The sequence below is a fragment of the Toxorhynchites rutilus genome, chromosome 2 (assembly GCF_029784135.1).
Source record: "Toxorhynchites rutilus septentrionalis strain SRP chromosome 2, ASM2978413v1, whole genome shotgun sequence".
Taxonomy (NCBI): domain Eukaryota; kingdom Metazoa; phylum Arthropoda; class Insecta; order Diptera; family Culicidae; genus Toxorhynchites; species Toxorhynchites rutilus.
Genome location: NC_073745.1, coordinates 105,785,559 through 105,929,737, shown reverse-complemented (window position 1 = coordinate 105,929,737; position 144,179 = coordinate 105,785,559). Strand labels below are relative to the sequence as shown.

Here is a 144,179-nt window from a genome sequence, read left to right as displayed (position 1 = left end):
CTTATAGAAGTTGGACAGAGTGTAGAAGACACAGTCCTGACCCTAACTTACCTTTTTTTTATGAATTTCCTTGCATTTCCACCAAAACTTTATCTATAATATAAAGTAGAGATGAAACGGATATCCGGTAACTATCCGGTATTCGGCCTATCCGGCCAATATTTGCTATCCGGCTGGATACCGGATTGTGACTCACTATCCGGTCGGATACCTGATATTCGAAAAAAAAACAAAATTTCTCATCAACATAAGGCGTCGTGTACAAATTACGAAACGCGATAAGGGGGGGAGGGGGGTCGAGGTTGCGTTACTTTCTGTGTATTAGAGATAGGAAATTGCGTTACGTAATTTGTGCATGACGCCTAAGATAAATTATAACACAATAGCATATAAACACGTGATTTGAAATAAGGTGTGATTACTGACATGCCAAAAATGTTATGAAAATTGAGTTATCATCAACATTTTATTCAGCTTCATCGCTTTCGTTTCGTTGAACAGTTGATGAAGACGGCAATAAGATGATTTTTTGTCGTCCGTTTATTTTTCGAAAACTCCTGAATGGTCTGACCTGAACCTCGGGTCTGAAAAGGTTGCTATCAGATAATTTTCATCTTCTAAGTAGTTAAAACGACCTCTCTAGCGTATAAAGATGTTCTCGAACGAAGGAATTCCGGTGTTATTTATGCGGTCTCGTCTTTATCCAAATACTTTTTTGATGCAGAGAATGTATTACCTTTTTACATAGGACAAACCTTATATGTAGAACTGATTTTTCATTTCAAATTTTCAAAGTTTTAAATGCGTGTTTATTGCAACCGAAAATCCATAACTATTTTTGATTCACATAAATGGAACACGGAGCTCAGTGTCGACCATGTCGAATTGCACTGCATGGTTGGCACATTTACACAACTCGATTGGTTTTGAGTCGAACGGATTACACAATGCAAAATTACAATCCGTTTCAATTCTGACTCGATCGGATTTCAGAATACGGGTTAGAAGTTAATCAGTAGACAGATCTGGAATTCCTAAGAAAATTACATTATCGATATTCTCTGGGCCTATCGATTTTGTCGACTAACCAAAGTAGAAATGTGTGTATGAGGTAATCTTTGTGTTTTCCATTCAACCGAATCAAGCAAACCATTTGTCATGACAATTGTCATGCGTAAATGCGAAAACAGAATAGAAACATACGGTATGAGGCATGATGTCGACGCCAACCTCTCTCAGTTTCTATTCTGTTTTCGCTTTTTCGCATGACAATTGTCATGACAAATGGTTTGCTTGAACCGAATACATCCAGCCATATGTGGGACGAGATTTTTATATGTATAGAGAAGAGATGAAACGTGGGTAAAACATACGTTTTTTTCCAATTACAGCTGCTGATGGCCAGACGCAGGTCGAAATCAAGGTCCACCAGGGTGAGCGTGAGATGGCTTCCGACAATAAGATGCTTGGTTCGTTCACTTTGGTTGGTATTCCACCAGCACCACGTGGAGTGCCACAAATCGAAGTGGTCTTCGATATTGATGCCAACGGTATCGTGCACGTTTCGGCCAAGGATAAGGGAACCGGAAAGGAACAACAAAGTAAAAAAGAAAACAACACTATTGTTGATTTTGTTGCGTTAACACCCGTTTACAATTGCAGTCGTTATCCAATCATCCGGTGGCTTGAGCAAAGATGAAATTGAAAACATGGTCAAGAATGCCGAACAGTTTGCTGCTACAGATAAGCTTAAAAAGGAGCGCATCGAAGCTATTAACCAGGCTGAAGGCATCGTTCACGACACAGAATCGAAAATGGAAGAATTCAAGGATCAATTGCCTAAGGATGAGGTAAGGGTCATATCGTTTACATCTCACTGGGAGTAGTTGTATTCATGATATATTTGTCTATTTTTAGTGTGATAAACTGCGTGAGGAAATTGCCAAGGTGCGGGAAATCCTAGCCAACAAGGACGAAGCCGATCCAGAGGAAATCCGCAAAACCGTCGGTACACTTCAGCAATCATCTCTGAAGTTGTTTGAGATGGCTTACAAAAAGGTTTGTTGCGTTGTGCACAGTAAAAATTCGCTAATGCGCTTTAACGTGTAATATTGTCTCCCACCAACAGATGGCTTCCGAGCGCGAGAGCAGCGGCAGCTCAAGTGGCAGCAGCAGCAGTAGTGAAGACGCAGAAAAGAAGGAGAAGGAGAACAAAAACTAATCCATTACTTTAAAAAAATACATCCTGTAAAAATAGTTTTTAGTTTCCTAGTATTAGTTTATTTTGCCGGACATCATCGATAACCATTAATATACAATTAGCCACAACTCCAGGTATACAATGCATGTGTGTACTATCCGTATGTTTACCTTTGTCAACATGTTGTCTATACATAGGACTAAAACACCACTGCAGGCGGTTTAGTTGACTGATTCGGACTACGAACACAATTTCAGTAAGGGATAAAGATTGGATGAGCATTGTATAAATCACAATTCCCAAAACACAGCACACAGCAAAAGTGCACAATTTGAACCAAAATGATCGGATAGCATAGTGTTTTCTTTAGCCTTAGTAGTATCATATTGGCAAGCGAGAGCGAACTATTCCTATTGATTGATTCATGCATACATAATCTCCTTGTGGTTCGGACCGATTTGATAGGGAAGAGAAATTATCGAATAGTGTTGTTATTATATTTCGACTCTGAGAATCAATAAGTTATATTGAACGACGACTATCGTGCTGTATAGTTGTGCCCCCGAGGAAAATCATTTCCGATGCAATAAAGTCATAATATCTAATGAAGTTTTATATGATTGTCGGATTTTCTTTTTTTTCTGAATTTATGCAATGATAATTATTTCCAATAACTCTTCCCTCGATTTTTTGGCAGAATTATCACACTTCTTGACTAGGCGAACCTATCTAGAACATTCGACCTGCCCTCGTCCTTTTTAACGCCTATGCGCTGCGGAATGCACGTAACGGCATGCTCGTGCTTTTGAGTCCTGACTAAGAAATTGTCGAACAATTGCGCAGGTGCTAAGGATGATCGACTTTTGGATGCAGGACAATTCCAGTTCCAGTGAGAACGATCAGAACATTTCTTGGAATCTCCCTTAGTCCCACGAATTATGCGACCGTGGGTCTGCTTTTGATTTTGGTTCAGTGGAATAGCGAGATCGATGATGATGACTTGTCGATCGCTCTTGTCGTAAACCGTTACATCTGGACGGTTGTGGCGGATCGACAGGACGGTCAAAACAGTGGGCTTCCAAGTTCGAAACGATCAGGTAGGTACCAATAGTTTGGAACGTTGTCTTCTAATAGACCACATTGCGACAATTTTCTATGAACAATGCGGGTCACAATGTTATGGGGCTGCGTTAGGCAAAACGGGACAAGCTCCTATAATGTGCTTTAAATTCTTCGGGTAGATGGCACATCTGGCAAATGTCATAAACATCTCGATGTCGAAATCCGAGATATGTAAAAGATTCGCCACGAACTATGTCTCTTATCTACTCGCCGTCATAGACCTCATAGCCTCCGGTTTGGGTGAGTTGTTCTTTCAGCAGATGGACACTGCGGAACTTGCCATAACTTATCTTATTTTCTTATCCCATTTTAATCGTGTACATGTTACATGTCTATGGTATCTATTAATTGTAAATTACACAGTAGCTGTTTTAGGCGTAAAAGTATTCCTTTTGTTATTCCATTGTTCAGTAGACCGGACAGAGGAGACAGTTGATATGATCATTGTTGTGTTACTAATAGCACAACAGCCTGATGTTTTTATTTTTGAATCGATCTTCATCGCTGATAATTGTTGTTCGGACGTAGTTATTCTATAACAACACAAAGATGGTCTATTGAGGGCCCTGAGTTTTGAACTCACGATCGATCGCTTAGTAAGTGAACGCGCAACCAATGTGGCTACGAAGACCCCCATATCTTATCTTGTACAGTAATTTACATTTAATGCGACATTTAGTTAATTGGACAGGCCTGTAATGCGACACGTTTAATTGGACATTTTTGTGAACATCGAGTTCGGGGCCCAAAATATGGCCCCACATTGAAAGTCGCCACCAGACATCGACACTGTACCACTCTCATCGTCAATGTCCAATTACAGGTCAATATCGCCCTCAATGCATCACTGAGTGGTGCCTCGGCATGTCGCATTAAATGTAAATTACTGTAGCCATGACCGTTTCTCTTGAGTGTTTTTGTGACTCTCTACTATGTCAACCCGGAAAAGCTCTCAGTAGCAAGAGACCCCTCGAACTGGGTCTCGGGATTGGCTTACTTCTGGGTAATTGTTTATTTGTTTAGATATAACATTCATCTGACAACATTGTCTTAATGAATTAAAACTTGTAAAATAGTCAAACAAAAACATGGAAACGTGACATTACAACATAACATTAAACACATCGGGACTCTCAATTCGGTTTCTGAAGTGTAGTGATGATTCTCCAAAGTCAAAAATTATAGGAGGTTGTGTCCAAGATACGATCGCATTGTTGACGTAGAACAACGCTGTTATTTTATATAAGTCGCTTATTTATACCTTCGGATATTATTCTATAATGCTATGAAATTTTAGAAACAACTGTTGCGTTGTTGTTGAAAGTTGCATTACTTTTTCATTCTCGAGAGAAGCGCAGCTGTCACCCTTAGCGGAGGAAGTTTTGCTACTGGCAAGCGAAACCTAATCACATACAAAATTCCAGAACGACATTTACTTTCTTGGTGACTATACAAGCGAAATAAACTCTTTTTGTTAATAACCTCGAAAACAGTAGCAATGCTTCATTATGATCAATATTAGCGCAAATGCAATCCTAGTTGAAGGCAGTTTTGCGACTGGTACGCGAACCTAAATAACTTATAACATTCCAATAAGACATTCAAGATGCTTGGTATTCTCTAAATATTTTTTGGCACACAACCTCAACGCCTGCTTCGCCATAACGTCAGTTTAATGCATTGATGCATTCTCAAATGCACCAACGAAGCCCTTATGATGACGGAGAACGAACAATGTTAACTGCTTGGAAAAAGACTGAATTATGCCACACAGCTTGTACTCTGCCCATGGATGCGAATTCGCTGATGAATTTGTCAAGAGCGGCCGCCTTCACCACCAGCGGGAGGAGCTTGATTTTGGTTGCTGCCTGGGTAACGGCGTTTACATTTTCGACCAACGCGCCGAAATCACCTATTTCGCTGTTGTTCGATGCGGTGTCACACTCGCGAAGGCTCGGTTCAATGCGAGCGCTTTTCACTGCACCAACATCGCGTGCATCATTAGATGACGCTTGCCTCGAAATTTTATTGCCCCTGGCAATGCGTTCAGTTTTTGCAGGGCTCGAGCCTGCCTTCCTCTTCTTCGTACTCATCACACACTACACGAAGCGTCCAATTTATGACGCGGAAAGAAAAACACAATACGAATAACGCGAAAAACTAACAGAAAAACCAAACGAAGATATCCAAGTTGGATTACCACTGGTGGGGTCCAATCTAAGATCGAAGCGCAGCGGAAGCAAAGTGTACTGGATTGCTCAAAAGTTCGATGTCGAATGAAAGTTTTCCTCAGCGAGATCCACTGTTTATACTCTAGGCAAGTATTCCCCTTCATTCTTCTACTATTCCTTCGTTCACGGAGACTTGCAATCCTACGATTTCCCCTCCGTTAGTCGTCAATAAGTTGCTCGTTATTGACATCTCTGTTCGGGAATGTACACAAATGGACAGAACAAATGTATGGGAAAATGGAAATTCGTTAAATGCAACAAAATTAGTTTCTGCGTAATTCAACGCTTGTTCGCCTTCGTTCCGATCCTCAACAGCCAACACTGCTCCTCCAGTAACCGATAATGATAAAGGGTGTGTCACATCAAATTGCATCACGGAAAAAACGCTGTAGAAATTTAATTTTTAGGAATTATATCTTCAGCTTTCGCTTATAATCAGATAAGAGTGTATAGATCACGTTGGCCATGCTTCACTGTCAATTTTTCGTAAATTTGGAAAAATGTCGTCGAACGAAAAAGAGCGTCGTGAATTAATCCTGTGCACTCATTTCGAAAATCCGGAGTTGTCACATCGGGACATCGGTAAGATGCTGGGAATCGTCCAATCCACGGTCAGCAGAATACTAAAACGATACTTCGAGAACCTAACCATCGACCGGAAGGTGAAGAACGGCAAAAATGGATGCTCCGTCAGTGAAAAAGATCACAAGCGCGTAGTTAAGCAGTTTAGACGTGATCCGAGAAGTTCGGTCCGGGATATCGCCAATAAGCTGAATTCGTCAAGTTCATTCGTCCAGCGGACCAAGCAGCGGGAGGGCCTGCGTACATACAAGGTTCAGAAGGCTCCTAACCGCGACGAAAGGCAAAACATGGTGGGGAAGACGCGAGCCCGGAAGCTGTACACCGAAATGCTGACGAAGCCGCATTGCCTGGTAATGGACGACGAAACTTACGTCAAAGCGGACTTTCGTCAGCTGCCGGGCCTGTTGCTCTTCTCCGCAGAGGATAAATTCAGCGTTCCGGAGGAGATTCGCAAGCAGAAACTATCCAAGTTTGCCAAAAAGTATATGGTGTGGCAAGCGATCTGCTCTTGCGGAAAGCGGAGCGCCCCCTTCGTGATGACCGGCACGGTAAACGGGCGATTATGAAGCAGGCCCTCCGGAAGAACCCAAAAGTTGTCAAATCGGAGGCGGACTTCAAGAGAAAATGGATTTCTGTTAAAATAAAACTACAACCTGACGTTGTACAGAACCTAATGGACGGGGTAAAGCGGAAGGTGCGAGCATACGGGCTTGGGCTCGAAGTATGTATAAAAAGAAAATGCCAAAAGTTGTTTAATAGTTTTTATTTTACTGTCTAAAATTTTCAAAAGGATCGGTCTACTGGGCGAATTTCTACAGCGTTTTTTCCGTGATGCAATTTGATGTGACACACCCTTTAGTACTAACGGAGGATGGTGCAAATCCACCACTAGCAGTGGCGATACAGATTCGTTGATAACAATGTTAATATCGGGAGCACAAAAAACCAGAGTCAGTGGACGGCCTCGAAAATTGCGAGTGAAGTTACGCTGCTGGAGATCGAGAAAGGTAACTCTATCCAATAGAACAGCACTCGCCGCAGAGGTCAAATACGGGTTCAGATCAACAACAGAGTTAGCGTGTAATTCCCATGCAATATGAGGCTTATTGTAATCGCCACATACCAATACAGTGTCATCAGAAGACACACGGTCACACAGCTCACGCACAGAAGCCAAATGGGAATCATAAACCCCTACGTCAAGACTGCGGTCGGGAGGAATGTATACTGCGCAAAGTGACATCCACGTATGGTAGTGGAGACACAAATCTGTTCCAAAGAGTTTCCATTCATCGTTTGAACCGCTACAGCAGAGAAGTGACGAACTACTGCGATAAGGACACCACCAAATCTGGACTTCGAACTGTTGGAAGGATTGCGTTCACAACGGAAAACGTTAAACTCAGCTCCAAATAGCTGTTGTCAAGTCCGGTTTCAGTCAACATGATGACGTCGTAATTACAACCTCATATTGCTACATAGAGATCGTCAATTTTCGTCCTCAGGCCGCGTACTTTGTGATAGTATAGCCACATAACATTGGTTGGTTGCGAATGGTGCTCGATTGAATCGTACTCGCCTAGAGTGGCACGTTGGAAGAGCCCTTCCCCAGACTCAACAACAGGACCGGGACGGCTAATCTGACGCTGGCTACAAGGCTCGATTGAGTTGAACGGGTTAGGCTTCGGGGCTTCCATGATGCCGTTAGTCGTGCGTCCCAGTGGTCGAAGCTCATCATCGAGCTGTTCGGTCCATATAAATTGACTGGAAGTTTGAACGAAGTCAGGCAGATACGAGCGAGTCAAGAAGAGTCAGGTTGGGAGACTCTTTCCCAACATCCGACAACAAGACCGGGATGACTTGAACGGCAAGAGTCAATCCGAGGTGGATGAAGTCCGGCACGACTGGGTCGGAGTAGTTGAGAGCTCTCATGGGACTTTGTTTATTGCATCCCGGTTGTACAAATGTTGCTGATTGCTGCTGATATGACTCGCTGAATAGATATTCTCTTCGTTCTCCTTGTTTAATCTGGTTTTCTACTTCAGAATTGGAGAGGCTTCGCGATCAAAATAAAAAGAATATTCTCACCTCCTTTGTTCAATAATTTCGAATACAATTTTCATTGTTGTGTAGGTGCGCACCATGTGAATTCTGTGTGTGGGTATTGGTGTCTGCTTTAGCCTCATATTTGTTGTAATTTGTTGTTTGTTTACTGTGCACGATGGAGCATTACCGCGACGTCGTAGCAAAGTTGTTTGCGAGAGGTGAGCGACCCGGCGATATATTCTGGCGGTTGAAATCGCACGGGTGAAGCGGAATTTCATCTATACCTCCATCCGTCGGTACCGGGAGACGGGTTCGGCCAAGGACCGTGCGAGATTCGGACGGCCGTGTTCGGCGAGAACGCCAGCAGCCATCAAGCTAATGAGAGAGCGGGTTCGTCGAAAAATTAATCGCATGACCCGGAAGACGGCGGTTGACCTGGATGTGTCGATCGGGACTGCCCACACCATCATGACGTAGGACCTGGGATACAAGCCGTATAAGAAACGCAAAGTTCACGGGGTAACGAAGACTACAACGAAGAAGAGGCTGAACAGAGCCGAACTGATACATTCGCAGCACGCAGGTCAGGAGTTCGTGTAACCAGGCGTGGGAAGCTCTCACTGGCGTTTATCGAGAAAAACGTGAAAATCAACGCCGCGTACTATTAAACCGAAGTTCTGGAGAAGGTTGTATCTCCGGTACTTCGGGACCTCTACGGGAAAGATCATTACGTCTTTAAACAGGACGGTGCACCGGCCCACACGGTGGATATCATCCAAGCGTGGTGTCGGGAGAATTTGATTGATTTTCTCGATAAGACTTTGTGCGCTCCCAGCTCCCCGAGCCTCGATCCCCTGGACTTTTATATATGGTCGTACATGCTGGTCAAGCAGAGCGAACATAAAGTGAGCACTATGGACTAATTTTAGAAGTTCATTTCTAAGATCTGAGACGAGATACTGATGGACCAGGTGCGTACCGTGTGCGTTTCTTTTGAGAAACGTCTCAAGCGTCTCGTCATGCAGCACAAAGGAGGGGAATTCAGACAGTGGATACACCAAAATGGTAAGAACGAAGTTTGAACTTATGAATATTGATCCAAATATAAATTTCAAATGAAGTCATGATTTTATACAGTGTCGAGGACGATTCCGATCTTTAATACATATCTGTGTAGACCACAGGCCTTGCGTTTTGTGGACAATAGATGCCATTGACAAAATTGTGGAGCCAAGGGTGGGTTAAAATGTAAATTGGTGCTTAGCGAGTTTGCCAACTCGACATGAATCGCTCGTGTGGTAAGATGGATAGTCTCGGAATAATGAAGACAGACAAAAACTGCTGTCCACTACTTCAATCTCTTACCAAGTTCGACGGTACCTGGTTTGAGACCGGGCTAATATGACACTACAACAGTGCCCGTTTCCCAGATAGTAAGGAAATGGTGCTACGGTCTTCAGAGGCGGATGTAGAATAATCTGGGACTAGCCAACGCTCTGCAAAAGAAGATATCTCAATATCTGGTCAAAGAATATGTTACAATTTAGCCGAGCTGACGAGGTAACGAGCTAAATTCATAATCGCAGGAGATCAGAATGCTCGGCATCAAGTGTGGGGCAATAAACGGCGGAACCAGAACGGAACCATCTTGGCGGAAGACTTCGAGTCTGGGTACTATAACATTTTGGCGCCGGACAACCCAACGAGGATCTCCAGATCGGAGGTTCATTCAATCATAGGTTTCTTCCTGACAACAGTGACCATATCAGAGGATCCAGTTCCCTTCGATGAGTTGCCATCGGACCGCTACCTAGACGTGCTAAAGTTGGATGGTTCTGTTGATCCTGTTATCCGCCGTCCCAGGCATAATTATCATCGTGCTAATTTCCCAAAGAATTGTGGACAACAGCATAAACACCGTTCTACCTTTGGATTTCTCTATGGAAGTTTATCTGGTCTGGGAAGGTCCACTATCCATCTACTCACTAGTGTTACCAATATTATACAGTGTCATAAGTCGCTATCCATGACGACAGCAAATGGTGCATTGAAAAGGCCTTCGATAATGTGTGGCACGATGGTCTGCTGTATAAGCTGCATCGATTCCATTTTCCAATGTATCTTATTAATATCATCAGAAATTATCTCTCTGATAGGACATTTCGGGTATCTCTGCATAATGTGTGCTTAAAGCATTTCAATATAGATGCAGGTGTGCCCCAAGGAAGTATCCTTGGGCCCATTCTGTACAACATTTATTCTGCGGACTGTCCAGCGCTTCCCGGTGATTCCCGGATGGACTGGATGCTCTAACAGAGTATTATACCAGTTGGAAAATTGTTATCAATGCGACGAAGACTCAGGCTATTCTATTCCCGCATTCACGATCTCCTAGGTTTGTTCCGACTGATAACGTCAGAATACGGTTCGGTGACTCACTTATCGAATGGTCCAGAGAAGTAGTCTACTTAGGACTCACTATAGATAGTCATCTAATCTTTAGGTTTCACGTTAATAAAATCGTCACGAAATGTAATATTCTCGTCAGGTCGTTGTATTCGTTGATTGGCAGAAATTCTAAACTTTGTCTGAAGAATCAGATGGCTGTCTATAAACAGATCATTTACCCTGGAATTGAGAATTGAGTTCCTACCTGGAGGAGCTGTACCAGGACACACATAATGAGACTCCAACGCATTCAGAATAAATTTCTTAAGATAATTCTGAATCTGCCCTCCTGAGCGAGAACAAGGTTCACGAACGAGTTTGCCTGGATACCCTGAAAGTGAAATTTCACAAATATATCCAAAAATTTGGAGAGAGGTGCTCCTATTCCGGTCATTTAATTGTTGTGAATTCATATAGTAATTTCATAGGTTTAGGTTAAGGTTAGGTTAGGTAGTATTTTAATAATTTTAAAAACAATTTAAAATGTCCAACATCCAATATTAAAAAAAGCGTGCATTTTATAATACAATTCCTCTATATAAAATTAAGATGCAAAGTATAAGCTGTTCACTTAACTTGTGAGAATTTTGTATAAAACAAAATATATATATATATATATATATATATATATATATATATATATATATATATATATATATATATATATATATATATTTATACAAAAAGGGGCACAAATTTTTCGTCAACCACAAAAGTTTCGGGCAAAACGGGTCCCGTTGAAACTTACATACGTATTATGTGACATTGAATTAAAACATTGGTTAATTGGAAGTCAAATGAAGTATCGCTAACCACATTGGCCACATGATATTATGTGTTGGATATTGCCCCAAAAGATTAAAAAAAAATTTACTTATTCAACCAATCAATCATAATACATACATAATCATATGCATTCAATCAAAATCATCGAAAACAATCAAATAAAAATATTTCTAGCATAGATGTAAGCCATCTTGCCGTCCGGTTTCACTTACGGCAGCTCATTTAAGGCTTGCCTTTTTCTTAATTCTTCTCTCGCCCAATAGCCAATAGCTGGTGGCCGATCAAATAAACAAACTACTTCACTTGGTTTTATCTCGACCAAGATCTTGCTTCAGGCCATCCAGCACCATATTTTAAAGTCAATTTCCAGAACCTGCATCCTGTTCGACAGTGCCACGGATCAGCCTTTTTTGTGCTGTTCACAAGTGGTCGATCCATACCGTATTTCAACTTCCCCCGTTATATGTATTTAAACTTAACCCGGCCGTTGAAAAACAAGGGGTGAGTAAAAAAAAAGGTAAATATTTCCCTCGTAGATTCATCAGCTGGAATCCACCTAGTTAGCATTCAGTAATTATCTTATGTGTTGTTAAAAACTATAAATTACAGAAAAACTGTTTTTGGTAAGGATTAAGTTGCTTCAAAAAGTTCGGATTCAATCTTACGAACGACCAAAAATAAACAATGCCGCGGAACGCGTGAAGGCGCTTCAGTCTTTCGGTCAATTCGTGTCTTTGGTGGATCTGTACTCTGAAAAAAATAGTTATGGCAAATGGAAAGTTCCGGCTTCTGTTTTAACTTACCCTGCATTTCAACTAGCCCCGGTGTACCGTAAACGGTTTTGTGTTAAACGTTATCGAATCGCGAATTAGAAAAAAGTCCAACACACGATCCTTATCCAAAAAGGGATAAATAGAAGATTGCAGATATTCCATTGCGCATGTTTGAATTGAGTTTGGAGTTCAGTCTTCGATTCACTAAAAGTTATAAATCATTGTTTAGTCTATTATCAAGTTTATTGAAAATAAAGTCTTGTTTTTTACAGTGACGTGACACATGTATTAATGGTGTATGTTGTGGAATGGAAAATTAAAATAAGAAACAATCAAATCATCATTCGTCGTCACTAGAACTCTGCTTCATCTCTGCTATCTCAGCTTGTCTGCTATCATCACTAGAAGTTCGTTTAATTTCGAGAATCTGCTTCATCAGTTCTAATTGCAAATTTCTATTTTTTTGTTCCTCTAGCATCATTTTCTTTTCCCAATTATATTTTTCCACCTCTAAACGCAAGCGTTTGACTTCAAGCTCGTACCGTTTTTCGTCCAACTCGTAACATTTGCGAGCGAACCGGGCACAATCCGAGACATGTCGCTCTATCTTGGAAAGATCTTCTGCTTGATTCTCGAGAAGAGTTTCTCTATAGGGCCGCTTCGTTCCTCGTTGACGGCCACTCATTGGCGATTTGCTTCTCCCAGTTCCGCTTTCATGGAATGCATCAACAAGAAACGATTCGTCCATCTTTATGCTTGGTTCTATGTCAGAAAGTGTACTCTCTTCGGCCACCATGGATGAAGAAGGATCTGTTACTCCGAATGATTGGATCTCGAAAACATGTCCTACAGTGTTGAAGAAGATTATTATGGTAATATATTTTGTGATAAATCAATAATATACCGTCTTTGTTCACAGTTGTTTGTAAAGAACAGAGACGAATAATTCTGTCCTCTGAATCATTGAACGAATGTAGAGTATTAGGACCTCCTCCGATGGCCGTCATTTCTTTTTTGTTGTGTTGCAATTTTCGTTCTATTTGCAACTTTTTGTCGGTCCAAACCTGAAGGTAGAAAACGGAAAATGATTATCAGTTTATAATAAAAAAAAAACAATTTTACTTTTCGCCATTGTGTAACAGTTCGTGTGGGAGGACCCAAACTATTCAGTGATTCCGCTATTGTATCCCATAAAGCATTTGCTGAATCCCTGGAAACGTCTTTACATCCTCTGGCCACGTCAGGATTTTGTTCCATGACGTTCAGGAGGAGGGAGAATTGATTTTTTTTGGTTTTTTTATTCCTAAAATAAGACACACACTATTAGCTGAAATACAAGAATGAATCAAACTTTGTACTTACTCCATTATGCGTGTTTTTTTCCACTTTTTGGGACACTAGTGGAAAGAATACACAAGAAATTGCTCGGTTTAAAGTGACGTGTGAGTGTAGTGTAAACAAAAATAACACCGAGTTCATCCATCGGATGAACTCGATGTATTCATAATGAATTTTTGTTTACATTTGCGCGTATACCGTAATAGGGTTACATTCACTTCACTTTGTTTTCACGTGAAGTGAACACACGAATAAAGCCGGCGCTACACAATGCTAGGAACATCCCCGACGCTCGAGGGTTCGACGCATCATGTAGTCGATAGACGAGCTACAAATCTCCAAAGTCGAGTGTCGAATATTTGCGTTGGAAAGTAATCCGTCTGTTGTTGGTTTTTGGCACGAGTCAAAGGATTGCTGTCATTCGCACGATTCGACACTTGACGGCATTCGATATACCCAGTGGAGGCGATCTAGCGTAGTGGTAACATCCATACCTCTCACGCAGAGATCACGAGTTCAATACTCACTCCCGACATTCTTCCAAAAATGGAAGTAAAAGTGACATATTAGCCGAAATGTGTTAAAAGTCACTCTAATAGAGAAAAAAATCAATACACTGCTACATAATTCGTCCGAATCTATCTTTGACAAATTGGTTTGTTTACAAGTTGTAGATGGAGGAACTATGAAATTGATTCGTGAAATTCAAATATGTGGTGCCGAAAGTGTTATGTCCATAAATATCACGGATTTCTCATAATGTTGACTGATTGGTTTCTTGTGTAAAGCACTATTCTTCGTGTTCCAATAAAGTGTTTTTAATCAGTGGAAGATTGGTGTGTTTTTATTTCAACGATTTTTAATCCGCGCGAATTGAAGCAGTTTACCGCTTTCTCTGCTTTTAGGTTTTCTTGTGTTGGGTCTAAAAATAAACAAAACGCTTTGGTCGTGGTGAGCTAGGATAGGGCTCTTGCTACACATACAGGCAGAGCATCTGTTGGGCAAACATCATTTGTTTACATTCGTAGCTTCTATGCAGCAGAAGTGGTTTCATTATCAATCGACATTCTTGTAGATGATTTAAGGTGAAGGTGGAAGCTAGCCACAAATGGCTGCCACAATGACGCTCATTTCTTTCATCTCCCTTCCTCACCCCTCGCCCGAAAATCAATCATTTTGCGAAACAGTGTGAAGAAAATGATCGTTTTCGCACACTTCCCATCAAGTAATATCAACCAAACTCTAATTGATTACTCACGAGATATTAAATTTTCATCTGTTTTCGCACTGTTTAGTGAAGAACGTCGAAAAACTCAATCAAGTGCTCTGAAAGTAAAATTTTCATTTTTCAATTTTCGGCAATGGTTTTGTTTGTATTGGTGAAAGCATCGTTTCTTTTTTTCTTATCATCGAAACAGCTATAAAACCCACTCAATACAATGTTATTCCTGAGTCATAGCGTTTCATGTCATGAAAATCAATAGAATAAAATTGTGTTGATATCAATACAACTATTATTTTTACGTTTAATGGGTCTATAGTGTAAGTTTTAGCGACTTTAATATTGAGCAAGAATATTGTATTGCAAAGCTCGGAACACTGCCACGGCTGCCTATGCTTTCAAAAACAGTAAACGGAAAAGTATTATATTCAATCAAAATGCCTCGGCCAACGAAGAGAAGGGTTAAGTGCGCTACACATACAGCGTCACCGTCACCGTCCCGTCAACTATTCTCTTGAATTTATTTTGCCGACGTCAAATTGGCGGGTGATGGTGAATGTGAATGCTACCATATGATTTCCATGGGAGAATATTTGTCATTTGATTCCTCTACGTTGACTTTAGGTGACGGGACGTTGTATGTGTAGCGCACTTTAAGGCTCTCCAACGTTAATACACTGCGTTTCATAACTATAGAACCACTATTTTTTTCTGAGTTTCCAGAGATATGCTATAGAACCAGTTTCCATCTGGTTCTATAGTTATGAAACACTGGAATTTTAGTTTTTTGAATGTTTCGCCCCTGAACACAACAATAAAGTTCAAATGGCCAGTCTTTTAAAGTAAGTCATTGTTATGTCCTACACTATATACTTCAATTCAACCGACTTCTTACATATGTCTGGAAACTCAGAAAAAATGAGCGGTTCTATAGTTGTGAAATGCAGTGTATGTGAAAACAATATGATCAACGGAGCAAAATATTAAGGAATTATCAACATCGAGTTACTATGCGGAGGAACTTGTTAATACCAAAAGAGCCCCAATTCGCATGTGTTATAAATTTGCTCATCGCGTATAATCAGAATATGAAAATGCACCTTCTATATATATTTATATTTGCAGTTGTTCATCGGAACGTATCGTTCATACATTTTACTTTAGTATTGAATTGTTATTTTTTTTTCAAATGTATTCAAAGACTCGTGTTAGTGGTGGTGTGGAATATTTATTGGGTATAATGCCTAACATTGTTACAGAACTGTATTTATTGGATGATAGTCCTTTTTGCGCTAGAGAAATTAATCTGTGGCTGACGGTTAAGGTGAAGGTGGAAGCTAGCCATTATAGTAGTATAGGTAAACCCTCGTGTAAAAATGGGGTAATAGTGTTTGTGAGAGAAGAGCAAAGCACACGTAAATAGATCAATTCACTTATCAGACTGTGTGGCGCTTCATTGACACGAGTCTTTGAATACATTTGAAAAAAAAACAAATAACAATTCAATACTAAAGTAAAATGTATGAACGATATGTTCCGATGAACAATTGCAAATATAAATATATATAGAAGGTGCATTTGCATATGATTCTGATTATACGCGAGCGTAACATGAGCAAATTTATAACACATGCGAATTGGGTTTCTTTTGGTATTACAAGTTCTTCCGCATAGTAACTCGATGTTGATAATTCCTTAATATTTTCCTTCGTTGATCGTATTGTTTTCACATATTCACGTTGGAAAGCCTTAACCCTTCTCTTCGTTGGCCGAGGCATTTAGATTGAATTTAATACTTTTCCGTTTACTGTTTTTGAAAGCATAGGCAGCCGTGGCAGTGTTCCGAGCTCTGCAATACAATTTTCTTACCCAATGTTAAAGTTGCTAAAACTTACATTATAGACCCATTAAACGTAAAAATAATAATTGTATTGATATCAACACAATTTTATTCTATTGATTTTCTGACATGGGACGCTATGACTCCGGAATAACATTTTATTGAGTGGTTTCTATAGCTGTTTCGATGATGTTGTTTGGCATCAGTGTCGAAAAAATAACGATGCTACCACCAATACAAACAAAACCATTGCTGAAGATTGAAAAACGAAAATTTAACTTTCAGAGTACTTGCTCGAGTTTTCCGACGTTCTTCACTATACGGTGCGAAAGCAGATGAAAATTTAATATCTTGTGAGTAATCGATTAAAGTTTGGTTGATATTACTTGATGGGAAGTGTGCAAAAACGATCATTTTCTTCACACTGTTTCGCAAAATGATTGATTTTCGGGCGAGGGGTGAGGGAGGGAGATGAAAGAAATGAGCGCCATTGTAGCAGCCATTTGTGGCTAGCTTCCACCTTCGCCTTAATTTAACAATCTTATGAACGTTTCGAAATTAAATTCTTATCTGTCTATACAGTCATTCCATGCCAAACAGACATAGTGGTTCTCAGATTTTCGCGAAAAGTGATAATTTTGTTCTTTATAGCAAAACATTACACCCGTTTTTTATTATTTTTTCATTCGGGTGACCATTTCCAATTTAGGGTTGTTCGAAAAATCAACTTTTCCCTCTTTTTTTTTTTTTTTTTTTTTTTTCAAAAAATGACTTTTTTTTCAAAAAAAATCATAACTTTTGAATTACTACACGGATTTTGATGATCGACACATCAAATTTTTTTTCAATTTTCATGATTATTAATTGTATTTGTTTTTTATGGTTTTCATGGTCTCGGGACCAAGGACGCTGTATAGTTTTTATATTTTTTTCTTGAAAGCTGAAGGCTTTTTACATAACATATCCAATTTTCGGTTTCATGATATGATTTTCCAAAGTTAACCGATAGTCCAAAAACAATTTTTCCCCTTTTTTCCAGAAATTCAAAATTCTGATGATCAACATATCAAATTGAAGTCAATGATATAATATTCACTGAAAAAATAATACACTTGCAAATAAATTGGATTTTGTTTTCATAATTATTGATTGTATTTACTGTTAGCAAAGTATAAACGGGCCTCAACTTTTTACAAAGGGTAAATGATTTTAGTTTGTCCGATTTGTGGTGTTTTCACGAAACAAATCGATTTTTCTTCATGGAAATCACATATAATGAAGACGAGCTTGGGTTTGTTGAAAAGCCCCTAGACTCTAGTTTCTAATAATACCATAAGTTTTTTTATGTTTTTTTTAACGATTTTCCTCAAAGTAAAATCATGGTTGATCATGGTTTGTCCGGTTTTCGAAATCATCATTTTTAAACGAAAAAATTCGAATTTACAAGTAAATGTTGCGTTTCTCATTGCTTGAGTTTACTGTCATCAATTGATCCATTCGTAATATTGGCTTTCTTCAGAATATTGCCTTTTCTTGGGCATTATGAATATTATGATTGGCGATCTAACTCAAAACGTAAACGATCGGTGAGACATCTGGATTTTGTTTTTGAACTAAGAAAATGATGATAAGGAAACCTAAGGCGGCTCGCACACCGGAGCAATTGACGAATTTACGCAAAGCTGAATCAGCTCATGCGACATCTAAATTAGAGCTCAGAACCACAAAAGTTAGGGTGTTTGTTTATTTTACGCACTGAAAAGCATGATTCGGTGGTGATTATTCATTTTATTTCAATTTAGATTCATTTCAGCCATTGAATGTCGTCAGTATATGGTAAGAAAGTTGGAGTTTTGTATATTTACGATGGTTTCAACACGCGATTTGATCAAAGTCATAGTTAATCTTCGAAAATTTCAGGTTTGATAATGCGTACCGGTTATTGATACTATGGATAATTGCGATGAAATCGATATCATATGAAATTGGCTGATATCATTGATTATGTAGGGGTCGATACGAGAAGGATTTGCAGTATTTTTAGCGCAAAATACCATATTCATCGTTTACTTAGTTGAAAAAAATTAAAGTTACAATACTTATAACAAGCCATTTCTCGTAATACACATAGCACATTGTAAAATGATGATTTTCTAACCTTTTCAGCGCGGAAAGAATACTTGAATTCGGGAAATTTGAAGAAAAATTCGGATTTTTCTAACAAATTTAAACGAATTTCATATTAAAAAAACAAAACATCCTCATTTTACTCGCTGCGCCATCTGGTTGTAAATCCAACGTAAGTTCGTCAATAAGCAACTAGTAACTGTCAACATGCAATGAGCAATATTATCGCCAATGGATTTTTCCATTTAATCTTTGTTGATCTCGCACACCGACGCAATACGATATCGCTGTCGCCTTTACAGAGCAACACATGTCGCTAGCAACACGGCGTGTCGGTTGAAGAGCAACTTATCGCCCATATTTTGACAAGTTTCGTACATTAATCCGATTGTTTGCATAATGCCAGGGGTTTTTATTGCTCTGGTATGCGAAGAAGAACAAAATATGTTGCCTGTTGCATATTGCGTATTGCAGTTTGCTAGTTGCTTATTGCTCCGATGTGCGAGCCGCCTAAAACTCAAGAACAAATCACGTATATTTTACTTCAGGTATTTCGAAGGTAGTTCTCACATGCAGGAACCATGCATTTTTAAACTTGTTTTTGTGCTCTCGAATTTCCTTTTTTGATTCTATCGAATGCCTTTTTCCAATTTATTTACTTGTTCTATATTAGTATCGTCTTTTCTTCAAACATGAAATAAACATTTCATATTTCTATCCTAATATCAAAGACATTTCAGTTTAATTTTCATGATGAAGGTCACCAAAAAACTTGAAAGCGCAGATAAAATGTATTTTCCAGGGCATTCATCTCGAACCGTCATGGAATTATCTAATTCCGTTGAATCCAATCATATCATACGTCTGGCATTTAGTAGAAATCTTGGTAGTAGTCCCAGTTCTAGAAAAAAATGCTTCAACTGGACCTGATATCACCATCCCATTTCGTCAAAATTTTCACTGTAAACCTAGTGAATGTGATGGTGTGATTATAACTTGTGACCAATTCTTTTGTTATGACCAAACTTAAAAAACTTCTCCCAAATCCTACTAATTTAACAACCTTGGAAGAAATCCAATGTTTATGAAATTTGTCAAGTGGTTTAGGTGAGAATCAAAGCTCACTGGAAAATAAATTTATAATTTTTTTTCTACGATCAAAAAGACCGGAAAGATATAAAAGATCGATTTTCGCGGTTTTTTTTTCTGAGTAGGAAGAATTGATCCGTAAAATTGGAAATCGAAGAGGAAAAGATCGATCCTCTAAATGCCGATCCAAGATAGCCCAATCAGATTTACTATCACTAATTTGACATCCTCGAAAGCTATCCAAATGTTTATTATGTTTATAAAATTTATCAGGTGGTGCGATTAAAATCGATGTACATTCAAAAAAAAACTCTAAGATCGAAAAAATCGAAGGAAGAAGATCGATTTTTACGATTTTTTCGGGTACAATGAATCGATAAAAATAACGGAAATCGAAATGAAAAAGATCGATATTCTGGAAATTGATTAAAGATCGCTCAATCCTACCAAGCAGCAGTCATCATGTGACGGTGATTTACCCTCTCCTTTCACACACTCTGCTGCTTGCAGCAAGAAACATTCAACCAATGGTGCTATTAATAACATAGCCTTATCAACCGTCCCGAGTATCCCCATTGTTCAACTGTTTACTCTTACGCCGAAAAAGTGACATTGTGTAATTTACCAAACGAATAAATCCGGCTTGGTTACAGCTGAAGCGCTAAATGAGCCTGAAATAAAATAAACAGATGGGATAAAAAAATCAAATATTATCTCCAACGTATGTACAATAACACACAAAAAATCGAGGGGTTGTATCCGAGACATGACCGCTTAGGACGTAGGACTACGCAATTTTTTTTTAAATTTGTTGGTTTATCATTTCGGATATTATTTGCGAATATGTCGAAAATTCATAAATAACTCTTTAATAAAAAGTTCCGGGGACCCTGAAAAGGTTCAAAGGCTTGCGTGGTTTTGTAGAATCATTTTGAGAAGCAACGATTCTTTCTTGCCTTTGCGAGAACAATACACTAATTGGTCATATGTCGCAATTTGTTTCTTTATATCAATGCAATTTAACGAGAGGCATCTTCCGTGCATCGCCATTCAACAAGCAACAAACACGCGTCTAACAGATGTACACAGTTGCAGCGATAAACTTTAAGTGAAATATTCACTAGCGTTCACAGCTCGAGGGGAAACATAAAACACAAAACGAGCAGAATAAGCGACCTTTGTTGTTTCGGGCACAGAACAGATTCTGAGAATTTTCTTCAGAGGAGATGCAATACTCATACGCTAGCGACAGCTTACTTACTTCGCAATTATTCTCTTTTCGCTATCCGCCTCGTTGTTTCTATTCTTCTTCTTTTCCTTCATTTACGGCGACTTTAAATCCAACGATTCATTCATTTCCGACTGTTTTTATTCTAGCGGCTGCATAAGTTGCTCGTTATTGACAGCTCTGTTTGGGAATGCACTCAAATGGACAGAACAAATGAATGGGGAAATGGAAATGCTTCCAATTTTCATCAATTTAAACCATATACAGACTATGGGATTGTAATGTATAGAATATCAAACAAATCTTAGAAAATTTCCGATTCGATTGATACGCAAATCGTGAAAATCCGTTCGCAGCAAAAATAGTTATTAACATTAACTTTATTTCATAAAAACGTGACCTGTTTTCTGATTTGCACCCTTAATGTAAGACGTAGTCCTACGTCAAAAAAATTTAACACCAGTGATTAGTCTATAAACTATTTAACGCAGGATCACGTGTGGAACAGTAAACAAGGCCGTACGGTTGGAGATTAAATATAATGAAAATGCATGGTTGGTTGAAAGGTTATCGACTAAGTGAGGTGGCACCAGTATGACTGATTTTTATGCATCGAATGTTATATTCTAACTCATCCAGCCATATTCTGTATTCCGACGGGTTTCCATTTCGTTCGAAACAATTATTTCGTTCGAGTTATGCTTTCGCATTCCCTATTTTGAACGAAATGCAAAAACAACTCGAACGGAATACAGGATGGAATTTTATCAAGTCGTTCAAAATATTTCGAATGGATCAACGCACAGAATAAGGCTGAACATTTTTAGAATTAATAGGAGACTATTGTTTACGCAAGTTGTAGTAACAAAAGTAAACATATTCGTTAAATTATGTAACTTTATTCGAAGTTCTTGGGTTCACTCTATTTTACCTCCACTTTAACGCGACTATACGCATTACCAACGACTCCTCTCAAATTCCAAATATTCTTGAATGTCTCCGGTTGTGCATTGTAATTATCGTCGACGGCTTTGGACCAGATCTCAATCTTTTGGCCGCGCTTGACAGGAATTTTCGCCGTCCACAAGGACCACGACCAGTGCCTACCTCTGCCGGTGCCTTGCTCCACCTGATCCAGATCTGCGACGATCCAACTATTGCCTCCGTCGACCGAAAGATCCACACGAATGATTGCTTGTCCTCCGCCAGACCAGGCGTATCCTTTAACCGTGATATAACCGTCTTTCGCTTCGAGTCGGTCCCCATTTGCTGGGGTGCAAATTGCTGACGTTATTGGCATATTTTGAATTGCTGGTGCACGCTTGAAATCAACCGTGTCCCAATCTGTGCTCGGACTGAATGACTTGTAGTCATTTTGCTGCCAGTGAGAATCGGACTCATCCTTGGAAACAACAATTCTTCCCAACCACTTAACATTGCGCGATCCAACAACGCCAGGTACGATGGCTCTCAGTGGATAGCCGTGATCTCTGTTCAAAGGCTGACCGTTCATTTCATACGCAAGAATCACGTCTCCCCGAGGATCCATCGCTTTCGACAGTGGGATTGAAGCCGCATACGGAGTGTGAGTAGGATCTGTGTCCAACCCCTCGAAATGCACATGACTTGTTTCGTCCGACTCCACTCCCATTTCTTTCAATAAGTCTACTAATCGCACTCCGCTCCACTCGGCATTGCCCACAGCAGAGGGTCCCCACGGAAGCCCTTTTATTGGTTTGATTTCCATCATTTCTCCACGTCGATTGCCTCCGCACATGATTGTGGCGGTGACCGTGTGCTTGGGAAGTTTCTTCAACTCTTCAAACGACAGCCTTTTACTTTTATCGTTTAGTTCAACATCGATCTCCAGCTCGTACTCTTCAATGTTCACCTCCGGTACGGGCAAATGGTTTCTCACGTAGAAAAACTCATTCGGAGTGAGAAAACTATCAACGAGCACCGAGGCGGGAGGTTCTGCGTTGAATGGCCTTTGTGTAGCTGCCTTCAATATTGGGTGGCGTTTCGGTTCGGTCGCCCACGGATTGTCCAAATCTTTCGTCCCAATAACGTCGTCCTCTTTGAGATTTCCAATGCGGAAGGTCTCAAGTAGTTTTAGGACCTCTTTGGTGTTGTGTTGCTGATAGATATGCCAGAAAGGATCGATGGCGCTTCCTGAAATTAATGATACTTTTGATTAAGGCCGATTGGAATCTGAAAAACTCATCAACCTGCTGCCAGCATCACTTTGTCACTACCGGGATGCTTTGGCACAAAGGATGTGATGTCGTATACCCCAATACCGTATGTGATCCATATGCCAGTTTGGGGAGAATTGTGTTTCGTCACATCGTCCATTGATATTACCGGCAAATCATAGCGCGCAACATTGTGGGCATTTTGAATGTCTGGTGGGCTAGAGGTGAGAACTTTCGCATGTACCTCTGCGGAGTCATTTCCTGCCATGGAATCCAACGCATGAAGTTTTTAGGATTATTTTACTATCGATAGGAGGGTGACTTACTCAGTTTCTCTACAATAAGGCACGTTAACAATGAGCCACTAATTATGGTTGCTGCGGTTTTCAAAACGCCACTGCTGTGATCCTCTCTGTGGTGATCATAGTTGGTTTGATCGTGGCTTAGCTTTCTACTGGGAGTGATGAAATAGCCACATTGGGTAACCGGATTGATGGGAGACTTCAGTTGGTATCTGTAGACAAGATTCAGAAATTTAATATCATCTTTGGGTGCTTGAGCTCGAATTTCTATTTTGGATTTATTCATATTGCTCTTTTTTTCCTCTTTATTATGAAGACTTTCAGCTATTGTTCAAATAAAAAATTATGTCGAAATTGTTACTTTTTTTGACGTAGAACTACGTCTTTCATTAAGAGTGCCAAATCAGAAAACAGGTCACGTTTTTATGAAATAAAGTTAACGTTAATAACCACCAGACATTTTTGCCGCGAACGGATTTTGGCGATTCACCTACTAAACGAATCGGAAATTCCGTAAGATTTGTTTAATATGATATACATTAGAATCGCCTGGTTTGTAAATGGTTAAAATTCATGAAAACTTGAGGCGTTTCCATTTTCCCATACATTTGTTCTGTCCATTTGTGGGCTTTCCCGAACAGAGCTGTCAATAACGAGCAACTTATCGACGACCAACGGAGGGGAAATCGTAGGATTCAAAGTCCCCATGAACAAAGGAAAAATAGCGAAAAAGGCAAAAAAAAGAAAAGCGTTCGAGATAAATTTTCATTGATTTGACATGAAATAAATTGCGACTTACGATCAGCTAGTGTATCATTTTGCGAGGGCAAGAATGAATCATCAATCAATTATCGTCAACAAATGAAAAAACCATTTCAGAGATTATTCTACTAAGCAGTTGTTTCTAAAATTTCACAGCATTATAGAATAATATCCGAAGATATAAATAAGCGACTTATATAGAATAACAGCGTAGTTCTACGTCAACAATGCGGTCGTATCTTAGACACAACCTCCTATAATCTTTTTGCGGAAACGTGCAACTTTAGTGTCACTTCCCAATTCCCACACAGAAGTTCTGATCCCACGTCTCATGTCTCAAAATATTTCGATTCAAGGCGATCTCCGATTATCCCGCTTAATCTTCGCTCCTGGCAGGATCGTCAAAATGTGTGCCCATGAGCGTCCGCGGGATAATCGGAGATCGCCCGAAACCGAGCGGTGATTGCTTGCTGATAAGATGGCGGAAAATGTGCCGAGTGCCCAGCCCAATTAATCGCAAAACTGACGATGCCCTCGTTGCCAGAACTGGGCATGCCACACACCGGGTAATTTGAATTTGTCGAAGAAATATTGCTTTGTTTCATCAAACGATGTTGCATCCAATTCGATCCATTTTTCGCATAAGCTTCTTTCCAGAAGTGGCATGATTTCGTTGATCACTGATGAAACTGTTGGTTGAGCTATACCAAGTAAAAAGTTTCCTATTTTATTACATTAACTTAGTACGTCCAGAAACCAGAAGGTTCTAATCGACAGCTAATTTTAAAGCTGAAGGAATAGCCGTGCTTCTGAAAGTTGGTTGGAACACGATTGTACCAGAAATATTTTCAATTGCTTCTCGGCTTAGCCTGAAATACTGTAGAAATTTTGAAACAGAAGAATAGTTGTTATCATTCATATTGAAAACGTAAATAATACAAACTCACTCATTCCACTTAGCAATAGAGGGTTACTTTTAACCCTCAGCTCTTGCCTCTGTGGAATGAGCGTGCTCTTTTGTTCACTATCGCTGTCGTTGAACAACATTTCGCAATCTTTTCTTTCTAATCATAATTCTAATGTAATATCAAATTGAATTTGTTTTTCGATCTTTTTATCTTTTTAATAGTCGCGCACTTTGCCTTGTTTACGAACCCACTAATTCGACATTTCTCTTCGAGACTAATTATGCTCGAAACCTAATACACTGAAAATATTAACTCGAAAAGAATACATAATACCAAATTCAATTCGATTCGAGTTTGAAGTTTCTCGAATCGTCTTACTCGTTTCGAAATGCGGAATGCCACCCCAGCTGTTGCCATCGACTATTTTTAGCACCTTAAGGGGGGACCCCTGTCTGGAAGGTCGGAGAATAATGATTTTTTTTGTTTTTCTTCAGATGTTACGAATAAAGTGAGGTGTTCGTGTATTTTGGTTATTGTTTAAGGTAGGAGATTTATTTTCCATTTTTTGAGTGCACGAATAATGATTATGACGCTGTTGATAGCTAAATGCTTAGATGCTGTCTGAAAATCGGTACTTTGCTAGTGGAATCGGTTCTGAAGTGACGGTGACGGCGACCAATTTTTTAAAAAGGAGATATTCTTATAAAAAATTTATAAATAAAGATTTTTAAAAAAATAGAAGAAATGAGATATCGAAAAACGGCTATGTAACGTATGTTGTATGTTGCACACCTTATAATTTGTGCACGGCACCCAACATGCATAAATTCATAATTCTGTTGGAGATCTTTTCTGATGAAGGTGTTTGTGCTTCACGAATTGTTTTTTTAATGATTAACAAACTTACATGCACAAAGTTCTGATAATGGTAATGAGAACGTCGAAAAACAAAGACAATTTATTGAAGGAAAGAATAACATGTTCAAAACAATTATAAAGATACAAAATGCTCTATCATCGGAATGATTTCCATAGCGGTTAGTGGTGTAAATATCATTAACAACTCGTAATTATTTCAAGTTTGTTAAAGTCGTTATTTTTTGCATTGAAAAGATCCCTACGCTGTGCATAGCTGCAAACTTACCGGTACGCTATACAACGTTTAATTCACCATCGAAACAGAAATTTAACCTTGACAGAATGACACTAGAAAAACTGGTATGTTATTTTCGACAGAACGCAACGATCGCAAGTAGTGCAATAAACTTCCTCAAAAATATTCTATAAAAAAGCGATTACACTTCGGCGAAATAACGCACTGAATATCAGGGTTATTCTTGGTGCTTCTATAACAGGTGCGCAAGTTGAAATTGTTAAAAAAATTACATATATGTCGAAGAAGTACATACAACCCTGTTAGCAACACCTAAAATAGCAAACGGACAATTTCAACTCGCAAACCAGGCATAGATGTGCTACTATTTTCAAACGCGGAATATTCGTAATGTAATCTATTGAAAAACAGCAAGAACCTAAAAGATGTTCCGACAAATTTTAACTATTAATATAAGTTATTTTTCCAGTAAAATCATGATTTATCATGCACTTTTACACATCTTTTCTCAACATACACAAAAACCTTAGACACTAAAAACATTATAATCCTTGTATCGCATCCAAATTTGTCCAACTTATACTTATCAATTTATACCTGAACAAATTAAAAGCACTGCGCGATAACATCCTCCTTACTACACTCCAAAACACGCACTACTTGTACTTTTTTTCGGCGAAAAACAGCCAACGCGTTTCAACCTACACATTCGAAGATGAATTGATAATAAACCCACTTCAATAACATAATCTTGTGCACATGCTAACACAGGTCAACGCTAACGAGAAAGCGAAAGCAGGTGTATAGTTCCGTGACACTTATATTGTTGCAAACATGCGACCAAAGATATTAGTTCGCAAGATAACGAGAAAAAACAAATGGATAACTAATTAGCAATCGGAATCGTACAGACCTTAATCTGATAACAGGAGATAACGCGTTTTCACCGACAAAGAATGTCTTTTGGGTGTTTATTGGTCACAACTTGCAACACCGAAACATAAATACTACTCAGAACTGCTATTACGTCGCCCTCTTTGGGTGAAGTGATAATTTGATACGAACGAATACAAACAAATCGTTCAAACTTCAATATCAGCTGATTGTCGGTAGAGAATAGGGGAAGTGGGGGCATAGTGGTCACCCTAAGGAATATGCCCATTTCCTGCGGCTACATCCCGTTTCTCGAAGAATATTTTAGTTCAACTCATTGTTCTTCAAGACAGCAAACGGCTTTTACTTTAAAAATTCAAAATAGTACACTTTTCATCACTAGAAAAAAAGGTGAAAAAACAAAAAAGCAAAGTGGTCACTCGCACACATCAAGCCAAATGGGATTGGCGATCTAACGCAAAACGTAAACGATCGGTGAGACACCTGGATTTTGTTTTTGAACTAAGAAAATGATGATAATGTAACCTAAAACTCAAAAACAAATCACGGATATTTTACTTCCGGGCTTTCCAAGGTAGTTCTCACATGCAGGAACCATGCATTGTCTACTTGTTTTTGATTGTGCTCTCGTACTCCCTTCTTTGATTCAACCGTTGTCAATATTTGTACAGTTTTCACTACTGATTGAGGTAAGAAAATAACATGTTATAGATAAAATTGCGCAGGATTAAATTTCTTCCAAACTCATCGCAGTCAATTAATCTTTTATGATTATAACATTGTAATTTATGGAAAGAACTACAATCCTCCCATAAACTCACATGGCAAAATTTAAAACCATCATCACTTTCACCGCAGCGCCGCCTAGGTGTAGATTTGTACGTTAGATCGCCAATAGATTTATGCGTTTTTTTCGTCCAAATTTGTTCAAATCATATTTGATATACAGGGTGGGCCATTTAAAGTGGAAGGATTTGTTTTTGCAATAGCAAAGTAAAGAAGTGGAATTTAAAAAAAAAATTTTTGAAATTCATTTATTTTGGTCCAAGGAGAGTTGTTCTAACTACTTTTTTATTATGATATCTCGTAAATGACCACCTCTGGCCTTGACCGCAAAATGTGCCCTTTTTTCGGCATTTTCCATCACTTTGCCCAATGTTTCGGCCGATATGGCAGCAATTTCTTGTCGGATATTGTCTTTCAGCGCAGCCAGGGTCCTTGGTTTACCAGTGTATACCTTGGATTTTAAATATCCCCATAAAAAAAGTCAGCAGGCGTCAAATCAGGTGATCTCGGTGGCCAGTCATAATCGCCGTTTTTCGATATTAATCTTCCGGGGAACATTTCGCGCAATAATTTGGTCGTGGCAGCCGCTGTATGGCATGTAGCGCCGTCCTGTTGGAACCAGTAATTGTCCAATTCATTTTCACGAACAAATAGCAATAAAAAGATGCCTAACTCTTGCGAACGATGGCGACCTGATGTCGATGGAGTCTCTGCAACACTGGCTCGAACGGCATCAATATTCTCGTCGAAACGTCTTGGTCGTTGTCTGGACAGATGACTGGCATTACCAACACTACCAGACGATATAAATTTGGCATATAATCGACGTATAGTGTTGTCTCCAGGCGATGTTTTAACTTTATTTTTATTTTTCAACGCACGTTTAGTTAACACAATTGAGAAGTTATTTTGAATGTACAGCTGTACAATTTCAGCGCGTTGTTTAGGTGTGTATTGTTCCATGGTTAAAATTGTACTGAAATGACGCTTCCAACGCGGTATAACATTTGTTAATCTGACATCTCTGTCAAAAGTTATGGGGTTGCCAGATGCTTCCACTTTAAATGGCCCACCCTGTAGTAAAGGGTGTGTCAAATCAAATTGCATCACGGAAAAAACGCTGTAGAAATTTAATTTTTAGGAATTATATCTTCAGCTTTCGCTTATAATCAGATAAGAGTGTATAGATCACGTTGGCCATGCTTCACTGTCAATTTTTCGTAAATTTGGAAAAATGTCGTCGAACGAAAAAGAGCGTCGTGAATTAATCCTGTGCACTCATTTCGAGAATCCGGAGTTGTCACATCGGGACATCGGTAAGATGCTGGGAATCGTCCAATCCACGGTCAGCAGAGTACTAAAACGATACTTCTAGAACCTAACCATCGACCGGAAGGTGAAGAACGGCAAAAATGGATGCTCCGTCAGTGAAAAAGATCACAAACGCGTAGTTAAGCAGTTTAGACGTGATCCGAGAAGTTCGGTCCGGGATGTCGCCAATAAGCTGAATTTGTCAAGTTCATTCGTCCAGCGCACCAAGCAGCGGGAGGGTCTGCGTATATACAAGGTTCAGAAGGCTCCTAACCGCGACGAAAGGCAGAACATGGTGGGGAAGACGCGAGCCCGGAAGCTGTACACCGAAATGCTGACGAAGCCGCATTGCCTGATAATGGACGACGAAACCTTCGTCAAAGCGGACTTTCGTCAGCTGCCGGGCCTGTTGTTCTTCTCCACAGAGGACAAATTCAGCGTTCCGGAGGAGATTCGCAAGCAGAAACTATCCAAGTTTGCCAAAAAGTACATGGTGTGGCAAGCGATCTGCTCTTGCGGAAAGCGGAGCGCCCCCTTCGTGATGACCGGCACGGTAAACGGGCAGGTTTACCTTAAGGAGTGCCTACAGAAGCGCTTACTTCCACTATTGAAGCAGCACGAGGGCCCGACCATCTTCTGGCCGGATCTCGCTTCGTGCCACTATTCAAAAGACGTGTTGGAGTGGTACGAAGCCAACGGGGTCACCTTCGTGCCAAAGGAAATGAACCCGCCCAACGCGCCGGAGCTTCGCCCAATAGAGAAATATTGGGCGATTATGAAGCAGACCCTTCGGAAGAACCCAAAAGTTGTCAAATCGGAGGCGGACTTCAAGAGAAAATGGATTTCTGTACAGAACCTTATGGACGGGGTAAAGAGGAAGGTGCGAGCATACGGGCTTGGGCTCGAAGTATGAATAAAAAGAAAATGCCAAAAGTTGTTTAATAGTTTATATTTTACTGTCTAAAATTTTCAAAAGGATCGGTCTACTGGGCGAATTTCTACAGCGTTTTTTCCGTGATGCAATTTGATGTGACACACCCTTGAGGTACTTGTATGAAATAAGCTTGGCCTGTTCACCTAGAATCTCAATTTAAATTTTCTCTTGCATACAAAAACATAGTAAGAAACACATAACGTTCCGCATAATGAGGCTTGGTTTAGTTGGAGTAGCATATTTATCCAGCCACAAAAGGATCTTCTTCAAGAGCAGTATGTGATGCGGTATATCAGCTTTAGTAAACAGAACATTGTAAGTTGTTATTCACCTATGACCACTTTGCCCCAAAACATCAAAATAATTTCTATGCTGATTAATCGCTGAGATTAAACAAAACATCTGTTCACCTCCCCTAGAATATGTGAACAGTCGTCCAAACTGATTATTTGTTCAACATATCAGATTGAATAAACTAAATTTCACGAGAAATTCCTTAGATACAATGCGCACAGAACTACGGCCGAATTGCTATCGAAAGAGTAATTTCTGTTTTGACGTAGGACTACGTCTTTCGTTTCTATACCGGGGTGTAAAATCAAAGTTTCGAAAACGAAAGCGTTACGCCGGAGACCGAGATTTTGAGCGTTAAACAACTGAACGAAATGGTATGATAAACACTTCATTCGAAAGATAAAATGTCTACGCGTAATATACTTGTTACTTTCTGATCCAAAAACTTGTTTCAATAGTCTTAAAATTGCTTTCAAAACAGGCTATTGAAATCACCAATCGGTATATAAGCGAGCGCCGCTCGGAAATCTACTCAGTTCCAATTGAACAGCGATTGGAGCATGTTGCCGCTGTTGTGGTGAAGCTCTTCGTTTATCATGAAAGTGCGAATGAACGGTGTCACCAAGAGCCTGTTTGTGCACCTTAGGCCAGAACGGTTCCTCGGGAAGATTTCGAAGCAGCCGCTACACACACACACACACACACACACACACATATATATACACGCGCGGAATTTTTTCCGTTTGGATGCCATTCAGCATCGAGAAAGATCCGGAAAATAATCTGCCAGTTCCTCTGGGAATTTAAAAACACATTCACGTGAAAGAGTTTATTTGAATGTTTTCTATCCAAGTAACACTGTGACCAAATATGTTTCAATCAAGTGCTATTAACAGATGGTTTTCGAGTTAGCATTAACCACTGTTGGATTCAAGTATCGAGGAAAATGTAAAAATATCTAATCGTTACTGAAAATAATCCGCCAATTCCTCTGGGAATTTAAAAACACATTCACGTGAAAGAGTTTATTTGAATGTTTTCTATCCAAGTAACACTGTGACCAAATATGTTTCAATCAAGTGCTATTAACAGATGGTTATCGAGTTAGCATTAACCACTGGTGGGCTTCCAGTATCGACGAAAATGTGGAAATATCTAATCGTTACTGAAAATAATCTGCCAATTCCTCTGGGAATTTAAAAATACATTCATGTGAATGAGTTTATTTTAATGTTTTCTATCCATGTAACACTGACCAAATACATTTGGTTTTGTGATTTTTCAATCAATCGCAATTAACAGGATAGCTTCTGAAGATTATTCTTCCCCATCAGTAGGATATTTCCGTATCCAATATTGTATGCGCCCGCAATCGATTATTGCTCAGTCGCTGAAAGTTCCGAGCTCAGAGAGTTCATTCCCCTCTAGTTTGCCTTCCAAATTGCCATCGTAAACCACGCCTTCTCTCGATTCAATCACGCAGAAAAAGCATACTTAAGCGATATTCTGGTGGTGAGACGCATTCATTTTTCGTGAGGACATCGACAAGACAACATCGTTGTTCAGGGTGCTAGACGGCGAAGGATCGAGATCTGCTCTGAAACGCAGGCAGTTTGTTTGAACCTGTGAGGGAGCACAGAGAAGCCGATCCTTCAGGAGAAGAGAAGGTGACCATCGAAGCAGCCGCTACACACACATATACACGCACGGAATTCTTTCCGTTTGGATGCCATTCAGCATCGAGAAAGATCCCGAAAATAATCTGCCAGTTCCTCTGGGAATTTAAAAATACATTCATGTGAAAGAGTTTATTTGAATGTTTTCTATCTATGTAACACTGTGACCAAATACATTTGATTTTGTGATTTTTCAATCAATCGCAATTAACAGAATAGCTTCTGAAGATTATTCTTCCCCATCAGTAGGATATTTCCGTATCCAATATTGGATGCATAAAACCTTGTGCCTCCAACGTAACGCTCTCGTTTTCGAAGTCCCCCAAATATTCATTCATTCAGAATGAATTCAGATTCAACTTCAAACAAATGATCTCTAAATCAACGATAGTCCTACGTCACCCTTGCGGTTATACCATAGATATAACCCACTTCCTGTTTTTATTTGTATTCTGACATGCGACAGCTCTACTGAAGTACAGGGTGACTCAAAAGTCATTAAATTCTTCAAACATAAGGTTACTATCAATACGGAATCTATAGTCAATAGTTCTACTACCAAACAAGCAGGTGACAACATTGCCCCACATACCCAATTTGCCCCCACTACCCCTATTTTGTTTAGGTAGTAGGAGTTACGAAAATGTCAACGATTGTCCACGGTGAGTGGAGTAGGGGTATAGCCAATGTCCACGTGAATACGTGAAATAAATATTTGAGAAAAAACATCACATCTATATAACGCACGAAAATCTATATAATCTATAATTAACGAAATCTGTTTTTTTCAATAGTTTTTTAAACTTACCTATCATGCTTGTTCTGCGTATTTGACAATAAAAAGTTTGAGCTGCCTGATGTTTTTTTTTTCAAATACTTATCAGTGTAAAGACAATGGTAGAATTCGTGGTTTTTGATGATGCTTAAAATGAAATTGCTACGGAAGTAAATAATCTAGCAATTTGGTGTCAGAAAACTAATAATAAAGCAGTGTGTGGAGATTTATCAGGTTGACCAAGAGCTTCTCGATAAGTTACCAAATATACTATGTACAGTGTTGGAAAGAAAAAAGAAAATAGCATTACGCAAAATACTTTTTCATAATTCCTTTTTTGGAAAATGGACGTATTTTTTACAATGCAAAGGATGCAAACAAGCCATTATTTGTATTAATTTTCAAATTTATATGAAACTTCAATTCTTTGTATTTTTTCATCCAGTATTGTGCATAGATGCTCAATGGGGTTGGGATGGCCACTCAAGCATTTTAATTTTTTTGGGCTGAAAATAGCGTTTCGCAACCTTCGAGGTGTGTTTGAGATCATTGTCCTGTTGGAAAATATAGCCTTTAATATTAATTTTCCTGAGTGATGGCTTTAAGTTTTCCTCCAAGACATTGACGTAGGACTCAACAGTCTTCTTTACATCGATATTGGCAAGATTGTCCACCCCATTCCAAGAAAAACAGCCCCACACAAGCAGTGTTCCTCCACCGTGTTTAACTGTTGCTTGAGTAGGCTGATCATCTTCTGGCTGTCAATTCTTTGTGTTTTTTAACCTCAAACTTACTCTAATCGGTCCAAAAAATCTTCTTCCAAAAGTCATTATGGCTGGAGCTCCTGGTCGTGGACCGTCATCATTCTCCTTGAATAGCTTTGTTCAAGTTTTGGTGTCAGAGGATTTTTTTCATTTCAAAATGAATCATGGAAAATGTATACTCTAGTTGTAAATCATGACTATGTACCAAAATTGTACAAAAATGTAAAAATAATGATGATCTTTATATAGATACAGAGTTGCATGTAAACCCTTTACGGTCGTATTCAATTTGGACATGGGTGCCATACTGGTCGGAATTATTTTTGCTTGAAAAAGCAGTGATGTATAATTTGTATGATAATGAAAGATAAACAAGATTTTTCTCAATTTGTTGTGAACTTTATATGTGTATCTACTGAATAATGTGTTTTAAAATGCTGTCTTTATATAGAAAAATATATTCTAAAACATTCGTTCGTGTGCCATTTTTCGAAACAGTATCTCAAAAAGAGGTCCTGTTTTTGACTACAGTTCTGCACGGTAAAAACAGTTTGATGCCTGAGTACAGACATACGAACGCAAAGATTTAATTTTTCACTTGTATTACTTTTTCCAAAAATATACACTTCCGCGAGGAATTGAAATTTGAGCAATTCCAAAAAAAAATCAATACATAACGTGTCACTTATTTACAAAATTAACAACAAACTTCGCACGAATTACAACAAGTTTATAATTTGTAGGCCATCCTTAGTTTCCAATCAATCCAAACAACGTATTCGGCCAAGCTACGGCTTGAGGAAACTTGAATCTCGCTCCACGGAGAGGTAGCTGCTCGTTAAAGCTCAATAAAACTCACATACTGCCTATTCTTCGGCAGTTCTATTCTTCTATTCTTCGTGCGATCAATCTACATACGTTGTCGGTTGGGGTTGGAACTGGTAAAAAAGCAGGGTAGTCCAGAATCGAAGCCACAGTCCTATAAACCATGTAGAGGACTTCCGACTTTTATTAAATGATGCTTTATTCTGTTGTAGTAACACGGTGGTATCAATGCAAAAACGGCAGCAAATGATTCAGGAATACTTCCTTGAACTCCTATTGACATTCTTTGTTCTAAAGAGGCTTTAAACTTTTCAGTTGATTTGCCTCCTAACTCTTGAACTTCTAACTTCTTATTCGTGTGAGTGGAAAAGTTATTTGAAACAGTCCTGTCTGAGAAACAAAATCTAACATGAAATAAATTTGAAATGGAATAAGGGTGCAATCAAGGTGTTTACTTGGTAATTTTTAATTAGAAAATATTCAGGAGTGTCCACGTGGACAACAGGGGGAGGGGTCTGGTCTATGTCCAAGCTTGTCCGCGGAGGGGGAGAGGGGAGTCTAAAATCGTGCTTTTTTGTCCACGTTGTATGTGGACAGTCCCTTATGAAGGATTGTGGCAAGTATGTTATGAAGGATGGCTTAGTATAAGTGTTGTAATATACATTTTTTTACTAGGTAAAAGATAAAAAGCTAGATTCTGCTATGGATAATGGCGATGAAATCGATATCACATTAGGTTGGTGGATATTATTGAATATATAGGGGATTCCTTTCAGTCGATACGAGAAGGATCTGCAGTATTTGAAATGGAACACATGCTACCCATTATTTACATAGTAAAAAAAAACTGGTATCACTGTTTACTACGCCCAAAATAGTCCTTGGTAAAACATTAGTATAATATACATTAGGGTGCCAATGAATGTATGGGAAAAAAGGACCTAAAACTTTCAAAAAGTTACCCTATACAAAATGTTCACCACCTCGAGAAAACACCCTATGCCGAATCTCAGCTCAATCGGACTTAAGGGAAAGCGGCGCAAAGCGGTCAAAGTTTGAGTTTTTTGAAAATCGAAAAATAACCCAAGGGGGGAGGAATTGGGGATTTTCGAGAAAAAAATTTTGATGTCAAATGTCTTAAGATTGAATGAAACGTCGAGATCTAGTATCATCTCGAAAAATTTTTTTTATCAAAAATCGGCATTCTGGGTTTTTTTCGGAGTACGAAACGAAAAGTATGGTTTTGGGTGCCAATAAAAAAAGTTATCTCGATTTGTCATTCGGGACTTGCTACGAAATGTTGATTTGCACGATAATATAACCTATGCAAAATATTAGCTCATTCGGGCTTCATTTACTGGTGTCACAAACGTTAAAATGTGATTTTTTTAAAAAAAAAACGAAAATTGCATTACTCGTCGAGATTTCAAGTTATCTCGTTTATTTTTTTTTAAACAAAATGTGCATGACAAATCGAGATAACTATGTTCATTGGCACCCAAAACCCTAATTTTCGTTTCGTACTCCGAAAAAAAACTAAGTCTCAGAATGTCGATTTTTGGCAAAAATAAAATTTCTTTTCGAGATGGCACTAGATCTCGACGTTTCATTTTTGCAATTTTAAGACATTTGACATCAAAATTTTTTTTTTTGAAAATCCCGATTTCCTTTACTCCCCCTATTGGGTGATTTTTCGATTTTCAAAAAACTCAAATTTTTGAGTGTGATGAGTGTGATTGAGAGTGTGAGTGTGAACATTGTCAACATATCCTCATATCCCCTCCTTTCCCTGAAGAAAATATGTCACCCTTCTAACCTCGATTCGACCGCGAGTAATCGGTTTTCTACATTATTAACATTAGAATTAAGGAAAAATGTATATATACTAGTAACAATACAGTAAGGAGTTCGGCTCCTTTAAACCTATGTAACTGAGCCTGTAAAAATAAACGATTTAAACTAAAAAAAAAAAACTCAAATTTTGACCGCTTTGCGCCACTCTCCCTTAAGTCCGATTGAGCTAAAATTCGGCATAGGGTGTTTTTTCGAGGTGGTTAACATTTTTTATGTTGTAACTTTTTGAAATTAGAGATGACCGTTTTCATTGGCACCCTAATGTACACATTACTAACAGTATAGTAAAAGTGTGTAATACGCACCCCCTAAGCGAGATTGAATTTAACTTGACCGTGCTCTCAAAATTTAAGGTTACAACTACGTCAGTACGTAGATTAGTTAACCGTCAGTCATCTGTACTCGTTCTGTATTTTAGATACTGAATAACAAAAGTGCTACGAATTTTATTTTGTAAGGCGCCCAAATTTTAAATTTCCAATCATACGGTGTTAAATGGCCCAGCAGAAGTATAATATGTCCATGATTTGTTTCTCTCAGAGACTATAAAGCTCAGAGAAACTGCTTGTATGAATGAGAGATTCCATCAATCTATTCCCTTCATGCCCACCAGCGAAGAGAAGAAACCGTTCCTCCGGTGAGCGTGTTCTCCCAGTATTCGTGCATTAATTCTCCAGTCCGCGCTCTTGTTTTCCTGCATTCTCTGAGCACATAATATAGATGCCAGATGTGAAGACATGTTTTCGTTTTGAAGACATTTAATTTTGTGAAAACATACTGAGGCCATTTCAAAGTATGTCAAAACAATTGTTTGTGTGATTTATCGAACATGATTTAGAAATATCGTGATGGTTCGCTCATTTTGTTCATTATGATTACATTTGAAGACAATTATTCGTGCCATGCAGGGATATTTGCAAAAATCATCTGGCATCCCTCACATACAAGCTATTTCTCCCGTGAGAATGTTTACGGCCGAAAGCGAGCAAATTGCCCCGATCGAGGGTATGCCATACTGCCTGATGGTAAGCTGATGCGGAAAATATCAAATTGAGAAAGAAATCAATCCTTTCTTACTATTTTCTTCATATGAGATATTCACTGGGAACTCGACTCAATAAATATGACCCACAGTTCTTCTTCTTCTTCTTCTTCTTCAATGGCACTAACGTTCCTAGAGGAACTTCGCCGGCTCAACGTAGTATTACTTGCGTCATTTTTATTAGTACTTAGTTGAGATTTCTATGCCAAATAACACGCCTTGAATGCATTCTGAGTGGCAAGCTCTAGAATACGCGTGATCACAGTGCAAGTCGAAGGAAATTTCTTTGACGAAAAATTCCCCCGACCAGAACGGGAATCGAACCCGAACACCCGGCATGTTAGTTATGACGCTAACCACTCGGCCACGGGAGCACATGACCCACAGTTATCGCCTCTGAATCGGTTCAAGCAACAAAAACCTTATAGAAATGATGAGGATAATTACATCGAAAATCGCTTCCAAAGAAAACTATTTTTCTTATTTTTTAAAGCATGTTACAAATATAAAATTTGCATGGTAGGATTCTATCATTGACTAACACGATTTCCTATATCCATTGCATTTATATTCTTGCTGGTTTACGAGAAAATCAGGCGGGTCAAATTGCCCGGCAGGCGCGTTTTAGAAACATCTCCTCTATATAAAATGAATGTCATACACAATACACATCCGCACCAACGATTGGTACACGGCAGTGTTGCCACACCTTCAGATTTATCTGGAAAGGTACAGATCTTTTCGTTATTTTTGGTACAAGTTCTGTACGGTACAGAGTACAGATTTTCGTCAAAAAGTACAGATTGGTACAGATTTTTTCCACGTGTGAACTTTTTTACATTTGAACAAAGCATCACTAAGGTACACGACGACTTCTAGCCGCAGTATCGCTTGGTGCTGCTGATCATAAAAGCAATTACAGTTAATTAATTGTAATTTTTTGTTCCTATTTTGAGTAATTGTTGCTATTTTGATATTTTGAGTAATTGATTAGTTTGATAAGGACGAATTTCGTTGTGTTAGAGGCGTTTTTAGGGTTCTACGATGGGAGTATACAAGATCTGGAGAGTCAATTTCGTACCCTCAATGTAAAATTACTCCGTAAAGAAATTTCACAAAATGAGCATGTGCAGGATTGGTGGGCAGAAATTTGATGTCTAAAAAGAATTGACGGTTCGATCGCATTTTCGGCGCTCCGATGCCTTGTTTGCGACGTTCTCACTACGCCTCACTCCTTGAAAAAAATTTCTGAATATAATCAGAACAAAAATAAGCTTCGAAATCGGCTCAGCAAAAATACGATGAACGCTATTTTGAGATCAAAACATTTTATTGAACATTATAGGTATGCATGAGCATTATCAAATATCATTAGTGTATTGCAAATGTAAATGTATGTAGTTCGTAAAGTTGAGATTTCTATGCCAAATAACACGTTTCGAATGCATTCTGAGTGGCAAGCTCTAGAATACGAGTGTTCACAGAGCAAGGCGGAGGAAATTTCTTTGACGAAAAATTCCCCCGACCAGAACGGGGATCGAACCCGAATGAACTTTACCCTTGGACAACTGACAACTTCCAGAAATAGTTATATGGGTCTACCCCAAGGCTCATGTCTCAGCCCCCTTCTTTATAATTTTTATGTGAAAGATATTGACAGTTGTTTGGCAGAACAATGCACGCTAAGACAACTTGCAGATGATGGTGTGGTTTCCGTCAGAGGTTCCCATGCCGAAAACTTGCAAAGACCATTGCAAAATTCCCTAGGTTACTTGTCTTCCTGGGCAAGGAACTTAGGGATCGAATTCTCGCTGCAGAAAACAGAACTGGTAGTGTTTACTCGAAAGCGGTTCCCAGCCCAACTGCAACTCAAGCTTTTGGGCAGAAGCATTACCCAATCATTGACCTTCAAGTACCTTGGTGTCTGGTTTGATTCAAAATGCACTTGGAATACCCACATTACGTATTTGAAGCAAAAATGTCAAAAGAGGGTCAACTTTCTCCGTTCGATTTGCGGCACGTGGTGGGGAGCTCATCCGGGAGATCTCATAACGCTTTATAAAACAACTATTCTATCTATTCTGGAGTATGGCTCTTTCTGCTTTCTCTCAGCAGCTAAAAGTCACCTTCTAAAATTGGAACGAATTCAATATCATTGTCTGCGTATAGCTCTCGGCTGTATGCACTCAACGCATAACATGAGTCTCGAGGTTCTGGCAGGAGTAACTCCTCTACAGAACCGATTCTGGGAACTTTCTCTCAGAATACTGGTGAAATGCGGAGTCACGAACACACTTGTGATTGAAAACTTTGAAAAAATTCTTCATCTAAATATACAATCTCGGTTTATGAGAATTTATTACCACTATATTTCGTCAGATATTTGTCTTCCATCGTTTACTCCAGATCGTGCTCGCTTCACCATCAGCAGTTCCTCAATTGAATACGATCTGTCGATGAAACAAGCAATACTTGGGATTACAAATCAGCTTCGACCAACTTTCATTCCCCGTATTTTTAACCGAAAGTACCAAAAAGTCAATTGCATGAAACGATACTCCACTGATTCACCTTCACCAATTACTGCGTCAGAGTTCCCTCTTGAGTTGGCAAACTGATTGGAACACTGGAAGTCTTGGGCGGTGGTAATATTCAATTATTCCAATATGTTTCTTCGAGAGCGTGGTTCAAAGGTCTGGACGTAAGTCGTGACTTCATTCGTGTAATGAGTAGACTTATGTCCAACCACTACTCGCTAGATGTGCATCTCCACAGAATAAATCTTGTTCAAAGCAACGTCTGTCGGTGTGGAAACGGTTACGATGACATCGATCACGCAGTTTGGCAATGTACGGATAATTACGCAGCCAGAGAGTACCTTTTGAATGCCCTTAGGGCCCAAAGAAGACAACCCTATGTTCCTGTTAGAGACGTGTTGGGAACTCGCGACATCTGCTATATGCAGTTGATCTATATGTTTGTGAAACGGACTAGCATAAGAATTTAATGCTTTTGTGTGTTTTTTTTCTTTTTCGTTATTAGTTTGTTTGTCTTGTCCCCTCATCTCACCGTCGCCCACCCTCGACAGATAGTCGAACACCAGATGCTATCCCTGGTCTTTATGCACAATGCTACAGTGCGTGCGGCAACTCTCGGTTGAGACAATGATACCTCATATCCATATCCCTAACCTGATCCATCCCACAAAAATTGTTGCCCCTCTAACCTCGAGTAAATCGCGAGTAATCGGTCGAAACCTACTAAACATAGATTTAAGTTGAAATTCTGTAAAAACAAATCATGAAATTCTGTAAAAACAAATCGACATACATACGATGAGTCTCGAAGTTTTGGCAGGAGTACCCCCGCTTACTCTTCGGTTCACAGAATTCTCCTACAGATTTCTCATCCGTTGCAAGATCATGAATCCATTGGTAATTGATAACTTCGAAAATCTACTCCAACTGACTCCTCAGTCAAGTTTTATGTCTTTATACCATGAGTACCTTACTCACGACGTGCACCCTTCACCAGGCATCTCCAACCAAGTTTGCTTCCCATCCTTCTGCAATTCCTCTGTCATTTTTGATCTGTCCATGCGACAAAAAATCCATGGAATCCCAGATCATCTACGCTCCGATTCTATTCCTCCGATATTTTCGGCAGAATATGGGAAAGTTAGATCTGATAAAATGTTTTTTACTGACGGTTCATTCATAAACGGATCCACTGGCTTCGGCATCTTCAATGAAAATTCCAGTGCCTCTTTCAAACTCAAAGATCCTTGTTCCGTGTATGTCGCTGAACTGGGTGCGATATATTACGCATTAGGGATCATTGAAACATTGCCCATCGACCACTATTTTATTTTTTCAGACAGTCTCAGCTCAATAGAGGCAATCCGCTCAATGAAAGTTGATAAACGCTCATCTTATTTCCTAACAAGAATAAGACAACTATTGAGTGTTTTGGTCGAAAAATTATTCAAGATTACCTTAGCATGGGTTCCCTCTCATTGCTCGATTCCGGGGAATGAGAAAGCGGACTCGCTAGCTAAGGTGGGCGCTTTAGAAGGCACACTTTTTGAAAGGCAAATTGCTTATAATGAATTTTTCCACATTTCTCGTCAGTATATGCTCGTAAGTTGGCAGCGCATGTGGAGTGGTGATGAGTTCGGTCGTTGGTTACACACGATTAACCCTAAGGTCTCGACGAGTGCATGGTTCAAGGGATTGAATGTAGGTCGTGATTTCATTCGCGTGATATCTCGGCTTATGTCCAATCACTACAACCTAAACGCGCATCTCTATCGCATTGGGCTCGCAGCAAACAATCTTTGTGATTGTGGCGATGGCTACCACGACATCGAGCATGTTGTCTGGTCGTGTATCCAGTTCCATGCTGCTCGCTCTCAGCTCTCTAGAGCACTGAGAGCACAAGGCAGACAATCGGATATCCCCGTCCGGGATATCTTAGGTAGCCGGGATCCTGATCTTCTGCTTCATCTATACCTGTTCCTCAGAAACGCCGATGTCAACGTTTAATGATGTTTCCTTCGTTGTGTCCCCGTTTCATATCCCTCCTATCCGATCGATAAACTTTTACTTAGTCGCGGCAATACATACACACACTCTTTACAGATGCACGGGCCGAAGGTTGTGCAGTCCACTGATTATTCAACAAGAGCCAAAGGTTGTACCGCTCATGACAACTCTACACGAGCTGATGATTGCGCCGGCTAGTGACCATTCTATCCTGGATTCCTCGAGTCGAGAAAGACGCACCACGCTAGATATGGGGTACAGACAAGGGGGGCGTTGCTGATTAATGGTCAGCTGCATCCCAATAGGAAGTATCCCGTGTCGGGCACACGTACAGAGCATCGAAGACTGCGACATACCAATTATGAGAACACTTGTAATACTAACCTCGAGTCAACCGCGAGTAATCGGTTACATATTACTAACATAGTCTAAGCAAACATTGTCAAAATATTGAACTCCCGGCCCCGTTAGGCTGACGCCATATGAGCCTTAATAAAATATATATTTTGGATAAAAAAAAAAAAAAATCATGATTTAGTGGCTCCGCAAAGCTCATGCGATTGAGCCTTATAAATAAATGAATTGGAAAAAAAAAATTGATGATGTATATTCCCAACGACTTCCGTTCAACTTCAGCTTAAATTACAAGGAATATTCTGTACAATGGTATAGAAACATTTGAAAAATTGGTATAGCATTTCCACAAATAAAAAGCATATGACTTGTCTGGATTTTTTCAAAAGGGCATTTCAAGCTTCTTTATTTTGTTCCACGAATATTCAATGTACAATTTTCGTTTACATAAAACCGGAACATTGATTATATGTTTGTTACTTTACTTACGTTACTTCATCTTTTATAGTACGATTGTGTTTCGAGTTTAGATAAGATGCTAATTCCGATATCTTTATAAAAACTTTAAGCTAGGGATCGAAAATTTTCATAACATCAACAGCATATAAAACTAAGATTAGCTCCTAACTTCAGTCCGGAGCTTTAGGTATCTTCAGTTGACTAGAGAAATCGATCGATACTGTGCAAACAACGAAGTGCATTTTGTAGTGTTCGAAAAGAAGATTTGTCGTCAAGTTGTTCCTCATTCGGATTTGGTTTTATCGGCAATAAACATGTTACGGAACGTTGAAGTCTTGAACAGCGGAACCGAAAGCACTGCACCAACACACGAGCCAATCCAGTAAACGATGATGTGTTCAAGGGCGGAATTTCCAGCACAACCCCATTTTAGCGAAGTAGCCAAAACCGGATTGAAATAGCCACCGGAATAGTTGAATGCTGTGAATAAAAGGAATGCGTGTTACCTCACCCCTAAACAACATATAAAACTACATTCGCTTTTACCTGCCACGACCAAACTTGTACCAATGAACGAATCTATGAAAGCCCCAAATTTAGCATCTTTTTCAGAAATAGTCTTCGAAGCCAGGCGACAGCATAATGTAGCGAATCCTTCGATAAAGGCTCCCAGGTACAAATTTACCTGTTGGTCGAAGAAAGAGATATTTTACCAAATGTTAGAACTGCGAAAATAGGATCACCATACCTTCAAATCAGCACTACACTCTTCGAATGCCCTGCCTTCATGAGTTTCAGCTATCTCCAGCCACCAGTAGAGCTGAACATAACGGTATACGCAGCACCCGCCCATTACTTGGGCCCAGATTTTCAGTGCAGCTTCTTTGAAGCTTACCTCTCCTGTAATACAAAGTAAAATAATGTCATTAGATATACTTCTTCACCCGACGATAATTGTTTACGAAATGCCGAGAAAACTGCGTAGAAAAAAGCCCCCTAAGCCCCCTTTTCCCGGACGATCAAATATACAGTTTGTAGCGTGAAAATTTTTTAACGTTCAGTTACTCCTGTTTCCAATCTCAATTAGTTTTTATGATCACATTTTTCGAGAATTATTGTCCACGAAAACGATATGATAGCGACTGTCTCCAAGCGTTTTACATTGGTCCGCAAATATCCGAATAAACCAGATCGAGAATTCCATCAGCACGAGTTTCCTTCTTGCTGAACGGATGTCGACACTGTTTGTCCAATGGACATATCTTGCAATCAGTCTTTTCTTCTCCAATAATCTCCACACCATGCACCAAGCCTTTTACCGGATTGCGGATACCGTTGATGTTTATTTTATTTACAATGATTCTACATCCCATCGAGAGATTAGATCTGATTCACAACTTTTCGCCAATAAACCCGATCCATGGCTGTAGTTCTCCAACTCCCGCCCGTACCGATTCTTGTCAAGTTCTGCTCCACCTGGTCCAAGCACCTCACTCGCTGAACACCTCTTCTTCTTGTTCCTACCAGATTCGATGCGAACACCATCTTTGCAGGGCTACTATCCGGCAATCTTGCAACATGCCCTGCCCATCGCACTCGTCCGGCCTTGGCGACTTTCTGGATGCTGGGTTCGCCGTAGAGTTGCGCCAGTTTGTGGTTCATTCTCGTTCTCCATACTCCGTTTTCCTGTACACCACCGTATATTGTTCTGAGCACTCGGCGTTCGAGAACACCAAGCGCTTGTGAGTCCTCTTCAAGCATCGTCCATGCTTCGTGCCCATAGAGAACAACCGGTCGAATTAGGGATTTGTACATGGTACACTTCGTACGGGGTCGGAGTTTGTTGGACCTCAAAGATTTGCGGAGCCCGTAGTAGGCACGACTTCCATTGACTATGCGTCTTCGAATTTCACGGCTGTTGTTGTTGTCAGTTGTTATCAACGAGCCAAGGTGGACAAATTCGTCTACCACCTCGAGCTCGTCGCCGTCGATCACAACACTACTACCAAGAAGAACTCTATTGCGACCAGTCTCTCCTGCTAGCATGTATTTAGTCTTAAGCCAGCGCTACACGATGCTACGAACACCCTCGAATGCTGGACGCTCGATGATTCGACGCATCGTGTAGTCGACTGACGAGCTACGAACTTCCAATGTCGAGTGTCGAATATTCGCGTTGGAAGGTAATCCGTTCGTTAAGGATTACCTTCGAACGCGAATGGCACGAGTCAAAGGATTTTTGTCATTCGTTGATTCGGCACACGATGACATTCGATACTCCGCTACACGATTCGTCCGAATCTATCTTTGACAGATTGGTTTGTTTACAAGTTTTAGATGAAGGAACTATGAAATTGATTCATAAAATTCAAAATATTCGGCAAAATATTGCAGTTTAATAATGTTGATTTCAAGCATTTTTAATTTACAGCCCGATATCAGTACAATTGCTACGGCAGCAATTTCAATACTCTCATCGTCATCCAGTCATCCATTGTGCTCCCGTGGCCGAGTGGTTAGCGTCATAACTAACATGCCGGGGGTTCGGGTTCAATTCCCGTTCTGGTCGGGGGAATTTTTCGTCAAAGAAATTTCCTCCGACTTGCACTGTGATCACGCGTATTCTAGAGCTTGCCACTCAGAATGCATTCAAGGCGTGTTATTTGGCATAGAAATCTCAACTAAGTACTAATAAAAATGACGCAAGTAATACTACGTTGAGACGGCGAAGTTCCTCTAGGAACGTTAGTGCCATTGAAGAAGAAGAAGAAGATCGTCATCCAGTTTCCTAACGTTTTTGATGGTAAATAAAAACAATAAAGATTCGATCCAAATACTCGCCGAATGTTTGGACCGAGTGCATTGAATCGAACATTCACTTCTCCGTGTAGCAGCACATTCGTCACAACATTTGTCGATTCATTGAGCCAAATGTTTGAGTCCAACATTCGAGTGAAACGTTGGACGAATCGTGTAGCGCCCGCATTAGACGCATTGATCCCAAGCCCAATCAGCTCTGCTTCGTGTTTCAGTCGGGTATACAAGTCGGCTACCGTCACATGTGTTCTTCCGATTATGTCCACGTCATCGGCGAAGCAGATAAACTGACTAGACTTGTTGAAAATCATGCCCCGCATGTAGAAGTGCGCTCTCCGCATAACACCTTCCAGCGCCACGTTGAGAAGCAGACAGGAGAGTTCATCGCCTTGTCGAAATCCCCTGTGAGTCTCAAATGATTCCGACAGCTCACCTGAGATCCGCACACCGTTCATCGTTACCTGAATCAGTTTTGTCAGCTTTCGTGGAAAGCCATGTTCGTCCACGATCTTCCATGGCTGTCGTCGGTTGATTTTATCATATGCGGCCTTGAAGTCAACGAAGATGTAGTGTGTAGGAACCTGGTACTCGCGGCACTTTTGGACTTCCTACAAATCTACTTACTATTGGCGATAGACGGCGAAAGAGGATCTGAGACAGAATTTTGTAGGTACCATTCAGGATTGTAATGACACGATAGTTCCCACAATCCAGCTTGTCACCTTATTTATAGATGGGGCAGATTACCCCGTCCTTCCACTCCTCCGGTAGCTGTTCTGTGTACCAGATCCTGACTATAAACCTTGAAGAGCTCCGCAACGAGGCTATCCTTACCAGCTGCTTTGAGGTTCTTTATCTGATTAATGGTCTCCTTAACTTCACCCACCGTCGGGGGTGGTACGTCGCTGCAGCGGTCGTCCTCAACGCCGTCTTGGTCTCCTGTCTGCGTGCTGTTCAGGTGTTCATCGTAGTGCTGCATCCACCATCCGATCATCTCGCGTTCGTTCCTTGCTCCTGCACATTTTGGCCGGCGACACAAAGCCTTTGGGCGAAGCGTTCAGTTTCTTGAAGAACTTCCGTGATTCTCGAGAACGATAAAGCAGCTCCATCATCGAGAACGAGAGAACTGTACTTCGTTTAGCGCTTCATGATACACAAGCATGCGGATCAGACCGTTATGGTCGCTTTCGATGCTGGAAGTTTATGTTCTTCGTTGTCTCTCATTCGCTACATACAAATTCATACGATTCGGTGTCAGCCTCCATGGTCTGGCTTCCTTATTCGTTCTTACGCGATATTTTTAGTGACGGACAAGGTGAGTGGATGTGCTCCCTTGGCCGAGTGGTTAGCGTCACAACTAACATGCCGGGTGTTCGGGTTCGATTCCCGTTCTGGTCGGGGGAATTTTTCGTCAAAGAAATTTCCTCCGACTTGCACTGTGATCACGCGTATTCTAGAGCTTGCCACTCAGAATGCATTCAAGGCGTGTTACTTGGCATAGAAATCTCAACTAAGTACTAATAAAAATGACGCAAGTAATACTACGTTGAGACGGCGAAGTTCCTCTAGGAACGTTAGTGCCATTGAAGAAGAAGAAGGTGAGTGGATGCGTATTACGAATTATTCCACATTTGCCGACAGCAAGCACTTATCAGCTGACAGAATCGAAGAAGAGAACTTGGAAGATGGTGACACTCTATAATCCCTAAAAATACGACGAGGGCCTGGTTTGAAGAATCAAATATTGATGAAGATTTTATAGGAATGTGTTCTGTATATACGTCTTCCTAAAAAGTATTAGAGCTTTTATTTATCCAACTACACTTCCACAAATTCACTTGTTCGTTCTCTGGCGATATAATCATCACGATCCACCACAGCCAAACCAGCCATTAAAAATTATGTTTAGGAATGCGCTGAAAGATGGTGACTTTTTATTCTATTCAGCCAAATCAATAAACAAAAGAAAATAGGCGAACTAATAGAGATTGTTATGTATAAACATGGCTATAAGAAAACCAGAGAATGTTGGGTTTTTCGTGTAGACAGGATTGATAATTGACCGTTCCGGAACAATTTTTCAGGGTGGCCAATTGGAGTATTCAATTAGTTAAATTTGAGGATTTCTGAACAGTTAAAAGGACACAATTCAAAAGCAGTTGTCCTCAGTAATCAAAGTCCTACGTCAAGCTTCCACCCCTTCCGCTAGCCACGACTCCTTATACCTTCCTGCTTGTCTCCCCACCCCCACCAATGAAAGCGCTAATGAAAAAAACGAGTTACTCCATTAGTGTCATCGATAATGTGCTGTGAGTTAGAAATCACTAGCAAAAATAAATTTTTGCGTTTTTACGTCGCGAACAAAATTAACTCTTTGTGGTCGTTTGTCTGCTCTCAGCCACCATACCTTTTTTACCGTTCTGGTCGTTTGTCTGCTCTCAGCCGCCACAGCAAGAAACCATGCTAATCTTCTGTTTTACTCAACCAATTATCAGTTTATGCTTTTCCTAAACGAAGCTTGATGTCTAGTGAACCTGTTCATGAATTAATACGGTGCTCCTATGAGTTATAGATAACAGTACTCAGTATCAAACAATGGAATGTGGGACAAAAATCAGCAGCAGCAGAATTTAGCCATTGTGACACTTTGGTGTGATGGGAAAGATTGTTCATAAGTATCAGAACTACTGTTTCTGCATAAATGTCTCATGTTATTTGAATAATCGCATAAGTGTCTCAAGCGACAAAATCTTTGTTCATCTAAAGTGAAATTTTTTTATCATTTCGGATAAGCAGAAATCATTATTTGAGTAACTACTGGTTCAAATTATGTTGAAGTAGTTGTTTTTAAAGAGCAGAATAATTGTTTGCATAAGTGTCTTATGCCATCTGAATAATCTCACGTAAAAAAATCTTTGTCTGTTAAGAGTGAAAAGTGCTGATCATTTTGGATACACATTGCTGGCATTAATAACACATTTATTGCATCAATGGCAAAAATGTCTCATATTCAACGAATAATAAAAACAGAATTATGTACTACTATTTCCATACTTCATATGATTTACTCTTGGAAACTGTTTCGAAATATTTCATACGAAGATGAATTATAAAGTATAATTTTTATATAAAAACAACACATTAAAATACATTGTTAGTATATATATATATATATATATATATATATATATATATATATATATATATTTATTTATATATATTTATATATAGTTCATAAAAGTTCATAAAAAAAAATTATTTCTCATAATCTTGCAGCTATCACTGCTTTTTCAAGGCAAAATAATTCCGACCAGCACGGTACCCATGCCCAAATTTAATCCGACCGCAAAGGGTTAGCTTCCACGAGTCAGGCAATAAAACCACCGACAACACTGATGATGTCCGAATGAAGAAGTTTGTAATTATTTAATGTACTATTCATCTGTACAGCAATCGTGTATAGTTTGGAAGAGATAATGTGTGCGGTTCAAAGTTGTATACAATCATTAAGCGTGCTGTCCGTTGTTGGATTCGACTCTGATTTGCAAACAACAGGATCTGCAACTGAAGTGGGTACTCTGATTCTGTTCAATTATCTGCATCAGCCACTCATTTAAGGTTGTACATTCGTGGATTTTGAGTAGCATGACAAATTGTGGTTTATTAGGTACTAGCTGACCCGGCTAACTTCGTCCCGCCCGAAATTGATTTTGACGTAGAACTACGTCTTTCATTAAGGGTGCCAAATCAGAAAACATGTCACGTTTTTATGGAATGAAGTTAACGTTAATAACTATTTTTGCCGCGAACGGATTTTGGCGATTCACATACTAAACGAATCGGAAATTCTCTAAGATTTGTTTAATATGCTATACATGCGAATCCCCTAGTTTGTAAACGGTTAAATCTCATGAAAACTTTAAGCGTTTCCATTTTCCCATACATTTGTTCTGTCCATTTGTGTGCTTTCCCGAACAGAGCTGTCAATAACGAGCAACGAAGGGGAAATCGTAGGATTTAAAATCTCTGTGAACAAAGGAAAAGAAGAAGAAGGAAGGAGAACACTTGCCTAGAGTGGCAATCTGTACTGTGTGAGAGTGGATCTCGCTGAGACAAACTTTTATTCGGCATCGGACTGTTAAGCAATCCAGATCATTTTGATTTCGCTACGCTTCGATCTTAGATTGGACCCCACCAGTGGTAATCCAACTTGGATATCGTCGTGTGGTTTTTCCAGTTCGTTTTTCGCGTTATTCGTATCGTGTGTTTTTCTTTCCGTGTCATAAATTAGACGCTTCGCGTGATGTTTGATGAGCAAGAAAAAGAGGAAGGCAGGCTCTCCCCCCAAGCCCTGCAAAAAACGAACGCATTGCCAGGGGCAATAAAATTTCGAGGCAAGCGACATCTAATGATGCACGCGATGTTCGTGCAGTGAAAAGCGCTCGCACTGAACCGAGCCTTCACGAGTGTGACACCGCATCGAACAACAGCGAAGTAGGCGACTTCGGCTCGTCGATCGAAAATGTAAACGCTGTTACCCAGGCAGCAACCAAAATCAAGCTCCTCCCGCTGGTGGTGGAGGCGGTCGCTCTTGACAAACTCATCAGCGAATTCGCATCGATGGGTGTTACAGCAGAGTACAAGCTGTGTGGCATAATTCAGTCTTTTTCCAAGCAGGGCTTCGTTGGTGCCTTTGGCATTGAATCAATGCATTAAACTGGCGTTATGGCGAAGCAGGCGTTAAGGTTGTGCTCCAAAAAAATATTTGGGGAATACCAGGCATCTTGAATGTCGTACTGGAATGTTATAAATTATTTGGGTTCGCGTGCCTGTCGCAAAACTGCCTTCAACTAGGATTGCATTTGCGCTAATCTTGATCATAATGAAGCGATGCTCCTGTTTTCGAGGTTGTTGATATGAACAAAAAAAGTTTATTTTGCTTGTTTAGTCACCAAGAAGAAAGTAAATGTTCTGGAATTTTGTGATTGTGATGTGATTAGGTTTCGCTTGCCAGAAGCAAAACTTCCTCCACAATGGGTGACAGCTGTGCTTATCTCGAGCATGAGAAAGTAATGTAACTTTTTTCGAGGCCAGTAATATTAACAGAAGCGTTTCTTTTGAGAATAGCGTAAAGTGATGAGAAGTGTTTATATTCCTAGTAGATTCAAGCTACCAATGTATGACTCTGTATGCATGCTATGGCGGACGCTTGTTCGGCGCTTGGTTTACGTTATACGAACGATGCCTCTTCATTGATTATTTCTATAGAAATGAAACGTACGCTATATTTTCAAACTATCGTGGTGTTCATTTGATTTTCAGCGTGCAAAAAGATAGATGGTCCATAAAATGCAATCCAAGCATCGAACTGCGCCGTTTATCCAGAGCTGCGTTGAAACAATATTGAGGAAAATCAAAGCTAATCGCAATATTTTAATTATGGTTTGGAAAATAATAGCATTCAACCGATCACGTATCATTTTTGAGGGAATTGTTAGGTGAGGAACATGGGAACAGTTTTGAATGCCAACCGATAAATTAAAATCTGTTACGAATTCACGAAATCATTACGACGTTTTTGTTTGGAAATTAAACCGCTTACTTCCGTAAACACTCAGTCATAGTCATAGATTCACTGCATAATTCTGGGAATATAATCTATGACGGTTTTGTTTAAAAAATGTCACAGATTTAATGCTAGGGCATGCTCTTTTCATTGGACTTTGCGAAAATAATCGCAACGTTTCCCTATTCTATTTTAAAAAGTATCATTCTAAATCTGTCAACACTCAGTGTTATGAAACCACTACACTAACCTTGTACAATTTGCTCCATGTAGGTATATGGACAAGCCGTTGCATTGCCCCATTGCGTTCCCCACCAAATAGTTAGTGTGAACAGGAACACCGCATAAGTGGCCACACCAAAGTTATCCGCCACTAGAATAGATCGAGGAGAACACAATCAATCATATCGGATCGGTAACCTGCCAAACACAATCTACTCATATTTTGTACCGATTATTAGCTCAAAGCAACACCCGCACAGCTCGGCTGCGGCGATCGCTTCGAAGATCAATTCCTTCACCAGTCCATCTTTGGATAATTTGCTGTTCAGGCGACGTGCGATACCCGCAATCAAGCAGGTCAACGCGATGAAGCCTACGCTGTAGCCAAGTTGCTCGATGGCCATCTCGAAACACTACGGGAACTGTTCCCAATGGAGACGGAGCAAATTTTGAAATGACACTTCGCGCATACACACCGATCCGGACGAGGCGCGAAAATATAAATAAATCGCAGCCAATTCGCGATCGTCGTGTGCGCGGCTTGGCATAGTTTACTTTGTTTGATGCTTCCATCGGGTTCTAGAGAGACACTTTTGCACAGAAGCTATGTAGAATGTATGCGCGATCGAGAGTCTGATACGATGATAATTTCACCGTTTCTCACGAGAGACTTCAACTGTGTTGGGGATATCGGTTGATATGCTGTACAGGTTTGTCAATTGCTTTGGATATGTATGCTGCTTTCGAGTCGGGCAGTCACGTGCGTTTTTGTGTAGAGCAGGGATTCTCAAAGCGGTCGATATCGACCCCTTGGGGTCGATACTGGTTTCTCAGGCGTCGACATGAACGAAAATTTATTTTGGTGGTTGGAGATCTAAAAATTGATCCCAATTAATTAAGTTCTTGTTAGAAACTTTCAAGATACAGTATAAGTTGTGTTACGTGATCCAACTCGATTTCTAGTAGAAAGTATTCTGCCCATATTCGCATAGGAAACGTTTGTTTGCTTACAAGCGTAGCCATGCAAATTTCCAATGAAACAATCTGTTCGAATCTGTTGTACTGCTCATTAGTAAGATCCATTCTTGAATTTTCCTCTGCTGTCTGGTCACCATATGATGCGGTGTGGATTTCAAGAATCGAAGCAGTGCAGCGCAAATTCGTGAGGTGTGCCTTGCGAAGCTTACCGTGGTCCGATCCACTGCGGCTCCCACCATATGAACATCGCTGTGCCCTACTCGGTATTGAACCCTTGGTAGATCGACGCAATCGCAATCAAGCTGTTCTTGGTGCCAAGATTCTGCGTTCTGAAGTTGACAGTCATGCACTGCTACATCAACTGAACATCTACGCTCCCGAACGAGTGCTGCGATCCAGACAATTGCTATATCAACCACCGAGAAGAACACTATATGGATCCAACAATCCCATCGACTCGATAAGTCGCAGATTGCAAGAAAATTACGATTTGTTTGACTTCAGCATATGAACAGAAGCTTTTCGGATTCGTCTACGAAACCGCCAACATCGGCTATAGTTTGTTAGATTTAATCATTAAGACCTTGATGTCAGATGAATTATAAATTCAAATACAAATACAAATAATAACAGCTCTGTTCGGGAAAGCACACAAATGAACAGAACAAATGTATGGGGAAATGGGAATGCTTCCAATTTTCATCAATTTAAACCATATACAAACTATGGAATTATAATGTATAGCATATCAAACAAATCTTAGAAAATTTCCGATGCGATTGGTGTGCAAATCGTTAAAATCCGTTCGCAGTAAAAATAGTTATTAGCTTCAACTTTATTTCATAAAAACGTGACCTGTTTTCTGTGGCACCCTTAATGTAAGACGTAATCCTACGTCAAAACACAATTGCTTCTCTTTGTTCATCGTGTACAGAAAATAGTAATTATATGAGCAGCGTTTCAATGGTTTCTTATATTCATCTATTAGGAAACACTAAGTAATAAGACACTATCGTGACAGGCAAGTTTGGACTCTACAAAGAAAGTGATTCATATGTATATTTAGCTTATAGCACATAATACTGACAATTGTTGATATTCGAACGATGTATGAAAGCTGTATGGAATTACGTCTGTTATGCGGACAAATAGTGATTTTTCGGAAACGTTTTTTCAAAATTGCTCAAATGTTTTCGAACAAAAAATGTTTGTTTGTATGTTAAGCAAACGTATTACATTGTGTAGAATGCGAAACAGCGAAAAAGTCGATTTTTTTCATTTTGTCGTTTACGTCTCCTATACAAACATGGGCAGTATTATTGTTGTACTTTTCATAAACTCAACAAATAGATGAGCACGCATAAGTTCGTATAAGATGAAAAATTTGGCAATCGGCATTTGCGTTCTGAAATTTGTTGGAACTTTAACCCTTTGCGGTCGGAATTAGTTTTCCTTGAAAGAGATCCTCTTATCTTTCCACGCAAATAATCTTTTGTTTACACCGAGTACCATTATCTATTATCCATAGAAACTGCGTATTTGTTCGTGAACAAGTTTACTAGACATTCGAATTCGTCTAGAAAACAGTGTAAACTATTACATATGGTTGGATAGAGTATTTAGTATGATTTCTTGCTGTGGTGGCTGGGAGCAGACATATGACCGCAAAGGTTGATACACCTATACTAATTTAATTCAAGAGATTACATTAGTAGAAATTGAAAGAAAGTCACCAGGTTCATCTCATAACACTGATTTTTTCATGAACGTGCGATTTGAATTATTTTTTCCGAATTAATTGTCTACTCCAGGATTTGTGATCAGTTTGAATTAACATATTTACAATTAGAATAATATTCACATAATTTTACATCTATTCATTTTGTTGAATTTTGATGAAAAAATGATGTCAGCTTTACCCGCTCAGCCCACGGTTACCAGACTCCAGATGTCTGGAATTTTCCAGACTTTGATAAAGCATTCAGATGTTCAGACCATTCTTCAGAGATTCTTCCAGATTGAAAAAAAATCTGCAATCACATTTGACTTTATTGAGTAGGTTTGGAAAGTTAGTTTGTGCCAGTTTTAATGAATCAGTTATTCAAAATGGCATCGATGATTTCACCGAAGGGATTGGGATGCCAGACTGAGCTGGCTTTATCAGAGCACCGATAAGCATGCTGGTTTCTACAAAATATGTAGTAAAGACATAAAGTGTCTTGGAGGATTGAAGAATTTCTTGAAGCATGCAGCGACTGAGAAGCACAAAAGCGACTGCTGTGATCACGAATGCTCTCGGAGATCAACACGAGGAGCCCATTAGACAATGTCAAAGAAATAGTCACTAGCTTTAAGGTAGCCTTACACTGTTTATCAGGAGGTCAAATAATTGACACTTTTTGGTTTGAAATTTGTACAAACACTATTTTGTTTGCCACTCTTCAATTATCAACAGTGGCAAACAATGTCAAACATCTAACTTGGAAAAAATATTTGAGGTAACCTAACCATGCACCGACAGGTTCGAAGAACAGACTAAAAAATATTTTGGGCATCCAATAACTGAATATTTGCTTGTCGTGTTTTATGTCGAATATATTTGATCGGTACACGTTAATCAAATTGTATCTGTCACAAAGAGTATAATATTTGGCTTCTGTCGAACAGTTTATGGGCACCCTTAGTAGCCAGAATTGCTATTGGAAGGTATGTATATTATTGGAAGGTATGTATACTATTCGTGAATGATTGTTTTTATGGTTACCGAAACGGTTTCTAAAACGTTTTATGACGAGATGGTTTCGTTGTCTAAGAGGGACAGAATTACAAACCAAATTTATTAGCTTGGCTACAGGGCTGATGAAGCAAGGACCATTACTTCACCAGGCAACTCACTTCACGCTTTGCTTGAAAGAGCTTGTCCTGTGCTCTTCGTATACTTGTAAGCTTATTCCAGATGAAATTGAGTAAGCTAATAGCTGCCTTAGCTGTAGTCCCTTGTGGACTAGTAAGTATGATGAGATTCAGGAAATTCTTGATTTAAAACCCTTGAAATTACTGCATCCATGCGCGACTAGATGGCTTTCACTGGAAGCAGTGGTACAACGAGTGCTTGACAAATATGAACTACTCCGAATCTACTTTGGATTTGCGAAACATATTAATCATGTTGAGAACGCCAAAGTGCTAATATTTATTTGACATTTTTGCAATACATACTCAAAGTGATCCACATGAACCAGCTATTTTCAAAGTTCTACCGATTCTTCATTCGAGCATCACGATATAGTTGCCACTGCCCGTTAACCCAAAAAACACTGCTTGCCGCTGCCTTGTAAGCTCATTTTATTGTGCCTTTGGTTACACAAAAATTAAACATTATCTCTAGTGCAGCGAAATTGTTTTTACAGAATTACAAAGAAAAAAATATAAAAATTGAATTTTTCATCAAATACATGGTTACAATTTCAGCTACTCGATTCCACCCATGTTCATCTGACCGAACTCATAATTGGAGCATTTCGGTCAAATCAGTTCTTTTGCGATAGAGAAGTTGTAACTTGTCGTTACGTTACGTAAAACTTTTGTTCAAAAGCTGTGATAATTTCCCACCAAACGGAACCCTCTCGTTGTCCAATATATACAGTTTGGTAACATTTCAGAAGAAAAAAGTCCAGAGTTGATTGTTTTAGTGGTTTCGGTTACATGAAATTCACGGTTGAGATTCTATCTAATATGTTGAAGGATCTTTTCAACAAATGTGATCCTCTATAACCTATCTAAAGCTACAGAACGCACTGTTTATTCAATGGTACCCTACATGCAACCTTTTTTCTAGTCAAATAGTTTTCGTTAGAAATTTATAAAGAAATATATACTATCAATATTTTGGTCTACTTACTATACTATATAATTTGAAATCTTTTACCTTCAAAGAAAAAAAATATAATTTACACTCCAATGAAAGATGGATTGAATTGGAACCTTCAAAGAACCTTCGTACCGGCACGAATCATTGATAAGTCACAGTTGCAAATTATTTTGCACTTTACAATGATATACTCGTTGTTGCTGTCAGCAGGGGACTTCTAGATATGAAGCAAGTGTCCCATTCTAGGTCCCGGTGTAGCGAATGTAACGAATAGATAGTGTTCAACTTTCGTTCGTTTAACGTAAAATTGTATAAATACCACAATTTGAACGCTGATTATGCTAGTGAATTGTTTCTTCAATTCAATTCAATTTCGTATTTGCATCCCTTGAACGATCGAAATGAGAGCATTTAACGGGGCTCCGATACTTCTAGCAATATTCTACGCTGGACGTGGAAGCTCCAAACAATTGTTGTTCAACATGGAAACGTTCGATTTCGGTTCCAACGAAATCGATTCGCGCAGTGGAGAGGCGGTGCGTTCAAATGGGACTGTTGAGCGTATCAATTTGACGCTTCCAGGTGAGTTTAGGTCCATGTGTTTCCATCTAACATGTGTTTGCATCTAACTGATGATATTCGTAAGGAACCAAATGGTGTGGTCCGGGAAATACTGCTGATGATTACGACGATCTTGGCAAGCACGAGGAAGAGGATATTTGTTGCAGAGAGCATGATCATTGCGATAACATTCCCGCTGGCGAAACGAAACATGGACTTAAAAACGATGACTATTTCACAAGGTAATATGTTAAATATTCAAACTTTTTGTAGCCATTCCAAGAAATTACTAATCTTTGTGTAATCTAAGATTACATTGCAAGTGTGACAGGGACTTCCAGCAATGTCTGAAGAAGATCAACACTACACTATCGAATCGACTTGGTGGCTTCTATTTTGCCGTACGTGATAAATGTTACAAGAAACAGTATCCCATTGTTGATTGTGGCGAAATGAAAAATATGTAGGAAACAGGGTAATGTGGAGATGTGGAAGTTATAATTAAGCTTTGGACATTGTAGGTTGTTCTTGCGTCGTTGTGTGCGATATGTTCATGACAGTTCAAAGGAGCGCCAATGGCAGTGGTTCGATTTGCCCTTCTACGATGACAACATGATAAACGACTTTTATTGAAGTGTTCTGTGTGAACGAATGTACACTATATGACAATCAAATAACCATATGAGAACAGAATCACTGAATTACAGAAGCTTCGACCGAAGTGTGATTAATGTCACTTTTCCGTATACCGTTTTCATTTTTCTCTCAGAACCGTGCAGCATGTGACTTTTCGCCGTTTTCTCAGAACTGGTTCGAACAAGTGCCGGGAATAAAGTCAGTAGAAGTGAAGGTTTGTGTCCGAGACATGATCTTATAGTTCATTACGTTACGATATTCGTTGCATGTTGATTATGAATGTCATTCAACAAGATACGCCGCAGACACAGTCGATCACGTGTTAGGAAAACGCCTTGCGTTCCACACAAACGTGTAGGATATTAGAATCTCATCTCTGTTCTAACATATAAAACATTAAAAAAAATATAATTATCCATAGATAATTATGAAAGGATAATTTTAATTATCCTTTATAAATTAATTATAAATTAAGCAATAGATTGTTAAGAAGTGTCCAAATCGATCGGAATAAAGGATTCGTAAATTCACCATTCAGTTGTCGATACCAGGGTCCAACTTTTTGGAAGACCAAACATGAAAATCGACTATCCTCTCAGTCGCTTCGCTTCGAGTAGTACTACTTTCATAAACGCCCTCATCTCTCTTGCTACTGAGTCACAACGAACGCATTCACCGTCAACACGACTCGTTTATCAGTTGTCCTCGCTCTTAACGCTCATCAATTCATTTCTAGTTGAAGCAACTGGTTGTTCTAATTGGCGTGGCAAATGAATACAGATCTCTGCATTCAACCTAACTTCATCCCATCACTACTACATCTCCCTGACATGTACCTCGTTGTCCGCGTACACAATCTTGTTTGACGTCCATATAAAGTGAAACGTAAACTAGATTTATGATGCGAAAAAGGATTATAGTTACACCAATAATGGATGATTCCATTGTTAACAACAGTAAACTTATCCACAATCTGCGAATGAGAGAGAGAAAAGAATTCAATATGGAGGGGAGAGGGGAAGGGAATATTTGAAAAATGCCGTGAAATTCATTTGACGGTGAAAAATGAAACGAACGCGGTCCATCATAGAGAAACTGCTGAAAGAAATAAAAACTCGTTTCCAATTGAATGTGAAGGCCGATGGCTCCCTGACTATCCTCAGCTGAATATGACATTGTCGAGCGCTGCTCGGTACAGTAAAGAGCGAGAACCTATCGTTTTTTTCTATGCTAGAAATATTAACCGCTACCGAAATTGCTACAAAGATGTGCTTTTTGTCGTGGTAAAAGCTCGTATGAGTGAAAACCCAAGAAATAAGCTCTTCCACGGGATTTGATGCAGTAGGGCTTTATTGCACTTCTTTTGCATGTTCAACTTGCTTTGGAATACCTCACACCAGCTTATGAACACTCTGGGGCCCGAGCGCTTGTTTTAGTTTCACTATCTATTTATATCTACAACATCTTGAGTAATCTCGCTTTTTTTTGGGCCTCGCAAAATATAGGGCAATTGGATGAGATGCGCTCCGATGAGACCCACTCCGTCGTTTCGATACCATTGATGGGCCCCTCGGATGTGATGGTCAAGTCTGACCGGAACATCACAGGGTCCTGCTGCGCTTCGATGTATGGTGGAATGTTTTTCTTTTAGGCACTTTTCCTCCCTTCCTTGTATATTTTGGAGTGCACCGTGCTATTTGCAAAGATGATTTTCTTTTTTAATCAGTAGCTGCAAATACTTTACCGAGTTTTTAGCAAATTCATCAACAAAAACGAATTCAAATATGCTAGGGGCATCTTTTCAGGCCGAGGAGACATAATACACAGGAAGCTGCTCAAAATATAAAATTTAACTGTACAACAAGAAAATATCCTTGTTGTAGAGTTAAATTTTGTTTTAATGTTCGGTTTAGTTGCTTGTAGGGACGGAAAGAACGATTACTTCTCGCAAACGAATTCTCCGGGCATGAACCGAAGTGATTTGTGCGTCCGCTACGATCTCTACGATCTATGATCTGCAAACTGATTGAGGTCGATTTTCTAAGTGTTTCTCTTAATTTATATTTACATATTGAATAATAGTAAATATGCAATTGCCGCAATGTGATAATCATGGTGTCTACACTTACGCATTCTTCTCGTAACTCCATTATCTGCCATGTGTTCAATTATTGTTAACTTTATTTAGCATATACAAGCCTCAAGAAGCAATTATTCATCTTAACAATGTTCCACATGGTTGCAATATCTGCACCATTCTCCCTGAATGATCCTGTCCTTCCAGAGTCAGGTGTACTCCATCATCTCATATTCAGTATTTTTTCTTGAAACTAAACTTTAAATAAAAAATATGATGATGTCCATCTCCGCTAGGTATTTTTTCCACTGTCTGGCCTGTTGCTCCGACTTCCGACCAGACTTCCGTGCAATGTTCTTATTCTTCTTCAGAAATTTAAGGTCATTATAGATACCGAGAAGGGTGAATCCGACGAACTCAAAGTACATGTACAAAGTACAATTTCATCGCAGAGGGAAGGCTTTACTGTTTTCGCCATAACTTTGGCAGTTCATCTGATAGCGTTGTCAAATTTTGTTTGAAAACTCATGGGTGACTATGATTGACGATGCCATCACCAGGTACAGCGTTACAACATTTCTTCCAATTGTGCTACCAAACCATCAACATTTGTGTATTGCAGAATTATAACCTTCGGCAATTCTGAAACGAACCAGCCCAGGAGGCTGAAAGTCTCAAAAATAAAGAATAAAAAAAAACCTTCGGCAATTCTTTTCACTTCACACGATTATGAATATGAATCTCTTTCGGATGTTTTTTTCAAATGAATGTTTGCATTGTCAATCAAGTGTGTCAATGAGGTTCCGGGACTCGAACGAATACAAAACGTTCGAAAGTATGCCTCATTCGTATTTGGTTCGTTTTCGGAGGTATTCGGTTTGGTACGAAGGCAAACTATTCATTCGAACTTTCAAACAATGTTCGTTCGCTAGAATTGTTCTATCCTCGTTTTAACCTATATATCTCAACAACCGGTTTCGCCATCAGGCGTCGCTGTTTGTTGAGAATCGAAAACTCGCGGTTCGTTTTATCGTAGATGTGATTTCCCGGTTGTTTTCTCAGGAAGTCAATTGATACCATCCATCGCCGGGGTTTGAAATATTTCAATAACTCAAAAATAGAATTGAAATATGTGAAAAACTTGAAAGATCGCGACGATCAGTCACGAAACACTTCTGCACGATACTTTGTTGTCACTTGTTGCTCGAAATTGGGTCTATATCCTAAATGATCTGCCGTATTAACCTGATGTGTCCTCCTGAGCCATTTTTTCTTAAAATTTAGATAAAATTTGTAAATAAAAAAAATTTGTTTGTTATTTGACGTTTTTGACAGCATTATAGCCATCGAATAGCATCGACTGAAGCGTTGAATTGCCTACTGAATTGGTGGAAAATGTGTAATGAAGCTGAAAGTTGAAAGTTGTTAAAAATATCATTTGATCAGTCCTGAAAAAAAAGGTCGCGTGAGAATCGCAAAAAGGTCGTAAAATATTCCATTGATCGTCATACTTTGAGATTCATAAGGGATACGATTTTTCGATGAAGAAAACACAAAATTTTCAGGAGAATCTAAAAATATTTTTCTACACGTTTTCCGCTAGATTATACACATTTCGATTGTGGATTCCTTTCCAATAAAACTTTTCTTGTTTCAACAAAAACCATTCGCCGATCTGTATTCACCGTTTCACTTGGTTTTAGTAGCTCATGGTACAGAGGTAAAAGGTTAATGGTAAAAAGATTTGCTTTGCAGTGGACGGGCCGATGGGTTGGTTTATCAATTATAGTGTTTTGTAAAGTTACATGGTGTTTGCGATGAATTTCAAAGTTGATGTCAAGTCAATATAAGTTATCTGAAGGTATTTCCGGCGATCTCACATATAATGCCTCGAACGTTACGGCGATTATGTAGAAAAATAGAAAATAAAACGTAGATTACGAAAATCACCTTGTTTTTTGTCCTAACTTTATTTTTGCGCGATTTCTGAGGCACTGAAACTTATTTTTTGAAAAACCTTCGTAGTAATGCCACCGAAACAAACGCGCTACGAGTCCATCCAGCAGCTCGCAATACAAATTTCGTAATATCCACTCGTAAGATTAGTTTGTATGATGTCTTGAAACGGGTTGAAGAACTCTGACCTTTGACGGAAATCCCGGAAGTGGTCGAAAAATAGAGGTAACTTTACAAACGGAATCCGGAGTTGCTATCGAGAGATGTGCAGAAGTTTCACCATCACCTAGAAAGCAAAGAAGAAGATTGCTTTCAAGGCACAAGTTGCACCCGACCGCAATTCGAAGCAAAATCTGTAGGTAAAGAAATGTTCATGGAACCTCTGACAAAATTTGCTATCGAAATGCGATTGCATCTTTATGGATAATGGAAGCTATTGCAAGATTGTTTTCGAATACATTCTTAAACAAGGAATCAAGTTGGAGAGTGCCCCGAAGACTATCGAATAGAAAAAGATCGACGCTCCCGAAAAAGTGCCTCATTTGGCAAGCAATCTTCAGATGTGGACTGAAAATATAAGCTCTCTTTACTTCTGGAATAATGAAATTTAAGAAATTTATCAAAAGGAATGCCTTATGAAAAGGAGGCTGTCATTTATGGAGAAGTAGGGGTTGATTAACTTATCTGGCCCGTTTCTCACCATTTGAATTCGAACCAACAGGTCTCGTGAGAAGTGAAATCCGGGGAACACCTAGAGCTGAGACCGATTGAGCTTTCTTACGATAAAAAAAACAGACAGAATTATGCAATCAACCAAATGTGTGCATTTCATTGCAACTGAGGCAATTTACATTAAGATTACGTTATGCACTAAGAAGTTTTACCTTTTTTATGGTAAACATCGTCATGCTGTTGGTTAAATACACCCTTGCTTAACGGCAACCACGCGAATATAATCAAATGGGAATCACGTGTATATTTACGCAATGTTATGTAAACACAGCATAATCAAACCATACCATAAGTTTGTCTACAACCAACTAATAGTAAGCAATATTCTTTCATGGGCAAAGCGGCTTCCTCACGCGATCAAACGCGGTAAGAAAGTAACAGTTCTTCGCACGCAAAATCCTCCCACGGCGTCATGTGATTGCAGCTAGGCTTCAAGGTCAGTTAAGGTTAATGTCCGTCTATCGTTCGACATAGATGCAACCATTTTTTGGATAATTTTTGTTTCCCAACTCTCGCACCATTTACGTGCAAACCACATCCGGAACAACAGTCTGACCTACTTATTATTATTCATCAACTATCCCAGACGGTGGTTGTTGTGATGTTTTAATGCCAATGTTCACACTACACTAACCTTTCCAATGTGCATTTTTATAGCAACTATTTGTCAACGAGTTGATATAAAACTCCGATTTTGTCCACAACAACAAATCAACCGCGCATGTCCGCCCGTCGGTGCATATTTTGATAACAACCGTGCGACAGAGTGGTCAGGGAAACCTTGCCTTCCATCTCGCTCGGAAAATTCCACACTCCTTGTTCCAGTTTTCTGCCTTCGGCAGTTAAACATTTTCGTTTCGGTCGTCACCAGTGCTGCATTGCAAGCAAACATATTCCTTACACACTAGAAAAAAGGTGCTTTTTGTTCTCTGTTACCTAAGGCTTTTCCGGAAAGGGAATTTTTTCCCTGGGCCGATTCACGCAAAAAGCGGCCCCGATTTTGCCTGTGAGAAACTAATTAAAACACGCGTTTCGTTACCGACGATTATCAAGTAGTTAAGTATCTTACTCGCGTTGAAACGAAGAAAAAGTTCACGACCATCGCGAAAAAATCGATAATAAAAAAGGATCAAACGGGTGGCCAAAGTCGGTAGACGTCTTCGGAGCACTTTGCAATAAGACACAAATTTATCTATTATATAGAAACAACTAGACCAAATTTTTCTAGGGATTAGTGTAACTTTAAACCAAATTTATGCCCGTAAAGAAGTAACGAATCTATCGTAAGCTGAAAGTGGATACCACGATGCCTTTCTAGGCATACGGCTCTAGTCAAGAAGGAAAATTCCATTTCCTTCTCCGGTGGAAACGTTTTTCCAGTCCGATTAGTTCCTCACTCTACCGATCTATACAGTATTAAACCCACGACAGTGAATATCGAGAGTAGAACGTCATTAGGAAGTTACATAATTTGGGGCTTCTCGAGGAGGACGAGGAAGCGCATCAAAACAAGAACAAAGCCCGGTGAAAGTTGAAACATTTTCGCATCGGAAGGCACGCCACAGATAAATCCAATGAAACCAGGTTTCAAAAACGGAAAATTCGCAACATCAATCTATGAAAAATGTCTCTGCCAAAAGAGTGGAATCTCCAGGTGAGTGGATGTTTTTTCTGAGTGAAATTGTGTGACTAAACATTACTGATCAAGTGGTTACGAAATGGGTTGAAAGATTACATTCCACGCTTCGGGAAATTTTACAAATTTGCGAGTGTGTTGGTGCGTCTGGCTCTGCCTCTGTCTGTCTACACTGTGCTCCGGTGTATGCAGTTGACTATCCTGATAGTGATGGAAAACGGCCAGGGCGCAGTCAACGAAATCTATGGTTCTGAAGAAATAAAACCTAAGTATTAGAGTTGTGAAACTGTATGACAAACTCATATCGATATGTATCTCGTGTACATGTGGCGACAAATTTTCAATTAAGTTGTTACGTTCTGAAAGTATGTCGTATTAAATGACTAGGAAAAAGGATACATTTTCTACCATTTCGAAACGATAGGATGACGTACTGTTCACAGTTATTCATGAACTCGGTAGTTCTTCAAAGAATAATCTATTGTGGAACGGAATTAAAAACAATAAATTAGATTTTTATTTTGCAATCATGAAAGTTGCTGGTTTACTCTATTGAATTGATGTGATGTTCTCAGGTGGTCTATTATTCTACGATTGCGGATTTTTTCGAGATAAAAATACTCTCAAATGCGTCATTTCTGTCGCTCGACTAATGTTCAATTGCGACTGAAGCAATTTGCATTAAATTTTCGTCATCCATTGAGCAATTACATACATCATTACAATTCCATACATTTCTTTGAAAACGACCATTGTATTAGGATTTCCGGGATGTTTGTTTGTCCAATTTACAGAAAAGAAGCAAAAGTGGTGCATGTTTTGTTCCACAATCTTAATCCATCTATCATGTAGCTTAAAAATTCCATCTTCTTAGAGCTACGTTGAATAGAAGAGTTCTTACTTTTATGGGAATTTTATGAATGTACAGCATGTGATTAGTATAGCTCGTGGAATCGCGTTCCACAACCCATCTCGGTTTTTGTGTTTAATATTCGCAATATTTCTCTTGGCCTCGTTCCAAAAATTTTCTATTGGGTTGAGGTCTGAAGACTGTGCTGGCCAGTCCAACACAGCAATTCCTTTTTCAATGAGTTTTACATTTTTCGGGGTGTGTTTAGGATCGTTATCCTGTTGGAATTTTTATCCAGAAAAGAGGTCCAACGTTAGGCATGAAAAGCAACCACGCCATAATGCAACCCCCGCCATGCATGATAGTCTTCTTCGTGTATTGTGGAGAGAACTCCATGTTGTTTGAGATTCTCCAGATGATGTTTAGTGAATACCAGTCATTTTTACGGTTTAATTCCGATACAAACGGAGTTTTTCTGGCAGCACGAGCACGGTATTTACAATCAATCAAGCGATTCCGGACCGTTCTTGTTGTCACTTCCAGTCCAAGTTCCTTTTTGATGGCTGTAGATTTAAGGAAAGGATCTTTATTCACCAATTTCAGTATTCGGCGGTCCTCTCTAGAACTAGTTTCCCTTTTCCGTCCTCGTGTTTCTTATCTCTTCCGGTATTTCAGGGCATTTGTAACCATATGTGAGCAGCCGATGGTTTCTGCTGTTTCTTTAAAAGTTTTACTTTCATATCGCAGATTTTTTATCATCCGTCTTTCATCAGGACTGCAATGTTTACCACGACCCATTGTCTGTGAACAAAAATCAAAATTTTAAAGCCAACTTATGAAATACAATGACTCAAATCCGTAATCGTACTCCACCATGCAGATCTCGTTTCCCTTCTTTTGAAAGTCAAAAACAAGGTTTCGGAACATTTCATTTAGATAAAGTTATAGTGTCATATGAGAGTTAAAAGGTTTGCAATCTGTTTTCAGAATAACGGTTTTTATATCTCTTAAAATGACGAATGTAAATGACTAATATATGAAAATTGACTCAAACTCATAATCGTACGCTGGTTGAAACCTGTACTCGATTTCGAAGGCGTTGGTTAGTTTCCGAACTTTATCTAAATAGATAAATAGAAAGCTCGTTTTCGACTTTCAAAAAAAGGGAAAAGAGATCTGCATGGTGGAGTACGATTACGGATTTTAGTCACTGTATTAGTATATCAGTACAGATTTACTATTTTCATTCACAGAAACCCGTAAATCAATAATCAATTTGTATTAAAATTCACGTCACGATGTATAGTATAATAAAACACCTATTATTTTTCCACTCAAATGCTGGTCAATGAAGGCTTACGTTTACTCACGGTCAAAATAATATGAATTTTGACAGATAGCATTGTTCCATCAATTGTTCATAATGTAAGCAATCTCACACAGAGATGGCGTTTTAATATGTACTCCGATTGTGAAGCGTTTGAAATTTTGGCAAGAATTAGACCTGGGTTTGCTAGCAGAATTCAAAAACCAATCTTAGAAGCAGACTGTCGTTGGGAATTCAGTAAAGCGGAAATACTCTTGTTAGTTCACGGCTAGTACGAATGTAGGTATTCGGTTCAATTCCCGGTCAGTCGACTTTTTTTTTCGGATTGCAAATTTCCTTAACATTCCAATTTCAGTTTGGTACTACAAAAACATTATATTCAATTATCATGAAGAGAATCGTTTGGCTCAAACTTTTGTGGAGGAATGATGTTGGTGCATTATATTTTTTTTAGATATTGGTTTCCTTTTTTAGATTCTCCCAAATTATTTTTCTCAACTCTTTACATGTTGTTTCGATAGCTTTGAAGAACTTAATGACTTACTTTATTTTCTAGATCAAATCGTTGGCAGTGTGTTAGAATATATTTTTTTATTGTTTATGATTAACAGTACAATGATTTGTCAGATGATAAATTGATATCCGCTCTAGGAAAAAACCAATAACAAACAATAATTGGAGCGCTTCAAGTTTTTCCTACTCTCACTTCACGCGTGTGTCTGATCTTGCCACTGAGAATACAATCCGAAAAGTGTTATTTGACACAACAAACTCTAGGATAATAAAATTTTACAGACAGTTTTGACTGTACGAGTATATATATTGATATATTGGACAAATCATCAGTTTGGATGACTGTTCACTTATTCTAGGACTAAGCGATTAATTAGTATAGAAATTACTTTGATGTTTGGGGGCAAAGTGGTCATAGGTGAATAACGACTTACAATGTTCTGTTTACTAAAGCTGATATACCGCATCATATTCTGCTCTTGAAGAAGATCCTTTTGTGACTTTGACCCTGGATAAATATGCCACTCCAACTAAACCAAGCTTCATTATACGGAACGTTATGTTTTTTTTTGCTACGTTTTTGTATGCATGAGAAAATTTAAATTAAGACTAGAGGTGAATAGAACAAGCTTATTTCATACATGTACATATAGTAGGTATGAATTGAACAAATTTGGACGAAAAAACGCATAAATCTATCCCATTCAGCTTGATATGCTAATCAAAATGTACGCATCAACTTGTTACATTTTAACGAAGATTATTTACCTCTTGCAGGTTAGTTCTTAATTTAATCTACACAGGTGAATATTTGCGAAATTTGGTAAACAATAGACCCAACCGAAGCTATTGGTTGAACACAAAAAATAATCCGGATATATTGAAAACGCTGCCGTCAGGACATTTTTTAAGTAAATCATTCCAAAATTTCACTAAATCAAGCTGAAAGTGTATACAATCACAGTAGAAATCGATTGTCAGGATAAGTTCTTTTGTTTATACACTGAGTTTCATAACTATAGAGCCACTTCATTTTTCTGAGTTTCTGAGTAGTGTAGGATATAATAACTATCTTCATTTATAAAACCGGCCATTCAAACTTTATTGTTGTGTTCAGAAGCGAAACATCCAAAAAACTAAAATTCCAGTGTTTCATAACTATAGAACCAGATGGAAAAACTCTCACTTCTTTGCAAAATTAACATCAATTTCGCATGAATGTTTCTAATTCGTAGGCCATCTTTGGTCCGCAATCAGTTCAAATAACCCATTCGGGCGGTTTCGACCAAGCTACGCCATGTTGTAGTGTGTATCTCGTTCTACACAGAGGATACTGCTCGTTTAAGATCTCCAAATCACTCATACTGCTTGTAAGCTGCATCTACTATTCGTACGATCACTACTTATAAGTTCTTGATACCGTTTTGATCTGGTAAACAAGCGGACCAGTCCAGAATCTGAATTGATCCCAAATTACAGTTCGGGGAAATTCTAGCCATCTCTCGGGAAATCGGAAGTGGCTAATCGGTAAAGCCAGCGGATCCTGAAACCCATACGAAAGTAATGGGTGTTTTCAAGCGGAACCCAACGCTACCGTCAAGAAAAGCCGCGAAAATGGCAAATGTTTTCACAGTCTTTCGCCCAAAAAGCGAAGAAGTTTTAATTTGGGGCTGAACTGGAATGTAAAGCAAAATTTGGGGACAAAAGAAGCGCTCGAGGTAAATTTAACAATAAAACATGATAACGTGGTTATAAACGATGAAACGAACTGTCTGGTAGAAATTTTATCCCTCGATTGTCCGGAAGAGTGCCCAGAAGAATGTAAAATAAAGAAAAACTCAAAATCGTCCAAAAACCATCTTTCAAGGTTCAATAACATTTTTATATTTTTCTTAAAATTGAAAAACAATTGTGAAATCGAGAGTATACCTTTATAGCATGATTCTGTGACATTGAAGCCCACGCCTTAGCGATGGAATCGTCACTCTAGTGTGGATTCTTTGAAAAGTCGTCTCTTCAAACATATGGCCATATTAAATAGTCGAGGGGACTCGAATCTAGACTGCTTAGAGGCCAGACATCTTTCGGCCTAAATAACGGGTTCTCCTTAAGCCAGGTTTGGGTCCATTAAGAGGTATGACATGATGCTCCATTTGTTGGAAATCAATATTCTCGGTTTCATCAGAATTTTATTGAATTCACAGAAGCACTTGATTCTTTAAAATGTTCAAGTAGACCTAAGTGATCACTGTTAAACCTACTTCCATGGGAACAGGAAGTATCTTCAATCTATTCGTCGCAACCGCTCCGGGGGACTAAAATTTCACATTCTCTGGGATATCCTCAGTCTTCAAAGTTGAAATATACCTATCCGTTTTAAGAATAGGAAACGGATCAATCGAAAAAAGTTTCTCATCTGAGAACACGATGAACGTTTGCTTCTTTTTCAACTGAGACAGTACACCCAGGTTTTTTTTTACGCGGGGGATACGTACCTCGTAAAAAAACCGCGTAAAAAAACCGCGTTAATTGGAAAATCCGCGTAAAAAAAACCGCGTTAATTCGAAAATCCGCGTAAAAAAAACCGCGTTAATTGGAAAATCCGCGTAAAAAAAAACCGCGTTAATTGGAAAATCCGCATAAAAAAAACCATGTCCCCTAATGATAGATATCAAATGGGACTATCTGGGTGTATTCGTTTCGCGTTTCGCTGAAGAGCTTTGATCCGTTCCTTTGATCAATCGATGCACGGAGGATTTCGAGATATTCGCTACATTGCTATTCATTTCCTTCTTGCATGATTTTACCACTCTTGCAGTGCGTGTGGATCTTGGTCGTACACCACCTGGTTTCTGTGGACATGATCCAACAAGAAGAGAACTTTTCACCCGTTAAACGAAAGGAATTTTCGGAAAACTATGAAGGAAAGTCGGAAAATTCGAAAAATTGAATTGTCATATGTTTTACAATTTCATCGTGATAAACGTTGTCAGTCCAATCGATGTTTCCGCTAAAAAAATGATCCTAACACATTATCCATATAATTGTGGTATAACATACATCTTCTATCTAGATATAGGAATAGATTATATATAAATAAAAAATGGATTGAATTCTCATATATTCTACAATGACATCGTTGTTGGTCCAATTGGATTTCGCGTTTGCGGAATTAAGTTTCATGTTCCGTTAGTGTGAAGCGAAAATGAAAAAGGATTCCCAGGTGGAATAACGCGCTTTGAAAGTAAAAATTATGAACGAAAATTGACATTTATTCCATGTAACGGAGAAACATATTATTTATATCTCCACAGAAGAATCATCAATGGCGAGTTCTGCGATTGAACCCACGAACCCTTTTTTTCGATGAGATGTTGAATGTTTTTTTGATGAGATATTGAATGTTTTTATTCAATCCTGTTTGGACAAAACTCCCAGGCTATTTACAAGAAAAATTAATAACTCTAAGAGGTTCGTGTTCAAAAAAAACTTGTAATTCCACGACAATTCACTTTCAGGTATGGTAACTTTCTTCGTGAGAGGCATTTCTCACTGGAATTGATTGTCAAATGAATTGACTCTTGTAAATTCACAAAGAGTATTTAGGAGGAAATGTTTAGAGCACTTCAATTGTTGAACTCAAGATTTTTATTAAAGTAACAAATATTATTAAATTATAAAGTAATGCACCATTTTGTACTTTAATTAGTGTAACAGTTAAAGAGAAACAAATCTCAAATAACTAGTTAAAATTGAATAAAATAAATATATTCATTTTTACTACCATTCCATTAACATATTTTTGGTGATAGTCATAAATGCGACAGACATTGACTCGGGTGTACTCCATGTTCATATAAATATGCAATTTTCGAATACATTCGATTTAACTGCCCCGGCAACACATTGACTGCACACCGGAAAAACTTCTGCATAGTTGTATGGGTGTGTACTACATTTAATTAGGGTACCAAAACCTCCATCACAAATGAGAACACTTGACTTGATAGTTGGATGTGTTTTCATAGCGTGGTCTGTGCTCCCTTGTCTGGTTGGAATTTCATGCAAACGAATGTGCACCATCCATTGCTTAGAACTGAAGTGACTCACCCACCTCCCTTTCTCATGCCAGGGTCACAAAAAGGATCTCTTTTTACGCCACTGGAAAACATACTGGGTTTATGTGGGAGCATATGCACAACCCGTGGCAGCATGAAGGCTAATGCTGGTATGAGTTCCTGTCAGGAGTATATAAAAACTGCACCAAAAGCAGCGACAGAGTGGCGTTATGTTGACCTGACGAAGTTGATGTAGCATTGCAGCAATGTTGTGGTATGAGAAGATAAGAAACGTCCCATACTTTCGTTTTACTATATTGGAAGCAATAAATAATACCCATGACTCGATAGTCAGCATCTCATGCTATCGTTCAGTAATACGAAGATTATTAATTTTCTAGATATTATACTCTCATATTATATTCCATCATTCAATTACCTCAGTCTATATATGAGAATTCTGAACGCTGGTGTGTCTTTCTTACTGTGGCTTTGAATTATTTTCATACAGTTTACGTCTGCTGAGTTCCACATCAGAATTATAATTATTGTGGTGATATAGCTCTTCCAAAAGAATCATATTTTCCGTTAAAGCGATTAGATGACATCATAGCCTATTCATAAAAATGACAAAGCATCTCCTATCAATCGTCTGCACGCTAATCGGTAGTTTTACCTTTCCTGTTTTCCGGATTTTAATGGGATAAACAAATTTATTCGGCATTTCTTGAAAAATCCCCTTTGACCCATTGTTGTTTATATGTTTCAGCAAAATACAACCGACCAGTGATCATCATTGTTTCACAATCTTTTTTAGCACATTTTCTATCAGCATTGACGGCAATGGTAACACTAGCATAAGGCGAGTATTCGTCTTAAATATGCCTTGTGCGGCTTCGGTTACACCACACATAACTTCCGCAGGACACGTTGAATTAACGGACCACACAATGTGCGAAATAACACAAAAACAGTTTCTCGACTTTCGTGACTCGCCAACCTTTAGCTTGTTACATATGTATCATAATTGTCGGTTGGTTCTTAAAAAATATTCATTTTACATGCACATGTAAACGACTGTTTACGCTTTTGTTTTTTTGTGTTTCTTTGCTGATTAAAACATCGTAGATTCGAATGAACGCTATTTTTGTATTTATCAAATTAGTGACACAAATTGTCTATGTGTATTAGGGAGACAGGAAATCTGATTTGTTTCGTGATGAACTGGGCAAGAATTACAATATAACCAAACATGGAAGTAAAAAAAATTGAAACTGATTCGAAAAGATTTGGAACATAGCAGGTAGTAACGACCAGAAAGATGATTGAATATAGTTTATTAAGCAAATCTAAAAAATATAGATAGTATACCACCATTTACGTTTTATGTTATATTGTTTGATATTGTTAATTTTAAAATGCAACACTTTGCACTGATTATTGATTATTATTAAAACGTGTTTTAACATAATACAAACACTTAGAATTGTTGGGATTTGGTTAATAAATAGTTAACTGAGGAAAGCTTGTGTGAATTTGGAAGTGTTTTTGGGCTAATTGATGGTTGATGATTCGATTCCGATAGATCATTATTTTTTTACGGATTTGTGCCGGAAACAATGGTTAGAAGCAGTCTTCCGTGTTTTATATAAAACACTGCGTACGAGATCAACATGTTCACGCTGTTTTCGCAGTATTGTGTTTGCACACAAAAATGATTTTTTCGTACCTATGTTTGAAAATGTGACATGTTTGTATTCGTAGTACGTTTGGATATACGTCGTTTGATCCTGATGTTTCACATAATGTTCAAACATGGTGTACAATTTTCTCTTGTGTTTTACTTCAAACAACGACAACGTGCATAGTAGAAGTAGCGAATTGGACACCATACCACCACCACTTAACACACGGTGTGTTGGTATGTTGAAATGAAGAAAATGCTTCCCTATCATGACAATGGGTACTTCGTCCAAAATTTTGGGCAAATAAAATACACCTCCTTATATGTTCTGAACAAAATAAGCGTCAATTGATATCAGAGTTCTTCACAATTGATATCATTATTCAGTGCATGCATCAACTTATAAATTGATTTTTTATAACATTCGCTATAATTAGCTATTTGAACAATTACCAAAATTATATATAAATTATTATATATAAAATTATATATAAAAAATAGAGCGTGGCGGAGATGTTTAGTTATCCACACCAAAATACCAAGAATAGGTGTAAATTTTCTGCATGCATCTAGAACTAATTTTAGGATATTCATTTATTTATTTATTTATTTGGCCAGCATTTTTATGCCGTCGCCCGCTGTGTAGTCGGTTCCCCAGACTTCAATTGGCAACATACACGTAAAAAAATCTCATAGAAAGATTCTTTCTATTCAGAGAATTTTTTCTTTTCACGGGAAAAAAAACTATGGATTATTCAATCAGACTTTCAAAATGTGCATGAACTCATAGCCTCTGAGTTCATGTAGTTTTTGCGATACGAACTAAATTTCTAGTTAGTTTCTGTGAAAAAATAATCTATTAGGTATAGCGGTCGAGGACGGCGCCAGTGGTTGTATGGTTAGCGTAACAGCCTCACAATCCGATCGGCCTGGGTTCAATCCCAGCTGGCGTCGTTGGGATTTTCTGAGGCGAAAAATCTCTGGTTACGTCTTCCTTCGGAGCGGAAGTAAAAGAAGTTGGCCCGGCTCATGAGTTGTTGAGTCTGATAGGTAGGAACAGGTGGAGTCGCCTCCCTGATGTCGGTGATTGGCACTAAAGTGGCGGAAATAGGCCGACGAAAAATAAGCGAAGATAAAAAAAAAAGGTATAGCGGTAAGTTTCTTCGGTTTTACAACAGATGCCGTAACTTGATTATTATTCCAATGAATCAAATTTCCAGACATTCGTTGGAAAGCTACTGTCATTGCGCGTTGAAGCGTAAACAACATAGTTTTTTGTCCCTTCGAATATGTCGAATTTTTTTGTTACTTTATTATTTCAATATGAAGAAAAAAAGCCTGGGAAAGCCATCGCACTTTAGTGGAAGTTTATGACGAACGTGTCAGACGTGGTTTGCACGGTTTCAAAGTGGTGATTTTCACTTGGAGGACGAAGAACGTTCCGGACCGCCAAAAAAGTTTGAAGATGAAGAACTGGAGGCTTTACTCGATCAACATCCGTCACAAACGCAACAAGAACTTGCAGATACACTTAGAGGATCTTAGCAAATCATATCCGATCGTTTAAAAGCAATGGGAATGATCCGAAAGAAAGGACATTAGGTGCGTATGAATTGAAGCCACGAGACGTCGAACGCCGTTTTTTCACTTGCAAACAATTGCTCCAACGGATTAAAAGAAAGTTTTTTTTTGCATCGAATCGTTACTGGCGATGAAAAGTGGGGTCCATTATGACAATCCTAAACGTCGGGCAACGTATAGATACCCGGGCCATGCATCAACATCGACGGCCACGCGGAATATTCACGCCCAGAAGGTTATGCTGTCTATTCGATTTTCATTGCAACAATATTCTCATCTCGTTATTTATTCATGTTCCGTGTTCTTAGAAATGAAACATGCCAAAGGGCTTGGTCGGGTAAGGGAGTAAAAAGTTCCCCCAAACCAAATCACCAGCTGTATGGCAAATATTGTATAGGATATCAAACAAGAAATTTTGACGGAACCCCTAACCCCCTAACCCCTATGGTTTAACATAGGGTCTATGGTGAAAAACGTACTTTTTCGTTTTTTTCACGCCATTCTCAATAGCTTTAAGACAAAAATAAGGAAAAATATTGAGAGTACATCTTACTAAGATGTATCGATAAATATCTTCAAGCATTTTTTGATCAAAAAATCTTATAATAAAAAAAATTAAATACGCGGTACAAAAAAAATTTATATATTTTCTGGCATTTCGAAGTTTTGAAAAAAAATATGACTTTGAGACCCATTTCTGCGCTAATTTTTATTTCAATGCGTTCGCTGTGTGTTGTGTTTCTACATGTGACGGAATTTTTTCCTGAATTTTTGAGAGCATTGCGAGACACAAAAATAATTTTCTTCATCGTCTGCAGTATTATTTTTATTTTCTTGAAATCGATTATTTTATTGTATTCGTGGTTTTCAATTGTAAGATTAAAATAAAAAATTATAATAAATTGAATTTTTCAAAGTGTTCTTCTCATTAATCCGAATGATCTTTCCACAAGGACTTTATTTTTTCTCACAGAGCTCTATTCAATGTAAAGTTAATCACATATATTTTAAGATGCGAGAAAAAAATCTTTGTAAAACGCAATGCTCTAAATATAACGACAGCATTCAGACATATAAAAAACAAAATTTAAATAAATATAAGAGCAGCACAGCAAAATAAAATTAAATAAAATTTGCCCAAAGGCCAAAACATTTTTTTTTCGCGCAATTCTCTTGAAAATCCAGGAAAAAATTACGCTACATGTGAAAAAAACAACACAAACGAACGCCTTTAAATAAAAATTGCAGCAAAAGTGGGTCTCAAAATAGTATTTTTTTTTCAAAATCTCGAAATGCCTGAAAATATTTTTTTTTGTACCGCGCAAAAAAACGCTCTAAAAATTCTGAAAAAAATCACATATATCTAAAATAGACGTAGGAACTAGAATAGAACTGCCCAAATGGGTGTCCAAAATTAAATTTCTTCTCTCGGCTCCCATCTTGCACAACTTTTTCAAAACTAAACGGATCAACGTGAAATTTTTACCGTCGAAAGATACATGTTTCTAAACAATTTACATACAGTTCGCAATAGTTCTCCGCGATTCAACTGAGTCAGTGAATTTGCCCAAGGAACACTCTGAACAGTTCTCGGCAGTCCATTCTCCTTGTGCAACTCTTTTTACCACGATCTCGACCAGTTTCGCATTAGGAATTAAGGATGTTTACATTTCGATGAATTGTCATCGGAAACACGTCGTTTGGAAGCGTGAAAAGTGAATAATTTACAAAAATCTTGGGCGGAAATCTTGGAAAATCCAGGAAATTAACCAACATTAACTATCCCAAAAACTGTTTTCTCCCGGAGGAAGTAATATTCTGAGTTCACTGGGATTGGAAAGGAATTCCGTATCATAAGATTCTACCAAGCAACATGTCGATAAATTCCAACAAGTACTGCCCGCGACTGACGAATTAAAGGCAATGACCAGGGACAAACGTTCAGAATGAGCCAATAAGAAAGACGTCATGTTTCATCAGGACACGGGCAGACCTCACGTCTCTTCATTATCATGCTATTAAGTTTTTTTATTTTATCTATCTATTAACCAAATAATGTCTCTCCAGATTATCATTTATTCAGTTCCCTGCTGAATTCCTTTAAGCGATTTCGAACCACGACCTTATGAGTAGCATAAAAAACACCTTGACCAGTTTCTTGTCAAGAAAAAAGGAAAGTTATGGGAGGATTAAATTTACCTTCTGCTTCTGACTGCTAATTGCTTGATATCTCTGTATGGACCTTGCACTAGAATGCCATTTTGGTATTTTTAAACCCTCTTGTTTATTTCAAAAAGTAACTTCTACACTATCTTGAGTCGTTTCAATTAGTGTATAAACGAGATTTCGTTTGGGAAATAACACATATCGTATACATTGTTTTCTTGTTTATGCGAAAGTAAGCACAAAGTTAAAATGTAGGGCATTTTAATCGGCGAAGCGTTTTTTTCTTAATTTGAAGTTTCCTGTTTGCTTGCCTTGCTTGGAGGATCCGAATATTCTGCCTACAAAAAATGTCTCTCCATTGATATGAACCAATATTGTCTGGACAGCGTACAAACCGTTCAATCAATGAACATAACGAGCTAAAAATTTGCTCGAGTTGCTATTTTCGTTTCCGTTTGATCGATAAAACATTCAAAAGTAGTTTGCAATTCCCACCAGTTATATGAGATTTTTTTAAAGCTGCTAGTATCACTCATCATCCATGGTGGTAAACTTGCTATGCTACAGGCAGAGAAACCAAGCGCTCCCACGGATGTCTGGGGGGAGGCGCATCAATACCAATATTGAGAAGTGGTTTGTGCACGAGCAAGAGAATGAAAACGTTTGTCATCCCTTGAGGATGAATAAACGACACGAGCTAATGATTGCAATGGTCAACTCGTAAAACAAAAACTAGAACAATAAAAATTAGTTTTGAGACACGCTATATTTTGTCATTTTTCCATGTCACCACAAGGAGAAATAAAACAAACAATATCCAAAAAACCACAGTTACCTAGAAGGTAATGGAGTCTTATAAGCATAGCGTGTCTTATTGTATTGTATTTAGTTTTGTTGGCGGTTTGTGGTGAAAGTTCATTTCAATACCACGACAGGATCTTCATGAACCGAGACGCTTTGTTATTGCGGAATAGTTTGTTAGGCATAATCAGATGTACTCTAAACAGGTAAACTAACAGGCAAAGGATGAGTTAAATTGTTACCAGTAGTAAATTATTGCCAACCAATTCATTCAATTGTCATGCGACGCCAGTTCGTGACCGTAATCATCAAACATTAATTCCATCGCTGATTTGTAATTATATTTTGCCTGATTGAAATGCACAAGAGAAGAATTGTTGAAAAGTCTATAGTCGAATTAGTGAAGAAAATGAAATAAGGATTCTTTACATTGAATGAATAGACCTATATTGATCAACGGGTTTATTAAATTTGTTCATTCATTTTATTTAAGTTTTAATAAGTTTTCTATAGAGATGATAATTACCGACTTCAGAAAAATAAGGAGAATAATTTTATACGACTTATATTAGGAAAGGACAAACTAGTTCTGAATCAGAGTGATAAATCTCGATTCATTATTCAAGTTTGTTGTTTAATTAGTAAGCGAGAAACCTAGAGTGCTACCTAAAAGGGATGATAAGAACATTTGTCTTCAGTCAGGCTCCGAAAAAATCAGGACATCTGATAAACGCTGACATATATTGCTTATGAGTAGAATTTTTTATAAATTATGCTGCATTACGTTCAGAGTGTACCATTTTTTAAATCGGTCTGATTCTCCATTTTTGATCAGAATGTTCTCGTATAATTAAAAAAAAAGAACATCGCTTTTCCAATATCACATCATCCGCTTCCAGTTCACGTCATCCACAATCGCAAGGCAGAAAGAAAAAGTTTGACCTTTGTGGGTGGCGAAAGAAGTCTGACAATTATCCGCCGCTCACGAAGGTTATTCAGTCGTTAGCTAGGAAAAATTAATTTTCCACCATAGTGGCAGAAGAGAAGGAAAATTATCCCACTGAACATTGTTGTCGCTTGCTCGTGGTGCAATTGCGTAATCAATTGTCGAAATGTCTCGAAAGCATTCCACAAACCGCTCGTTTTGCGTACAAACATTCACTACACGGCACTGATGGAATGTTTTATCGTTTCACCCAAACGACTGATTCGACAACGAGCAAAAAACTGTCAAGAACATTGGGATAATGTCAATAAGGTGGATTTCTTCCATATTTCTAAGAGATGGGGCGAAAAGTTCAGGTGAAGGTCCACAGTTTAAAGTTGGCAATTTGTTTTATAACCTTGTCCTCCGCAGTAAAATAAAATCAATTTGTTGAATCAGAGTGATTCATCGGTTTCCTTTACGGTAAAATAATCTTGTTCCAAGAGCGGGGGTCGGAGTAACATGAATCGTATTTTCTTTTCAAGGTTAGTCATGTGAACTGATCAGATGATGAAGCAGAAGAGGTTTGGTCATTTTTATTTTTCATATGATCTGTTCAAATCGATATCTCATTATTTAAGCTTGTTCCTTTAGTTCTCTCGCATTGGAAATCTTGGTTTGGGTTAAATCGCGCTCTTCACAAGAAATTTTCATTCAACTGTGAAGCCGATTTTTGGTTAAATGAATACGCCACATTTGAAGTGATGAGAATCTTCCATTGTCGAAAGTCCATTGGAAGTCACTGTTTGACGCTATTTTTTGCAAAAGAACGTATCAGTTAATGGTGACTCTACCGGGTTATGAGAAGCTTTAGTTTCATTCAAACGGTGCAAGTGTGCCGTACCATGCATACCTCAATCGATTTAATAAAAGAAACGTCCAACGAACGAATAGTTTCCCGAGATGGACTCGTGAATTGACCTCCAAGATCATGCGATTTAACACCATTGAACTATTTTTTGTTGGACTACGGGATGTCTCTGGTCTACGCCGATAAGCTGCATACGATTGATGCCTTGAAAACAACATTCACCACGTCATCGTATATCAGTGATTGCTCTATTGCTGCAAAAAGTGATCGAAAATTAAACCTCTCCCTTTGAGATGCCCTTATGCCAATAGATACATTCAAATATAAAGGACAAAGAATCATCTTTCAAATTAAGCTAAATTCATAGCAATTGAAACCATGGTTGTGTTGCATTCAAACTTAATATTTTATGCCTCTACAAAAGCCCTCTGTATGTGAAAATTTATGAACTCAACACAATCCAATATTAATCCATTCATCAATGTCTGATTTTGTCCATCAATTTTCACCCTTTCCTCGGGCAGTTTCATATGCACTTTGTTGCAAATATGCACAACTTCGCCCTCAATTCCCTGCTTTCGTTTTTTTATTCTACGTTAGGATGGAGTTGAACCTGAAAAGTCAAAGATTTCAAGTCATTTCAGTGTTGAAATGGGGACCAAAATACCTCAAAAACACAATCTCGGTGGTGTATGCTCTCAGAAGAAATGAGCTAACAAAATAAGCTTGATGGATATCCTGTCACGACATATAGCCTCGTTTTTGTTTGGATTTCCGTCGTTGAGGAGCACATCTCATGGTAGGCTTCTCTTCCAATTCTACTTCATTTCACCCACAGATGCTATGGATTAGTATTAACCTACAATGCCTGTTCAATTTGAAGCCATCGATCACGATTCGGACAGATAATATTAACTGCTTGAGGTGGGTCATCTCGCGTACATCGAACGAGATCTGGAGAATTTATTCGCCCAATGATTCAGGTTCATCCCCCCTACTTTTAATCTACGTTCTTCTAGAACCATTCTCGCTGCAATAAGTAACGTATTTCTGCTAGTTTTGACAGCATAAAAACGGAATATTCAAAATTCGCTCTGCATAGGCGAGACAAATACAATGTTACTAACAAAGCAACAGCTAAAATTTGACAATGCTGAAGAGAATTATAAAATTTATAAATATAAACTTCTGGGACAATTAAATTTTCGACAACAAGTGCGGGCAATTTCAAACAGTGTGTTCATGTTATTTAAAATAATAATGAAAATATTTTGGATACAAGTGTCGTTCATTTCACACGTTGAGTCCCGACCGAGGTAGAGGATTGACAATCAGCTTTCCTTCGAGAGGATAGAAAATGGACGCTATAGCACAAACAAAATTATGAAGAAAAGGCTCGAGGAAAAATCCGCCATGAGAACAGAGCCGTTCTGGATGACGGACGTTTGTCCAAAAGTTCGGTTGAGAAGTTTGGACAAAGATTTACGTCGATCTTCCGGTTGACCGGCAAATCATTCGGCCTCGTGTAGGGGAACTATGGGTAAGTCGCACCCTGATGATAAAACGCGCCACAATGATAACTATGGAAAACGGAGTACCAGATAGGATTTTCCTGTGATGGTAGGTTCATTTTTTATTGTTAATATAATTAAATGTACTGTAGCGCAGAAACTCTCTTCTAATTTCATGAAATTGTAATATATAAAAAACTGCTTCATTTCATGCAACTTTTGCCGCTTCTGCCGTAAGGTTTTTCGAGCATTTCAGCATTAGCTTTAATTGGCAAACTTCATTACCTCCTCAAAAATGAACAGGACTTTTCATTAAATATGAATAAACGAATGTTTAAAGTTCAATTTTCACGATAAAATAATTTTTTCTCAAACAAACCAAAATCGGACAAATCGCCCCTCTACGGTGAAGGAAAACGAGCTTACTGTCTTGCTTACTCATTGTCAGTGTGACCAAATCATTTTAGAAAAAACTCTCAGACTTTTTTTCTACAAAGATGATATCTAAAAAATCAATATTATTTTTTTCACCCATATTCTTGCTGTATGTCCAAAAAATTTCAATAAACTACGTTGTTACAATGCTAAAACACTTAAATTATAAAGATTAATTAAAATCTTCAATCCATAAAACAAACTGATAAATATGAAATCTGAAAATCTGCCAGCACTGGTCGGCGCTATATGTAAACAAAAGTATAGAAGTGAAATTCATCTGTGCAGTCAGTTCGACAACCAACATGGCTCGAAAATATATCCGGAAAACCACTCGGCGATCTTGGACGGCAGAGGATTTATCTAAAGCGGTAAGCGCAGTGAAACGAGGGTTTTCTAGAAGATATGCTTCGAAGGCGTATCAGATTCCTCGTAGAACACTGTCACGATACATCAAAGCTAGCGGATCAAAGTTACAGCTTCCGCCTCATGGAAGTTTTTCTCCTGTTTTTGATAGCGCTCAGGAACAAGAACTTGTTGAACATATTGTGGAAGTGAGCAGAATCGGATGCGGACTGACCCGTTATGACATCAGAAATATTGCCTACCAGCAGGCCGAGCGAAAGCGTATTAAGCATCCTTTTTGTCATAAAACTGAGCTGGCTGGACGCGATTGGCTTTATCATTTCTTGAAACGACATCCGGAATTGTCAGTTCGGAAGCCAGAGCCAACATCCATAGCTCGTCTGAAATGTTTCAACAGAGTCAGTGTAAATGATTTTTTCGATCTTCTTCGGAATGTCCATGAGAACAATGAATTTCCTCCGAGCAGAATTTGGAACGCTGATGAAACGGGATTTAGTACGGTGAGGCAACTGCAAGTGAAATTGAGTTTTTTGATGTGACTAAACTTAATGCTTTCAGGTTCCTACCAGGGGTATAAAAGTGTTGGCTGAAAAAGGTGTACGGCAGGTTCCTGGAAAATCATCCGGTGAGAAAAGTGTTACCACTACTGCTATAATGGCTATGTCAGCGAGTGGACAGTTTCTTCCTCCGATGCTTATATTTCCCCGTCAGCGTTTGAATGAGGCACTGAAGATGGGAGCTCCTCCGGAATCAATTTTTGCATGCAATGAAAGCGGATGGAGTACATCAAAAACGTGTTCTAAATGGTTTGATCATTTTCTATCCTTCGTGCGACCAACACGTGATGCGCCTGTACTTTTGATCCTTGACGGACACTCAAGCCATACGAAAAATTTGTATATGATTGAAAAGGCGAGACAAAATTACGTCCGTATCGTAACTATCCCTCCACATACGTCACATAAACTGCAACCATTAGACGTTGCCTTTATGGGTCCGCTCAAGGCAAACTACACTAAGGCCGTCAACAGATTTTAGAAGCTGAATCCAGGGAAGATAGTTACCATATACAATGTGGCGGCTTTGATAAATGAGGCGTTCACCGCGAGTAGTTCCATTTCCACCGCGCAGAGTGGATTCCGAGCCACCGGGATATATCCAATGAACCGTCGTGTATTTTCGGACAATGACTTCGCAGCAGCTGATCACTTGAACAACAATGATGCTGAAAACTTTCATAACGAATCGAATTTCCTTGTACATCAGGATTCAACAACTGGTTTTGAAATCAAAACAATTGAGTTAACTGACCAAAGTATCTCAATAAGAGAGTCCACTATCGAATAATTCTATGATACATCTGACGGATTCTGGTCTATCAACTCCAGGGCGAAAAAAGATGAAACTTATATAGTTGATTCAACGATCACTGATAAAGAGTCATTTTTGGAGCTCACCGATATTCCAATGTACGACCCGGAAGTGCTTCTGTTGGATCCAACCATCTACTACAGTGTGACCGACAATGGAACAGTCTTGACCCATAGGATAACCTCAGCGAGTCATACTGCAGCTGGCGAAACACCAATACATGATCCGTTGTGTATGTGTATTGTAAAAAACTGTGATATTCTTTCAACAGTTCAACAGCCAAACAAGCGAAATAAGAAAGCAAACCGACAGATGAAAAAGGAGCATTGTGAGGAATTAACATCATCACCTTACCGCAAAAAACTGTTAAATAAGAGCGCATCTAAGGAAATAAAACAAATTAAGGACAAGGGCAGTCAGCGGAAAAACCGGGCCCGTAAATCAGTGACTCAAAACAAAAAGGGAAGATACTTTATGCTATTACTGTGGAACACTTTTCAGTGCTACAGGAAACGGTGAGGGCTGGATGCTCTGTATTCGTTGCGATAATTGGTATCATGCTGAATGTTCAAATAACCCTGTTGGTATCACATGCGACATGTGTATCTAAACTCCATTATTACATCCGTTGGTGAAATTATAAAATGTGCAAGAATAATCAATAAATAATATTTCACTGTATCTTCATTTAATATTTTTAATCCACAACTTACCCGTTTCCACAGCACGTTTTACAAATTATTTAATCCTAAATGATAATTTTTGTGCTTCTCAATCGAAAAATTTTTCTATGGAAAGTAGGAAATTTTTGTAAAAGTCATGCACAAATCGTGTCACGCATTCAGGGGAAAACATTTTGGAAATTTATGAATAATACCATAATATTTATTACAAATGATACAGAATTGAGGTTAGTATGAATTGGTGCGTTTGTTGTGGTGGATTTTGACTTGTTGTTGTGGTTCATTTTGGACACACGTATGGCAACCTTACCCCGCCTGTTTCAGAAAGGTGGATTTTATACGCGTTTATCATTTTCAATATTCTGTTTTGTTTTTCTATTTGTAGTAGGTTTAGTACAAATGATTGCGAGATAAACATATATGGCTCCATGGTGGATGCAAAAAAACTACGGAGTGTGCATTAAACATGCATGTTTCAGTCATTTTTCCTTAAGGTGTGCGTCTTACCCAACCTTCCCCTACTACCACTACACCTAAACGTTAGATGACAGCGATAACCCTCTGGCCAGGATGGCCATAAACCCCTCTCAGCAGTCCCACTCCGATATCGTCAAATAAAGGAGACGCCGAGTAAATTATTCAAATTAATCCAAAAAATGGTGAGAATATACTTTTCATTTTGATCGCGAAGCCCCTCCAACTACCCAGACCCAGTTCGGGGATCTCTGGCTCCTGAGAGCTAATCGGGAAGACATGGTCACAATAGAGAACATATTTACTTACACATGAACCGATATTTTCATAAAACAAACAATAAATTCAACTAATTAAAAATTTAACTGTTTCATAGTTTTGATTCTTTCATTCAGAACATCTTTTCATATTGTGATGATCTTGAATGTATAAAACGAAATACATCAAATAACGTTGTCGATATTAAGACTTAGGGTGCTCATATACTGTTTGACCGACTATTTTGACCAAGTACTTGACTCGTTTTGACAGATAGAATTTGATCAACGTGTACTGATCGACACAAAACACAACAAGCAAATATTCAATTATTGGATGCCTAAAATATTTTTTCGGTCTGTTTGCCGAACCTGTCTACAGTACAGTGCAGTACAAAACTTATGTTATGCTAAATAACATGCGCATGTAGGGTTAAAAACCAAAGATAAAAAACACACGCAACTAACCTCGCCACACAACAGTGCCACACGAAATCGAAGCGTAGAGTAGGGCTTGAATCAATGGGTCCGAGGTTTGAAACCCATAATGAATAAATAAAAAGAATTTGTAAAAAATATTTTTCGTTAGATGTATATTTGTTGTAAATGCTGTAGACAGGGCTTTGCATAGTCATAGTCAACTGAGGATAGTCAGCTGACTATCTGACTGACTATATCCATATTCTGTTAGTAATGACTTTTGGCTTCTTCACGTAGTTTCTCCGCCAAAACGACTAAACAGTCAGTTTGGCGTTTAGTCGCTATCCTCTCTTCCGACTCGACTATATCATTTCATTCTTCCCAGTCAAATTTTTGAAGTGACTTCCCCCAAAACGAATTCGTTCCTCTCTTCCTCTCTCCCATGTACGTGTGCATGCATCGATGTTTGAGTTCAACGTGGTTTGACATACGCTACAGGTTAGCTAGATTCTTTTGTATTGTACACGAGAATTACTCACACGTATAAAATAGCGTGCAGTGTGTGTGTGCTATTTTACACGCTATTTACTAATACTAACGCGAGGACCTTCATAGTATACTTGATAAATGTTTAAGTTCGTTATTTGAGTTCACGATGGGTAGACAATAAACCGTCCATTGAAGGGGTAGCTTCTTTTTTATGCATCAGAAATCATGTTTTCGTTCCTCTTTATATGGGCGTACGTGGGTATAAATTTCGTTTCTAGGGGAGTAGATATGTGGATTGAAGTCAGTTGACTGAAGAGGCAGATTTGTATTCATTAGTCGAGTCAGTGAAAATAACCACTGACTGGACTAGTTCACCAGTCATCCTCGCTAGTCAACGCTAGTCAATTAATTTTCTAGTCAAGTCACTTTTTGTTATGAGCGACTGCCGAAGCAGTTCTAGTTGAAGCGAAGCTACTGAGAGTAGAGTCGGTCTTCATTTTTCACCTTCGAAGATTTTTGGCCCTGGCTGTAGATATGAATTATATAAATTTGAGAGTAGAGTTCTGTGAAGAATATTTATGTTCATTGAATAAATGTTGCGCGATAAGTGTATTTTAAAGTAGACGAGATTTTGTGCAATTTACTGGCCAGTGGCGTAGTCTAAAAACCCGATTAAGTTTTCAGATAGGTCACGAGTCCAGGGTTGAGGCTCCTCTTCTGTTGCGAACAATTTTACCAACCCCCCTACCTCGTTCTTCGAAACTTCAAGGTGGGGTTTGACATCATTGCATAGGTCCAATGATGAGAAATTTGGCATAAACGGTGTTCATTGGAAACAGCCGAAGCGCCTGTGTTGCTGAAATTGTGGAACGCGGACAAACGGTGTCGCTTGTCCCTCTAGGCGCGGGTGCAAGACGCGGAGCAAACCGAGGTTTGGAGAGAAAGGACAAACCCGCCCTCAGGTGTTGGGTGTCTCATAGCCGGGCAAAGCAAAAACATGGCGGTTGGTCTCCCTCGTGGGAGACTCCCCTCTTCCGAGGGCGCTTAAGCCATCCGCTTACCTGCGAAAAACCTTCCGGTCGCGGGATACATTTGATTATGTTATCTTAAATATTACAGTCAAATTTTTTCCATGCTCGATGTTTGACATTGTTTGCCAATGATGATATTAAAGAATGGTAAACAAAAAAGTGTTTGTACAAATTTCAAACCAAACTTTATCTGCCAATACGTGTCAAATAGTTGACCTCCGGACAAACAGTGTATGACCACCTTTAGAAACGACTGCCCATCAACCAATGTTCATACATAAACGGAAACAGCAAAACTTTGGAAGCTAAAAAGCTTCAACACAACGCGAAAACAAGCGAAAAACGAGGTTTAATAATAACGGCCATACCTCCGTCATACAATGATATGCCAAACGTCCTCAAGGACGAAACATCTGAATCAAGTCTGATGCATCCTCCGGAATAATGGTGAACTTCATAACGAGTAAATTCTCTAGGAACGAAACGAGTGACACAGTTTTGCAGAAGCCTATTTTAACTTCGTCGATTACGTTGCTATTTTCGGTCATTTCGGTGTAGATCGAAACTGGAGTAATACTCAACCAGAGGCCATGAAATCGATTGGACTTGTTAAAAATAAACCGAATAGAATCAATGGGCAATGGCAAGTTTCGTACATGTTATTTGTTGAGCTCTGCCAAATTGTAAAGTAATAAAAGCAAAAACCGAGGGGTTGTATCCAAGACACGACCGCTTAGAACGTAGGACTACGCAATCTTTTTTCTATTTTTCAGAGGAGATGCAATACTTATACGCTAGCGACAGCTTACTTACTATGCAAGGGTGAAGTTTACTTCGCAAATATTCTCTTTTCTATATCCCTCTTCGTTGTTTCTATTCTGGCGGCTGTATAAGTTACCCGTTATTGACAGCTCTGTTCGGGAAAGCACACAAATAGACAGAACAAATGTATGGGAAAATGGGAATGCTTCCAATTTTCATCAATTTAAACCATATACAGACTATGAAATTGTAATGTATAACATATCAAACAAATCTTTAAAAAATTCCAATTCGATTGGTATGCAAATCGTTTAAATCCGTTCGTAGCAAAAATAGTTATTAACGTTAACTTTATTTCATAAAAACGTGACCTGTTTTCTGATTTGGCACCCTTAATGTAAGACGTAGTCCTACGTCAAAAAAGGATACCACGGAAAAGACACACTTTTTCAATTCAAGCTTCGTTTACTTTACATAAGATATTCAGATTCTAATAGATATTGTTTTGAATGAAAGGTGTAAGGTAATATTATGTTGATCATTTACAGCATGTGTTTCGGAATAACATCACCTTTTACCTTTCACCTTTTTGATCAGTTTCAAATGAAGTTTTCACTTTATCTGAATGAATATTAATCCGTAATGGTTAGGAATGACAACTGTCATAAATTGGTTGGAAACGACAATCTTCATAAAAAGCTCGCCGGTCCGCACTTGTATAATGTTTAATTCTTTTGTTTATAATTGTTCTATTTCAAAGCGATTTACGTTTTCGCAGATACTCTGTCGCCATCTACCAATGCTAGAATTTGGTGGGAAAAAAGATGGATCGTTTGTATGAGAAACCCCATAAGTTCATATGACGCACTTGCGAGAAAACCATAAAAAACTGTATTTCTCCAATTTTGGCCTGGTCTCCCAATTTGTTGGTATGAGGTTCGATTATTAGACCCAAAACATATTATTTGGGACCACTTATCCATCAATATAACAGGTTAGGCTCAAAATATAACGCTTCATAGTAGGTGGACTTAAAGGGGTTTCTCAAAAAATTGAGAAATCAGCTGTATATTTAGTAGTTTTGAAGTGATTCAATTCAATTTTGTGTTCATAATGAACACAAAATCTGCCAAGAAGTCAATTGAGACAAAAATGACGTTTATGGGGTTTCGCAAACAAACGATTCAGATACTCTATCAGATGAGCACGTATGAAAGCAGTTCAAAATCGTTATATTTTTTATGGAAATAATTACTTGATTTTTCTTGAATGCTCAAAACACGTAGTCCTAACTCTTATTTAACCATTTGTTTATAATTCTTCATATTTTAAAATTAAAATATGATATATTATAATATAAATTATTACCCGATACAGTTTTTGTTTGATACTTATCACCATTTGCGAAAAAACGTGTTTCTCTATTCCGTAGAATATATATTCGATACGGAAAAGTAAATTAATAATTTACTAGCTGATCCGGCAAACTTCGTCCCGCCCAAAATAGATAGAAGAAGATATGGTAGTGCGTTTCATCATTAAAATCCATTTCCAGTTTCGAACAAAGATCAATTTTTGTATTTCTCCCTTTCTCCTTCAAAGTTTTCCGAAAATTTTCTATTGTCATGTTTAGTTGGAATATTTTTGGTTGAAATATGTGTAATATTTTTATGGGACCCCTCTCCATTCCAGAGAAGGGAGGGATGTCATACCATCATAGAAACATTTCTCATACCCTAAAATCCTCACATCCCAAATTGTGCATGATTAGTTCTCGAGTTATGCAAAAGTTTGTATTTCGTTTGTATGGTAGCCCCCCTTAGAGAGGGGGGAGGAGTGTCTAACCATCATAGAAACATTTATTGCACCCTAAAACCTAAATACCTAATCTGGTATCATTTGATTGATTAATTCTCGTGTAATGCAGAAAATTGCGTTTTATTTGTATGGACTATAAGGCCAGCATAAACAATACCTTAAACGGTTTCCGACGAGTAAGCAAACATATTCTGGAGAATTTTTGAGCTGCGTTGCGAGAGATTGTGAAACAAAATTGAACATATAGAATTGAATAAATGCATGTCTTTCTATAAAAATAATGCTTTTGTTTTCCCAAAAATCGACACGAACGTTCCGGACAACCCAATATGCGCTATCCTGATTTCTTCCTGATTTTTATTTTCGTTTATCCTGATTTTTGAAAATTATAGTTTGCAACCCTGCCCGTAGCCTACGGCAAACACGAATTCCATCGGCATTTGGTCGCGAATTCGGAGTATCATAAGCTTGAACTGACCCAAAGTAGACACCTTTTGCTCGTCTATTCTCGACAGGAAGTATGATCATACGAAGTAATCCAAAGGGTTTAGATCTGGTGAACTAGAATGCCATTCATCTTTGACCGAAAATTCAGTCAAATTTTCCGGACATCAATTCTGAACCAGATTTGCAGTATGAGAAGACACTTTGTTCTTTTAAAAAACGTAATGATCATTTCCGTACAATCTTTTCATGCTTGGCTTCGGCAAAACATTATAATATAGGGTTGGGGAAAAAAAATGTCGTATATTATCAATATATGGCAACACTTAAACATATCTTGTGTTGTACTTATCACATCGGATAATACTATACGGCTATCTAAAGACGAAATTCTGTGCTACAAGTGTCGTTTTGATAGTGTTGTGATTTTCCTGTTCAGTCTCAAGTCTCAGTCTCAGTCTCAACGAATTCGACCCATTTTTGAAGAAGATGGTGACTGGTGATGCACCCGTGGTCAAGTGGTTAGCGTCTCACATTATCATGCCGGGTGTTCGGGTTCGATTCCCGTTCTGGCCGGGGGATTTTTCGTCAAAGAAATTTCCTTCGACTTGCACTGTGGTCACGCGTATTCAAGAGCTTGCCCCTCGGAATACATTCAAGGCGTGTTATTTGGCTTAAGACATCTCAACTCAATTAATACTTAATAAATGACGCTAGTTAATGCATACGTTGAGACGGCAAAAGTTCCACAGGGAACGTTAACGCCATTCAAGAAGTGGTGACTGGTGATGAAAAGTGGATCACGTACGACAACCTAAAGCGAAAAAAGTCGTGGTCGAAGCGCGGTGAGCCGGCCCAAACCATCGCCAAGCCCGGATTGACGGCCAGGAATGTTTTGCTGTGTGTTTGGTGGGATTGGAAGGGAATTATCCACTATGAGCTGCTCAATTATGGCCAGACCCTCAATTCGGTTCTCTACTATGAGCAGCTTGACCATTTGAAGCAGGCGATTGACCAGAAGCGGCCAGAAATGATCAATAGGAATGATATAGTCCGGACCTGGCTCCAAGTGATTATCATCTCTTCTGGTCCATGCAAAATGCTCTTGTTGATACTAAGTTGGCCTCAAAGGAGGCTTGCAAAAACTGGCTGTCTGAGTTTTTTGCAAATAAGTAGGGGGGTTTTGTAAGGGGGGGGGTGTAATGAAGTTGCCTTCTAAATGGCAACAAGTTTGCGAACAAAATGTTGCATATTCGACTTAAATTGGATAATTTTAAGTATGTTCAATTAAGCGTCAAATTTCGATCAGAAATTCGACATTTCTTTTTCCCCAACCCTATATAGTATGTTAATTTTAACACTTTTCCCAACGAAAACTAGTGATAATTTGCCGTGGAATATTTCTCTCACTGGGATATTGATCGAGATGCAAATCCACAACCTGTCTTTTCAGACAATGTGAGATTGTTGCGCAAGACAAATAACATCCCATCTTAAAAGACAAAATTTTGTCCACCGTGCCGTAACAGTAGGAGAGTTGTTCTTCCAAAGCGCATCTTCTTCGAAGCTTCCGAAACTCCATGAACTTTACGTTTCGTAAAAGCATTTCAGGTCATGTTTGAGCACATTGTGCCTTGTCGAATTCAAAACATTGAAATCAGTGGCCATTTTACGTAAAGAGCATTGTGATTTTCGTCGAATTCGCTCCATGACGAACTTAGTCACTCGCTCATTCCTTGTTGAACTTCTTCTGCTGGATCTTTTCCGGTCATCCAACGTGTAATGGCGGGTTTACATTAGGGAGATCTATAGCTATAGATGGATTTATTCACGTGAAAATAGGTGTAAACGGGTGAGAATAAATATGATACACTTATTCGAGGTATATATAACTTGAATAAATTCAGCATATGTAAACGCTTGTGAATTTCTCACTGGTGAGAAATCACTAAAGTTGGATGCAGTACTACTTTAGGTGAATAAATTCACCGAAAATATGAATATATTCATTATAGAAGTTCACGCTAGTGTAAACGGTTGATGCGATTTCTATAAATCTCATCATATTTCTTCACATGAATATATCACTAGTCTAAACCCACCCTAAGTCTCACGGTTACTGCTGGTTGTTTGATGAACAAAGCACGCTTCACTCTTAGGTTTCTCAAACCTATGAAAATAGCGCACGGGCCATTCCTTCCTAAACTTTTTAAACAACATATTGATTGACACTGACTTATAAATCATATTCTTTTTTCTTTATTCTTTGTTATTATTTAATTCATCTGACAAAAATAGTTCAAATCGCGAAAAAATAAAGTTAGGACAGAAAACAAGGTGATTTTCGTAATCTACTATTATTATGAAGTTTTGAACCGATTATGAACCGCGATTAACACTCCTATACTCGCGCATTGGTCTGTCAGACCGAGAAATCAATAATTCGTCAATTTCTCAAAAAATATCAACACTACGACTTTGCGATTCTCTCTAGCTTCGTTATTCGTCGTTCGTCATCGTTTAGCGTATCGCATGTGTTGGTACAATGGGGACGTGCGCCACTTTTTTAGCACTTTCGGTCTGACACACCGACGCGAGTATAGGAGTAACTTTTTTGGACAAGTGCTTTTTTCCATATTCTAGAATATTGTTAAATGAAATGTATAAATTATTGTTAGTGGCGTGGAATATTTATTGCATATAATGCATAAGATCATTACCGGACTATTCTTATTTGATTTCAGTCACTTTTGTAACTGGATTGAACGGATCCATATATTAACTATTCGTCGTTAGATTCATACGTTCAAAGGAAAAATATAAATGTTTGATTTTCGTATAGTTATTCGCTAAATATAATGGTCATACATATTTTTTTTGAGTGGGTCAATCGCATGAGCTTTGCGGAGCCACTAATTCATGATTTGTTTTTACAGAATTTCAACTTAAATCTATGTTTAGTAGGTTTCGACCGATTACTCGCGGTTTACTCGATGTTAGAGGGGCTGTCATACATATACACACTTGTAAAAGAAATTCACTTGTGGAATAATTGTAAACAGTAAACTATAAACTAATCGGTAGCTTATGCTAATTTTTAACAGTTACAGTTTCGGGGATATTTTTTTATAATGGACAATAACGACAAGAAAACAAGGAAAAGAAAAGGAAGTTCCTAGAAATCCTTTTATATCATCTTTTCATGCCCCATCTAAAACAGGCATTAATGCTTAGTTTACCAAGAATACAGAGATAAAGAATATTAGAAATATGCAAACTTTATATTCCAGGACCTTTATCATCTGGTAATTATCTGGAAGGTCGTTATACATTCTTCTCTTTGATAAAAGACCCGAAAAATACGCAACAACTGCATGAAATGTAATAAATATGTTTGTTTCGAGCATGCAGTTATGCTATGTTCTGACTCCTACTCCAATGAAACCACAATCGATTAATACGTTTTTATGTTGTTTTATAGCTCTTTATACTTCCATGAATTATATTCAGTTGCTTACTTTTAATTTATAACAGTGAAAAATTCAAATTTCGTTATTTGTGATGGAGTATCAAACATTACTCTGTTTTGAGGAGGCTGAATTAGATGACTATTAAAACAAAATAAAGATGAAGAAAACATATTTTTTGGAGTTTTTTCATTCAATCATACCCTCTCCTTCAAATAAATGCCAATAAAGCCTGAAAAATACATAATGGCAACATTACAGAGAAGTTAAATTTTCGGTCTGTGACACCACGCGCGAGTATACGTGTTATGTTTTTGCACGCGAGTACAGGAGGGTTAAGAAAAGGCCAGGTTTATTGACGAAAGGAGTGTTCCTCATCCACAATAATGCGCGGTCCCATTCTGCCCGCGTAGCTCAAGAGCAGTTGAAAAAATTCAAATGGACTGTGTTCGAGCATCCTCCTTACTCCCCAGACCTCGCCCCTAGCGACTATCACTTATTCCCGGTGATGAAACAGGCGTTCGGCGGTCAACGATTCGATAACACTGAAGAAATTCGTGACGCAGTTTCATCGTACTTCAAAAAATTGGACGCTACGCACTTCGCGCGCGGAATAGAAAATCTCGTGCTACGCTATGAAAAATGTCTCGAACGTTACGGCTATTATGTACAAAAATAGAAAATAAAACGTAGATTACAAAAACTGAAACTTATTTTTTGAACGACCCTCGTATCACGATTTAAAACACATTCAGTCTCCTTATACTACTAACAAATTGTGACGTGGACATTTCAAATTCAAACACTGGTTCATCAGACGAAAACATGCGGATTATTGCACAAACAGGTTGGTTGTGTCTATACAAAGTACGATGAAATCCTGGCTGCATCAGGGATCGATATCTCAGCATCCTACCCGAGGCTCGAAAGTCCAAAATCGATAGTAGATAAGAGCAGTCGACGTCACCATTGAGTAGTTTAACTAGAATCGTCCCTTGTTGGATCTTTCGTGTCCGATCAATTGTTTCGAGTTCAAGCAAGCGACATCTGTCAGGATAAGCCGGTAGGTTCGATGGATCACGCCAATGTAGATTCCTGAGCACAAGCCGCACGAACCTCTTTTGCACACGTTCAATTCTATGATTCCATATGACATCATTTGGAGCCCAAACAGCAGATGCATTTTCCAGGATCGGGCGAACGAGAGAGCAATACAATGCTTTTGCAATGTGGATTCTTGTTATCTTTGGAAATCTTGAAAAGGAAGCCAAGTTGTCGGTTTGTCGGAGATGATCGAAGTATAATGTGAATTGAAGGAAAGTTTAGAATTCAGCATTACGCCAAGATCTATCACTGCATATAATCTCTCAAGAACACTCTCAACGATGTGATAATCAAAAACGATCGGGTACTTGGATCGATGAAAAGTCATTACATGGCATTTAGCGACACTAATAACAAATTTGTTCTTGCGACACCAGTGAACAAATTCATTGAGTAGCCTTTGAAGGTATAGCCAATCCCCGATGCAGCAATGGAATACGTCAGGAAACGAAAAAGTACCATTTTTCCCCTCATGATTATTGGATCATTTGTGATATTTCTATTGCATTCTTTTTAACAATCAATCTGAATCTATACGCATGAACCTACATTGCAGATAATTTAGCAATTGTCGCGGCTCTCTGTTTCTTGTATTTTCTGAAAAAACTAGGAGGTAATACTTCAAGTTAATCATTTCGATAACAAAAAAAATAGTTCAGAACAAGAATTTCCTATAAATATCATAGTTTTAAATTCTGAATAGGGTTATAACATATAATTTAAAAATGCGATTTCACATGCGAATAAGTCACTATTTGTCAAAGGCTTCTTCGATCAAAGAAACACACGTTTTCGTAACTCGGGCTTTGTTTATTTTTGTTTTTGGCCGGAATTTCACCCAAGAAAGATTATCCTCCTGGAGAAATCTTCCATTACTTTTCAAACCGTTGCAAAACGTCAGACACCGTGAATTTCGGAAATTTGCTTACTCTCCAGCGGAAAAACCAAGATTTTCGTTTTTAACGAGCAGGATCGAATCATGACGCGCTTTCTCCCACGAAACCATCATGTAAACAAAGGAACTTATCTTGACATCCAATGCCTACTGTGATTATATACACTTTTAGCTTGATTCAGTGAAATTTTGAAAAAAAATTCAATAAATGTCTGAATGGCACCATTTTTAATATGTCGTGTTCTATATTCAGACGACACTACCAGCTTGTATGCGACATCTTAAAGGGATATAATGGGGTTGCTCTTAAAAGCGCTTACCACTCTTCTTTTCATCGCTGCTGCTTTTTCCCGATCCAGACTTCCTGACCGTCAACTAAAATTCCCCGAAGTTTTATCACGTTAGGACAGTTATTGGGGCCACTTTTAACCCATTTTAGGCCAAGCGTTCGAAAAATCGAACAGCAACTTAGATAATTTTTCATGGCTTTGGAAAGCTAGCTTATGATAAGGTTTTGGCACCAAATGATAGCTTAGTTTATTAGCTATCAGTTTCATTTAATTTTGTATAAATTTATTGGACAATAAATTCGGTTTAAAGCAACTATGTGCGAAAAGTATAGGTTATGTACATAACCTAACAAAAAAGAACCTAATAAAATGTAAAAAAATTATGAACTTTTCTACAGTATTACTTTAATAAAAGAACACACATTGTTATGTAGGAAAAAACCCATTGAATTAGACCTCCTACAGGAACAAAAATGTAGGTTTTAGCCAATGTTTTGTTTGGCGATTTATCGTTTTTTTTTGTCATTTCCCGGAAAGCGGAAATAATTCCAAAAATTACATCAATGGCGTTCGTTAAAAAAAATAATTTTTGTCACCTGGTCGTTAATGGGTTAACGATTACGCTAATTAAGGTAGTCGTACACTGTTTGTCCGGAGGTCAAATATTTGACATTTTTTGACAGATGAAGTTTAATTTGTACAAAGTACAAATACTATTTTGTTTGCCATTCTTTAATGATGATTGGCAAACAATGTCAAACATCATACATGGAAAAAGTTCGACTGAAATATTTAAGGTAACCTAACCATGTACCAACAGGATTGGCGAACAGGACGAAAAAAAAATTTTAGGCATCCAATAATAGAATATTTGCTCGTCGTGTTTTGTGTCGAATATATTTTATCAGTACACGTTGATCAAATAGTATCTGTCGAAAAGAGTCAAATATTTGGCTTCGGTCAAACAGTGTATGAGCACCCTTATACGTGCGAGAAGTAAGTTTTATGCGTCGCTTCTCTTGTTTGTACACCTTTTTGATAACTGCAGAGAATAATTCTGCGCGCACACACTTACAAAATGATTGTTGTTCGGGTAAATGTCCGATTGAAAAAGATAGAAGTTTAGGTCAACCAAAGTTTGATCGTAGCACCCTTCAATCTATGCAGTGGTATTCCAGTTTGCTATAAGAAGAACTAACATCCATTTCGTTCACAGGCATCGCAGGTCTGTCTCGATAAACCTGTCAGACCTCAGAGCCTCATATCTGATGATATTGAGATACAGCCAAAGTATGAGAACAAGTTCCTCCACGTTGTGTACCATCCCTCGATTCCTGATCACTGCCGGGCACCACTTAATGCGGCTCTGCTGGCAGAATGCGATAACAGTGGCTCTCTGTTCTCAATTCAGTCAGCCCCGGTGGTTGCCACGGTTAGCGGCGGCGTCGGTGGTCCCGAACCAGGTGCCACATCTATCCCCGATCCAATCGGGATGGAAACGATTCTGGATAGGCAGCGAGATTCGTATCCAGGAGCGGCCGGCGTGGACACGATCATTAACTCGTTCCATTCCGCTACTGATGCCAGAGACGAGCGAAAAGATACCTTGCTACGGCCATCATCTTTGGCGTTCGACACGTACTACCACGCAAGTAAACCAAACAACGGTGAGTTCTTTTCTGATCTGGCGGCTTAGAAATTTCGATTTGTATCAATATGCTTTTTTTTCAGTTGATACCCAGCTTTCTGCTGAATTGGATGAAGATGACAACGAGAATCTGTTGACTGTTTCCAGTCTTACTGCAAGGCCGTTGATTGCGAAATCCCGAGAGATTAATAAAAGCAAGAAGTACGTGCTATTAACTTTCTACTAGGGATACACTTTGATTTACTGTTCTATTTTGCAATTGTAGGGAGAAGCTTCAACTGAGAAGGAGAAAGAAGGTATGCATTGCAACGAGCAGCGACGACGATGACGAGGGGCCGCCAGATGGTGGTTACGGATGGATTATTGTATTCGGAGCCTTTTCGGTGCAATTTTGGGTAGCTGGATTGGTCAAATCATACGGCGTGCTGTATGTGGAAATCATGGAGAATTTCCCTAACTCCTCGGCAACCACGGCCTCGTGGATACCAGCTATCTTGTCCGCTTTATGCTTAGCTTTAGCTCCGGTGTCTAGTGCTCTATGTCAACGTTTCTCTTGTCGTATCGTCGTTATCATTGGTGGTATCTTCTGTGGATTGGGGCTCACACTGAGCTACTTTGCTACCAGTCTAATCCACTTGCTATTTACCTTCGGTATACTGACTGGTATTGGAGGAGGATTATCAACCACCCCGGGGATTGTCATCGTGTCCCAGTACTTTGAAAAGCGACGAGCACTGGCGAATGGGATCACTATTTCCGGAACGGCGGCCGGCAGCTTTATATTCCCCACGCTAATCGAACGATTGATACACTCGTTTGGGTTTCATGGCACAATACTTATTCTCGGTAAAGGTGGATGAGAATGTCTAAAAGAACGATACTTTAAAGATTTCTTCCATCTGTCAGGTGGTTGTATGCTGCATGTTTGCGTGTCCGGGGCACTTTATCGACCACTGGAAGACACCACTCATAAAAAGACCGTTCAATCTAGGGAAAGCGCACCGTTCGCCTCCAGGATGGACTTCAAGGAAAATTTGGGCCATCTCAGTTCGTCGGAAGATCACCTTAGCCGGCGCTGTTTGGAGGATCTATTCCTTGACGAGGCACTGCGAGACAAGAACCGTAACAGTCTCAATCTTGACAACAAGTTTGGTAAGCTTGAGAAGTTCCAGCAATAGAACACCGTCACTCCGGACAAGGTAGCCTAGCCCTGGTCTTTGCTGTCCGGATGTGAACGTTTTGTTCCTAATCTATATCATTCATTTAGAAAAGCATTGCATCAAGAATTTCGAACGTTAGTCGCGAATTAGAAGAAAATTTGAGTCTCTTAACAATCCTATTGGCTTTCAGTCGCAGCGTTAGTTATCGCAGGTGATCAAACAAGTACCTTTTTTTCATGAGTTCGATTGGTTCCATTAGCTGATAGGGTCAGCATCGTACGCAAAAATCACGTGTTTTACTCTGAAAACAGAACTGGGGACGTGCCCAAAACATTTTGGAGAAAGCATCCTAGCCGCGTTACTATAGGATCATCGATTTACTAAAAAAAGCAGTGTAGGGTAATGACAGTGTTTCCAGACAGTGCGCGACAAAAAAATAATCTTCTATCACCAATACGCATATAAGCTTTAAGGGTACTCACTTTTTCCCCAAAAAATAAATTGCTTATAATTTTCTTAGATTCTTTTGCAGATCAAGATATGTCAGCTGTTCATAATGATAGTATAACGGCACATGAATCGGTATATTCGATCTGCCGAATGTGCATCACGATGCATACAGCCTGCGGGTGATTAGAAACATGTGTGTAATTATCTAAATCCAAATTCGTAATCTTGTTTGGTTTATTGTTTCCGATGATCTCTTTCGTTTCAAGTGAATAAGTTATGTTCGGTTGTCTTCAGTTGGCACCGCAATTGTCATTGGTATTTGGTTTATTTTAAGATATTTTAGTTAAGATATACTTTACGACACATGACCATGACATGAATGACTAGTTGAAATCGATTTGCGAGAGTATTATGTATTTCGAAACTATAACCAAACTGTATTCTGTGCGCAAAGTTCTCGTTGTTTATGTTTAGGAAAATGTAACTTTGTTGTACAAAAATTGTTATTCAGAATGTTGCCTCTTTTTTGGAGGAGTTCGAATAATGTTACAGTAAAAGTATTCGTCTATTGGGGCTATCCATAAATCAAGCCATTTAACAAGCAATTAAAGGACGGCCTAATATCTGGAAAATATTGCGTTTGGGGTAGGGTGTTTTCATATAGCTTTGAACGGATTTAACAACGTGAGGTCAAGCGTTATCATTCCGTAGAATAACTTTTTCGTGCCTCTACTCGTATTGTGGTCGTTTTTCGCGCAGTGCTTGGCTCAATCTTATCAATCAAAATCACCATGTTTGAAGGGACGGAAACAATGACAGAACTTTTTTTCGCTTACATTCTGGCAAATGTATACCAGGTATTGGTGTTTTTGAAGAAAATGCTTCATTTTTCATCTCAATTTCTATTATCGCCTTCAAAACAGGCCCCTTCTGAAGCAATACACTTTCTCCATCCAATTGCCTTTAGTTCACGCAGCGAATTCGTTTTTATGTCCTCAATGCTGTCGAAACGGTTCCCACGAAGCGATAATTTGAGGAATTATGCGTTATGAACGTGGGATCCGAGTTTGATCATTCAAGCATGTCTTCAGCCACTTGATTGCGATGAAATTTTTAAAGAGAACCGACTTTTTCTGGCCCTAGTCGTGCTTCGACTTCTCTCATGTCCGAAAAATCAACCAAAATATGACGGTTTAGTGAGAATAATTTGATGCACGGGCTAACTCTGTGAAACATAAATAATGATTTTCGAGCACCACTCCTTTTATTCTGTTGGTGTTTTCATCAGTTGAAGAGGTCGTCCTTGGTAAATCGTTCATCTCTTTTCGGGCGTCTTTGAGTTCCTTATACCAGGCATAAACCCGTGTTTCTGACATAGATAATTTTGAATATATACGAAACAGATACTTTTGACCAACCCCGGCAAACATTAAATCGTATAACTAGCCTATATACAGCATCTTATATCACATATTTTGAGTGGTATATGATGCGCCTAACTGCCATTACATGCAAAAGTGAAAGTGATATACATACATGACAATTGTTTGCGAATCAGTTGGGATTAATATACGACTTACAAATACATCTAGCACGACTATTGTCATACGTATATACGGTTTACTACAGGCAAACAAAAAAAAACGAACGGCGGAAAAGGTTATAATTATTTTTATAACCACACGAACCACGATTTGTATATATGACAACATTTGTGTTTCTAGAAGTAGTAATAATACAATTGACTTTTAGTGGGAGGGGGGTATAAACATTTAAAATTAGTGGTGGTGATGGTTAAGGAAATTTGGTCCGATGGGATTCAAGATCCAGTTGTTTGGATGATAAGCAACAGTCATCTCGCAAGACTATCTGGTATATAATTCTAGAGCAGGTAAAACTCGTACATATAATACGAAAAAGATGCAATCGCAAATGCAAATGCAAGTACCTTGGAAGTTATATAGAAATGGACAAGTAAGGATCAGTGCTACGTGTTTTGAGTAATCGAATAACATGAAGTAAAAATCATTCGACTTTAACCAATTTAAAGCTGTTTCGGGCCTGCTGATCTGGTTGAGATTAATATGTCTCCATAAATTACCATATCACCACCAGATGCCGACTCTGTACCGACGGCATCGTTGATTTTGATATGCCAAATTCCTTATTTGCTGTAATATGGCATCAATTACGATCTAATATGATTTACTTTTACTGGGACGATTTTCCACAGCATGTAATACAATTTTTCGCAATACTACATAGATTCAATTCATATTCATACGACTCACAAACTGCATGAGACTGATATGCATATATGATTTCGTATTGATCGATTCTACGATAGTGTATATCATAAAACCGATTCTTGTTACACCGAATTAAGACTTAATATGCAATGAAAAATTAAATCAAGGTTTTTGCATTTTATATGATTTCAAATGTATATAACGTATCTTCTGATCGATATTATATATAATTTTGATTTGATCTCATTTTATATAAGACTTAGAATGTGCCGAGTTATGCGATTTTATGTTTGCTGGGATAGAATAATCCATATCAAAAAAGATATATATACATCCAAGACACATTTGAATTAAACATGATGCATATAACTGGCATATACATGTGAAAGTGTAGGCGATATACGTATGTGTCTTATTATATACGTATATAAAACCGTATATAACGATATTACGATGATCGTTACAATGAAATCGCTGATATGCAATTCAACCCGATAATGTTACAAGAATGAATTGAATAAACACATATTATTATATAACGATATTAGCGATATTATTCTCGTTGTACAGATATACGACTTAATCCATCAATTGAATTTTCTACGATTTAAGATACACATGATGCATGATTTCTTTTATATTTTATTGTGATTTGATACGGATCTATAAGCGATCTAACATGTGCAAAAGTTATACGATCTAATGTTTGCTAGAAATAAACCATGAAGAGAGATTTTAAACTATTAATTGCCTTAGTTTGATTCATCTGACAGCAACGATATTCGACAAGACCAAAATAACACAAGGACAGAAAAGGAACAACCTTTTGTCTTGCACTACATTATTAAACTTGTGTTTGCATCTTACAGTTTTGCTAGCGTGTTAACTAACGAATTCATATCGTAGCATGAGTATTTCTCAGATTTTTAAATCTACTAAATAATTATGATAGCATCATGATAACACTCGCAGCTTTGAAGATCAATATTGTGTTCTCATTGGTAACATCTAGCAAAACTACGAGGGATGGTTTTTCGTTTATCCTTTTAAGTTAAAATATTCAAGCACAGTTTCAAACTCTTACGTTCCTCTTAATTCACCAAATAAATTATATATATTTACATTGTTGTCCCTTGCTAACAGTCGAATAGATAGATCAGTGCCATCAAATAAGGTGTGGCGACATTTCAAATAATCTACGTGGCATGCGTCATTTTCTTATTGCTTCTCAAATTCGGACCGCGTTAACTGTATATCCTTCTCAACGTGCACAGTACTTTGAACGACGGTATGCTTCAGTAGTAAAAGTGAGTTTAGATTTTCCTTCAATAAGATCCCTAATGCGAAATAGTGCCTAGACGCCGTTTTCTGAGGCAACTTTCCCCTAATGAGAGCCGAAAGAGGCTACAGAATAGTCGATCTCCCGGTGCGAACCGCCGACGCCCAAGTTCACCACCGCCTCTTGAAATGTATAACCGATAAACTGATAGCATTTTTTTGTACCCACATCTGCTACCCCACCCTGGTCTTTCCAGTGAACGTTACGGAGAAAACGCTCCAGGAAAGCGAAGACGAACTGAAAGATATCATCTCGAATGCGATCTTCCTGAAACCGATGGCGTCGATCAGGAGCTGCAGCATACTGCACTCGGTCGAAGACCTTAGCACCGATTCGACGTGTGTCTACAAAAAACGTGCCAGTGGATTTGACTCGCAGCGGAACAGCAAACGGTACAAGCAGCGGACCGAGGATGTATACAGTAAAATTCAGCAGCAGCAACAACAATTACAGGACACCGTACCACCAAGAACAGAACCGCAACCACTGCAAAAACCACCTCTACCATTGCAACCGCAACCTCAAGGAATGAAAACGCTAGAGTCGAACGGTGATCTATCGAGTAAAACGCAGTTGGACAACACCCCGGCGGTTATCAATAACAACAGCAGTAACAACTCCTGTTCGCTATCGCAAAACAATAATCGGGGTTTGAGCAAGAGTATGATCATCCCGACACCTGTTGGAGATCTGTCCAATATTTTCGATGATGATTACGAAGAATACCGCGATGGATTGCTGGATAAAATTAGTCAGTAAGTACCTCCTGGTAAAACAATGGTCAAAACTGTTTATCTAATCGACATATATTTTTTGTCACTGACAGGTACCTGGACATATCACTACTTCAAGATATTACGTTCATCCTAATGTGTCTGTCTGTTGGGTTGATGTCGGTTGGATGTCCATACATGCTGTACTATTTGCCAGCTTACGTTATTTCCGCAGGTTAGTATATCGTCTCAGAATGTCCATTTATTATACTCCGTGTTCGGAAGATTTGCGAAATCCTTGTAACGAGATGATAAGCGAATTGAATTTTAGAAATTTGGTCTGCCTAACTCGTAGAACATACTCTTTTACTAGCTCTTTTTGAACTGCGTGCTCCAGAACGATTTTTATATAAAAACCTAACTATCTATCAACACTCTATCTTGATGTTCAGATTCATGATTTGAAATTCACTGGTGGCGCAGGTCACCAGTCGTGATAGGACCAACTTCTCCTACACCAACGTAAAAACGAATTTCAGCGCATTCATGATAATATAGAGAGTTTTTTTCATTTTTTTGTGAAAAATTTGAGAATAGCTAACTTCAAAAGAAGTATCGTTATCTGTGGCTTTTGTTTCATTAGATTAAGCAATGTACACAAAATCGTCAGTCTCATCTGTTTCATCTGCTGTTTACTGAAAACAAAGCAATTTTTCCTGTTACAGCTTTACCTATTTTCATTAAGCTAGTAACAATTTTCATCAATTTTCTCTATAGTTACATAATTCAGTTATTTTTCATCCGATAATTTTTTTCTAACTTTTGACGTAGGACTACGTCTAACCGGAAGATATAGGGGGTGAAATGGAAATCTAGGCACTGAACAAGAAGGAAAAAATGCAAGATTTGGAACGCTTATAACTCGAGCATTTCTCAATAGATCGCAAAGGTTTTTGCATCAATTGATAGGAAATATATCTACGCATCTATCATAACGAATAACATTTCATTTTTCTTGAAATAAATAATTGAATAATTGTGAAATATCAAGCATTGTCCAAATACACTATGTGCCCATTTTTGATTGGTCCATTTTGTGCTCCTCAAATCGTACCGACCAAAACGGGCAACCAGAGCAGCAGCGAAATAGAATGAAGCACGATTGGAAAGGAAAAAGAAAAAAATGAGGGAAACATTGGTCGCAGTCTCACACATGCGTAATTCTCGAGCCAGCCAGTCAGCTTAAAAATCCCCTCTCCGCTGCCGTAACGATCATTCTCATCCGAACCGTACACCACATCGTTTCGCATCACCTCACATCAACAAACCAACACAAGCAGCCATGGTTGGATATGGCAAAGGAGGAAAAGTGAAGGGAAAGGCAAAATCCCGCTCGAACCTTGATCTGGAGTTCCCGCTCGTGTTGATCTGGAGTTCCCCGCAAGGGTAGCTAGGCCGAGCGCGTTAGTACCAGTATACCAGTCCACCTAGCCGGCGTTATATAGCTTCGGCCGCCGAAGTGATCGAGTTAGCTGGCAAAGCTGCTCGCGACGATAAGAAAACCTGCATTCGGAACAGAACACATTCGGTTCGGTGGACATCAAGACAACAGGCAGTTGCAGCGAGTGGCGAGTGGCAAACGCAATCGCAAAACGGCATCAGGTAGCAGAAGAAAAAAGTTTGTTCTTTATACAAACTGCTTTGGTGGCAAATCCAGAACAAGGCGGCTTCGAGGGCGTTCGAAATGGTTTTTTTCAAAACCACGAGTACTAAGTTTTCTAAATTGGAACCATTCCATAAAACAAGGCGCTTTTCAGGGCCATTAAACCTTCCAAAAAAGAGTTTAGGAAATAAAGTTCAATGCTTTCTAAAACATTATCCAAAATAATAATAAAACACAAATTGATGTTTTCATAATTTGTTTGCCAGGATCTGATGAGTATGTGAATTTGGCAGTTGTTCTGAGCTTATTGATAGTTGGGGACTTCCCTGATTATTCAATTTTCACCAATTCTTAAATTGTTTCCAGATTTAAAGTACAGTAATCTACAATTAGTTCGACATTTAGCTAATTGGACGGACATGTAATGCGACTTATTTAGTTGGACATTTTTGTAAACATAGAGATCCAAATTATGACCCCACATTGAAAGTCGACACTGTACCACTGTCATCGCAAATGTTCAATTACAGGTTAAAATTACCTCCAATCCGGCACTGAGTGGTGGTAATGCGATGTGCCATTGAATGTAATTTACTGTAAAATATGTCACAAGCTGGATGGGAAGAAATTTTCCAACTGTGAAAGCTGTGGCGAGTGGCAAATGCAATCGCTAAACAGAAAGGTTTAGCCGAACAAGATGGGGATATCGAGTGATAACAAAACAATAAACTCTTTAGACTTTTTGTGATCCTGAAAAGGACCTTTTTTAGCCTATATGTGAATCCAACGAGCGAACAAATCGTAATGAATGTATTTTTTTTGCCATCGCTCCCTTTTAACGCTCATTCGTTCGTCTCGTTGGACCCGCCCCTTTGGCTGAGTCTGCCGATTTGTCTCTATCCTGTGAGTGTGTACCGCTAGAGTATAAAACACGCGGACCCCAAAAAAATATCTTATTTTCTTTCAAACCGTAAACCCGTGTGGTTGTACGGCATCGGCATCGTGTACTCAACAAAGGAGGAAAAAAGAAGGGAAAGGCAAAATCCCGCTCGAACCGTGGTGGTCTGCAATTTCCCGTAGGTGCATCCGCCAATTGCACCGGAAAAGGTAGCTAGGCCGAGCGCGTTAGTACCAGTGTACCAGTCCACCTAGCCGGCGTTATATAGTTTCGGCCGCCGGAGTGATCGAGTTAGCTGGCAAAGCTGCTCGCGACGATAAGAAAACCTGCATTCGGAACAGAACACATTCGGTTCGGCGGACATCAAGACACCAGGCAGTTGCAGCGAATGGCGAGTGGCAAACGCAATCGCAAAACGGCATCAGGTAGCAGAAGAAAAAAGTTTGTTCTTTATACAAACTGCTTTGGCGGCAAATCCAGAACAAGGCGGCATCGAGGGCGTTCGAAATGGTTTTTTTCAAAACCACGAGTACTAAGTTTTCTAAATTGGAACCATTCCATAAAACAAGGCGCTTTTCAGGGCCATTAAACCTTCCAAAAAAGAGTTTAGGAAATAAAGTTCAATGCTTTCTAAAACATTATCCAAAATAACAATAAAACACAAATTGATGTTTTCATAATTTGTTTGCCAGGATTTGATGAGTATGTGAATTTGGCAGTTGTTCTGAGCTTATTGATAGTTGGGGACTTTCCTGATTATTCAATTTTCACCAATTCTTAAATTGTTTCCAGAATTAAAGTACAGTAATCTACAATTAGTTCGACATTTAGCTAATTGGACGGACATGTAATGCGACTTATTTTGTTGGACATTTTTGTAAACATAGAGATCCAAATTATGACCCCACATTGAAAGTCGACACTGTACCACTGTCATCGCAAATGTTCAATTACAGGTTAAAATTACCTCCAATCCGGCACTGAGTGGTGGTAATGCGACGTGCCATTGAATGTAATTTACTGTAAAATATGTCACAAGCTGGATGGGAAGAAATTTTCCAACTGTGAAAGCTGTGGCGAGTGACAACAAATCGCTAAACAGGAAGGTTTAGCTGAACAAGATGGGAATATCGAGTGATAACAAAAACACAACACCAAAGGTTCTTTTCAGAACCATCAACATATTCATAAAGAGTAAACAGTAAACTAATCCATTTTTCAGGTAGATAGGTAGGTATTCACGTAGGTGAAGAAAATAAAACAATATATTTAAAATATATATTTAACAAAAGCTGTCCCCTTTGTATAGTCCTACGTCACTCCGGTTATGTCCCCGACATTACCCACCCGTCTTTTTCGTCTTATTTGTTAAAACTTCTACTCTATTGAAATCTCAATCAATTGAAATCAATAAATTACTATGATAAGTGTACCAATTATGGAGAAAGTATGTCACCATTGTACAGAAATTCGTAAATAAATACTCTATTTTAGTTCAAAAGTATGAAAAAGTATACTTTCTCTAATAGTTTGAACTCTGTTTTTGGAGATTCTCACTGGTATTTCGATGATTAGTTGACTTAATTGCATAAAAACATGTTTGAAAATGTCACTTCCATGTACCGTCGATAGGGGAGAGAATGGGTAGTTGAATAACTTTCGTGAATAAGAGTAGAACGCAATTCTGATTACGTACATATGTTCTCTAATAATGAACTTACGAGTGCTCAGGGAATTTTTGAATAATAATAATTTTTAACTGAACAGCGATTAAATCAAAGTTGACCCAACCTCACCCCTTAGAGGGGGTGACAATGGATCAAAGTAGTGAATATCACTTTTTATTAAAAATTTTTCAATAATTTCAAGATAATTCGACAACATGTAAGTGTCTCGAATGGTTATTTGGGTGACGAAAATAGTGTCAATCCACCTAGAAGTGCGATGGAAATGTTTATATATGAAGATTTTTCTTAAATCTGCCGTCGACGATGTCTTCTGCCGTGATGGGAGGCTATCAAACTTCTTTAGTTAGTTTCGTCTCGCTCATGAGGCGATGGGGACCTCGCCTAGTGGTTAGCGTGGCGTTCGCCAAGATGGGGGCTTCGGATTCGATTCCCATTCGGGTCAGAAATTCTATCGATAAAGGTCGTTTTTCTGGCTTGCACTGGTTCAGGTGAACACTGTCTAGGGTGTGGTGGGAAGAGCAAATGGCCATTACCAGTCTCCAGGAAAAGCTACAAACGCCCGGAAACAGCGAATTGATGCCGCTACGGGCGTCTTTGCCCAGTCCAGGTGGTACTCGGGACGTAACACAGCAGTACACCCAGTTTTTTACACGGGGGATACGTACCTCGTAAAAAAACCGCGTAAAAAACCGAGTTAATTGGAAAATGCGTATAAAAAATGGCGTTAATTGGAAAATCCGCGTAAAAACAATGTCACCTAATTTATTTATTTATTCATTTATTTATTTATTTATTTATTTATTTATTTATTATTCACCATCATCGACAACGTCGTACAGACTGTTTACTTATATAGTAAATTAATTTAAATTTCTTATTCTAATACTAAATACATTTTTGGTCAAAGTAAAATCAAACTACTCACAAACATCATTAAACGATCGCAAACACAAACAAAAACAATTATTAAAACCATAGATCGTTCTGTGGAAAATTATTAGAAACAATGGAGAATTCCAAAATCGGCGAGGAGGAATATTCCACGGAACCTGCTGTAGCAGTTCGGGGCAATCCACGTTGTCTGTTATGAGGTCGAAAAAAAGTCGCTGTAGTTTCTTACGAATGTCAGATAGGGTTTCCAAATTGATCAGCTTGCAGCGGTCAGGATAGCTGGGAAAGTTGACTGGGTCATTCCATGGGAGCTGACGCAAGGCAAACCGCATGAAACTTCTTTGAATCCGCTCTATTGCAAGCATTTGCGTAACTTGGAATGGAGACCAAACCGGAGAAGCGTATTCCAAAATGCTGCGAACCAGTGAGCAGTACAGCGTTTTGAGGAAATACACATCGGTGAAAACTGAGGCATGACGACGAATAAAACCAAGTACAGTGTATGCTTTAGCGGTTGCGATACTTATGTGCTCGTTAAACTTCAATTTAGAGTCGATCGTTACTTCCAGATCACATTTCGAATTCACACGTTCCAGAGAATCCAATCCCATATAATAATGATGACTAATGAAGTTTTTGCAGCGAGTGTATGATATTGTTTTACATTTCTTACTGTTTACGCGCATACCGTTGTCACCGCACCAGATCAGTAGACGATTTATATCCTCTTGTATTGTGGCACAATCGCTGATGGATGTAATCACGCGGAAATTTTTTAAATCATCGGCGAAACCAAGTTTGGATGACGAAAGCAACTTATACAGGTCGTTGATATATATGATGAATATCAATGGGCCCAGGACACTCCCTTGAGGCACACCAGAAAATTGAATTCACCACGACGAAAGCCTTGCGGGCTGATAAATAAGAATGCAGTCATTCAGTAATCCAATTCGGAAATCTTAAGTGATTCAATTTTTTAATGATGAGGTTACGCGGCACTGTATCAAAAGCTTTCGCGAAATCTACATATACCGAGACCACTTGCTGCTTAGATTCTAACAGCCGTGATATTGCTGACACATAGCACATAAGATTTGTTGTTGTAGAACGTCGTTGGCTGTTAGAGATCATCGGTGAAACAACTCTGTACAAAACTGCGTGAATCAGTTTTTCGAACACTTTACTTAGGCTGCATAGTATTGAATCACCACGGTAATTGGTGACACAACTGTAACTTCCGGATTTATGAATCGGTACTATGGATGCCATTTTCCATGCCAGTGGAAATACTTTGTTCTGAAGTGAGCGGTTAAAAATTGCAGCGATAGGCATCGAGAGTGAAGCGGCACAGTTCTTCAACAGCACAGGAGACAGATTATCTGTTCCGGGACCTTTCTTCGAATCGATATCTTCGAGAGCTTTTCGAACATCGTCTTGAGAAAACTGGATGCGTGGAAGATGAATGTTGAGTAACATACTCAAGGCAGTTTTGTCGTTGAACGGGTGACGTCTTACTGAACACGCTCTCATAGAAAGTAGCGAAAAGATTGACTGCTTCCGAATTTGAGCGAGATGTTGATAGATATCAAATGGGACTATCCTTACGTAAAACGGAAGTAAAAAGTTGAGTATTACTCGCTTCCGAAAACTCGTAGTTTTTTCCTGCAATTTCGCTGGTTACTGGTAGCTATCGTACGGTTTTCCTCACGAATGAGATCATCTGCTGTTGGTAGAAGATTCCTTCGTGATTCGTGCACTCTACTGCCGATGCACGTGCAGTACCACTGTTGGACCGTCCAGGGCTAAGTAGACAGGGAAAGACATTCACGAATCGCTGCCCGTAAAAACCCCTTCCCGTTGTACCGCCCGGTGAGCTCGAGGTTTGTCAAGATATTACTAAAAATAACTTTCTCCGTTATTGACCCAATCTCCCCTCCAACGACGGTACCCATTATGGTGATTTTCGTTATAAGTATACCTATTACGGTAATAGTCGGCGTCACATGGAAAAAGTATTAATAGGATTCAAATAATACTTCAATAATAATTTTTAATTAAAACTGTACCTCTAAATCTTATTCCTAGTGTGCAATTCTATGTCGTTAATTTTTCACTCAACGAAAAGTTACAGAGCGCGAAGTCGAAATTTTTAAGTGATTTTAGAAATGCTATAACTTCGTGAAAAGCCAACGTATGAAGATAAGATATAAGCTTTAAATTTTAAGCTTTAGATGCAATACTTGAATGTTTCTATCTTTCTGTGTGTAGGTTAGAGTGCCAATGAATGTATGTTCCATAAATTTAAAAAAGTTACCCCATACAAAATGTTTATCACCCCGAAAAAACAGGCTATGCAAAATTTGGGCTCATTCGGACTTAAGGGAGCTTCACAGTTTGAGTTTTTTGGAAAATCGAAAAATCACCCAAGAGGGGTAATCGGGGGTTTCAATAAAAAAATGTTGATGCCAAATGTCTTAAAATTGCATGAAACGTCAATATCTACTGTCATCTCAAAATTTTCAATAATCGACAAACGCGTTACTTCCACTTCCGCGTATTGGCACTCTGGGATTTTTTTTAGATGACTGTAAATCCCGACGTTTCGTGCAATAATAAAACATTTGACATCAAAGAACATGTGAAAAACCCTGATTTCCGGTGATTTTTCGGGTTTTAAAAAAACTCTAATTTTAACGTCTGCGACACTAACAAATGAAGTCCGTTCGAGCAAATATTATGCATTGGGTATATTATCGTGCAAAACAACATTTCGTAGCAAGTTCCGAATGAAAACTCGAGATAACTATTTTTATTGGCACCCTAAATTATAAGTTTTGCCTCGCATTCCGAAAAAACCACGAAACGAAAACGAAAAAAGTTCCAGAAATCGACACTCTTGACAAAAAAAAATTGTAGATGACAGTAGATCACGATGTTTCATGCAATTTTAAGACATTTAGCATCAAATTTTTCATCGAAAACCTCGATTTCCTTTACTACCCCTCCCCACCCATTTGGGTGATTTTTCGATTTTCAAAAAAAAAAACTCAAACTGATTGAGCTGAAATTGTGCATAGGGTGTTTTTTCGAGGTGATGAACATTTTTTATGGAATAACTTTTAGAAATCCGAGATGACCATTTTCATCGGCACCCTAGTGTAGGTGTAGTGGATGACAATATTGGAAAGAAAAAAAAATTCTTTGGTTTTTAAAGATTTTGTACAATAACACAGTATTTTATTAACCAAGTCAATAGTAAATCCAATTAACCTTATCAATCAGCATTCATTTGATTCCAAAAACGCTCCTGTATGTCATTTTACTACAGATTTGGCTCCAGTTTTGCCATGTAGTTTGATAAACGAGGTTCCCTTTCACACTCCTTATCGTCGAATACATCAGGAAATGCTTTTACGGTTGAGTTATTAATGAAAGAGAATGTAGATGGAGATGATTGATCACAGAAAATAGGCCCTTTTGACATGTTGCTCTAGAAATGTCCTATTTGTTTTGATCGATCGACTTTCTTTTAGGATAACCCAACATGTGTGGAATAGAGGTGTGACCGTGTCGTCAATAAGTGCGCGAGGGGAAACGGTAAAAATATACAGAGGATTGTGGAAAGGGATTTGACTGCAAATAGAGATGTCTAAATTTTTCGTTTATTCAATTGTCGATTAATCGTGGGGTCATTTTTAAATATTCGATTCATTCGAATAATTGTCTTTCAGTATTCGATTAATCGAGAAAATATTTATTTCTTGTAATTGAAAAGAACAGACATTCATGATAAAAAAATATGATGGCATAATTCTAAAAATTACATTAAATATAATGTTGTAATAAACATGGTGCAGAATAATGGTTTTTTAATGAAATGGTATTTCAGTATGTTGATAAATTTACCATTTCATGATTTTGTGTGGACGATTGAAAAAAGAGCATACCATGAGAATAATGCACAATATTTTTATAATTCGTTCATTTCTCAGAAAACATCAACACTACGACATTGCGATTCTCTCTAGCTTCGTCATTCGTTGTTCGTCATCGTTTAGCGTATCGTATAAGTTGGTACGAAGGGGACGTATATCACTTTTTCACCACCTTCGGTCTGAGACACCGACGCGCGTAAAGGAGTAACTTTTTTGGACAAGTGACTTTTTTTTCCTATTTTAGAATATTGTTCAATGAAATGTATAAATTAATGTCAGTGGCGTGGAATATTTATCAAATATAATGCATAATATCATTTTCGGACTATTCTTATTTGATTTTAGTCCTTTTGTCACCGGATTGAACGGATTCATATATTATTCGTCGATATATTCGTCGTTAGATTCATACGTGCAAAAGTAAAGTACAAATGTTTGACATTCGTATAGTTGTTCACTGAATATAATAGTCACGCATATACACACTTGTGAAATAATTGCACTTGCGGAAGAATTGTAAACTGTAGATTATAAATTAATCTTATGGCTTATGGTTATTTTTACCGTTACAGCTTCGGGTTTTTTTCTATAATATATGAGCTGAACAAGTCAAGAACAAGTCGCAGGAAGTTCCTAGAAATCCTTTTATATCATCTTTTTATGCCCTATCAAAAACAGGCATTAAGTTTTTGTTAACCAAGAACACAGAAACAAAGAATATTAGATATAGGAAAACTTGAAATTCCAGAAACCTTACAATCGAACAATTAACCGACGTCTCTAACTGCAAAACGCGGGAAAAATACCTCCATCACCGACCCACATCGAAAGTCGATTTATTCTCTTGAGCTGAAACATATAATAAGATAGAGTATATTTACCCAACTTTAACCGTAAAAGACTTAACTTCAAATTTTCAATGCTCTTATTCCCACCAAAACAATTCCACACACAAAGAGCGAAAAAAAGATATTGCAAAATATTGCAGATTGTTTACATACAAAATCCAAGATGGCTGAAAGGCCATAAGTCGCGCTACCGTATTGTATCTATCGTGGGATAATCAAGGCCTTCCAGACAGATTTTGCGCCACATAATTTCAATATGCAAAGAACATCAACCAATTATTCGTATTCAAGATTGAAAAACTAAGAAGTTCAGAGATGATAATCTGAGAGAGGGTACACTTACTTTACTACAAATCAAAAAAGAAATAACGAGCATTACAAGTTCCGGGCGTATCCAAAATATTTAGAATCAATCGCAATCACGATCCTTGTATGTGGTGATCATTAAACTCTAAGCAGTATCCTCAACTAGCAAGTTTTGCTTATCTTTCAGCTCTTTGCAATAGTGTTTACAACGAAAGACTGTTTTCTGAAGCTATTTGTATTTTTTTATACTAGAATATCAAAACTTTGAGGGCTTTGAGGCATCCCTAAATCATGTCCGATTGAGCTGAATCTTTGCACAGGTCATTTTTTGGACCAATAAACAAAATGTAGATGGTCGGTTTTTGAAATTCGATGATGATTTTTTTTCCATACATCCATTGCCACCTCGCTAAGGCTGAACTCTACTTTTTTTGACGATATTTTCGGTCAATAGTTAGAATTTCATGGAAATGATATCTTTTGAAAATCCACGTACGCTATCATACTGAAATGTCTTCAAGTATAATGTCCTCAAAATGTCTTCAAAATGAAGACATGTCTTCAAACCTGGCATCTCTGTGGCGCCGCAGAGTGGAAGAGAGGCGAAATGGTTGGAAAAAATTGCCTGACTAATTTCCAACAACGATGAGAATTTGAAATTTCCATTGATTTGTTTTTTTACTTAACTACATGATATTTGTTAACTGTCTTTGTTTTGATTTAATTAATTAATTTCTAATGAAGGAAACTTCTAATGGAAAAACGCTTTTTATTTGCTGAAAAAGAACATGCCTATTATTTATTCTGAAATATAAAAACGTCAAATAAATAATGCTCTGGTTATTTTTCATTGAAAAAGTAAAAGGTAAGCTAAATTGTGGTACATAGCATTCTAACGCAAAACTTTGTACTACAAACATTAGCAGAGTTGCTATGAGTTGCTGCTATTGCGATAATAGGAACATAGCAGAGTTGATATGTTTCTATTACCGCAATACTTAAGCGATTTCGTACAATAATAGGAACAGGGCAGCTTTCGATATTGGGATAATTGGCACATAGATGTAAAATTGTATCAGTTATGCAAATACAAAAGTACAAGTTTATTTCGATAAAATCGTGTGAATTGGTCGAATCACAACATCAAGAAGGTTGTGATGCACACGTCTACGTTGTATTTGCATCAAAACAGCCGCTTCACAGTATGAGAATCTCATAATTGTGATCACAGAATCCTTAGTAAAATGCTAAGAAGCAAGCATCAATGGGACACACTATTTTTAAACTAGATTTTTCTACAAAAGAAAAATGTTTCGCATGGAATCGTGTACGAAAATCGACAAAGAAGAGATTTCTGATGTTAAAAACTCATATTAGGGACATTAAAAATAAGATATGTTTTCTAAACAAATAAAAAACTCACTCGTATTACAATAATAGGTAATATTGCGATGATAGGTACTTCTATTTCATTCAAAAGTTAAACAGAACTGCGGATGCTTCATAAATGACCCAATATTTACCAAAACCTCATCATTAAAATATAGCGTCATTATTGGGCACAACTTTCCTTCAAATCAATTTAAAAACTGTTTCTCTACTACATAGAATACGTATTTAATACAAAATACTTAATTTTCTTTTATAATTTTTATATTAAAGTTGATTTATTCCAACTGAAAATCTATACTGTTTTCGTTTCACACGAAACACAATAAACTGGATTCTTTTTTTTTGCGATTGATGAATGCACGTATAAAAATCGCGTAATGCCAGATTTACAATCATCCACAATGAGCGCGATTTTTTTTCTTCAATAACGATTTTTATTCGTCAACCAATCAGAGCAAAGCGCGAAATCACCCATGACAGTGCGAAAAAAGATAGAACTCTCCAAGCTTTGGCTGCGAAAATCGCGTTGCTTTGATAGGAGACACTACATACATCAGACAGGTGGAACAAAATGTGCTTGATGGATGGAACGATATATCGAAATAAATGTTCAGCTCTATACATATGAAACGCTTCATAAAGTGAGAGCTGAATCGATCACCTATTGCAAGCGGAATGCTGCATAATCATAATTATTTTTACACATTTTTGTTAATATTTGATTGAATTCGTTAGTTTTTCAATTATTAATTATCTGGGGTTTTGTACTTGCGTTCACATTTCTAGCGATATGATTTTGTTCCACCAATCTAGTACGACCTTGTCCATAACAAATAATGACAGTATGATTAGAGGGATGCAAGTTTCACAGACAGATTATGACAGATTATCGCGCGATATCGCTAACCATTGTAAAGAGCTGCACTGAAAAATATCGCGAGTGAGTATATCGCATGCGATTAAAGGCCTGCATTGTAAAGGAAGCATAATTTTGAGCAAATCGCATGATCTCGAGAGAATCGCGTAAAAAAAGATTGCACCTTCATCGGGGCGCGCTCGTCATAACTACACTCGTACGCGTGCTCGAAGATTTTTTTTCCATCGAGGCGACAATAGACACCCCGTAATTTTAAGAAAATCGCGTAATTTCGAGAGAGCCGCATAAAAAATCACGGAAAAAATCGCGTAAAAAAATAATCCAGTGTACTGTTAACACGAATGCAGTCAAAATAATGTTTCTACTATTCGCCACGATGCGGCACGGCAAACGCATGCGCAGAAATCTTCCGTATCGATAATTTCCGTCAAATGACACTGCAGAGCGCCTCATGTTCCAAAAGAAAACAAGCATTGCGTATTCTTGTGTTCGTTCGTACAAGCATAAAAAAGTGGATTGGTTCAATTTTGCCGAATAAATGAAGCGTGCATATCCAAGGGATTCCGAAGCGGGATCCAATGGTGACTCCAACGAGAACAATGGACCATCCGGATTCAAGCAACCTGCGTGTGTACGTCTCATCAACAAGCAAAGGGAAACCCTCCCGGTGCACAATGTGCGCCAAGATATAATCAACAATGTGAATAAAAATCAGACGGTTATCCTGCTGAGCGACACCGGATCCGGGAAAAGTACGCAGGTTCCCCAGTTTCTCTACGAAGCGAATGTCAACCGGGGGAAGCTGATTGGAATAACACAGCCGCGGCGAGTTGCAGCGATAACTGTGGCAAGAAGGGTTGCCCAGGAGCAAATGACGACTCTTGGCGATATTGTGGGATACTCGGTTCGTTTTGAGGATGTAACGTCCGAACATACGAGAATTAAATTTATGACTGACGGTACACTCTTCAGAGAGGCACTTTCTGACCAGTCGCTGAAAAAATACAACGTGATTATCCTGGATGAAGCGCACGAAAGAACGATAGCAACTGATGTGCTCTTTGGAATCGTTAAAAAAGCGCAACAATTTCGAAAAACGAAACTGTTCGAACCATTGAAGGTGATAGTGATGTCCGCCACAATGAATGTGGATCACTTTTCACAGTATTTCAACCAATGTCCGACGCTTTACATGCGTGGGAGTAATTACTCGGTTAAAGTGTTTCAATCAATGGACAACGTTCACTATCTGGAAGCATGTATAAGAACCATCTTCCAGATTCACGAAAAACGAGACATCGAAGGAGACATTTTGGTGTTCCTTACAGGACAAGAAGAAATAGAATCAACGGCTGTGTTAGTTCGAAAACTTGCCAAAATAATGTTTCAGCGAGAGCTATCCAGTCGTCGTCTGACTGTTCATCCAATGTACTCGGCTATGTCGCAACAAAATCAATTGGATGCGTTCATTGAGGCACCTCCTCTCACACGTAAAGTCATTCTGGCGACCAATATAGCCGAAACATCTATCACGATACCCGGAATCAAATATGTTATAGACTGTGGGAAAGCTAAAATTCGTGCCTACGATCCAGTAACTGGCATTGATTCGCTGAAAACATCATGGATATCGAAAGCCCAATCATGGCAACGAACAGGTCGGGCCGGTCGTTTGGCGGATGGAGAATGTTACCGAACCTATTCGAAGGAGGAATTCAAAACTATGGCTGAGCACAGCAAACCGGAAATTTTACGTTGCAGCATTACCGCATCTACTCTACAGCTTTTAGCGCTTGGTATCGACTCTCGGGAATTCGATTTCCTAGATAAACCACCGCTCGATGCAATCGACAGTGCCCTCCAAGAGCTGAAGCAGCTGGGAGCTATCCAGTCCGTTGAAACACCAGCTTTAACCACCATAGGTCGGAAAATGTCCAGGCTGCCGCTAGATCCAAAGTACGCCAAAATAGTTCTAAGTGCACCGGAATTTGGCTGTTTGGAGGAAATTCTCACAATTGTTGCCATGCTGTCAGGGGAAAATGTCTTCCTCAACAGCAACCAAAAACGAGAGCAGCTCTTGGCGGCCCATTCCAAGTTTCATGCCGCGTGCGGAGACCACATCACAATGTTGAACGTATTCAACGACTTCAAAACCAAGGACAAAGCGAAGCGCTGGTGCTACGACAATTTCCTGCTGGAGCGAAATCTTAGCTATGCTGCCAATGTGAGGCTGCAACTGCGTGATATTTGCCACTCGTTGGGACTCCAGATGAGTTCCTGCGGCAGTGACCCCATCCCGGTGGTAAAATGTCTTCTCACGGGTTTGCATAAAAATATTGCTGAACTGCAGCGGGACAATTCGTACCTGATTATGTCGAACCGAGCACGCTCCCGCATCCATCCATCCAGCGTGCTGTGCGGTCGGGCGAGACCCGGTTATGTGATATACACGGAATTGGTGGCAACCGGAAGGAACTATCTGCGTACGGTCAGCGAAATCGAACCGGAATGGATCGGCGAGGTTGTCCCGAATAGCAACTTTTTCGATCGAATCTCATACGGAGCCAACCGAGGCAGTACTAGCAGTTACGCTACCGGCAACTAGGTACGAGCAAACCATCATTGGAATACTGCTTAGAATCATTTCAACAAGTGATTGATAATTTCAGTTAGCTAATTTAAGCTTCTTTTTGATTTAATGTAATTAATATAAAAATACAAACAAAATAGTCAAATCAATATTCAATATTCCTGCAATTAATATTATTATAACAAAGACTGTTTCTAAGAAAGTGTAATGTCTTCGAAGGATTTTTGAATAAAAATGTTCACTTTATGTATACGACATCTGTACGACAATCTCTTCTCTATATATGTGAAAATCTCGTGTCACGATGTTCGTGGTCGAACTCCTCCGAAACGACTCGACCGATTTTGATGAAATTATGCACAAAAAACTTGTTAGGCAGGAAAATAGATTGTAAACTAAATACGATACCAATTACGATAAATCTGAGCGTTTACATATGCTAAATTTAGTCAAGTTATATATACCTCGAATAAGTGTATCATATTTATTCTCACCCGTTTACACCTATTTTCATGTGAATAAATCCATCTATAGCTATAGATCTCCCTAATGTAAACCCGCCATAATAGATCGATAAAGAATACCAAATCCTTTCAAACAACTGCGAAGTTTTACAGAAATGTGAAAAAATGACCCCGTAAAAGTTTAAAAACGGAGTGGTGCAAGCGTCATTTCTCCTATGGGGCTGTCCACATACCAACAACTTTAGGGGGGGTAGGGGTTACGAAAATGGCCACGCTTGTCCACGGCCAGGGGGGAGGGGGTTTAGATAATGTCCACATGGAATCGGTAAATATTTATTCTATAATTTATTCCAATCAGTAATAGAGGCCCATGGATTCCGTCAGGACAAAGACTCCCAAAGACACGGAAAATGTTGGAATCTTTGTAGTATTGAAAATCACGACTTAAGTACGGGTTTCGATTCAGCTTCCCCTCTTGATGACAAAACTGCTTCGTTTCTATTTTTCGAAATCTCTACAGGTATTCCGGAAATTGAAACGAACAAAAAAAATCTTCCATATTTGCAGTGGCGTAGTGTACGTAGTGTAGATTTAAAGAACATATCCGATGTTTGTAAAAATGGAAAACAAACTACAAAATATCAAATATCGCAAGTATCTAATCTCTCTCTAAAGATGAAAAACGAGTTCATTGGAATCCTGATGGGTCATGTAAAGTAGGAAATAGTTTTTGTATAATAATAGATCATCATAGATCATGTTCGACAGCACTCCTGGTTGCATCGCGTAATTATCGAATATTTGAAATTGTCCCACACGTCAAGATTGAAAATGGTATGGTCTATGTAAAACAATTTTTGTTTAGATGGGGAATTAGACTGCTGATTTGGGTAACGAACTCCTTCATCAACTGTGGTTTTTTGCGCCTTCTTCAAGATCCACTTGACGAGAACCCACTATCTCTCTATGGAGCTCTGAGGTTTTGTGACGATTGTAATCTTCGAGCACCACAATCACGTTCGTTACGGCATACAGTTCCATCGCCTTTAATTCACGATTCAGCCGAAAAGACCATTCAACGATTACAGGTTTGCTGCTGAAAGGAAAATTCGTCATCAGATAAACAAGCTAGGCGGAAGAACTAGACTAAAAATGACTAAAAAAATAAGGCGTGAATGCTGGAGAACTTCGTCGTTTTCATCGGAAATACAAGAGCGGTCAAAATCGTCAAAAGAAGTAGCCGAAATTTTTGAAGCAATTCAAGCTCGGCGCATTCCCCCCCTTTTCCTGCAGAAACTATGTCACCCTTCTAAACTCGAGTTGACCGCGAGTAATCGGTTTCCTATATTATTAACATTAGAATTAAGGAAAAATGTATATATACTAGTAACAATACAGTAAGGAGTTCGGCTCCTTTAAACCTATGTAACTGAGCCTGTAAAAATAAACGATTTAAATAAAAAAAAAAGCTCGGCGCATGTTATTAACATCTGACTGTGAACTGAAAACGTCGATTCTGCAACTGGAAAATTAATATGACGAAGTTTCAGAAAGTGAGTTTTTGTTAGAGATATCAATATTCCGTAGGTATTTGAATGCCCCTGAAATCACGTGGAAGATACCAATCATTGGACTAGTAAAGATCATAATGAAATCTTTCAAGATACGCTACCTATAGTGTTAAAAAAACACAAAAAAAACTTGATAACGAGGGTTGATTGGAGGGATGACAACCAAGACATCCGTCTCGGGTGTCATCCGGTCACGCTACACCACTGCGTAGGTGGACGGACCGTATCTCTGGAGATCTATTTCTTGCAATGTTTTTTTTTATTGATATCTAGTAATCTTATAATATAACTCTATTAGGTTGTCTGAAAAGTTCATGTTGCTACTGATGACAATCAAATCGAGACACTTATCAAGATTAATCCTCAGTACACGACACATGTATTAGTAGATTTGCTACAGTTCACTAAAACCACCGTTCATGAACACCTGATGAAGCGTGGATATGAAAAGCGCTTCAATGTATGAAATACCTATTAACCCATATTCTGGATCCCGATCGGATTGAACATATCGCAATCCGAACGAGATCAACTTTTGCATTCTGCATTCCAAGGTTGCATCATTTGTACAACCCGATGGGATTTGATTTCAAATCTAATCGGATTCCGGAACGCATCTTAATGTGCAATTCGTTTCATAAACGTAACGAAAATACATACTTGTAGCGAATTATGAAGGGCAAATCAATCACAATTATGTTGAGTGAAAGAAATCTTGGGCATGTGAATTGAACCCCAAAAGCAGGTTTTCGCCTGAAGGTCTGGTGGGACTGGAAGCAAATCTGTGTTATGAGCTTTTACCAAGCCACTAATCTCGATGAATTCCAACTAGGATTGGGCGCTCTTGGATCGATGTTCAGAAGATCGATCTTTTTCTCTCTGATTTCCGATTTTTTTTGGTCAATTCTGTGTACTCAGAAAATCACGAAAATTGATCTTTTTTTTCGATTTTTCCTATCTTTTTCATTGCACTTTTTTTCTGTAAATTTGTTTTTCATTGAACATTGATTTCAATCTCATCCAAAACCACCTGACAAATTTCATAAATATTTCAAATTTCAAGGTCGTAAATTTCTGATATGGCTGTTTTGTAAGTTTGGTCATTACAAAATAAGTGATCACAAATTATATTAACACCATCAGATTAACATATTGCGATCCGCTCACGAATTTTCTCGTGTTTCGCGTTTCGTCTGTTAGGCCAGGCGCAAGTTGAGACGCGTATAGCGCGAGTAACTTGCCGCGATATAGCGCCTGTTTTTGTGGCTAATGAAAACAGATAGAACGGCGCAAATTGGCCAGATGACGCGAGATTGTGGAGCGCTTGTGAGACACGACTCGCGTGACGCTGTGGCTGAACCACAGTTTCTCATGCTGGTCGTACCGGTCGGGTGATTGTGTTAGTAAATAAATATATCGCGCAAAACTGTGTGAATCAGACATTGTATGCGAGTGGCACATTATTTACACCAAACTGCGACTGAATATGCGCTCCACCACGCTACGTTTGTGGCACGTATGAGTCGTGTTGGTGGTCTCGTGTTCGTTTACGAGCGCTATACGCTCGCTATACGCGCCTTGCCTTACGGATGGATCACGAAATGACCCGTGTTTCTACACTTGAAGTTTAAATCCTTGGCTTGCCAAGAATCTAACAAGGCCTACTACCGATGGCTCACCTTCGTCTCATCTACATCGAAGGAAACGATCTCATTCGTGGAATCTGAACAAATGAAGCGTTCAAGTTTGCCTCAAAACGCGCGGTCCTTAATATGTTAACTAGGCTGGCAGTCAAAATTGTGAAGAAATTGGATGACATCGGGTCTAGCTGAAGAGTTCTTTTCTAGACCTGAGACCAGAGATGCCAACCTTCCTGATTTTTTTAGGATTTCCCAGACTTTTTAGCACGCTCCCTGATATCCTGACGAACACTCAATTCATCCTGATTTTTGTACTCTTTACATTATTCGTATTTAGCATACTGGTTTCCATGTCAAAGTTTTCTGTCATGATAGTTCTCCGGTTCGCACTTGTATATATCTTACATTAACTTAAATTCTTCAGACGCAAAGCTGTATCTAACTTTTTTTATCACTACCCTCAATTGTTTCGTGGCTTTTCAAAACAATGCTAGAAAATTTCATGAAATCAGATTGTCTGACGAATTTATGAAATTACAACGAGATTAAGTTTGAGGAACAACATCGTTTTATTGCGGATGATGTAGTGTATGTAGATGTATTCCCACAGTTATTAACGTAGGAATACGTTTCAGAGTGTAAAATTGCTCAAGAGAAAATTTTTGAATCCACAGTCAATATAAATAGATTTTATATATAATTTGTTCGTCTGATTCAAAGTAGCATCAACTTTAATGATGGGACTATGGTAAATACCGTACTAAATATCATAAAAATTATGAAAAATTCAGCAAGTCTTCCACTGCTGATGTGCTTTCCTCATTTGTTGAGTAAAGATTCATTCCAATGAGGTACATATAGAGGTGGAGAAGTAGGCTAAGTGTGTCTGTATTGGCAAACAAAATATCGTGTCGTAATTATCTGCATTCAATATGGAATGTATATGGAAGAAACAAAACAATGTTGAAAGTACTCACGGTTGCATGATAATTTGAGCCAAAATTCTCATGAAATCATTCAACTGGTTGTTTTTTAACAGATGACAACTATATCGTGGCTTATTTCGATTATTCATGTGGTAAAAAGGTAAAAAGAGCAGTCGTATGCTTAGTTCTCGAAAACAGTAACATTTTCGATGAAATTTTGATTAATTGGCGATTATTATCTCACAACATACACACCGACACTGAGAGCCTTCGAAAAATCAACTTCATAACGGTAAAATAATGAAACTTCGTTTGTTTCGATGAACGTGGGGGAGTGAAAATGCCGCATGGAAATATCACTTTTATCCGTCTTTTTCGACGTGATTCCACAAATATTTACTCCACGCTATCACATTAGCCTCAAAGTCAACGGGAGCTTTACAAAAATGAACGTTTTTAATTGATAAATTACTTCCTGAAAATAGCATTTTCACATGGATGCGGTGGGCAATCAAAGATAAACACAACGACTGATGTCACTATTTGCGAAATAGTTATGGCAGCGCATGCTATGTCGCTCGAAACTCGACCATCTTCATTACCTTTTTTCCAGGACATTGGATTCATTCCAAAGCATGGATCATGAATTCAGTGAAAATTTGAATATGTATTGATTTCTCTGCAATTGACTGTAGTGATGTTGAAGGTTTTTCGGAAAAAAAAAATATATACGATCAAAAGGTCAGGCGAAATACTAGCATTTCCAATTATGCGATACCATGCTTATTAACTCTTTTACATATATGGTCTTCGCCCGAAGAAATATATACTCTTTTTCTGGTGGGATTTGGAATGCATTCTGTATTATGAGCTACCACCAAGCAACCTGTTTTTCACGTGTATAGCTCGCAGCAGTTTTCGACGAGGAAGCAAACATGTTCTGGGAGGATAGAATATTCAAGCAAAGATAGCTAAAGATTGTGAAACAGAACTATGGATATTAAATTAAATTATAATGCTTTGATTGAAAATGATGTTTTTGTTTTCCCAAAAATCGACATTATCTTTTCGGACAACCCAATATGAGCTATCTTAATTTATCCTAATTTTTATTTTCATTTTTCCTGATTTTTTTAAAATTATAGTCAGCAACCCTGCCTGAGACTAATACAGTAAACATTCACTAACTATGCGATTTTTTTTTTTTTTTTTAATCTGTATTTTAGTGACTTTCAACACATTTGGCTGGTTCGTCACTTTGCTTCCATTTTTGGAAGAATGTCGGGAGTGAGAATTGAACTCGTGACCTTTAGCGTGAGAGGTATGGATGTTACCACTACGCCAGATCGCCTCCTCTATGCGAAAAAGGAAAACCAGTTATCGGCATTCGCGTTTTAACTGCTCCGGCATGTTAAACGTCAAATAAAATTGAGGGGAACTTCAATAAATTGTTTGATTCGCGTTGATCATGAAATTGGATAAACATAAAGATTTCAATGGAAGTTTCGCACTGAGTGCGACAACAGGTATGAAATATAATTTGAGGAAATCATTTTTCTGTAATTTAATCAACGTTTTTGTCATGCGAAAAATAATGTCAATTTTCATAACATTTCAAATTACATTCGAATGCCCCTTACAGCAAATCTTCCATTTGAATATGGCGTCGATTGTTTACGAAATTCTGCTTTTTAACTGGTCCAAGGACCAGTGAATCTATATATAATATGGATAATATGAATAAAACGTGGAATAGAAAGTAGAAACAAAGTTGAAATAAAATTTAAGCGAAAAAATTGAATTTTCTACAGTTTTTTGAAAAACTGTAGAAATGTCCACGTGGACAACAGAGGGAGGGGTATAAGAAATGTCCACGATTGTCCACGGAGGGGGAGGTGGGTGTCTTAAATCATGCGTTTTCTGTCCACGTGGCCCCTGTGATGTGACGTAATTTGATTGTGATGCGAAGGGATTTTTTTTATCAGTTCTGATAGCACAGGATGAACGAGCAGGGACAGTTTATTCCACATAACACACATAATAATATCTTCCGTAATGGCCGTTTAGCATAATGAGAGTCACATGCCTTCTTTCTTGTAAAAAACACTTTTCCGAAAAGCTATTCTTATAAAATAAATATTTTTCTCCATCGAAACGTATCTTGTAACAAAACTCAAAACATCCTCGCGTAAACTGTATCTGCTTTACATCGGATAATTTTGGACGGCATTATCTCATGTTTTAAATTTTTTCAATTGCATTGTGGATTGAAAAAATTGGTTTTGTCCATAATTGTTACAATCGGGTTTTCAACTACGTTAACCTGGTCGACGCATGCTACAAAGTCAAAACATGTGTAAAACTCTTTTCGCTGATGCTTTCTCGTGCTCCTCCTAACAGTGGAATTTTGGAGTTTTAATAGGTGAAATAATTGGAAACAGATTCTTGCATACTTTGATGGATGAACGCCAATCGGTTGTGGAAACAGCGATTAAAATTTGCTGTTTCCACAACCAACGTTGGTATCATAGCTTAAACAAAACTGCATTTTTTCAAAAATCAAGCCGATGGCAATGTTTTTCTATCAATTGTACACAATTTGTACAGATCAGATTTTCGTAATGTACGCGTATGCTGATTATGCTTCCTTTACAATGGTGCGCGATATCGCTAGAAGTGTGAATGCAAGTATAAAATTCCAGATAATTAATAATTGAAAAACTAATTCAATCGAATATTAACAGAAATATGTAAAAATAATTATGATTATGCAGCAATGCGCTTGCAATAGTTGATCGACTCAGCTCTCACTTGATGAAGCGTTTCATATGTATAGAGCTGAACATTTATTTCAATATATCGTTCCTCCCATCTAGCATATATTGTTCCACCAGTCTGATGTATGTAGTGCCTCCAGTCGAAGCAACGCGATTTTCGCAATCAAAGCTTGGAGAGTTCTATCTTTTTTCGCACTGTCATGGGTGATTTCGCGCTTCGCTCTGATTGGTTGACGAATAAAAATCGTTATTGAAGAAAAAAAAACCGCCCTCATTGTGAAGGATTGTAAATCCGGCATTATATAATATATGCAATTTTGCGAAAAGTCTCGTACTGAAAATTCTTCCCTCTGGCGCTTGGGTCACTTTGCGAAATTGCGGCAGAGATGGCGCTACGTCCTTTTCATCAAACTTCCATCCACACGTACGCCAGTAACCACAATTCGTCTAAAGCCAGGCGCATTGCCGGCGAGCTGGAAACTGAATGAGCACAACGAATTATTGAAATTTTCCAAATCACACATGTACAGATTGCATAATGACAATCACGCTATTGTCATCAATCCTGTTAAAACACCAGCTGAAAAGCACCTGTGTAGATCCAATGCACACGTTGAAAACGTTGCTGGAATCATAGCAGGCGACTGCACAGAGACACGAGAAGTTGTGATTCGAAGAAGAAACAATAATCAAGAGTTCATCGTCGACACACACCGTTTATAAGACGCTCTCCATCTTCTTTTTATAACCCACCCATACTCGCGCATCAATGAGATGGTTGAATTAAATGACTACTAGATTCTCAACGTAGTAGTAACCAAGATGGTGGAGTTAACAGGTGGCTCGTAGTTTACACTATTTAGAAAAGACGTATGAGGAATGGCAAGACGAAAAGTTTGGATTTGTTATGTTATTACTTACGTTGGTATGGTTACATTAGATTTCGTACAAGGGATTTGAAGCAGTATAATAAATAAACAGTTGTCGTTGAAAATAGTAACCTAGTAACCTTTATGCATATGCTTCCGCCAGCTGGCTCGTCTAATGTGATTCAGGGAATGCTTTGATCGTGGTACCACCACTGGCGCATAATTTGCAGCTTTGTTTCTTGTGCTGGTTCATAACGACAATCAACCGTGCCGGCGCAACTGTAGTCAATGTTTAGTGTTGTTTAGATACCATCTATGTAAATAAGTTCAAACTTACGGGATACGTCCGAACGGCAATTCTGACATTACGTTTTACATTCCACTCCACTTTCCTTGGTAGTAACGTACTACTTTCGTCATTTTTATTAGTACTTCGTTGAAATTTCTATCTCAAGCAACACTTGAATGTATTCCGAGTGACAATTTCTAAATTATGAGTGACTATAGTGTAATTCAGATGTAATTTATTTGACTAAAAATCCCCCGGACGTTTTGAAGGGACAAGACGGATATTGCATAATTATAAAACAATGAGATCCCGCCACATGTACTTAATTCATTATGAACTCGATAACTCATTTTGAATTAATTTATGATCGGTAGTTAGAGGAGACGAAACAAAATAGAGAGTGTACTCGACAAATTCTTATGTGTATCATATGATGATTCTACGCGATCGGATCATTCTACGATGTCGTGAGCCATCAACTCATGATCAACATGTTCGCGAAGGTAGAGAGTAAACGGCTGCGATTCTCATGACACAATTAAAAATTCTTTGCATAATGGTCCAAATATCCATCATAACATTGAATGCCCAAAAATTGTATAAAAGAACAATTTCTCTTTGAGTCGATCGTATTTGGACCTTGTTTTTTTTCACCAATGAATAAAAAATCATGCAAAGAAGGGTTAACAAAAGCGGCATATGGAAGTAAACATTTACGAGATGCTATCATGAACAACTCCGACACAGCCACAGTTGCTATTGTCAGGCCAAACGCAATACATTATCATGACATTACAGCACGAGTATTCAAACAAAAAATGAAGTCTTTAATCAGCTTTATTACAACATTACACGTATTAGGTTCTATGCGTTGTTGGAGGCATTCGGTTGAATGGCAAAAGTAGGGATTACATTATACACATATTTTTAGTTTATTTAGTCGACAAATTACGCCCTGAGGAAATTGATAGTGTAATTTCCTCCGTAATTCCAAATCCATCTACGGATTAACTACTCAACCGTATTTAAAAATCCGAACGAGTCAGAAATAACCGCGCGGATCGCAATTCTGCATCTTGTGATCCGTTCGCCTCATGTCCAATCGAGTTGTGCAAATGTGGCAACCTTGCCGCGCAATTTGACAAAGACGACATTGTGCTACGTTTTCTATTTCTATGAAGCGAATATGATAATGGATCTTTTTATGTAAAAAAGCTTTTAAAACAAAAATTAGCTCTACTGTATCAAATATGTGTAACAGAGTAACAGATTCTCGACAATTGGGGAAAAATCTTCTACCAAATAATATAAATGCTAGGAAATTTAGAGAATAGTTGATAAGTTAGGGTCAGGCAATGTTGCCACTTTGCATGGAACGACACAGTGGTTACGTACGAAAACTACCGGCTGATTGCCCACGACACCACTGTGGTTACGTGCGCATAATATCTCAGTGAACAGTGTTTGTAATATTTACGTATGCATATCTACGAAATTTCATGAAAGTAGGGGAACAGGGTTGAGAACTTATGAAAACTAACAGTTAGATTAGTAAAACTTAACAATTTATAATTTCCCGATAATGTCAAGAACGGGCGACGACAAGCTTCTTCTCCTTGAATGGCGTTAACGTTCCCTGTGGAACTTTTGCCGTCTCAACGTTTCATACATTTCATAACTAGCGTCATTTATTAATACTTAGTTGAGATTTTCTAAGCCAAATAACACGCTTTGAATGTATTCCGAGGGGCAAGCTCTAGAATACGCGTGATCACAGTGCAAGTCGAAGGAAATTTCTTTGACGAAAAAATCCCCCGGCCAGAACGGGAATCGAACCCGAACACCCGGCATGATAATGTGAGACGTTAACCACTCGGCCACGGGTGCACCACAAGCGACGACTAGCCAAGTAATCCAAATTAGCGCTGCCGGCGCCAAGCGAATATTTTTTTACGAAACGTGCGGACGTCAAAGTGTTATGTTATTTTATTAAGATATTATTATGTCAAACAGAGCAAAAGTGAGTCAATATATATACCATTCATGAAATTAATCCAGAGCTATTACAAAATACTAATGTGTTGTCACTGTTGTGTAGTGATACTATGTTAGCATGTGTTTGGTTCGCTCTGGCTGCAAAGAGAACGAAGTTTTGCGTGTCTAGCAGCAACGAAATTTAGTTTTTTTCATTTTCATAAAGGTTCTGAACTAGAAATTGACGAAGACGTGTGCTTACAGCTTGGAAGGGAGTATCATGTTTGACATCCTGTTTTTTAACACGTGAGCGATAAAATGATAGATTTGATCAGACACAGTCAATTAGTGAAAGCCCAAACTTCAAATTGAAATATCTCAAAATAATGTTTTTGGCGCTTGGTTCGTTTTGGCAAAACCCCGACCATATATGTTCATTAGTACGGTAGAAATTAGCTAAAGATTGGTAGCATTTACCAATTATTTCTCTCTGTAGAGTAAAACATTAACCCTTTAACGAGCAAGCTGTAAAATATATTATCTGGATTTTTTTTTCTCAAAAATTTTTCAGACGGAAAAACCACCATGTACTAAAAGGTTTTTTTTTTTGCTAAAATTTTTTTTTCGAGATAACAGTAAATCTGAACGTTTCATACAATTCTAAGACATTTGGCATCAACTTTTGAAAATCTCGATTTCAAGTACTTTCCACTTAGATGATTTTTCGGTTTTCAAAAAACTTAAATTTTGACATCTGTGACACTAATAAATGAAGCCCGATGGGCTAATATTTTTCACAGGATATAGCTATTATCGCGCAAATCAACATTTCGCAGCAAGTTCCGTATAAAAAATCAAGATAAATATTTTCATTGGCACCCAAAACCATACGTTTTGCATTGGATGTGTTAAAGTTCATCGTGTAGTGGGACTTTCAAGAAACGCTTTCAAATCATACAGTGAGTTTGAAAATGCACCCAAACCAACACTCACATTGCGAAACATTGCATTTGTTGTTACATGCTACGAATCATGACACAAACGAGAACGAGAGAAATTTGCGTCGGTTAGCACTTCATGATACACAAGCATGCTAACTAGAGTTACGCCAAAATACTTGAAAACAAAGTTTTAATGGAGGGGTGACACACAGGACATCTGCTCCGGGTGTCACCCGGTCACGCCACTGGTCAAAAGTAAGAGTCTTGAGAAAATGATTAACAGAAAACTCATTACCCAAATTAAGTCTCGTGGACAACGAATCGTGATCTACTCGATGATTGTCAATTTGCTTTTCGTTCCAATGAAAGGGCCAGACAATTTCCTTACCGAATTTGAAGATCTGCTTGATTTCTAGCTGGAAAGAAATATGTATGGTTATGCAGATTCAGATTCATAACCGGCAGCTACTTTCATGGTCAGGCTAAACATGACGACTGAGATGTCTTTGGAGGATTCACACCTCTTCAAAAATAACAACAACAAATTTGTCAACTGTAGGCTTTTATCCAAAATGTTTAAGGCTGCTGGTTCATTCTGCCCCAATGCAATGCTTTCTTTTGAGAGATTTCACGTTCGTTCTTTGGATGCTGTTTGTTGGATAAAATATACCATTATGGAATTCAGGGATTCGGAATGGTTCAGCAGACATTACACTGCTCATTCGACAGGCATTACACGACTTATTCGAATATCCTCAGTAACTTAAGATAGCATGACTTCACAAAGTATTTTGACGTAGGCATGTTGATATATGAATCCTAGTATACAATTTATAAGCCCTTTCAATGAAACTTCTCTGTATTATAAATTAAACTTTGCCATGTTCAACTGTGTTCAGCGATTTGTATAGCTGAACGTCCCACATACTGACTACGACCTTTTGAGCTAAATAACACTGCCTCCCGACAACCGAAACTGAGTGATGGACAGATCAGATATGACTGCAATACAGGCAATGGGCAGATAGTCTATCCGGTAAGTGTTTGCGAGTTCATATCAAGATTTTGCAACCGCCAAAATCAATGGAAGCGACATTATTGAACAAAGGAACCACCAGTACCTTTCAGGAAGACGACTGCGAATCCATCATCGAAAGTGTGCACCACCAACGCATAGCTTTCAAGTTTTTTTCTGCACTTATATAGAACAAATAAATAAACTGGAAAAAAGGCATTCGTTTTTTCAAGATCGCTTCAGCGAAGATCGATTCTTTGGTACCGATTTAATCAGTGAATCGCTAGGCTGTTTAGAAAATCTGTCAAGATCGATCTTTTTCAAAAGATCGTCATGCAGATAGAATCAAATTGGTTGACAAAAAGAATCCAATCGAAATGTCAAAAGAGATCCAATAATCAGGAGGGGAAAAATGTTATTTTTTTATAATAATCCACTACATAAAGAAAGTATTGTTACGGAAGACAAAAATAATCGAATTGAATAAAATGAATGAACTACGTTTTATCATCAAATAATGCTAGCGTTTGAAATCATAAAAGCACAACTGACATTTTGGTAGATTCTAAAATTTCAGTATTATCGACTTTGTTGTAATTCAATTTTATTTCTCGCCAAATGTTAGGTTTTTATTATTCCGAACACTAGAAGTATATTACAACATTTATTCCAATTCTAGCTCGGTCACAAAAGCTAAATATGGGGAAAAAAGTTGCAAGAATTTTTTTTTCAAGCAAAATGAACTTGAAAAATAGATTCGCTGGAGTCCGCATGACCCAGCCCAATCCTATCTTCTTTAAGCCTTCTGGAGTAAAGGCTGATTTAGACGATGCCAGTCAGCGCTCTAGTTGATGTATCCAGTGAATAGAGAACAGACACTCTGTTCAAGTTAGAGGCCAATTACTTGTTCGATACTGGTAAAAGTAACTTGAACAGAGTGTCTGTTCGCTGTTCACTGGATACTTCAACTAGAGCGCTGACTGGCATCGTCTAAATCAGCCGTAACTCTCTTTCTTTTTCCAGTCGCGGGTTTCGAGTTTCCTTCGAAGTCTCCTGTACCTCAACAGTTATCTCGTTCTAGCTTCGACGAAATACACCAAATGAAGTCAATAACGATTCCCAATGATAGTTCCATTTAGTTTGAGCAATTTTTTGTCGGTGCACCGAAGTGTTCTTTATCTTAAGTATAACAATCGCCACGTTTGGAGCATTTGAACCAGTCTGTGTGAGGATTCCAAAACTGGCAGCGAAGGGAAGCGGGGTAAAGGAATTTTCAAAACTATCCGTTTGTCCCGTTGGTAATCAAAACACGGTTTTTAGTCCGCGGTAGCGAATTTCTTGCCTGATCAGGAATATTCTAGTCAGAAAATGAACCGGAAACCCTGAGACATCTCGAGCCATTGCCGATAAACCGTTCAAAATTCATCTTCACGTACATTTCGTCGCTCATAAGAAATCACCGTTGAATCAAGGACATTCATACCTCGTTAAAACACGTAGCACGTGTTTTGGCCACTACATGCTGCTTCAGTGTCCGATGCGACTGTTCATTAGCACGAAACGAACTTCAATGTATTCGCAGACGGTTTCTCAGTAAAGTTATCGTTCGGATGGCATTGCATCGCGATATCAGCATCTGAGAACCTTGGGTTTGCCCTGACTAACGAGTGTTAAATAAAAAATGAGAATTTTTTCAATCACATATAAAAAAAATTATTTTTTTTCATCGATTTCAGTATTTTTTATTAATAACATAATGTATTTTCTTCAAAAAAATGTCAGTGAATGTTTTAGTAAGGGCCGTGGACTGCTGTTCGACGCAACTTTGTCGCGATGCTCTCACAAGAACGTTGTACGGCACTTACGTCCATTTTCCGAATACAATTCCGGGTTTTTGTAGTCAGTTGCTTCGTGTCCTTGGCCCTCCAATTGTTTTTATACACTAGGGCACTGAGTGAGCCAAAGAAATCCTCTATTGGGCGGCACTGGGGCAAGTTTGTTGGGTTACTATCTTTCGGCACGAACGGTATCTTTTTCTCCTCAAGATACGCCAGCGTCTTCTTGGCGTAATGGGAAGACGCCTTGTCCGGCCAGAAGACGTACTTCCCATCCGCGTGATGCTCGTTCAGGAACGGCAACAGGATTTTATCGAGGCACTCTTCTCGATAGATTTGTTGGTTGATTGCCAGACCGCTCGGCTTAAACCAAGGCTTGGAAATGCCCCGGTCGGAAATGGCGATGTACAACATAACCTTTTTTTCAAACTTCTGCTTGAACTTGTATTTCACTTCAGGCGGTGTGGATGACTTGTCGCTGGAGTAATAATTATCATTTCTTGGAATATGCGTTTTGGACAGCGGAAAATAGTTTTCGTCGTCTAGAACGAAAGACGTCCCGCGGTATTTTTTGGTCATCCACCGACACTGTGATTTAACCGTCTCAATCTGCTCCTCCGTGTACTCCGGCGACCTCGTCTTCTTCCTGCAGACGATTCCTTCCATCTTGAGGGTCCAATGGATCAATACGTGGGAGCAGCCATATTTCCGACCAGCGTCACGCAGGCTGGTTGCGTCCTTGTTGTCAAACAGCTTCTTTAACGATGTCTCCCTCTGCTTCGTCATTATCGTCAACGGACGACCACTTCCGACCTTCCGCTCTACGTTCAGGGAACCCAGGATACGATATACCGTACTAACAGGTACATTTTCTTCCTTAAAATGTGCCACCGTGAACTTTTTTCCTTGCTGGAAATGCATTTCGTAGAACCGTACAATACAATACGTTTCGACGCCATCTTTGCTTTGACTAAATTCAAACTAGCAAAACCAAACACGCCTACTGTTTCTAGGGAGCCCAAAGAGCAGTTTTCTTGGAGAAAGAAAATTTTACGAATGGTATTGAAAAAATTCTCATTTTTTATTTAACACCCGTTATTCTCAGTACTATCAAACGCTGTTGTTCCAGTACGAGTACTTTGAACTTACATATTTTGATCCATTCTAACGTTTGCGGATGTAATACCCGTAGCATTTGTAGCACATGAGTCTGAATACCAGACAACAGTATCTAAAACAAACATTTTAGATACTTATTGGTCTTTATAATGAAAAGGGTATGGGTTGAGGATCACTCTCTATCATACTTTTTGGCGATATAAAACCGAATTCGTTTCTATTTTCATTCTTTCTCTTTATTCTTTTTTCATCCTTTCTCTCCATTCTTTCTTTTCAGGTTATACGAAATCGGAGGCAGGATATTTGGTAGCAGTCAGCGCTGCGTTGGATTTGATCGGGCGCCTAACCCTTGGATGGCTGTCCGATCTGGATCTGTTCGACCGTAAGAAGACCTATATTGTTGCGTATGTAATGTCCGAAATCGATCCATTGCTGAGATAATCTAACGCTCCTCTTTTTCCCATGTAGCATATTGGGAGCAGGTGCGGCTGTGCTAACAATACCCACGACTGACAGGTGGATCGTGATCGTGTGCAGCGCTGGATGCTACGGATTGTGCCTGGGTAGCTGGTACCTGCTGGTGCCGGTGCTGCTGACCGACCTTTTCGGAACCGATAGGATCAGTTCGAGCTACGGGCTGGTGCGAATGTTTCAGAGTATTGGTGCTATCTCGGTGCCACCATTAGCAGGTTTAATCCTCGATCCGATTCGGACCATTTAAAACCGTTTCGATCGAATCGTCTCCTTTCAGCACACGAACAATTTTGTATCAATTTTTTCTTTTCTTTCTCTTTTCGATTTTCTGCAAATCAATACGTTTCGTCTCGTCTGCTCGTTTCGTGCGTCGTCTTCCGCCTTCCGTCTCGTGATTTGTGCGAATTGTGATTCCCCAACCAAAAAACCAAACCAAATTAAATCTAACGCATAACCATTTGTTGAACACAAATCTTCCCCACAAAAATTAACACAAAAACTCCAGGTCTTCTGCGGGACTTGTCCGGTGGCTACGAGATCTGTTTCTACTGCATGGGTGTATGCATGGTGCTTGGAAGTATACCGTTGCTAGTAGTCATTGTCAAGGATACGCTAGCACTTAGCGAAAAAAAGCTGACATTGGATCGAGTGGCTTAGAAGAGAGAGGAACGTCGAGGAAACGCTGGCAATATATAGTGCGTAATGGTATGTCTGTAAGATGTGAATGTTTTCTTTTCTAGTATTATTTTAGTGTCTAGCAAGTTCAATAACGAGATATTCGATGAGCATTGATTTTTTCTATGTAACTTGAAACTAATGGTATTACCACCAAATACGTGTAAGCGCGATTGATGTGCGCCAGACAGAAAGCACTATTTTAAGTGATAGGTCTAATAAATATGAGGAAAATAAAAGACTAGCAGAAACAATATGAAGCGAATTTGAAGCATCCAGTTATTTCGCAAAGAAAATCCAGCTGTTTATCAGATCACATTTTTCCTTCTTTCTCCCCTCTAATAATTTTTTTATGTGTTTTTTTTTTCAAATTTATTTAAAAAAATAAATAATGCAGCTTCTCAAAAAATATTGATTTTGTCATTTTCATAACATTTGTATGGCAGCCCCCCCTTTGAGTGGGGGAAGAACTGTCTAACCATCATAGAAACATTTATTGCACCCTAAAACTTTCACATGCCAACTTTGGTTTCGTTTGATTGTTTAATTTCCGAGTAATGCAAAAAATTGTGTTTCATTTGTATGGCAGCCCCCTCTAAGAGAGGGGGAAGGAGTATCTTATCACCATAGAAACATTTATTGCATCCTAAAACCTCCACATGCAAAATTTGGTTTCATTTGCTTGATTAATTCTCGAGTAATGCAGAAATTTGTGTTTCATTTGTATGGCAGCCCCCCCCTTTGAGTGGGGGAAGGACTGTCTAACCATCATAGAAACATTTATTGCACCCTAAAACTTTCACATGCCAACTTTGGTTTCGTTTGCTTGGTTAATTTCCGAGTAATGCAGAAATTTGTGTTTCATTTGTATGGCAGCCCCCCCTTAGAGAGGGGGGAGGGGTCTCAAGATATCACGAAAACCTTCCCCGGCCCCAAAAACCCCTACATACCAATTTTCATGTCGATCGGTTCAGTAGTTTCCGAGTCTAGAAAAATCAGACAGACAGACAGACATCACTCCATTTTTATATATATATATATATATATATATATATATATATATATATATATATATATATATATATATATATATATATATATATATATATATATATATATATATATATATACATATATATAAAAATGGAGTATGTATATAGTTGATACATGACGAAACAACCACACACCGTAGGCCATTGAGGGTAAAAACTTTTGAAACAATCCAATGCAGGAAGGAATAACAAAAGAAGTACAGGCAGTCTCCCATCGAAGGAGATGACCATACACATTTTCGCTATTCTGGGCCTTGGTATTATTCCAAGATTGCTTCCATTAATTGGACTCGATGCCAGTACTATGGTATGACCACCGACGTCGATGACCTTTGCTTGGGTTACTGAAGTGAAACGTGTGTTAGCTCTCTACCGAAGCGGATTTTTATTTGTTTCAATAGTCGTTGGACTGGAAAGCAAGTTTTCACGCTCGTTTCTCTCCAGCATAACTTGAGACAGTTCAACCCGTCTCTATAGTATCCTCGCGTCTGCTTGAAATGGGTGTAATCCCATCAGCGAGATGCATAACTAAAAGATTGAAGAGTTCTTTTTATAGTGGAAACTGAGAATTGATATCTTCTGGCCAAAGAGCTTGTTGAACTTGAACTATACCTAATATAGTTTATTGGACACCTGACTTGCCCTCAACAGTTCAATCAGAACACGTGGTTCAGCGATCGACATTATTTGCCTCCATTGAGTCATATCCAGCGGGATCAAAGTTACCTGAGGTGTTGATAGTATTTTTATTTATTTATTTTATTTCTATAAAATTCATAATACAAGTAAACTATTAAGGGTTCTCAAAGTATGTATTAATACCGCTATCTATAGCTAATCTAATCACATAAATGCATTTTGTACACTCTTCTGAATTTATGGAATGAGGTTGTTGATTTGATCGTCCGTGGCAAGCTGTTCCATAGCCTTATTGCTCGATGTTCGAAAGAAACTCTCAAAACATTTGTTTCACATCTTGGGAGTAGCAAATTATGGGTTCGTGGAAGTGATGACGCAACGAAAAGGTTTTCCAAGTATTTTGGGGCATTTCTTAGTATTTTAAAAGTCATATTGCACGTTCGGAAATCCATATATTCGCTGTAACTACAGTTCAGAATTGATTTTGAAAATTCTGAGATATGGTCAAATCAAATCAAATCTATCCATACACAAATCTGGTAACTGTATTAAAAGCCAATTGCAATTTGCGAACATTTTCGCTCATTGATTTGGCATAAAGAACATCTCCATACTCAAATAGTGGAATGATTAATGCTCGAACAAGTTTCAATTTGATATGCTGAGGGGTAAATTGTTTGAGTGACACCAAGGTCTGCATCGCATAGTACACTTTTTGACACTCTGCATTAGTCTGAGCTTTCCAGTTTAGGCTACTGTCCATTAAGATACCAAGGTTTTTCACAACTTCCGAGTAACTTATGTTCTTAGTATCCATTTTGACAGACGGAGCTCCATGTACATCCATGTGTCTTGATTTAAAAATTATAGCTTGAGTCTTACAAGCATTGAGGATTAGTCCATTGTTATTGCTCCAAGAAATAATATTTTCAATATCAATGTTGATCATGTTTACAACGGTCGTTAAGTCATTCAGCTTACCTGATAGGTATAACTGGCAGTCATCGGCACACAGGTGAACCATGCAGTAGTTCATATGGTTAGGTAGGTCATTTATGAACAAGGAAAATAATAGAGGGCCTAAGATCAACCCTTGAGGTACGCCACTATCAACCTGGACAATATCAGATTTTGTACCGTTGAAGTCAACATATTGAGAGCGGTTCGACAAATAGCTTGATATCAATGCAACAGCAGATTCCTGCAGCATAAAACAACGTGCAAGTTATTCGTGAAGTAACAGATGATTTATAGAATCAAACGTGAAGAAGAGCATCTGTGAATTTAGGAGCGTGTTCGAATTTGTTGATGTAATGATGGTGATGTTTAAAATTATATACGCTTTCTTAGACTTTCAGACATTCTCAATCCGTTCGCCCAAATTCAAAGGCCATTCGAAATACTAAACTAAACACTCGGCATCGAGAAGGACCATTTTGAAAGCCTCGCGGTGTCATCTGATCACTGGATGCCTGATAAATTGTGAATGACTTACTGGTGACTTTCCCCGATCGAATTCGAGCTTTGTTTCCGGGTCGAAAGTGGCGTCAAAGTGCGTCCCATTTCAGGTTGGATGTGATCGAGATATAGCCACACCACCACACTCCCGATTCGGTTTGAATTTTCTGTTGGCGTTCTAAATATAATTTGAACCATTGTTTTTGGGGTATCACTGTTTTACAGTGGAATTGTCGTAGTCTTATCCCTAAATTGGATACATTCAAATTTTTAATTCATAAGTTCAATTGTGATGTTTTTACTCTGTCCGAGACTTGGCCTTCTTCGCGAGATGATCTCTCTTTCCACGATTTTAATATTATACGCTTGGACCGTGATGACAGATACGGAGGGGTGCTATTGGGGATCAATAAGTGCCACTCATTTTTTCGAATTGACCTTCCACCTATTGGAGGGATTGAAGCTGTTGCTTGTCATGCAAACATCAGAGGAAAAGACCTCTGTATTGTCAGCTTGTATTGGCCTCCGAGAGCTGCGGTTAGCCGCAAGCAACTTGTTGACATGTGCTCACTCCTTCCTGAGCCACGATTGATCTTGGGAGACTTCAACTCTCACGGAACTGCCTGGGGGGAACAGTACGACGACAATCGTTCACTGTTGATATATGATCTTTGTAACAGCTTCAATATGACACTTTTGAACACTGGGGAAACAACACGTGTACCTAAACCTCCTGCTAACCCAAGTGCTCTTGACCTCTCGCTTTGCTCGAATTCACTATCGTTAGATTGCAAGTGGAATGTAATCCAGAACCCCAACGGTAGTGATCACTTGCCAATCAAAATTTCCATCACCATTGGGTCGAATTCTTCTGAATCTATAAACATGGCATATGACCTCACAAGACACATTGACTGGAAAAAATATGCGGACGCGATTGCTCTAGCCATCAATTCCAGAGATGGTTTGCCTCCATTGGAGGAGTATAACTTCCTTTCTCGTTTGATCTATGACAGCGCGGTTCGCGCTCAAACGAAACCCATCCCAGGCTCCACTATTCGTCGAAGGCCTCCCAATCCATGGTGGGATAGCCAATGTTCCAAGCTTTATCAGGATAAATCGAACGCATTCAAAGCTTTTCGGAAACGTGGAACCATTGAAAATTTTCAATCGTATTTGGACCTTGAAAATCAATTTAAAAACTTGATCAAAGGAAAAAAACGAGCTTATTGGCGAAATTTCGTGGGAGGTTTGTCACGAGAAACGTCAATGAAAAAATTATGGAAAGTGGCTCGTAACATGAGAAATCGCTCTTCAACAAATGAAAGCGAGGAATATTCACATCGATGGATTTTTAATTTTGCACGGAAGGTTTGTCCTGATTCCGCTCCTGTGCAAAAAATTGTTCGAGATATACCACAAGATAGGTGCGATCTTGATTCCGAGTTTTCGATGGTAGAATTCTCTCTTGCTCTCCTTTCATGTAACAATTCTGCTCCGGGATCGGATAGAATTAAGTTCAACTTGCTGAAAAACCTCCCTGATGTGGCGAAACATGGCTTGTTGAATTTATTCAATCGGTTTCTGGAGCATAATATTGTTCCAGATGATTGGAGACAAGTGCGCATTATAGCTATTCAAAAACCCGGAAAACCCGCGTCCGACTTCAATTCGTACCGCCCAATAGCAATGCTGTCTTGTATACGGAAATTGTTGGAGAAAATCATCTTGTTTCGCCTTGATCGATGGGTTGAAACGAATGGCCTACTCTCAGATACACAATATGGGTTCCGCAGGGGCAAGGGGACGAATGATTGTCTTGCGTTGCTTTCTTCAGAAATTCAAATGGCTTACGCCGGAAAAAAACAAATGGCTTCAGTATTCTTGGACATAAAGGGGGCCTTTGATTCTGTTTCAATAGAGGTTTTGACAGACAAATTACACTCTCGGGGTCTGCCGCCTCTATTGAATATGTTATATAACTTGCTTTGTGAGAAGCATTTGAACTTTTCTCACGGAGATTCGGCAGTAAGTCGGGTCTCTTACATGGGCCTCCCCCAGGGCTCATGTTTAAGCCCCCTTTTGTACAACTTCTATGTAAGCGACATCGACAATTGCCTTACACAAAATTGCAACCTAAGACAACTTGCAGATGATGGAGTGGTCTCTGTCGTAGGATCAACAGAATCCGATCTACAAGAACCCTTACAAGATACTTTGAACAATTTTTCAACCAGGGCCATTGGGCTAGGGATCGAATTCTCCACGGAGAAAACAGAGATGGTGGTTTTTTCTAGGAAGCATAGACCAGCAAAACCAAAGCTTCAACTTTTGGGTAAACCGATCACTCATGCTATGTCATTCAAGTATCTTGGGGTCTGGTTCGACTCCAAATGTACTTGGGGGGCCCATATTAGGTATCTGAGTAAAAAATGCCAACAAAGAATAAATTTTCTCCGTACAATTACCGGCACCTGGTGGGGAGCCCATCCCGAAGATCTTATAATGTTGTATAGAACAACTATTCTCTCAGTGATGGAGTATGGCAGTTTCTGTTTTCAATCAGCTGCCAAAACACACTTAATTAAACTCGAGCGAATTCAGTATCTTTGTCTACGTATTGCGTTGGGATGTATGCCCTCAACGCATACCATGAGTCTCGAGGTTTTGGCAGGCCTACTCCCACTAAAAGATCGCTTCAATTTATTATCCCTTCGATTCTTCATCCGGTGTAAGGTCATGAACCTATTGGTGATCGGAAATTTTGAGCGGCTGATCGAGCTAAATTTTCACTCCGGATTCATGAGTTCATATCATGAATTCATCTCCATGCAGGTTGATCCTTCTTCGTATATTCCCAACCGTGTTTGTTTCCCTGACTACATCAATTCCTCTGTGCATTTTGATCTGTCCATGAAGCAAGATATCCATGGATATTCAGATTACCAACGATCGAGGATCGCTCCAACGATCTTCAATAAAAAATATAGGGGTATCAATTGTGATAATATGTACTTTACTGATGGGTCCACTATAAATGAGTCCACAGGATTTGGAGTGTTCAACGAATTTTTTAGCACCTCACACAGTCTTCAGAATCCTTGCTCAGTGTATATTACTGAATTGGCAGCAATTCATTGGGCGCTGGACAGCGTCGCCTCACGACATGTTGAACACTATTACATTGTAACGGATAGTCTTAGCTCTGTCGAATCTATCCGTTCAGTGAGGCCGGAAAAGCACTCGCCGTACTTCCTTGAGAGAATACAAAAAATTTTGAGTGCTTTATCCAGACGCTGTTATGTCATTACCTTTGTGTGGGTCCCTTCTCATTGCTCAATTCCGGGTAATGAGAGGGCTGACTCATTAGCAAAGGTAGGTGCGATTGAAGGCGATATTTATCAGCGTCAAATCGCCTTCAATGAATTTTACTCTTTAGTCCGTAAAAATACCATCGCTAACTGGCAACGCAAATGGAACGAAGATGAATTGGGCCGGTGGTTTCACTCGATTATCCCTAAGGTTAGCCTCAAACCATGGTTCAAAAGTCTGGACTTGAGTCGGGACTTTATTCGCACCTTCTCCCGACTCATGTCCAATCACTGTTCGTTAGACGCGCTACTCTTTCGTTTCAATCTGGCCGGCAGCAATATCTGCGTTTGTGGCCGAGGTTACCACGACATCGAACACGTTGTTTGGTCGTGTGAGGTGTATCTTGTTGCCAGATCGAATTTAGAGAACTCCCTTCGGGCTAGAGGAAGGCAGCCCAATGTGCCGGTGAGAGATGTGTTGGCTCGGTTAGACCTTGATTACATGTCCCAAATATATGTTTTCCTTAAATCTATCGATGTTCGTGTGTGATTATCCTTATATCCTTATACCCTCCATTTCTTCCTTTGTAAGTAATTGGTCCGCTTGCTATAAACAGGAGAATGAAATGTAAATTCACAACAGATGTACGAATAGATTTAAGAATTGAGTGTGTGTGATTATCAACATTGTAATACTTTCCTTATACCCCATCCTTTTCCTGAGAAAATGTCACCCTTTTAATCTCGAGTCCAACGCGAGTAATCGGTTTCCCACATTACTAACCATAGATTTAAGAAAATTGTTCATATATATAGTTTTAAAAATATATTTAAGATTTCGGCTCCTTTAAACTTATGTAACTGAGCCTGTAAAAATAAACGAATTTATAAAAAAATTGTTTTTGGGAGTATTGGAAATGTAATTTTGGTTAAAGATACTGAAAAACTACTTCGTTATTCAGTAATTTCAGTGTTCTAGTGTTAAGACGCGTCCACATTACGCCAATCGACCTTCCTGGCCGTTAATGAGGGCTTGGCCACCGTCTGAGCCGCTTCAGCGGGCTTCGACCACGACCGTTTGCGCTTCACGTTGTCGTAAGTGACCCACTTTTCATCGCCAGTCACCATCCGCTTCAGAAACGGGTCGATTTTGTTGCGATTCAGCAGCGATTCACATGCGTCGATACGGTCAAAGATGTTTTTTTTGCGTCAACGTGTGTGGCACCCATACATCGAGCTTCTTTGTGAATCCAAGCTTCTTGCTACGGCTGCTACTATGCCGGTCTTTCTCGGCTAATTCAGCGATTTTGTCGCAATTTTCGACGACAGGCCTTTCGAAGCGTGGCGCATCTTCGACCTCTACACCAGAACGAAAACGTTGAAACCATCGTTGTGCGGTGGAAATGGAAACTGTATCGGGTCCATAAACTGCACAAATTTTATTGGCAGCTTGAGATGAATTTTTACCTTTGTCATAGTAGTACTGTAAAATATGTCGGATTTTCTCTTTATTTTGCTCCATATTTGCGACACTATAACTCACGAACGACTTAACCAAACAAAACACTGTCAAGGACTATATTATAGCGCGCAAAAATACCTTTCCAACAAGCTATAGTATGACTCGATACAATGAATACAACTAGAACTACGCGCTTACAACGACACCTCGCGGAAATACCGCAGGATTTTTTTGACAGCCTAATTTTTTTTCCCGAATCTCTCATCAATATTGGTGTCGAATGAAAGGGCTTGACCAGTAGAACACGATTATTCATGAAAAAACTACTTTTTTAAACGGTTTCAGTCAACTTGACCTGTTTGTATGTCTGTAGGGTTGTCTCACATTAATAGAAATTTTTCACCGTTCCTTCTGACTAATTGATCTGAAATTTTGAACATACCTTTATCTCTGCTGTCAGAATAACACTGCGTATTCCTTTATCTTGAAAAATCCAATTTGACCACCGCTATAAAATGGCATTGGTTTAGTCCTACGTCTCCCCGGTAATGTCCTCGACATTACCCACCCGTTTTTTGACGTAGAACTACGTCTTTCATTAAGGGTGCCAAATCAGAAAACAGGTCACGTTTTTATGAAATAAAGTTAACGTTAATAACTATTTTTGCCGCGAACGGATTTTGGCGATTTACATACCAAACGAATCGGAAATTCCCTAAGATTTGTTTGATATGCTTTACATTACAATCCCATGGTGTGTAAATGGTTTAAATTCAGGAAAACTATAAGCGTTTTCATTTCCCCATACATTTGTTTTGTCCATTTGTGTGCTTTCCCGAACAGAGCTGTCAATAACGAACAACGAAGGGGAAATCGTAAGACTTAAAGTCTCCGTGAACAAAGGAAAAGAAGAAGAACAAAGGGGAATATTTGCCTAGAGTATAAACAGTGAATCTCGCTGAGGCAAACTGTTAGAGGCGAATGAACTGCAAAGTTGAAAGCCTCTTAAAAACAAAGAAAGAAAGAAAGGCAAACTTTCATTCTTCGTGAGGACACCGACTGAACAACATCGTTGCTGGGCGAGCTGGACGGTGAGAAGTGGAGGTGTAATACGAAGAAAAAGTAAAGTTTTCCAAGGGTCTTTTTGAAGGTTAGAGACGAACGAACTAAAGAAGTTTAAAGTCTCACATGTCTTAGTATCGGATTGAGATGTGGACGCGACCAAATTTCTCACTCGCTGATGACTCTAGCATTGCAACAATTGCATCAAACTGTCGCCATTGCATTAGGATTCTGAGCTACACAATTGTGTGGGGAATCATCAGCCTAGCTTGACGTCGGCTCATCAAGAAAAAAAATGTTCTGGAATTTTGTCTGTTATTTGGTTTCGTATAACGGTAGCAAAACTCTCTCCACAAAGGAAGACAGCTAAGCTGATCAAGACTGGCAATATTAACAAAAAGGGCTTCTGTTGAGACGAACGCAAAACGGAGATAAGTGTGTGCATCTTTAATTGCTTCAACCCATCGGTATATGGATATTTGAGTGTGTAAGTGCGTGCGTTTCAATGTATTGCGCTGTTGCGGGTGAACATCCACGTTCGATCCGAACGGGACGACAAGGAGGGGAGATAGCGGGAGGGAAATATTTGCACTAAGGTATTAGTAATGAATCTCTGCTGAGGCAGCCTTTTTCAAAGCAGTTGACATTGTTTGTTTTTTGTTATCATAAAGGCCTCGTTGGTACCTTTGACATTGCATCAATGCATTGAACTGACGCTATAATGAAGCATGTGTTAAGGTTGTGCACCAAAAAATTATTTGGGAATACCAAGTTATCCAATAAGTTATAATAAGTTATTAATTTATTTGGGTTCCCTTCAACTAGGATTGCATTTGCGCTAATCTTGATCATAATGAAGCAGTGCTACTCTTTTCGAGGTTGCTGAGATTAACAGAAATAGTTTATTCCGTTTATTTACTCATCAAGAAAGTAAATGTCGTTCTGGAATTTTGTATGTGATTTGGTTTCGCTTGCCAGTAGCAAAACTTTCTCTACTAAGGATTATAACTGCGCTTATCTCGAGCATGTATTGTTCTGCGAGGACAAAAATGAATCATCAAACAATAATCGTCAAATGATTCTACAAGAAAAAAATATTTCAGTGCGACCAAACTGGTAGAATGGTTATTTCTAAAAGTTCGTAGCATTATAAAATAATATTCGCAGTTATAAACAAGCGTCTTGAATTAAACTACAGCGTAGTTCTACGTCAACAATGCGGTCGTGTCTTGGACACAACCTCCTATAATTTTTTTTTCATTTGGCCTTCCATTTTTACCATTTTTATTTAAATAGATAGATGGATAGAACATATACGAATGCGTTGTTTTGCCTGCAAATCCATTTCCACTTTCGAACAAAGATCAACTTCGCTAGCGCAAATTTTGAATGGTCTAACAACGCTCATCGTGATGTAATTTTAGGTCATATGGGAATTCAGTTTTCCAAATTTTCCGACATTCCTTCAGAATTTTCCGACATTCCTTCAGAGTTTTTTTTCTGTCA

At 38.7% G+C, this 144,179-nt stretch overlaps 7 protein-coding genes across 9 annotated transcripts in view; 4 read left to right on the top strand and 3 right to left on the bottom strand.

Annotated features, from left to right (window-relative positions):
* LOC129769240 (heat shock 70 kDa protein cognate 5) overlaps positions 1-2,809 on the top strand; it is an 8,642-nt gene extending 5,833 nt beyond the window's left edge. Inside the window, exons 4-7 of the mRNA XM_055771353.1 lie at positions 1,392-1,601; positions 1,663-1,850; positions 1,918-2,058; positions 2,129-2,809. Of these exons, the coding sequence (XP_055627328.1) occupies positions 1,392-1,601; positions 1,663-1,850; positions 1,918-2,058; positions 2,129-2,221 (632 nt within the window). The 3' untranslated portion in view covers positions 2,222-2,809. The remainder of the gene's footprint in view (positions 1-1,391; positions 1,602-1,662; positions 1,851-1,917; positions 2,059-2,128) is intronic.
* A 9,618-nt stretch (positions 2,810-12,427) lies between these two features.
* On the bottom strand, positions 12,428-14,428 carry LOC129768980 (uncharacterized). The gene is made up of 5 exons (XM_055770940.1): positions 14,021-14,428; positions 13,551-13,585; positions 13,311-13,491; positions 13,093-13,252; positions 12,428-13,034 (listed from the first exon to the last, which is right to left on the bottom strand). Exons 2-5 carry the CDS (start codon positions 13,553-13,555, stop codon positions 12,529-12,531), a joined length of 852 nt encoding a protein of 283 aa, XP_055626915.1. The 5' UTR covers positions 13,556-13,585; positions 14,021-14,428; the 3' UTR covers positions 12,428-12,528.
* A 7,483-nt stretch (positions 14,429-21,911) lies between these two features.
* LOC129767486 (sulfite oxidase, mitochondrial) lies at positions 21,912-27,361 on the bottom strand. Of its 3 annotated transcripts, XM_055768452.1 has the most exons (5): positions 27,227-27,272; positions 26,911-27,014; positions 23,554-23,741; positions 23,261-23,488; positions 21,912-23,204 (listed from the first exon to the last, which is right to left on the bottom strand). In XM_055768452.1, exons 2-5 carry the CDS (start codon positions 26,940-26,942, stop codon positions 21,955-21,957), a joined length of 1,698 nt encoding a protein of 565 aa, XP_055624427.1. In that variant the 5' UTR covers positions 26,943-27,014; positions 27,227-27,272; the 3' UTR covers positions 21,912-21,954. The 3 variants fall into 3 exon arrangements, with proteins under 3 accessions (XP_055624427.1, XP_055624428.1, XP_055624429.1); XM_055768453.1 differs by lacking the exon at positions 26,911-27,014 and having other exon boundaries at positions 27,227-27,361; XM_055768454.1 differs by lacking the exons at positions 26,911-27,014; positions 27,227-27,272 and adding an exon at positions 26,344-26,465.
* A 15,382-nt stretch (positions 27,362-42,743) lies between these two features.
* On the bottom strand, positions 42,744-51,940 carry LOC129767834 (aquaporin-11). Its single transcript, XM_055769072.1, has 5 exons — positions 51,660-51,940; positions 51,459-51,581; positions 43,574-43,725; positions 43,372-43,510; positions 42,744-43,305 (listed from the first exon to the last, which is right to left on the bottom strand). Exons 1-5 carry the CDS (start codon positions 51,832-51,834, stop codon positions 43,109-43,111), a joined length of 786 nt encoding a protein of 261 aa, XP_055625047.1. The 5' UTR covers positions 51,835-51,940; the 3' UTR covers positions 42,744-43,108.
* A 4,738-nt stretch (positions 51,941-56,678) lies between these two features.
* Positions 56,679-57,485, top strand: LOC129771238 (phospholipase A2-like). The gene is made up of 4 exons (XM_055774675.1): positions 56,679-56,861; positions 56,926-57,082; positions 57,151-57,303; positions 57,362-57,485. Exons 1-4 carry the CDS (start codon positions 56,681-56,683, stop codon positions 57,471-57,473), a joined length of 603 nt encoding a protein of 200 aa, XP_055630650.1. The 5' UTR covers positions 56,679-56,680; the 3' UTR covers positions 57,474-57,485.
* Positions 57,486-63,080: 5,595 nt separating this feature from the next.
* On the top strand, positions 63,081-133,954 carry LOC129764973 (uncharacterized). Its single transcript, XM_055764675.1, has 10 exons — positions 63,081-63,895; positions 95,687-96,137; positions 96,202-96,319; positions 96,384-96,964; positions 97,025-97,270; positions 101,513-102,071; positions 102,143-102,264; positions 132,818-132,944; positions 133,009-133,229; positions 133,520-133,954. Exons 1-10 carry the CDS (start codon positions 63,866-63,868, stop codon positions 133,669-133,671), a joined length of 2,607 nt encoding a protein of 868 aa, XP_055620650.1. The 5' UTR covers positions 63,081-63,865; the 3' UTR covers positions 133,672-133,954.
* LOC129764974 (ATP-dependent RNA helicase DHX33) lies at positions 114,515-117,375 on the top strand. The gene has a single exon (XM_055764676.1). It carries the CDS (start codon positions 115,069-115,071, stop codon positions 117,133-117,135), a length of 2,067 nt encoding a protein of 688 aa, XP_055620651.1. The 5' UTR covers positions 114,515-115,068; the 3' UTR covers positions 117,136-117,375.
* Positions 133,955-144,179: the final 10,225 nt, after the last annotated feature.

What these genes read in the sequence shown, in the direction of transcription:
- LOC129768980 (XM_055770940.1), bottom strand. An exon ending in CTGTTACACAATGGCGAAAA is followed by an intron (nt 13,253 to 13,310) that starts GTAAAATTGTTT and finishes TTCTACCTTCAG; the next exon opens with GTTTGGACCGACAAAAAGTT. An exon ending in AACAACTGTGAACAAAGACG is followed by an intron (nt 13,035 to 13,092) that starts GTATATTATTGA and finishes TCAACACTGTAG; the next exon opens with GACATGTTTTCGAGATCCAA.
- LOC129764973 (XM_055764675.1), top strand. Translation starts at nt 63,866, where the DNA reads ATGTCTCTGCCAAAAGAGTGGAATCTCCAG. An exon ending in CGCAAGTAAACCAAACAACG is followed by an intron (nt 96,138 to 96,201) that starts GTGAGTTCTTTT and finishes CTTTTTTTTCAG; the next exon opens with TTGATACCCAGCTTTCTGCT. An exon ending in GAGATTAATAAAAGCAAGAA is followed by an intron (nt 96,320 to 96,383) that starts GTACGTGCTATT and finishes TTGCAATTGTAG; the next exon opens with GGAGAAGCTTCAACTGAGAA.
- LOC129767486 (XM_055768452.1), bottom strand. Translation starts at nt 26,942, where the DNA reads ATGTTATCGCGCAGTGCTTTTAATTTGTTCAG. An exon ending in CCTTATTGTAGAGAAACTGA is followed by an intron (nt 23,489 to 23,553) that starts GTAAGTCACCCT and finishes ATTCCATGGCAG; the next exon opens with GAAATGACTCCGCAGAGGTA. An exon ending in CAAAGTGATGCTGGCAGCAG is followed by an intron (nt 23,205 to 23,260) that starts GTTGATGAGTTT and finishes CATTAATTTCAG; the next exon opens with GAAGCGCCATCGATCCTTTC.
- LOC129771238 (XM_055774675.1), top strand. Translation starts at nt 56,681, where the DNA reads ATGAGAGCATTTAACGGGGCTCCGATACTTCTAGCAATATTCTACGCT. An exon ending in TATCAATTTGACGCTTCCAG is followed by an intron (nt 56,862 to 56,925) that starts GTGAGTTTAGGT and finishes GATATTCGTAAG; the next exon opens with GAACCAAATGGTGTGGTCCG. An exon ending in TGTGGCGAAATGAAAAATAT is followed by an intron (nt 57,304 to 57,361) that starts GTAGGAAACAGG and finishes TGGACATTGTAG; the next exon opens with GTTGTTCTTGCGTCGTTGTG.
- LOC129764974 (XM_055764676.1), top strand. Translation starts at nt 115,069, where the DNA reads ATGAAGCGTGCATATCCAAGGGATTCCGAAGCGGGATCCAATGGTGAC.
- LOC129767834 (XM_055769072.1), bottom strand. Translation starts at nt 51,834, where the DNA reads ATGGCCATCGAGCAACTTGGCTACAGCGTAGGCTTCATCGCGTTGACC. An exon ending in CATGGAGCAAATTGTACAAG is followed by an intron (nt 43,726 to 51,458) that starts GTTAGTGTAGTG and finishes TTTGTATTACAG; the next exon opens with GAGAGGTAAGCTTCAAAGAA. An exon ending in TACAAGTTTGGTCGTGGCAG is followed by an intron (nt 43,306 to 43,371) that starts GTAAAAGCGAAT and finishes TTTTATTCACAG; the next exon opens with CATTCAACTATTCCGGTGGC.